At 41.2% G+C, this 128,773-nt stretch overlaps 7 protein-coding genes and 1 long non-coding RNA gene across 21 annotated transcripts; 3 read left to right on the plus strand and 5 right to left on the minus strand.

Annotated features, from left to right (window-relative positions):
• The first annotated feature begins 23,458 nt into the window (after window positions 1–23,458).
• klf2a (Kruppel like factor 2a) lies at window positions 23,459–26,028 on the plus strand. 2 transcript variants are annotated; one of them, XM_076278686.1, is made up of 3 exons: window positions 23,459–23,895; window positions 24,023–24,965; window positions 25,087–26,028. In XM_076278686.1, the coding sequence occupies exons 1-3, from the start codon at window positions 23,818–23,820 to the stop codon at window positions 25,260–25,262; spliced, it is 1,197 nt and encodes a 398-aa protein (XP_076134801.1). In that variant the 5' UTR covers window positions 23,459–23,817; the 3' UTR covers window positions 25,263–26,028. The 2 variants fall into 2 exon arrangements, with proteins under 2 accessions (XP_076134801.1, XP_076134802.1); XM_076278687.1 differs by having other exon boundaries at window positions 23,459–23,629.
• A 1,690-nt stretch (window positions 26,029–27,718) lies between these two features.
• LOC143117160 (uncharacterized) lies at window positions 27,719–29,218 on the plus strand. The gene is made up of 3 exons (XR_012985952.1): window positions 27,719–27,906; window positions 28,161–28,388; window positions 28,484–29,218. It is a non-coding gene; the product is annotated as an uncharacterized LOC143117160 (long non-coding RNA).
• Window positions 29,219–29,324: 106 nt separating this feature from the next.
• eps15l1a (epidermal growth factor receptor pathway substrate 15-like 1a) lies at window positions 29,325–82,187 on the minus strand. 12 transcript variants are annotated; one of them, XM_076278691.1, is made up of 26 exons: window positions 82,117–82,187; window positions 80,635–80,676; window positions 77,195–77,284; window positions 76,765–76,812; window positions 76,584–76,679; window positions 76,269–76,334; window positions 76,032–76,157; window positions 75,844–75,903; window positions 75,083–75,325; window positions 74,289–74,446; window positions 73,254–73,470; window positions 72,044–72,106; window positions 71,102–71,187; window positions 66,550–66,622; window positions 65,780–65,941; window positions 53,942–54,139; window positions 51,487–51,651; window positions 49,810–49,915; window positions 49,352–49,402; window positions 48,711–48,847; window positions 48,522–48,585; window positions 42,705–42,787; window positions 42,253–42,343; window positions 39,364–39,534; window positions 33,858–33,874; window positions 29,325–32,519 (listed from the first exon to the last, which is right to left on the minus strand). In XM_076278691.1, exons 1-26 carry the CDS (start codon window positions 82,141–82,143, stop codon window positions 32,373–32,375), a joined length of 2,787 nt encoding a protein of 928 aa, XP_076134806.1. In that variant the 5' UTR covers window positions 82,144–82,187; the 3' UTR covers window positions 29,325–32,372. The 12 variants fall into 12 exon arrangements, with proteins under 12 accessions (XP_076134806.1, XP_076134808.1, XP_076134814.1 ...); XM_076278693.1 differs by having other exon boundaries at window positions 39,317–39,534; XM_076278699.1 differs by lacking the exon at window positions 33,858–33,874 and having other exon boundaries at window positions 39,317–39,534; window positions 48,522–48,582; window positions 73,314–73,470.
• A 214-nt stretch (window positions 82,188–82,401) lies between these two features.
• On the minus strand, window positions 82,402–87,579 carry rad23ab (RAD23 homolog A, nucleotide excision repair protein b). The gene is made up of 10 exons (XM_076278704.1): window positions 87,387–87,579; window positions 86,244–86,325; window positions 86,034–86,113; window positions 85,376–85,749; window positions 85,177–85,223; window positions 84,956–85,083; window positions 84,633–84,867; window positions 84,226–84,389; window positions 83,910–84,041; window positions 82,402–83,792 (listed from the first exon to the last, which is right to left on the minus strand). The coding sequence occupies exons 1-10, from the start codon at window positions 87,453–87,455 to the stop codon at window positions 83,679–83,681; spliced, it is 1,425 nt and encodes a 474-aa protein (XP_076134819.1). The 5' UTR covers window positions 87,456–87,579; the 3' UTR covers window positions 82,402–83,678.
• A 742-nt stretch (window positions 87,580–88,321) lies between these two features.
• Window positions 88,322–93,002, minus strand: LOC143117164 (calreticulin-like). Its single transcript, XM_076278705.1, has 9 exons — window positions 92,816–93,002; window positions 92,227–92,328; window positions 91,877–92,080; window positions 91,675–91,769; window positions 90,998–91,207; window positions 90,633–90,746; window positions 89,880–90,023; window positions 89,615–89,707; window positions 88,322–89,477 (listed from the first exon to the last, which is right to left on the minus strand). The coding sequence occupies exons 1-9, from the start codon at window positions 92,904–92,906 to the stop codon at window positions 89,199–89,201; spliced, it is 1,332 nt and encodes a 443-aa protein (XP_076134820.1). The 5' UTR covers window positions 92,907–93,002; the 3' UTR covers window positions 88,322–89,198.
• Window positions 93,003–93,501: 499 nt separating this feature from the next.
• Window positions 93,502–97,610, plus strand: cunh19orf44 (chromosome unknown C19orf44 homolog). Its single transcript, XM_076278703.1, has 8 exons — window positions 93,502–93,947; window positions 94,125–94,781; window positions 94,879–95,188; window positions 95,412–95,485; window positions 95,578–96,070; window positions 96,153–96,230; window positions 97,134–97,300; window positions 97,488–97,610. Exons 1-8 carry the CDS (start codon window positions 93,849–93,851, stop codon window positions 97,575–97,577), a joined length of 1,968 nt encoding a protein of 655 aa, XP_076134818.1. The 5' UTR covers window positions 93,502–93,848; the 3' UTR covers window positions 97,578–97,610.
• Window positions 97,611–97,710: 100 nt separating this feature from the next.
• Window positions 97,711–108,334, minus strand: cherp (calcium homeostasis endoplasmic reticulum protein). 2 transcript variants are annotated; one of them, XM_076278702.1, is made up of 19 exons: window positions 108,154–108,334; window positions 107,468–107,641; window positions 107,262–107,300; window positions 106,295–106,458; window positions 105,989–106,126; window positions 105,655–105,806; window positions 104,758–104,869; window positions 104,425–104,514; window positions 103,711–103,927; window positions 102,737–102,903; window positions 100,621–101,038; window positions 100,287–100,528; window positions 100,024–100,157; window positions 99,732–99,818; window positions 99,450–99,596; window positions 99,132–99,236; window positions 98,929–99,020; window positions 98,295–98,480; window positions 97,711–98,012 (listed from the first exon to the last, which is right to left on the minus strand). In XM_076278702.1, exons 1-19 carry the CDS (start codon window positions 108,176–108,178, stop codon window positions 97,975–97,977), a joined length of 2,727 nt encoding a protein of 908 aa, XP_076134817.1. In that variant the 5' UTR covers window positions 108,179–108,334; the 3' UTR covers window positions 97,711–97,974. The 2 variants fall into 2 exon arrangements, with proteins under 2 accessions (XP_076134817.1, XP_076134816.1); XM_076278701.1 differs by having other exon boundaries at window positions 100,621–101,059.
• Window positions 108,335–117,791: 9,457 nt separating this feature from the next.
• Window positions 117,792–120,381, minus strand: rx1 (retinal homeobox gene 1). The gene is made up of 3 exons (XM_076277637.1): window positions 120,090–120,381; window positions 118,581–118,831; window positions 117,792–118,235 (listed from the first exon to the last, which is right to left on the minus strand). Exons 1-3 carry the CDS (start codon window positions 120,379–120,381, stop codon window positions 117,792–117,794), a joined length of 987 nt encoding a protein of 328 aa, XP_076133752.1.
• Window positions 120,382–128,773: the final 8,392 nt, after the last annotated feature.

The raw sequence follows: 128,773 nt of genomic DNA on the forward strand, positions 1-128,773 counted from the left end.
CAGTAAGTCTACAGTTAACCTTGAAAGCACACCAGCTAGATGTACATGGATGTGCATACATATACCGATACAGGATACATATACCGATACAGGATGTGCTTCACGTAGTTATGTCACAAGGGACAAATTCAAGCTCAGAAGCCAGGGACAAGCCCAGATGTCAGGTAATCCATGTCATCATTTAGAAACCTGCATGACTGACACCATGCCATTGAGCAAAACATAGCGAATAGTTCACCCTTTCTTACAAAGACCATTGCAGTGTTTTTCATATCTTGTACTCTATGTTTACAGAGAAAAAAATATGACTTAAATTGCTGCGAAAGAGACGGAAAAGAAAGGAAGAGGAGGGAAAAGGAAAACAGACTGCCATGAGAATTTTTGCAATTCCTTCGTTCCACTCCACACTGAGCAAACCCTTTCATGCCGGTTTAAAAGTAAACTTAAATATGCCACTGGGGAATACAAGCCTACAACTCAGCCCATAGTACATAAAGGTGTTGACCTTGCAAATGGAGGATACTGCAACGAGTGCTTTGGTGAATGTCGACGACAGATTAGAGTTGAACTTGACAACAGTAAAAACGTGACTGATTGAGGTAAGAAGGCAAATCAAACTCTTTGTCAAACAAAAGAGCCTCTGTACTTGGCGATAGTTGTCAAAATGTACTGAGGCTCTACAAAAACCACTTGCTCTGTGTATGAACTGCTCCAGTCAAACGAGAACCTACTGAGTTATTGCTCTCAAAGGAGTGATAAAATGGCAGACAAAAGGTTAAGACAGGTGAAATGGAAACCAACAAAGCATTTCCGATATTACCTTGCATGTTTTCTTATCTGTAAAAATGGAGAGACAAGCCCAAAGTGGATTGCTCACTTGAACTAAGCAGGGTGTGCCTTTTCTATGAGTTAACCACTGATATAAATCCAGCATATACAAAAATCTTTACACAGTCCATGGTCTAGAACTATGTCTGCTTGTTTTCCATGCTGAATTATCATTACAAAAAGTATGTCATATATTATGACTAACAAAACAATACCTGGATATACCACCAATAATCTAGCCATCATTGTAATGCTTCCATTTATGAACTTTGATGTCATCAATACATCATACCTCCAAAAATAACCACTGCTGACATGACTGACTTTTCTGTCATACCTTTCTTTGAAAATGCCCAGGTAAGTGACCAAACAGTAAAAAAAATGTTTATATAATTCTAGACAAAAGTCGTCTTAGCTTGTCTCAATTACTATCTATTGTGTTATGAGTTGTCTGAAGATGAGGACACCACACATCTATTGTGCGGGGGGGGCACATTGTCTCGGCACATGCCTCCACTGTATTTTGACTGGAAACACTGTTTAGAGATAATGATGGTTGCAGCTCCACAAGTGCACCCTTTGCAGCTCATTAGGATGAGCTTTGGTGCGTGGACCCTTCAGCTCCTGTGTCATTGTCTCTGTTCTTAATGACTTGGGACGTGCTACGCGCCGTCATCAGCCCGCAGGCGTCCCGATGATGACCTCTGTGTGTCCTTCACTCAGTCAGACGTGTTTAGAGACCCGCTAATGAAAGGCTTGGTTAAGGATGGGAAATCAGAGCCACACACTTGGGGACACACAAGGAAAGAGAGAGAGAGAGAGAGAGAGGCCATGTCTGAACTTCAGAGCTGAGCTGCAACATAAGGATCAGAGGACCAAAGCAAGTGAACAGCTGGGTCTCGTCAAACAAAAAACACTCTTTTGTGACACTAGACGCACATTCAAAATGAGCAGACAATATCACTCATGTTATGGTTGGACACGTATGAATGAAGTTTGTTGAGTACAAAATCCCTGGAGAATTCATTGTGTGCTCTTGGACGAAAGCTACTGTAAATGAGAAACTTACGCTTCAAGGTAGTCCCCACAGATTTAGCCCACCTTACATCTTGTGCCATTATCTACAGCTGTTTGTGGTTTCAGAATATGGTAAGAATTGATCTCATAATCGCATTTAACTATTTTCACACTTGTTTTTTTTTCTGAAAAATTAAAGTAGTAAACACTCTGAATCTCCCCCAGAAACAAATACAAAGCAGCTGTAAACTTCTTGCGAAAGCTTGCACGCAGACAGGTGGACAGGTTTTCTTTTCCTTCTCCACACCACCCAGCGAGACACTGAGATGAAAGGGCAGACTGGGTCCCCTCCTCGAGGGGCCTTGTTTCGGTGTGGTGAAACCCGCCTGTCAATGTTTGCACAGGGCACCCTGTCAGGCCCCCTGCGCACAAGTTCCTGCTCGGCTTCCTGCTCAGAAATGTCACCCACGTTGTTGTGATTATGAGCCCTCCGCAAATATGTACACACACACACAATCATACACACACACACACACACACACACACACACACACACACGCACACACACACACGATACAAGTGAGTCACTCTGTAAACACCAAGGAGGTTGGGTCTGTCTTATTTTTTATCGCTCGCCTTACACCGAGAAGCTCCCATCAAATCCCTATCAGGAATGTGCCAGAGCATGGTGAAATGTGCCCCTGTGGCAGCAGCTTGTGCTTGCCTTGGTTTCCTTACATTCAATATTGATTGCCCTTCAAATAAAAACCAAAACAAACCACTCGTAACCAAGCAATTGGTTACACATTAAGCACTGGAGTGGAGCAGCCAGGCTGCTTGTATAGGAATTGTTCTGCTATTAGACAGGGCTTCATGATTTTATGTTGCCATAAAACATGTGTTGGAACTCCTGAGTCCAACCACTTGGCGGAGAAAAACAAAGCCATTGCACAATGTTTCTACTTTTGATTTACATTTAAATGTCCATTAAAAAAATCTGTGGCATTAAAAATTGTTTGGTTTCACATTTGCAAAGTGCCACAGTAAAAAACTGTGTTGTTTTGTAATTAGACAAAGAGAGAATTGTTGCTGCATTCTTTCAGGACAAGCTGAACCAGTGCGCTCATTGCAGAGTACTTCAGTGAAACAGCACATTCCAGGCATCATCTGTACTCCGGCTGGATTATTTGTTTGTTTATTTTATTACCGACTTCTATGAACATTTTGCAAACAGCCCGAGAGACTGTTGTATAAAGTCTACAGTCATCCATTGGTGAGAACTCTGAACATTTCTGTACAGTATCCACATTAAACCCATATCGAGCCCTGTGCAAATATTATGGTTGAGACAAAATAATAAATCATTGTGGCTGAGTCTTAGCCTAGAAATCTAGACGTGCCCCTAGCTGCCAGGGCTAGTCTAGCAACTCTCCGTTGGCTTGTGAGCTCCAGAAATCGAAACTCAATCAGGCCAATGAAATCGTGTATAGAGTCATTAGGTGGGCTTAACATAATGATTGATGGCAGAGTTGCAACGGTTTGGCTTGAATTCCCTGCTACTTGAAAACAAATAAGATGGATGTTGCTGTTGGCGAACAGTGTGACACGAGTTAAGCTTTTATTAAGTTGGCAAACGTTTGAACTAGCCAACTAGCTCCGCTGGTGGGAAAGGCATGGGACTCATAGCGCTGCCGCTGTCCTATTGCGTGCAGAGGGAATTTGAAAGACAACTGATTATCCCGCCCCTCGGACTGAGCACTGCGAACGGTGAGTGCCCAGACCCTACATTTTAATGTGAGTCTGGCTCGTCAGGCTAGCTGAGTCTTGTATCAGTGCAATGATTTGATCCAGAAGGTAAAACTCTGTACTCTACCTTCATTTTCATAGCATACCCATACAGGAGTTTCATAAGATTAGTCTGACCGAGAGGAATCTGGCTAATCCACAGTTTTCTGTGCTTAAAGAGTACAGAGTCCTGTCCTAAGAAATCCAGTATCAGTCCAAAACACCATGCCCAGTCCAATGGCATGACATACATTTTAACACGACTGACAGCAATGACCTGCCATTTGTATGCTGAAGTACCTTAGTTATGATCTGTGATGTATGAGAAAAATGTCCTACACATTAGCCCTACCCATTCATTATACAGAGTGTGACAAATTACTTATTTTACCTCTCAAAGGGAATTTCTGCATAGCTTGTCATCAAAGTTTGCCATCTTGAAATTACATGAGTTGCCTCTGGCAAAACAGCATACTGTACACTGACTTCAATGACAGACAGAGCTGCCTATAGATTATGTACACATTCTGCTTTTATCATGAAGTTAGACATGTTCCTTCAAGCAGTATAATGTATTGCTATGAAGACACAACATTCTTTGAATAATGAATTATATTCATATGAGGACAAAGTACTCCATGCTCTGCCTTGTTTATCTCATCGCTATGGGCCGTTGTTTCCTTCGGTTGAGTGAATTACACGAAATGAAATAGTGACTCTATGCCGCCTCATAAGTGTCTTAGTGAAGCCACTTGATTCAATCATAGAACAATGGCAGCCATTATACAAGTGCTCTCAGTGAACAGAAACCACATCAAACTCCTGTGAGTTGTCATGGCAAGAACATTATCCTGCACTGTGCCTCAGTTCAAATAAAAGACCTTAACCCAGCCGTAAAGTCCAACCTTCAGTCTCACAAAGGAGTCATTTAGTTAGCACTGCCAAGACAAACATCCTAATCTAAAGAACCTTTTTTGAAACTGTTAAATAGTCAATATTTATGGTGTGTTTACCCAACTGTAATTCTTTCTTCTGAAAGGAACCATGTGGCATTGCACAACTTCAGTCACATTAAGTAGCCCTTTATGTCTTGACTGAGATCAACAGCGAGAAAGGAACTGGACAGTTACCCGCGTGTGTATTGTGGACACACAATAACGTTCTGTGCTGTTGACATTTCACACTGATCTTCAGTGTTTGTTTCAGGGAACTGTGTGTGTGAGATCTATCTCTCAAAAGAAGCAAGTTATTTTTGATGTTTCATTTGTGCAGAGCAACATCACATACAAAGATCTACTGCAAGGGTTATTACCAAGTGTAGACCAAGTGCTGTCAGAGTGTGCAAACATATCTGGGGTTTTTTTCAGAGCACAGGCGGATATTACTTCACTTTCTTTGTTCAAGAAATAGTAAAAAAGAAACCCTGAAGGTTTAAGGGGTCTCTGCCAAGACCTTGGCCAGGCAATCCACTGCTGCGTAGGAACAAAGGAAAGGTCCTTCTACATAATCCATAGACGGAAGTCCCATTGTGCTTACAGCCAACCTTTTTTTATTATTAATCTACTCTCCCAAATGGCAGGAATAATTTTGGCTTGAGATCACCTCTGTTCTGAGCACACAAAAGGGGAAGACGTCATCCTAGCAAACTTCTTGCGAGCCTGTGTGCATTGTAATCTGAAAGAAGTCACATTCATTCATGCTCTCTCCCCCTTTTAGGAATGCTGGCCAAAAAAAGGCCTTTCATTATTCTCCATGATTGACATTGTTCTGTGCAGTCATGATACACAATGTGAAATTGATCAGTATTTGTGCATTTTATTATCAGAACATTTGGAAAAGCGATTAGCTTAATTAATAAAAACTAGCAGCCCACATGAAGGCAGACCAATGTCAGCTCCCAAACCAGGTCTGTTCAGACACAGTCTAGTCAAAGTGGTAATAGAAAAAATAGAAATAAACTACAGATACAAAAAATGGTGTCATCAAACTCAATTACTTGGTAGTAGAATTGTTGTATAAAAGAAAAATATGACACGTTTGTGAGGGGTTGGTGAAAGAATGACCTCATGGCTGTGATTACATGTGGCACTGGGACTGTGGCTGAACCACAGGTGGCCTTTACCAACCTTACTCTCACTTGTGTATAACCACTTAAAGGAGAGTTCCGGTGATTTTGTACAAAGAATGAGCCCCCATGTTCATGCCCCCAGATTGTAGCACTTTAGCTTCCTTGCCGCTCTAGCTGTTGGCTGCAGCAATTCAAGCTAGGTAGAACCGAATTGAACCGAAAATAGAATTTTTGTCGTACCAACAGTACTATGTGACCCCGAGAAACAGATTTATTTGAAAAATCGCCGGAATTCTCCTTTAAATAAGAGTGGTCAATGAGCAATCTGCCAACGGCATTGGAACGTATCCGTCCTTATTATCCTTTGACTGGAAATTACTTGGATAGGCAGTATAATTGATAAGCAGACACATTGACTGGAAGGTAGTGCAGTGAGTCAGATACTAAACAAGCCATCAGCAGATGTGATGTTCTGAAGTTGCTTGACGCACCTGTTGTCAAACCAGATGAGGTCATGAGTGAATGAGGAGGAGTGACATGACATGTGAGAACATCCAAGGAAGAGTCTGTTCTGAAACAGACACAAGTGAATGTGTCACATCAGCCAGATAACCTGTAGGCCATTCTATGTCCTGAATCAGCAAATTACAGATTTAATTACTGTGAGTTTGCCTCATGACTGCCAGTTCAATCTCAACAAAACCTGCGTCAGGACACCAGCGCATACACGTGCCATTCGTCCACCCATAGGTCGAACACCCACCATCTTCCCCATGTTTGACATTTCCTTCCCCTATATATATGTATTTAAGTGAGATCAGCATTATGACAACATGTATAAGTCTACATTCAAAGCTGCGCAACAACAACTCGGCATTATAGTGATCAACTCAGTTGAAGGCCCAGAGAGGAGCAGCATCAGGCCTGTATGAGTCAGTGCACAGCAGTATTGAGTGTGACGCTCATGGCTGAAGGGGTAAGGGAGGGGTGCTGGACAGATCTCAACTGTTTCCTGTGAAATCTGGTTTTCAGAATGATTTGGCAGCCGTCTCTGTGTTGACTGAGTGCAGTAAAAATGTGCTTTCCTACAGCACAGCGGACCCAAGACATCCATGGTGCTGCTGCCTAACAACAAAGCATGTCTGGCTTTCAACATGACTAGTGCTAACTGACAAAACACCCATCCCAAAAGTTTCAGCAGCAGTTGTCACACCTTTGGTGAAATGGAAGACGGCAAATACATGAAACAATCACAGACCAATCAGAGGAACACATGAGTGTAATACACTCTGAGGAGAAAGCTTGCATGTCATCTAAATACTTGACGTCAATGTCACCGTAGGCCTACACCACCTGATCATGATGGCTGTACTTCTGCTGACCTACTTGAGAAGTACCTAAATGACTAGAAAAATGTTTCAGTCATATTCTCACTGCTTTACAACAATTCATTTGTTTATGAAAAGTTTATGTTAGTGTGCATGTAAGAGATGAACTAAGTGGCAATGTTTGGTTTTTATTTAATGCAAAGGATTGTCCTGGAATGCTGACATAATGTGCCCATCAAGTATCCTATGGTGCCCAGATGTCAGGTTTTAAATCTGGCCTGTTCACTTCTTCAGCTCCCTATTGTTCATCTGGCACAATATCTTGAAATCATTTACAGTCATTTCTTATTTGTCATATCCATTTCATTATGCGCTGTATCCATCCAATGAGTGTTATTGTTTAGTAAAATGCCCTCCTTGGAGTAAGGTGTTATAAAAATGGTCGGCCTAATCATTCCAGTGAGCTCGGCTCAGAGTGGAGTGGAATTCTCTTTGTTCATCCAGTGGAAAGAGATAGTCAGAGTACCAGCCCCATCCCTCCACAGAGACACCTGCTTGAGCCTGTAAAGCCGCTTGTAAAAAACGATGTCAAAATGTCAAGTCAAAAGAAGTTCATCTCGAGATACGTGCTAGGATGAGCGGTGGCTTCATGGTTAACACTAAGGAAGCAATAACTCTTATCAATCTCTATCGCCATCAAATTCCAAACCATCAAATAAATGCCCATGTTTGGTTGTTTGCATGAAATATGAGTCCCTCCAAGGCTGTACTGTTGACTCATTCAGGTGTGATCCCTGACTGAATCAGAGGACCTCGGCAGCTCGCCGCCTGTCCATCCTGTGAGGAGAGGAAAGGCTGAGTCTGTCCAGTCTGTGCCAAGGGGGCCCTCTCTGTCCACGTGTGCTCATGTGCAGCACATTCCTGCCAGTGTTTACTTTCTGACCAAAACACTGATTCTCACGCGGAGCGCATGGCCGCGTCTGCCGGAGCTACGCGCAGATCGCATGGCGCTATCGCCTTTGACGTTTCCGCGAAGGCCACAGAGGTCAGGAAAACACTGCCAACTCGGCAGTGCGTTGTCCCTCGGCATTCAACTATCAACAGGAAACATCTTTTACAGAACAGGAAGTGCTGTTCTCTAATTGGCCCGCCATGATTCAGTATAGACCAATGGCAGAGCGGTTATTTTTAGGAGCCAGTATAAAAGCTGGGCTGCTTCAGCTCTCCAGGCATTAGAAAGAAAGAACATCTGAGGGAAGCACATGACACTATACTTCTTATAGATCAAACAAGATCTTTCAATTAACAGCTTTAAATTGATTTTTATTTGCTTTTTTACTCCAAAATATCAAAAGATTATGTGAATTCCCTGCAAGTCCCCATATTTTCAGATAAATAACCTTCCAGTTGAAGGTCGAGTCACATCCATGGAATGCAAGCCCATTTTCACCCCTTTTACCATTTCTAATGGCAAATACAACGCCAATTCTTGCCAATTCTGTCATCTGACCCCACTTTTCTAAAACTTTAGAAGATATTATCATTTTTCAATATCATCATGATATGAAATAACCTAATGAGGTCTAAGTGAACATGACAAAGACATATTCATATATGCCCTAGGTTGTCCGTCCCTCCAAATATTCAAATGATATATAGACTTGATGATGATGAGGAATGGACATTTGATCTGTCAATGCTTTTAAAAACACCAGGCGCCAAAGTGAAGTGTGTGTACACAAACTTGTCAGCATAAGGGGGTGTTATGATTATAAATCTGCCAAAAAACTCAGAAATACCTTGAACTAGCAGCAGAACAGCAACACTTTATCAGCAGGGGGAAATCCCATGTTAGTTTCACTGTGACTCCAAGCTGCCATGCCATCCCATTCTCCCAGCCTGCAGGAGCCAGTCCTGTCAGAGACGAATAGCCAGCAGAGCATTGGGTGCAACAGTAGCAAAGATGAAGGACCCTAATTAGTAGATAAAAGAACTTTAATATGACAAAGTATAACATTCTCCAATCTGTACACATTCCAAGACAAGCACTTTCAAAAACAATCAGAGGAGGCTTCCGTTCTGGAGGCTGGGCTTACTTCCCCATGATAATGGCTAAGAGATTTGCAGTCTGCACTTATCTTGAGAAACACAGGCCACAACATTTACCCCGCTGCTACCGCACACTCAAAATTGCATCCATTTGATTCTGATTTCCTTTTCACTTTGTCTGTTTGTGTGTTTGTTTTTATTTATGTTTTGCTTGAATTGTTAGCGAGGTATAAAAACAAATTATACGATGAAAACTTTGTCTTGCACATTTTTCTGTCTTCCGTTACAAATTCATTTGACTTGAGACAAAAAAAATGTATACTATTATTTATATAAAAACAAATCATACAATGAAAACTTTTCAATTTACAACAAACATATTCCATGTACTGTCTTAACCTTTGTGAATTCATTTGACTTGAAACAAAAGCGACCAAAGAAAAAAATATTCTATCAAGTTTAGGGTAATTGACACATTCTACAGCTGTCCAAAGGGATAAATCCCTTAAAAGCTTACAGTATGCAATCCTCGCCACTCGTAAGCCCCTACCCAGAGAAGGGTTAAAATTTTGGCACTGAATGAAAAGTGCAAATATCTTGGCATGAAGATTTCACCACAAGCTGTGTCCAAATTTGGGGCCCTCGTGGCATCCACAAAAAGCGTGTGGGGTCAGAGTGCCGTGATGGTTGCCGTGGTTCAGTGGAAACCAGGGCCAGCTAACAAGCCTAACCCATGGATTTACTAGCATACACCTGGACCCAGGAATTTTTACTGCGTCAACTGATCTTTGCCATCCCCCTGATTCTGGATAAAGGCAGTATCTGTGTCCAGCATGGTGGTAAAACATGTAAAACGCTGACCCCAATCTCTGGTGTCCACTGCATGCCAGTGTAAGTACTCAGCAGGAGCTTATTTTCAAGCCAACCCATCCACATGTATACAACCAGACTACATAGGCATAGCACAATATGAACTGCCAGTTCATGTCTGCATGAATATGATTAGGGTGTGATTAAGAATTTAGTGTTGTAATTGATCTACAATCCACATTTCTTCATGGGTAAAAAAATCTATCTATCTATCTATCCATATATCTATCTATCCATCTATCTATCTATCTATCTATCTATCTATATATCTATTTATTTATCTATCAACATGTCTAGCTTTTAACTCTGTCTATCTTACTATTACATGTATAATGCATATAGTCATTACATTAGAAAAAATATTACTATTAAAGACATTAATTCCAGTTAATAGAACAAAAAGATACTAAAACCATCTTCATGACAACCAGAATGAACTCAGCATCCTGTGTCACACACAGTTCACCAAAATAGAGAAGTGTGACTAGTGACCAAGGAGAGTTTTCTTAACTTTTGATGGACCATCAGATGAAGGAATTAACTGCAAACTCCTTGTCATCAGGCTCTGGCTTTGCTAGAAACACTGCAAGGTTTATCTTTTCAGGTCGAAGTTCCTCTTTCTACAATAAATGCCTAATGCTATTGCTTGAAAGAAAAGGGGAGAATGAAGATAATACTCGGTTAACAACAGACCACATGCTCCACAATCCTTGCACCTTGGGTTTGATCTGTCACAGATGCACGTGTTGTTCACTTGTTTTTTTTTTTTTTCTCGTTTTCTTGCTGCAACCACAGTGGAAAAATCTGAGGGTGACCTGCTTTTGTGAGCTGTGGCAGGTGTGGGCTACCAGTGTGGTGTGTGCAGCTGCCCTGCACACCAGTAGGCACCCTTCCCATTTCTCAGAAGTGATAACGCCAGCCCTCACAACCAGAAAATAAAAAAACTGACAAGATAAGAAGAAATGTAAAAGAAACCGCCACCTCAAAAAGAATGAAGGCCCCTAATGCTGCTTCTCAAACTCATGTTCACCAAACAATGAGTTGTTTACGCCACAATGCAGGTACACAAGTTAACAAATGGCACGAAGGCAATTGTAAGCTGTGTTCGTGTAGAAGGGAGAAGGTCATTACGCATGAGAGTGCCAAGCACAATCTGGGGATTTTACTGATGAAATTACGAGATGGAATAAAATGGACCCCAGCTGCGTGATAAGGCCATCAAATGAGCTCACCGCAAACGTTTGCAAACGACTTTTGCAGAGATGTGACGTAACATCCACTAGGCCGAGGCAGCATGGGAAGAGAATACAGAAAGGGAGAGAAAAAAGAGAGAAAAAACGACTATAAGGGACAGCGTGCCAAACGGATAAAGCTTTTTTGTTTACGAAAGACATGCGTCGCCACGGCAACAGAGGGGGAAACCCACACAGCTGTTTCGGAGCGGCGTCCTCGCGGAGCTGCTTGGCTCCGGCGCGGCCCCAGCGCTAGCGGGCCAATCTGAGCGGCTCGCTGGGAGCCAGGCTGGGTTTCATCACCGAGGAGGCCCTAATGCGCTGCAGATGTGGAGCCAACGGGAGCTGCCAGCCCACTGACAGGAGAGGAGGAGCCGGGCGGAGGGAGGAGGTGAAGGAGGAGGAGGAGGAGGAGGGGGAGTAATCCCTCACCCCATCCTTTTGCCCCCCCCCCCACCCCTACCCGCCCACTCATTCCCATATTCCTACATTCTGCTCCACTCCCTTTTCGCCCAATTCCCCAGAGTTAGCCTCCTCTTCTTCGGAAAGTCCCTCTCCTGTCTCCGACATGACGGGCTGCCAGTGGTCTGTTCTGTTCAGGGGGATAGTGAGGCCATGGTTATTTGCTGTTTCAACTTTCACTGTGTGTGGTGGCTGTAGCCAACAGCACAATGACACTGTCATTTGGAGGCAGTCTTGATGTGAGTGACTCTGGTGTCACAAGCCATCGTAGGCTACTCCTTGATCCTTTTTACGAGCATGAACATGGATTGTGACTGCCACTGGAACACTGGAATCCTTATCGTCTTATTCCTCCCTCCATTCTGGGCCTAATCTTTCCTCAAACGGTATCAGCTGGCCATTCTTGAAAACTGTTACTCAGAAGCCGCATGTTCTGCTGAGAGCGAGAGACAAATATTTTGAAGCGCGCCGGCGCATATGGAATGCCTCAGACGGGGCTGAAACAACACAGGCCGAGCGGCATCCCTCGGTGCCAGTGCGTGGAGGCCTCCTCACCATGGCGAGATTGCACAACCTCCCCACCCTCCAGCTGCCTGAAGCTGCAGACTACTGGTGGATATCCAGGGGAGAAACCTACCATGTGTACATAACTGTGGACTGACTGACTACTGACTAAGGAAAGCAAATAAATGCCGTTTTGGTGGTCAGGAAAGACATTTTTAGGGAGGCTGAAGATAGATGTTCATGTTTAAAGTTTAGAGTTTAAAGTATATTTTTTGGGGCTTTTATGCCTTTAATGTGACAGGACAGTGGAGAATGACCGGAAGTCAGTGGGAGAGAGAGTCGAGGTGGGATCCAGAAAGGACCACAGGGCGGGAATCGCACCCGGGTCGCCAGCGCATGGTGCAGGTTCCCCAGCCAGTTGCACCGTGGCCAGGGCCGAATTTCATGAGTTTAGACATGTTCTCTGCTGAATGTCTTGCATATATAAATGGTGTACAGTCTCACAGAAACCACACAGGGTGACATGCACGAAAACCACCAGACTAATCTAAAAACAGGGTTGTGTTTCCGACACATGTAATGTCCACTCAAAATATTCGCAGACACATGGTCAAAAAATCAACAAATAAACGTCCAGAAATGGGGTAATCGCTTCTTGCCCGGCCCAAGCCAACAACACAGTGTAATGGCAGCTCCGAGGGGTTTTGGAGGTCTGGATTGCTTAAACATCCATTTGAGAGGAGCACCAATCATAACAGCAGGTGCTCCTGGCAAGTCTGAAACCACTAATCAGCACTTTGCAATAAAATATGTTCCACTTCTCCTAAACCAGCGACCACTTTGACTCATATAAAAGGCCCTGTTCCGTTGTGCAGTTTTGGTGTGGTTGTTCTGTCAACAGTGGCCACAGCAGGGCCTTCACAGTGACAGCTGTCTTTTCGCTCCTGACAGGAAGAAAAAAATGCACAACTTTTTTTTTTCAATTTGTCTGTTGATGGTTTTCTTCATTGTTTGTTTCCTTCTGCGATCTCTCCTTTTAAATCACCGGATAGAACGACACCTTAAGATTACAATGTGATGATGACCATGCTAATGACTCGGGATGCAGCAACACATTGTGTGGTATGACTGAGGACAGTGAGCAAGAGCATAACAATGAATTAGTGGTGAAAGGCCCTTGGGCCGATGCTAAAAAAGAACCACGGCGAAACATGCTTGTTTTGCTGCATTGCTGTGGACGGAGGCCTCACCACAGTTGTTTCTGAGTGTCACCACAGTGAAATAAGTTCTCGGTCTAACTAGACTTCACTTCCTTCCATAATAACATTGTTCCGAAGACAAGAGAGACCAGAAAGGTTGGAAAGGAATTGCTGGGAGCCTGCTCCTACCAGCTTCCTCTGCACTCATTTACAACAGGGGACTGGACTGTCATTCAAGACCACATGATTCTGTTAGGAAGAGGTACAACTGTGATTCTCAATTTGTTGTTAAACACATCTGTTGTGTGATGGTTGACAGGAAGAAAGAAAAAAACTAAAGAAAGAAAGAAAAAACGAATAAAAGAAAGAAAGAAAGAAAGAAAAGAAAAGAAAGAAAGGCCACCAGTCAGACAGAGGGGCCAGGTGTGCACAAAAGAGCCATCTTCACAGACGCACCATGAGAACAAAGTTACTGGTCACAAAGAAATGTGCACAGATGCACGTTCACCTTTAAAAAAAAAAAAACACTGACATAACTTTGCTTTGCTACCTCTCATACTTTTGCTATCCAGCGTATTTATAAAGAATGCACCTAATCATATGGACATTTCAAATGTAGTTCCTTGCCATTTGGGTGCAAGCAGTCACACTAATAGCATACAGTTTGAAGTGGGAGCCTTTTCTTTTGGCAGTGTCAAGTGGATGAGTCTAACCTCATCTTCCATAAACGTCACAATCATGCATTATTAGTCTAGAATGTAAAGTACTTGCAGATTGAAGGAAAGAGTTACAGCCTATCTGCCTGACAGGTATGGTTAGTTTGATGGTTCAAACTTTTCTGGAATTTCCTGAGGTAAACAATTGGATTTATACTGAGGACATGAGTGAAAACACAGTAAGCACAGCAGAGATGGTCAATCCAATGGTCCGTCAAATTTTCCATTTAAAATTTGTGGTTGTCTTTCTGAGAATAATCATGACCAACCTTAAAGTAAAATGATGGATTTTTATGGCTATAACTAGCTATTAGCCAATAGCCTAGCTTTCCTTAGTTCAAAAGAAGGAATACTTGAACTGATTACTGTAAACCAATTGCAAGCTTGCTAACTGTTGAATTATGACATATACAGTATTTGGATAGATCTTGCTATAAAGTCACACTATCATTAGGTTTCATGGTCAAACCAAAAATCCGAATTGTCAAGGCGGGGCATGAGGTGATTTTTGTCTCCTGACTGTGTGAACCATCAAAATGAACACCTACAGTTTGACTTATGGAGCTTTTCAACCACTCAAACCAAGCCTACAGAAAGCTCCAGTTTTTGAAAGACTAAATCCGGACTTAAGTGGCTAAAGGGTACTACTTGTGCAGTATGGAGCACTCATAATGACCATACACCAAGTGATACCAACTTTCTTGGACACATAAGACCACAGTATATTGAAAATGTGCATACATATTCATTCACTTAACAATATAATGGGATCCATATGTAATGTATTACTGAGTTGCAAATGCCAGAATGCAAGAGTAGAGATGCAAAAAAAGATATTTCTTGGACAAGTAAGACATATTTCTTCATATAATATTTACAATGTGGGCCCTCAAGGAACTTTTTAACAGAATATTACACTAAGCATAAAAAATTGGGTCAAAACATTAGCCTGACGAGCCAGACCCACATTAAAATGTAGGGTCTGGGGACTCACAATTCGCAGTGCTCAGTCCGAGGGGCGGGATAATCGGTTGTCTTTCAAATTCCCTCTGCACGCAATAGGATAGCGCTACAACTCATGAGCCCCATGCGTTTTCCCACCAGCCCGCATAACGACTCTATACACGATGTGATTGGCCATCGAAGTTTAATTTTTCCAGCTCGCAAGCCAACGGTGAGTTGCTAGACTAGCCCCGGCAGAAAATTAAATTTGCTGCCGCAAGGGTGCGTTTAGATTTCTAGGCTATCAAAACATAAGAATGCTATATAAATGTAATATCTGCCCAACGGTTATCTGTTGTTGCCAAGCATCCATCTTCCTCAGATCTTAAAAGAGATGCCTTTCTTTCTAGAACATTCCAGCCTTATGTAATCTCTGCGTTTCAGTGTTGACATCCGAAGACAAAGGAGAACAATCTTCGTCCTCAAATGATAGCCATGATGTCATAACTCCTCTGTGAAAGACACCTGATCCCATATAAACACTGGAGCCAAGTGCCAAACATTCATGAGAAAAGTTCATGAGATCAATAGTGGACAAAGCGAGACCAGCTGCGAAACATTGATCCGTGATAACTTTCCAGCACAGAGCAGCTTTGTCATGTACACAGAAATGTGGCTTGAGCTGTTTCACTGGAGAAACAGGAAAGAAGATTCTGTGCTTTCAAAGAGTTTCATAAAGGCAACTTACAGTTCTACATAAAGTTTCCACACAAAGCTGCCATATGTAAGAGTCTTAAGCATACACTAAAAAAAGGCAAATACAAATCATTTGCGGGTGATTTCAACATTAATGTCCTCCATGACTAAACCATAACTGTGCTTTGCAGACTGTGTGTGGAGCACTAACATATATTTCTACAGAAAATATAATTACAACCGGGTAACCACTCTCTAAACAACTGTCTAAAAGGCCAGAGGGCTCAAAGGACATCTCCATGATGACTTCTTTAGACCTGCATGTCTGGGTGTTGATACTCTTTGCCAGTCTGCCTGTACTTTAAAGTGACAGCCATACAGTTTCAGGCAAATACAGTTGCTTACAGTCATAACACAGGTGGAGGAAGCAGACATGCTTTCATCAGAATTGTTTTGGACTAAACTAAACCGTGCAGACAGCAGTGCCACTGCGAGAGAAAACTACCACTTCAGCATCATTTAGTGGCACTTAGCATATTAAGACAATATGATTTTCCTCGACTGTGGAGTGTCACCCAGACTCAACATTACACCCTAGTCAGTGATTTGGCACAGACAGCCCCATACAGGAAGGGGTTGACAACCTTAGGATAAAAGAGGAGAACTGCACTATCAAAGACAACAAAGGGGGGTAGAAAAAACTAAGGAAAGACCACATAGACCGTTTGAAGTCATTAAATTGAGACGTTGAGATTTGGGCTGTAATAAGTGGGCTGTGGAGAGCTGAGGTCCCTCTGTTGTTGCTGTCGCTGTCCGACCCCCCATCACGTTGTGGTGTAATTACACCGCTAATAAACCAGCCCCCAGTCGACCAAACCGGCTTGAAAGGAGTAAGCGGGGGCTGCTCCATGGCTGCAGGTCGGTACACCCGGCTCGATGGCACAGAGCGACAGCTACACTTAACTGCGAGTCGTGTGCCTAGGCAGACCTGCGAGGCAAGGCATGAGGCGCTCATCACCACCACTTCCCCTCTGCACACTACAGCCACGTTCTTCTTTTTTTTTTAAATGCATAGAGTCTGTCGACTGTTGACTTTGAAGTTTAAAGGCTTGCACCTTTTGCAGTTACGTGCACTCAGCTGCCTGTTGAGAAGGAATTTGGCAGCAGACTTACCTTTGGCTGCTTCAATTAAGTCAAAAGCCCCTCATTCATATCAAATTATCCTCCAAGCTCAGAATTAAAGATTGAAGACTGTGAAACTCTCATATTGAAGTTTGAACTTCTGATTTGAACACTCATGCTATTGTTCACTTTAGTGGTGTCATTTCATTATTGTTGAAACAATAATGCCCAAACAAAGCCCATAGTTACAAGAATATGTGTGTTTTCCAGGGCATTTATTTGACTGAAATGTGGAACCTATTTCAGAAGCAAAACATCTGTTGGAGGCTGATATAACACAAACATTTTGACAAATTAGGATTCCCAGATGAATCTTGCAAGCCTTCTCATTAATCTAATATTCTCTGTCTCACTTGCTGTCTCTGCTTTTCTTTCTGTTTGCAAAAATTTCAATCTTTGCACTACTGGCCTATGACTGAGATGCCTTTAGGAAAAAAAATTCTCATATATATGCTTGAATAATGTTGGGCATCTGCAAAGTAGACTGCACATTTCACACTAAAGACCATCATTTCACACAACATACATACGCAAACATGGAGGCCTACCGATGCACGTTAGTTTTAGGAGAGGGAAAAGAGTTTGGCAGGCTGTGGCATAATGAATGAGCATATTTGTCATCCATCAGGTAAACATGTGCCCAAGCGAGAGAGCTACGCAGGGCGTGTGTCACAGCGGCGGAAAAGCCAGGCCACTGAGAAAAAGCTGGCCCGCTGTGAAACTCTCCTGTGGTTTAACAGACCACACATCCTGTAGCTGCAAAACCTTAAGCACACGTTGCATCGAAACACCATTGTGGAGTGTCAGCACTGGAGGACGCTTAATCTGATCAAACAAAGATAAACCACAAAAAGCGTATCTCGGGCTCACACTGAAAATGAAAAACACAGCTTCATTAATGACAGCGTTTTCTGCTTGCTTGAGCTACGCACTCTCAGGAATGTAAAATATCCAACTGTCACACTTTCAGGTTCCGGGGCTGTTCCATCTGAAAGGCAATACTACTACTACTACAGTGGGTTAAAATGTTGTTTGCACAGTTGGCTTGAGCCTCAATAGAAGAATTAACAACTTGCTTTCAAAAGCTCAGATTCACAAACATGCATTTGGCCCACAAAAAAGCCACCACTGTATCAATAAATATTGAGATGAAAATGATTAAATATTAGGTCTGCATAGTTACAGAGTCCACTTAACTGTAACAGTGCATTTTGGGATGCCAGACAGTTTGCATAAAGAAACTGAGTAGGATGATGCATGAGAAGACTAATGCATGCGCAAATAACAATTAGAAACCATGAATCTGCTCTATTCTAAGACAATGTTATGGCCTTATATTTATTGGCTAGTGAATTAAAATGCCTGCAACAGTAGCATAAATAGCCTCCAGCTATTCAAACTGTGTGGAACTACAGACTGCTTTTAAACCATTGGAATGAAAACATGTGCATCATGCATGGTTAGTTCACCAAAAACAACACAGGGATCTGTATTTGATCTCAGTGCAGGCACTTGATTCATATTTGAAGCCTGGTGTAATCCAGCTATTCAGATTAAGCATGCTATTGGGAGGTGTGCAGACACTATAATTAGCTGCAGTATGATGAAGGTATCAGCAACTGACAAAGAAATCAGCACAAATAGAGTTCATTATTTAAATTTTTCCATGCAGGCCTATTATTTGTAATGTATTTTGTAATTTATTTATTTAAAGCAGTCACAGCACATATTGATGAACATCAAAATGTAAATATGTAAGATTGTAGCCAGTGGCTAATTTCCATCTTCTGTCCCTATAGGGCATCCCCCTGTGGTATTTCCAGTAATCAAAGAGTTTTTATAAATCTGCAAATACAGAGTAAATGGAGCCAATAAAAACCAAACAGGAGCACAGAAAATTTTCATCTTCATTTGTTAAGTGTGATTTTTGTGTAAATAGGAACCTGACATCATATCAGGAGGCCATTCTGCATAGTAAAATCCTGGACCCATCTTACTTGAGTTTCCATGCAAAGCACCAGACAATGTCAGGGCATCTTGATACAAAAAGCAAAGTTTGACTGCTGACTAATCCAGTGATAGGCACTACTTTCTTGGCAGGCTGCTAATACTAAGTACCAGCCAAACAAGTTTCATATGAACATTGTAGGCCTCTGTAGTTATAACCTGCATGAAAAGAGGCAAAGCTGCTGTAATCTGTAGTTTATAGCACCTATATAGTCACCTTGAATCCAGGTAAGAAGTTCTAGGGGAGTATTTTTCTATAATTCAGTTGAGTTTCCAATCAGTTTACATTAAAATACATTTATTTTGTGAATTCATGTGAAAAACATCACACCTTGGTATCAATAGAAGTATTGGTCTGAAATCCCAGTACCAGATTAGGTACTTAAAATGCAAGATGGACTGGATACTGGCAATGAAACCATGAAGAGTACCATCTAATTTTTTTCACTTGCTAATGTGAGATAAACAGGTTACACCATATGCATTTCTGCAATGCCCAGGTCTATTAGGTCTTGAGACAAACTAATTAAAGTGTTGATCTTGAATACCACTGACCTGGCCAATTCGGAAGTCAGGCTCCTGCCAAAATTCACATGTGTGTCCCATTGACAGAGGATTTGGAAAATGTGTGCATTGCAAAAATGCATTTGGTATCTGAAAAAAAGCAAAGAAGTGGGAAAAAAATCAAAACTTTCACAATACTATAATCCTAGTCGGAGTGCATTTTTCCTCTGTTTTCCTCTAAGTGATGCCAAATTTTCTGTATTTCTAGCGGAACACACGACAGACAGGATACATGATACCAGTAACTCTCAATGAATTATGGCTTTTCACTACAACTCCATATTGTGTAGCCTTCCAAAACATACTTGCTGTATCTGTCCACCGTATAGCACATACAAAAGCAGATACACCACAAAAACATTTGACTGCCTTCAAAAATGCAAAATACTTCAAAAATAATATTCATCTTGGGATACTACATTGAAGCCAAATGATTTGTGTTCAAATGCTTCTTTGCTGTACGGCCAAGGAATGTGTCATCAATTTGTGGTCAGGCACATCAATTTCTAGGTGTATACACATGGCATTACAAGCAGGGGTTGAATGATGGAGTTCAAAGTGAGAATAAAAAAGAACCTGTGTGTTCAGCTCTGGCTCTGATATTTATGCAGCTGGCACAGTTTAAGGCAACATGTTCAAGTGTGTGCGAGTTTGTGGTCGGAGCTGTGTATAAAAAATCCTGTGGCCTGCCTTGGCTTTAGAAACTCAACTCTGCATTGTAACGACTGGCTCTATAATTCCAACTCCTAAATAAAAAGGAACTGTTTTTGGCAGATCGCTCAGCAATCCTGTGGTTTTGAGACTTATAACGATGAAAATCTAGAATGCTGAAATTACACATATACTGCCAGGTTAAACTCAAAAACATTTCTATCCAAGCTTAAAATTTCCCACTCTAATGGTTGAATGATATTAACCTTGGATTTCCGAAATGCCTTTTTACAAGGTCAAATGGTATGTCTCCGCATGGTTGTCCAAATAAGCACCCACAATAGGTCACTATCAGTGCTAAATGCTCCTTGGAATATAGTGTCTGCTTGCGACTACCTTCCGCCTGGGTTTAGTGGTCTTTCACTATTCCTTTGACAGATTCCATACGCCACCACATGCATCACTCTTACAGGAATTTCAAAAAGCACATCTATGTAGAAGGCATTTTTCCCCAGTACTGTATGCCCCATTCTCCTACAGTGGATGTAGGTAGTGAAGGTAAAGGGAGAGTGACTCTATAGCATGCTTCAGGATTGTGGCATACTCCTAAACAGTGCCTGAAATGAGCCCGGTGTCTCTTAAAGGTCAGTAAAACATAAACACTGTTGATGGGAAATGCCGAGAAAACTCGGTCTGCTCTCACTAATTGAATAAATAGGTCCTTTCACTTGAGGAGAATGAAAACATTTGAACAGCCAGCGTCAGAGCCTTGTCCGTGGAGTAATACGACGTGAATGATATGAGGTGTTAACAGCTAATAACTCGCCTCATTTTCCCATATGAGTGACCCGACCAATTAAGTCCACATGTGAGGTATTCCCCTCATGCTGAGGGGCTGAGTTGACTGGAGCTGGCTGGCTTCATCTGATGTGTCCACTCAGAGTGTAAACACAGTCATTCTAACTACGCTTAGATTATCTGATAGGATATTTTACCATGAGGAGGATAAACAACCAAATGGACTTAGGAAACTGAGACCTTTCCCATCTAGATAATGCCTCATACTTCCAATATTTGCTGTGAGGCATTGGCTATAGGGTATTGCCATTTGCATGGAATTTGGAATGTGGAATTAATGTTTTTTCAAGGGATGAAAAAAATTACATCTGATGATGTTAGGCCTTGCAGTTATATCTCTTTGAAGACCCCATAGATCATTGTGTGTGTGTGTGTGTGTGTGTGTGTGTGTGTGTGTGTGTGTGTGTGTGTGTGTGTGTGTGTGAAGGAGAGAGTGTTTCACTTTGTGACTCAGCGCTTGACCATCTGTACTCCCTTCCAACATACACAAAACACACACACACACACTCACTCTTCCCCTCACATTGCAATGCTATCATTCCCTGATCCCCCTTTGAATCAGCCCCGTGTGCAGAGTCGGGAGGAAATGGAGCCAAACTTGCTTCCTGCACGGTCCTCAAAGGAAACGCCGTAATAAGCGAGGGGTGTGTGGTTAAAAATATCCCATATATAAGCTCCAGCCTCTGCTCCAGTCCGACTCACACTCTCACTCACACCAGCGGAGTCTCTGGCACATCTCTCTCCGGCACTCTCCGTTTCCCTCTCTCGAAAGGGCAGACATCCCTCCCGCTGGGACAAACGAGCAGGTGTTTCCAAGGCATTTCACAATGCAGAAAAAGAGAATGAACAATAAAAAAAGTATCTGAAGTAAATGCCTAAAAAGCAATATAAAACACTGAGATTCTTATCAGTTCTTAGGGAATGACCCTTCATGGCGAAACAACTTGATTGGTGTAATAACTTTGAAAGTTAGGCCTACTGTGTTCTAGATGTGAAGATTATGTGGGCAGTAAGAATATAAGAATATAATTTCACATCGACACAAGAACCAGTATTAACAATCATTCCTTAGGGAAGTGTCATTAAGGACATTTCACCAAGGAACAACACAATTATTTTTCTGAACACAATATTGGCCTTACACTGCAACTCCTCTGCACTGTTTTTCTTTTCAGTCAGAGATGCTTATAGTTTCTACACGCGCACTTCAGTAAGCAACACTGAATGGAAACCATAAGGAGAGCCTAACCTGCCTCCCATAAAATGCAGCATACCTTCCACACTGGAAAGATTGTTTATTGGGAGTTTCTCTGTATTCCATGTTGTAAAAGCCAAACTCACATAGCTGAAAAGAAGTCTTTGAGACAATATTCATCTTGCTTTGTGAAAATGCTTTAAAAATGAATAATTGATGCCTTGTTTTTGGACCTGAAATGTCAGTATTTCAGGGCATAAAGCACATTAGTGTTAATATTACAAAGAGAGTACTTGGTTGCTAATCATGGTTTTATGTAAAGATTAGTCTCTGTGTTTCTGTATTTGTTTTTAATCAGTATAGCCTACACATTCATCTATTTTTATCAAACATTGTATCTATGACAACTAAAATAACTCAACAGGTGTATAACATACCTTACAAGCAACTCCTCCTCTCATAATATAATGAATATGTTATTACATTAGCCTTAAGGGTAAACACTTCGAAGAATGCTTGTAATGGTACGCCCTTGTTTCACGTTTCAACAAACTCAAAATGTTATGTCTCACTACAAATTACATGCACATGGATATCAACATTGTAAGGCAGACTGTATTGAAGATGATAACCTTGCATTTATTTATTTTAGGAATATAACATACCACGAGTTGTTTTACGGTGTGAGAGATACGGGACACGAAACTGAGGTAATGTAGCTTAATTGCCCCGATACCAATATGAATGCAAACAGGCACAAAGCGATCTAAAGTAGCTCCTCGCTGGCTTTGCTATTTGCACCTGAATGGAGAATCAGATACGCTTTAACAGCTTTAATAGTACATATTTAGGAAAGTGTTTGAAGAGTTGGAGAGATTCAGATCTGGCGCCTAATGGCTGAGACGTTCCAGGACGCCTGCCACGTGGAGAGAATAGATCAATCTTAGAGTTTTTATTTAATCGCAAAATTAATATGAATATGCAAAATTAATGTTGTGCCATAGCCTACTAAAACTAGAAATTCAGATTGTTGGATGTCCTCTCCAAAGGTAGTCTGGTTGGTGTTTCGGCCTACACCGTTCATACAGCAAAACGCGCGCATTAGGCCTATATTCAAACGTAAGCGCAATTCCACATTTCAAAAGACAACTTTTTTTATTATACAGTTTTTGGTATGCGTCGCTCTTGCTCTTGCTCTGAAACACACACGCACACACTCACATACACATAGGGGCGTGGCCAAAACACATACGTCATTGGTGCGTTTCAATGCTCGGTAAAATGGTTTAAGTAGGAGCAGAGGAGAAGTAGCTTGCACAGGGGCATGTGAGCCAGCATTGACGACAGGCTCTCGCTGAGAAACAGCCTTATATACCAGAGCTAAAATTAGGGGCGAGTATTGCTCTACCTCCATCCTGAACGTGTTTCCTCCGCTTACTACAATTGGTCCAGCTTTTCAGCGACGATATTTATAAGGTAGGCTCTCCTACCAATCCAAACTTACTTATGCGTTTGAATTACTCTATGAGAGTGGAGAAACAAGTCGATCAGAGCAACTACTAGTATTTCTCCACGGAATTGTATTAGACGCACAGATTACACCTGGCAACTTAATCTTAACAAAGGAGAAATTTTTATTTCTCTTACAACTGCATTCTTTGGATATGGCACTAGCCGCAACTATTTTGCCGTCAATCTCTACTTTTGCTGGTCAGAGGGAAAAATATTGGGATAACGTTAATGTGAGTATGAATTACCATGGCTTTGTATAGGCTAGACTAAATTGTGAAGATTTATTAATCGCATTTCTGAAAACAGTCATCCATAATTATATTGATATTAATTGTTTGTTGTTTTAATGTCTTTCAGAGGTGGAAGGGTGACATTGACAGGACCATGCATTCTAGCTGCTCCATAGTCGACAACACACAGAAAATGGACAGCATTGGAAGACCGGAGGAAGAGGATCTTGACAAGTACTTGGACTTGGATTTTATTCTGGCGAATACCAACGGCGCAGCTACTCCTGTGAGTGCAGTTACGGGCGAGTACAGACTGCCAGAATCAAATAGTATGTACAACGAGGTGATCGCACCAAATTCTTACCCGATGCCCGAAATCAACACTCCTCCTCCACCGTACAGCACCAGCCTCATGGCGGAACTGCTCAGGTCTGAGGTGGATAACAGCTATTGCCAACCGCTCCCTGGCAACAACATTCAAGGGAGATTCCTTGTCAGACCCTCCTTCTCAAGTCAGGAATTTCTGGACAATATCAAAACAGAACCCAATATGGACGGTTACGGGCCAGTAATGGGGATGGTACCTAAAATCAAACAAGAGGCGAACGTGTCCTGCATGATGTCTTTTGAACAACCGAGAGTTGCACACTCTCCGCAAGCAACGGGGAACATGACTCCTCCACTGAGTCCAAATGATCTCTTGAACTCGGACTGCCAGTCTCAACTGTGCCACACGATGTCGTTTCCCCAGGGCTACCCCTCTGCTACGGGTTTCCCCCACTCAAACACGCACCCGCATCATCCTCCCCCGCCTCATCAAATCCAAATGCCATACCCAAGCGCGCATCATTACAGTATGTGCGAAGACGGTCTCGGCGCGGCGATGAACAGTCAAAGAGTTTTGCTAACACCCCCATCATCCCCGCTCGACATCATGGACGCGAAACCCAAGAGAGGACGACGCACTTGGCCAAGAAAGCGGACAGCGACCCACGTCTGCACGTTCGAAGGATGCGGCAAAACATACACCAAGAGTTCGCACTTGAAAGCGCACCACCGGACGCATACAGGTAAGAACGCTTGTGTAATTGTCAGCTACCACGAGTGCTAGTGAAATAGGATTTCATATCTGTGTTGTGAACGAATTGTCCAAGTGCGCATTCTAAATATTGTGATGTTGTATTCTATTAGGTGAGAAGCCATACCACTGTAGCTGGGAAGGATGCGGCTGGAAATTCGCCCGGTCTGATGAGTTGACCCGCCATTTCCGTAAACACACCGGACACCGTCCTTTCCAGTGTCATCTCTGCGAGCGCGCCTTCTCTAGGTCGGACCACCTTGCATTGCATATGAAAAGGCATATGTAAGAGATGGTCCTGGACCATCCAACGAACACTTTACACTGATGCAGGCATGCAAGAAAGTATGCTTTTGAAATTTGCATTCTTTTTAAACTCAGCATATTTAAGGATTTTCTAGGGATAAACAAACGTTTGTCAGTAGGCCCACAGACGAACATGGATAAACTTGACATAGTATTCTATAGATCTGAATTATGTAGCTGGTACTACGTTTTTAACAAATTATATTTTTAAGACTGTTAGATGGGCTCTTATCTGTCATTAACAGTAGGCTGGACCTAAGTACACAACTGACTGGAAACATACTGGAACCATACAGCAAACCTCTAAAGATTGTGAGCTGTTGCTTTTCACACCACATTGCCTTATTTTAAACAATGTATTTACATTCATCGGAGTGCCAATGCATTTTTTGGCAAACATATAGGCCTATATATATTTTTGAAAGCTCTCAATTTTAAAACAGCACAAGAAATAAGCTTTAAGACAATGTTTTTTTTAACTAAAACTGCCTTTTGGTCTCAGGCTTGAACTTGTGTTTCATGTGTGCCTTGTTTGAAAGATTGTAAATCAGGGTCTATAACTATGCTTTAACATGTTTTATCCAAACTGTTTCAATTAAAACATTCCAGACAGCCCCAAGTGTGTCACTGGGGACAAAGTGAATTGTGCAAAATTACAAGTTTTTTTATCTGATGCCTTTCGACTTGTACATAATTTATACGTTGTATATAGTGTATTTTATGTACATAATAAACTTGATTGAAATATTTATGACAGTTTCCTTTTCCTCCTTGGGATATGATGTATAAACACTGCCCTGCACAACACACTTCTACTCTTAGCTGTATAGTTTCACATCTTAAACTGTGAATCTCTAATATGACTAAACTCGGTCACAGTAAGATGGAGAAGGCAATGTTCCCCCAGCTGCACAAGTGCCACAGCCAAAATCCTGTGGCAAAGCCTTTAAATACAAACATTACATTTACATAATTGCAGAGACTGAATATAGTTTTGTCTGGGCAGAGGGGTACACCACTCTTTAAGAGAGAAACCCTGCCTCAATTTGGAGAAGAAAACAATGACAGAGTTGATGGAAAGGGACTAGAAGAAAAGCACTGTGACTTTGGAACACTAGATGAAATACGCAATATGTTTTGGTTACCCCTATTCTAACAAGTGAGAAGAATTCAGTGTGTCAACATTACATGGCAGCATTCCATTTCAATGAAGCCAGAGGCTTCAGACTAAGCTTTTTGTGCATTCAGCATAAGCATAAGAAAAGGGGACTCCTTTTTCCCTGAATGCGGTCAGAGATACAGTATATTCACATGCTCATTGCTGGGCCTTTGTGTACAGCCCAAGTTATATAATTCAGACATAGTTCACTCCAAACTGAATTGTGAAAACATTCAGATTGACGAGAGGAACTCAAAAGAACCCCAACTCCACCCGCACTTTCTTCACTTTACTCTCATGTTTTGCTCAGCAATAACAGTAACTGATCTGACTGTAGCGGCAGACAGTGTCACCATTTCATTTGCAACAGCAATTCAAGCTGTCATCCGTGAGCAGTGTTTTCCTGTGCGACATTCAGAAACAGGGATCTGGTGTCACATTCAATTTTCTATTAAAATTTTTGTACACAACTAATGTAAAGTTGAACAGTGTCCCCTGCTATAAAAACGGACCTGGGTGAATATACCAGGGGCCTGGCTGACCACTCAACTCTGTCACATCTTTATGTTATCTTAATTTGAAAACAATACGAAACCACTCACAGCACGAGGGGTGTATCTATCCCTTGGCCGCCTGCCAAGGTACACCTCAAACTGAAGAGAGAAATGTAGAGTAGTGTGCGTCAATGCCATTTGAGGGTTTCTTTTTTCCTGAGCAGGTTAGGCTCAGAAGCAGACTAGGGGCTTTTTCAAGACTTCTTTACCTATCGATCAGGGAGTGAACCATCCAATAAATATTACTACCATCATTAATGTTCATACCTTGAGGTGATATCTGACAGGCTTAACTTTAGAAACTATGAAGCGTGCATCAGATATTTTGGCAGTTTTGCGCTGTTACTAAGAAGCATTCAGTTTTTGCATTGATGGAAATGTCAGACATTGTTTTATTGCTGTAAATAAAGGTAAGCATATGAAAGTCTTTTATTGGCTACTACAGACCTTCAACAAAAACACACCTCATCATGTGTTACACACCTCAAACAACTGCATGCTGCAAACATTCTCAGTCGGCTCTCAGGTGACGTTGAGTTGAATTCAGCTGAACCAGTAGTAAACATTTTCTGCAGGTGCTGATTTCCATGGAAGTGGTGCTCTGGTGTTAAACGGCACATACTGTAGATTAAGCTGCTCTTGACTACAGAGAACTGCAAGTGAATAAAACAAATTTGTTGTTGAACATTGGAATTTTTTCTTCAACCATTTGTAATTCTGCAATGTTTATGCAAACAGGTCACATAATTAGAAGGCTTTGTAGACCATTAACTACTCAGATCCCAAGGGAAAACATCCTAGAGCGGGAGCAATGGAATGAGTGTGCCACCTGCAGGAATAAGAGGGAAGTCTATTCCTGATAGGAATACCAGAATTCAACTCAACTCAATAAATGCTGATGTTGAAATGTAAAGGTATGTACTTTGTAGCATGGCATTTAGATTTTCTTCAGATTATCACTGGTTGGTTTGAGACAGAAAAGATTTCAGGATGATTGCTGAACCTGTCTGAGTCGGGCAGACTTGAAAACATGATAAACATCTGAGGGACTTTTAGGGGACACAGACGAGGTCACCTCTCTCCAGCTGCCATTTCAGTGCACAACAAAATTAAACGGTTTCATGACTATCAGTCTGAGAAACTAATAGAAAATTACACCATGTGACAGAGTAATGGAGTAGGTGCATCTGGACTGCATTAGCCCGCATGCCTCTGCTGACAGTCCTGCTGGAAAACACGAGCATTTTTCGTCTGTACCACAACGTCCCCGGGGCAGCATTACAATGCTGAGAGCCCAACTCCCCTGCCCAGCTGATTAAATACTCCAAAACCCCTCACTCTCCACATTTGGTGCTCCTAAGGAGCAGATTGATTACATATCAAGCATGGCACACAGGTTAGTCCATTTTAAAAAAGTTATTTCTACTTTTTACCAGAATGTAAAAAAAAAAAGTCAGCTGTCAATAGCTTTTTTCTTCTTTTCAATCAAAGACTTGCTGGTATGGTCGCAGCAGGGGGAAGGCACGCACAGGGGATCCTGTTACCTTGGAGAGCCGTAGAGAAGACCCCACTTCCCCTACAGGGTCACTGTATGTACGCACGTGTGGTGTGCATACCCCTTCCCCCCCCCAACCTACAGAGGCCCATGCACACCTGCAGCCACCTCTCGGAGACAGGATATCCCCCCACCCCCCTCTCGTTTCCAGGAATCTCCGGTGTGACAGGGAGAGGTGCTGCGCTAAAGAGCAAACCCTGTACAGCACGGCTGCCTTTTCTGGCCGTCTCTCAAGCCGAGCTCTGTGAGGACCGACTGTTCAGTTATTCCTTTTCTGCTCAACTGAAAGGCATTAAAGTTTGGATATGAAAAAAGAGCGATGTGTGGAGAGGAAATGCATGTAAGTCGTGAGTAAACACTGGGCACTCAGTCAGACATAATTCCGCTCTGACCGCTTATGCTCATTAAGTCAGCCATGGCCAGTGAATCTACAAACCTCCATTTGGATTTAAGGTAAATAAAAAGTTACCTAGGAATTTCCTGTTATTTCATGTAGACATTTTTCACATTCCACATAGAGCAGAGACTGGAAATAAAGTGGCTTGAGAGACAGGAGACTTCTCAGAAAAAAGGTGCCCCCCAAAATAACTGCCCCAATCCTGATATTTCTAATTAAATTATCCACGACACACACACACGGTAGACTTTTTGGATACAGACCGTTGAAGGATGCATGGTCTCAGAGTGAGGTGCACTTTACTACCAATGACCTTATGAACTAGCAAAGGCCATCAGATCAACATTGTTTAAATGAAATAAAAATACTTGGAGACATGCTTGTAAATCTGAAATGTAGTTATTTTTATTCTATTGAACAATGACCACATACTGAGCGTTAACATCTTCGAAGAAATCCAACCCTTTTTTTCTAGTTGCTACCAATGTAGTCAGAAATTCTCCAAAAGTTACACATTGAGCAATTTTTCACTTTTTATAGGACAAATATAACAGACATAATATACAAGGTTTATGTATACTTTATGCATTTCAATACAACAGACTTGATTATTTCTTTTTTATCTACAGAGGAAAGATAGGTCAAAGGCAGGTGAGGAGGAACGCATTCAGCTTCAGATCAGTCAAAATGCTTTCAAAACATCATTAAAAATGCCAATTTGAAACAGCAATTTGATAAGCATGTTTAAATACTTCTAATAATAAAAAACAAACAAAAAACAAAAAACAAAACAAAAAGAATACAATGAATATGAAAAAAGTAAAACTGGATTTACACGTTTTTTAAATGGAAGTTAAAAATAAAAAACAAAGACTATTGCACTGTGGACACAAAATACAAATACAGTATGAATGATGTTACAGGGGAAGCAGCCGATGGCTGGACAAGCTAAGCCAAACGAGATTTGAGCAGACGAATTGGAGCTAGAACGTAAGTGGAATGATCAGTTCTACAGCACTACTCAATCAGAACCATCAGAACCATTCTGTCACTAAGGACCCCCCTCAAGCCCCTTGTGCCTTCACATTTTAGCCTTGCTTTAGTTGCATTTGGAATGGCCAGCGACTCCAATTTTTACATGAGATCCGATCCACCTGTGTTCAATTCAGTCATTTACTCAGTGATAGCTGAGAGAGAGCACAGTGGAGACTGTGGAGTGGTGCAGGGAGGTTCTCCCGTTCTCTGTTCCCGGGGAAGAGAACGTAGACCGACCACAACACAAAGAAGGAGTGCTGGACTTTGTTAGACGCCTGCAGTTGCAGGATAAAGTGTGATAAAGACTTGTGATTAAAACACCACAAGAGTGACCCATGTGGCCTTCAGCAGAAGGACACAGATGAAGCTCTCGCATGTGCAGGGAGAGACAGGAAATACTTAAAATAATAAAAGCAGAGCTGGCAAGTAATGCATGTAAGTGATAGGGCATGTCAGTAACCAGCATTAGTATCCAACAATGATGGATTTCAACAACATTTTGCAATCGAAAGTGCCATTCACTTGTCGTACTATGACACTATAATTTTTCAGTCAATACCACACAATGGACCATTAATACATATAATAATGCTTAATGATGCGACTACTAATAACAACAACACTAAATAAAGACACCAACACACATGGCTCAGAAAGAAAAAAAGATCCCTAATTTAGTAACATTTAAATACGGGGGCATGTTCATACACATTCTGGAGGGAACAAAAACCATGTACAGGTTGGGCCAACATTGACAAGCTGTAGTAGTGACATAGTCCTGAAGGACCCACCTTTAGTTAAAGTCAGTCTATATCCTTTTCAGTACAAAGAGAAAATAACCATTGGTAAACAAGGGTGCCAACTAGTACCATTGGTAGAGTTCAAGTAAAACTGAAATATAGCCAGTAAAACAAAGTAGGAGTTCAAGGTCCAGGCTTGAATGGTTTCAAAGCTCAGCACTGTCGGTATTATTTACTAACATTCACATGAATACGGTCAAAAGGCTGATCTTAATTCAAATTTTGCAGACATGTATGCTATGCTGCAATGCTGTAAATGACAGTTTAAAAACAAACAAAACAAAACAAAATACACAAAAACACCAAAATGTACCAACACTGCATGAGCTTTAGCAGTGGGATCACCCTTCCACCATGTTTGTCCTTTAGCTATCAAACCCCTCAGTTCTAGCAGCCAATTACTGTGAATCGTTTGAAACATGCACGGGACACCTGTACATTTTGACAACACTATAGGCGTATTCTCATGAGAGACGCAAAGGGGTTGTGCTTTTACGGTAATGTGAAACAAACATGTAGCCTTTCCTGAAATGGTAAACAGCGCTGGTGGTCAGACAAAAGAGCTTCCTCTGTTCCTGCCGCTGTAGAACACACAGTGACCACTAAAGAATGACTTCCCTCATCTGATGTTTCTCTTCCTGGACATCCCAATTCACAGGGGAAAGGTCCTAGATACACCGCAAAGCAGGACATGATTTAAAAAAAAAAAAAGAAAAAAAAAAGAAAAGCATTTCAGCCTCTCCTACTGCCCATGATAAGTAAGCATTCACATGGATCCATTCACACACACACTGTCTGAAACGAACAAAAAAAGAAAATAGAGTTTTCTGTACAATTTGTTTCCAGTCATGGCGAGAGCCACCCATTCACACATGCAGAAGACCATACCACTAGTCCTGTGCCCCTCCAAAAATAAAAAGTTAGCGAACAAATTATCAGTCCAATCCACAACAGCGATACTTTTGTCCTTTTTTTTCTCAGCTTAGTCAGAATGACATCCCTTCTTGACGACCTATATCGACTGCAACCAGTCCAGTGTGAAGTATTATGTCATGTGACATCACAGAACTTCACTAGCCTAACACGAGGCCCCTATTTCCCTTAAACAGCATGTTTGACTGGCGGCAGACCGTGCAGGTTACGCAGTGCATGTACAGTGTATTAGTTTGTTCGCAAAACACCACAGGTTAACCCTCTTGCTATGGTTGATCACATTAAAAGTAAGAGGATAGTATGATTGTTCGATTCGTCACTAAAACACCCCAAACCAACACTCTATGTGTCACCTAAACCCCCTGCCCTCCCAACCCCTTTACTATTACCGTTTTGATTTAGCTTGTTTTGCATTTGTACTTTAGTTTGACTTCTTGCATTGTGGTTAGTACATCATGAGGTGGGGTGAGATCATGACTAGGGTCAAGCATCAGACATCTTGGTCTTGTTGAGTGTATAGAGTGGGATGGGGAAGAAGGGGGGGGGGGGGGGTTAGAGGTCAGCTGTGGGAAGGAGGTAGGGGACGGGGAGCTCAGCCTAGCTGAGAGCGTGAGCGGTAGGCTGGGGTCGAGCGGGGATGGGGAGTGGGAGGTGCGGCGGTCACGCGTTGGACATCTCGGCCTTGCTGAGGGCGATGGCGAGCTCCAGGTCCTCCTGCTCCTGCTGCCGGAGGCGCTTCAGCCGCTCCCGCTCGGCGCGCTCGCTCTCCCGCTTGGCCCACTCCATCTGCTGCGCCTCATTCCCAAACTGCAAGGGGTGGGGGGTGGGGGGAGAGAGTACAGATAAGGGACTTTTATGGAACGGCGTAGCAATGTAACATGTAACACACAAACACACACACATACACACAAACACACACATACACACATCCTGCCATATATTGATTTCATTGGCTTTAAGAAGCTTCACACCTATAACACCAACAGCCATTTGTGTGCCCTGCACACAAAGTCTGCACCATTGCACACCTGCAACCGACACGCACACTCATGCACTTCACCTTCACCACATACTACACTGAGAAAATGATCATCACTTTGACTAGAGGAAGAAAATAATTCAACAGACAATATGACAATATTAAACAGCCTCTGTAATTTAAACTTAAAAGGTGCAGTGTAGTTTATAGTAAATTAAGAAATCCTACAGTTATGATATCCACTATATAGACAAAAGTATTGGGACGCCTGCCATGACATCCACAGGAACTTCAATGGCATTCCATTCTAAATCCATATCTATCAATATTTAGCTGGTTCCCCTTTTGTAGCTTTAACAGTTTCCCCTCTATTGCCACAAGATTCAAGATCCAGTGTCTGTGGAATTTTTGTCCATTCATTCAGAATGTACAAGAGTGCAATGACAAGCATCCCAATACTGGTGTCTATATAGTGTACTTCTGAAGACACAATGTTTGTTTAAATCATTTAATATATGGATTGAAATGTAATTGCATAGAACCAATAAACTGGGAAAAGAGTCTTAAACTCATATAAATGATGTTTAGAATAAATCATTATGCCATCAGATTTATCAAATCAGTTCTTCAACTATTCTTATTTATTGATAAATAAAATTGCCACTATAAACACCAGAATATAGCAAGGATATTCCAGTGTATATGAATGCAACAGAAAGATAGAACATAAAATAAGTTAAAAAATATTGGAATGACCACAGAGTGTTTATTATAATACCAATTCAATATGACAGAGGAGTACAACAGTGCTCAGGGGGTAGGAGCGTGTGCATCTCAACTCCCAAATGTTCGGCCCAAATTTTGTGCCAGGGCTCAGTGCGAGTGATTGTGTGAGTGAAGCGTGTTACTGCACTAGGGGATTTTAATGCATGTGATCAACGTGAAGCATTTGAACAAAAAAAACAAGACTAGCCGGGTTTAGGTGGCTAATTAACAGTATAGCTTTTGCAGCAGCATCGCTCTCATGGTGATGTATATATATTTTTTGTAAATTAAATTTCACAGTGCACAAGAGGCTACTTGATCAAGAGACAGCGCAAACATTGTAGACAGTGTACATTTACGCAAAATGCTGTCAAAACAAACCACAACTTCAGGTGTCTTACCTTGGTTCTTTCGTTTCCTGTGAGATGAAAATCGTGTTACAAAGCACAAAAAAAATACAGATTCAAACTCCAAACAGCCACCTGTTACATCCCCCCCACCCCCTTTTAGTTTAAAGGACCACCATAGAGGAGTGACAGACAGCACACCCACACACACAGACATACAGGAAGGACCACTTTAATGGGTCAATGGTGTCAAAAATGAAGGCGAACACATGATCAAACACAGCATGCAATGATAACAGGCAGAGAGAAGCTGAAAGAGAAAAACAGGAAACAAGAGATATGCCCATGTTGGTGAAGTGGCGAATTAAGGCAACAATCACAGCGGCTACGCATGTCTAGAAATTACTTCTTATACTCACACACACACACACAACACACACACACAACACACACACACCACACACACACACACACACACTTTTGAGAATTGTGAAATGGCCACATGCATGGTACATGTGCTGGTGTGGATAAGAGTTCTTGCTTAACCACTCGATATGCTTATGTCAGCAATGATTAAGCACATTGTTTTTTTTTGTATTTATACAGTTGAGTGAACCCATTCCATGTATAACATTATAATGTAATAAATATATGAGCAATGAACAGGGTCCAAGCTGTTATAGATCTTGAAGCAAGTCGCTCCACAGTCTTCTGATGTAGTAACGCAAGTGCCTATGACCGGAATTAAACTTACCACCATTCGGCTGTGCAGGAGCCGAGAATAATTTAGCTAAATGGCCCTTAACTGTTTTTCTTTCATTCTCTATGGTAGTGCTAAACCACATACCATTTGGTACTGTTGCACCATATTTTAGAGGCACTCCACCTGAACAACTTTCACTATTATTTAAACGGAGAGGACAGGTGTACGACGGAGTATTAGGGCCACACATGAAGAAAAAAATATTTTTGCCATGACGAGATTAAACCCGAAAAGTTGACTTTAAAGTCGCCATGTCAACATTAAACTCGACATTTCGAGAATAAAGTTGAAATGTCATGTCGACTTTAATCTCGACGTGTCGAATTTAAAGTCACCTTGTCGACATTAAACTCGACATTTCTAGAATAGAGTTGAAATATCATGTCGACTTTAATCTCAACGTTTTCTCAACATTTTGAGAATAAAGTTAGTTTGGAGAGAGAACGACCGATCCAAAGTAGGTAGCCTAACCGGGACGATTGAAAAGGAGGACGAATGAAACATTCCAGTTTTCTTCGAGTGCAACATCGATAGACATAGGCCTACATCATGTGGACAAAACATATCAACATATTAACCTCCATTGCTCAGCCAAATTCCTTATACGTCCTTTTATCACAAAGTTACAGGGATAAATGCAATGGTCAAAAGTAAACTTCATTAGCGGTTTATTTATTTATTGTAGGCCTATTATTAAAGAGTGTTTTTCATCTAAAGGTTCGACTTCATGCTAATGCACTAGACTAGGCATACTAAGTGCTCTCCCCAATCCCAGACTTTCACATTGCATGTTTGTTTGTAATGGATGCAAAATAGCCAGCTATTGCTGAATGTCTATGGAGGGACGAATGAAGCTGTCTTCCCGACCAGGCAACCCGCTGTCCTCCCGAACAGGCAACCCCATGTATTCTAAGTAAATGCACACATATCCATGTTTATAGCCTACTATATTTATGTAGGTGAGACATGGAAATGCAGTTTTAGAAAAATGAGTTTTGCCATGTTAACCTATGGAGAGTGACGGCCTGGGTCATGAAGGGCAGTTTTTTGGATGTGCGGTGGCCTTACCCACGTAAAAACAGAGTGAAATTTAGTTTTATAGAAACATTATATAATTGGAAACATGTATTATTCTAGCTATATAAATGACATAGCGCATTGGTATTTCCATAACCGCGAGATACATGCTTCACGATGACGGCAATGAGTTAACAGACAAGATGCAATCTATCTGAATCTATCTGCAATCTAGAAATCTATCTGAAATAACACCTATTTGAAGTAGGCCTATTATTCGTCACATATTGTGTGTTAGTGTAGGCTACATAGCTTAAACTGTAGGCTATGTTTAAACTGTATTTCGAGTTTATGTCGCCATGTTGACTTTAAAGTCGACACGTCGAGAATAAAGTAGATATGATATTTCAACTTTATTCTCGAAATGTCGAGTTTAATGTCAACATGGCTATTTTAAAGTCGACACGTCGAGATTAAAATTGACATGACATTTCAACTTGATTCTCGAAATGTCGAGTTTAATGTTGACTTTAAAGTCAACATGTCGAGTTTAATCTCGCCATGGCAAAAAAAAAAAATGTCTTCATGTGTGGCCCTAATACTCTGTCTTACAGGTGACAGGTAACTGTGACAACTATTCACAGTTAATTTTCATGGACCTGAGTTAAGATACGTTGTTTTAGTTCAAGTTAAAAATTGAGTATATGCTACTAGTTAGATTGCCAGATGTTTAGTTTGTTTGTATGAATTATTTCCGCCTTCTATTTTCGCCTTGGAAGCCAAATTGCTGTTACATGCACAAACAGGAGAAACTTACTGAAGCAATTGATTCAGTATTCCTGCACCATGACAATACTTTTGTTATAGCCGTAGTTCAAGTATACTGGAGTGATGTACAATTGTGCCCTGAATTATCTGTTTGACACCTTATTACTATTTCCTGACGTTTTCTCTTGTTGAATTGAACTGAACTGCACTGGCTTAACATTTTATAGATTTTAACAATGTACGCATGTAATGTAATGACACATATAAAATGGGGTTTTTACACTTTGTAGTAGTGTATTTTGTTAAAATTCTATAAAATGTGCTAAATTACGTTTTTTACATTTCAACTGCATTTCACATTTCTATTCATTTAATGATTTTATCCATTTAATTGCATATCATTTTCAAGCTTTTATTTAATTACATTTGAATGCAATTAATTATAACAAACTGTGCTGCTTGGACCTCTAATTATTACAAACACTCTACTATAGGCATTTAACTGTCTTAGATGACATCATCAATACAGTTTAGGTAGCTTGAATAGTATGTTTATTAGATTTTGGGTTGGACTATCTCAGACTCAATTTGATTTGAGCAAGTAACAGACAGATCAACAGTGTCTTTGTGTGGATTGTGTCCATATTTGCAAATCAGAAAGGTATAGCAAGCTCCATGCCCCCAAAGTCATGCAAACAAAACAAGACTACACCAGTAGGGGCACAGAGAGGAGGGGTTGTGATGTGGTATGGGCATGACAAACCAGACACCTGCAAGGGGTCTGCCTCGCAGGGTCCTTGAATACACACATTTACAACAGAACAAAAACAAACAAACAAACAAACCAAAAAAAAAAGAACAAAAAACAAAATCACATGCTCGGTTGAAAACTCCGGCCTGACAGCTGAGTAGTGATACTGCTGCTTCCCGTGTGAGCAAACCGCACAGCCGTTGGCTTGGAACTTTCCCCCCAAAACAACCACCTACCCTCAAACCGGCAACCTCCCGGCTTCTGAGGATCAGGAGCGCTGGTCACTGTGCTTTAAAGCTCAGGGCAGCACTCCCCTTCCTCATCCCACATCACTCAAGGAGTCTGGATAAGGAGCAGGGCACAATGAGCTCCTGCATAACAGCGTTATCTTAATGAGTAAGTACGCATGGAAATGTAGAGAGAATGGAGACAGCAGAGACCTGCGTGTTGTGCAGGCAGAGAAGGCTGTTACTGTCAGCGGACACAAGGCCCTTTGTAGGGTTACTACAATATGGCCCAAAAGAGCCAAGTACCAAATAAGACATAAGAGGACTGACTTGAGGGCTTACACATGCCTGTGTCTCAGGTGTGATGGTAAAGAGAGAATGAATCAGAAAGAGAAAGAAAGGAGACCCCCAAGAAGGTAGGGAACAGAATAAGACAGACAGACAGAATAGTTATGAGTTCCATATCTCTCACTCTAGAGTCTGTCCAACTCCCACACAAGAGAAGAGTGCTGGGGGAGACTTCATGCTCTTGAGTGCAGGACAGACCAGGGATCCTCACACATCAGAGGGACCCTTGTGCTGCATGGCACAGGTGAACAACATGATGTGTCAGGTGTACCACGGCACACCTGAAGGTTGCTTAGGGATAGATAGTCCATAGGAACAGCTGAATCGTTTGACAGTGTCCATTATGCACCCATTTACCCTAGTGGGGTCTCGCTGGAACAGTGTTAGAATTCTCACCAGTTCTTTTATGGAGCCAATGGATGTAGCTTTTCTCCATCTAACCACATGGCATAAATGCTATCATACCAATACCATCATACCAATTCACACTGTGTGTGTTTGAGCAACAGACTCTTAAAAACATATGTTCTAGGATTCACTATTAACTTTTTGCATCTATAAGGACTGTGTCTTAATTTAAGCCGGATAAATAAAAATACTCATATGTGTATGCATATTTATACGTATTAATACGCATATAAGAGAAAACTATCTCCGTCCAGATTATCGTTTTCTCATCATTTTTCAAAAGTTTTGCATCCACAGTAGAACACTATAGAAGTGTTTTTTTTATCAGTGTCATTGAAACCACACGTCATCATATCTGAAGCTCTCCGTTACCTCTGTCCACACCACAACGCAAACCCGGGGGGTTCAACCACCTCAGAGATCGTTTTCAAAAAGCATCGCTTTCAGTGTCAGAATACAACATTTTAATGTTGACTGAAGAGCTAAATGGAGAAACAATGAGTATTTATATTTACCCAGGTTAATGTGGACAGGGCCTAGAAGAAGCCTTTTTCTAGAATGTTCCTTAAGTACAACTAGGACTCGCCCTGTCAAAAACCTGAGTGGGTCTAACATGACTGACAATGTCTATTCCAAACAGAAACCTACCGGTATTCACACTTTCTTTATCTTGTGCTCTATATTTTGAAGTGAAGACCTACAAAGACTCACTTCAGCAACTTTACATAAAATTCCCCAGAACCTGAATTTGGAAACTGTGGGTGTGGGAGGCATTTTTAACACTTTGAACTTCAAAGTAAAATATAAAAAAAATCCATCTACCCTTGCAGGTCTCTCTGAACTGTGTGTACATGATTTGTTGTCTTGTGTGGATTCTGGAGAGATGGGACCACCTTTGACAGGAAATACTCAAGACCCTAGACTATGTTATGAGAGAAAACATGCTCTTATGAGGTATCGGCTGCATTCGCCAAGGGTCACTGTGGAGTTCAAAACCAACTCCTATTAGCCTCCATCCAGACAAACTACCAAGCGTGATGAGTTTTATACGAATAGAGAATGAAGAGTGGCCAGAATGAGGCGTAGCAGAGAGGTGGAAGAAAAGCTGTTGTGCTATGCTCTAAGATTTTTTTCTTTTTCTCGCAGAAAGTCATGATTAACTGTGAAGCGCAAGAGAGCGAAATAAAGGGGTGTACTGGACAGAAGAAGAGTATCACTGAGCTCAACTTACAGAGCTGAAGTCTGCAAAACCCAATGAGGAGTCTCTAGAGGCTTTACTTGAGGCAGATGGAGCAAATGGATCTTTGCCACTAAAGGGATCCCCTGGGACCCCCGCCACCCCCTTTTTACTCTGAAAGGGGTCGCTGGCGTCAGAGCCGAAGGGCTGGAACGGGTCGCTCGGCTTGGAGGCATCCCCCGATCCAGGCAAGTTTACAGGAGTGCTTTTACCTGAAAAGAGTTCAGAGATAAACCTAGTTCATTCTCCAGCCATTCCCTGCAGTCATGACAAAGACAGTGACATTAAGGGAGTGGTGTCACGTGACACTCTTAATGAACGAGAGCTATGCGAGGATGTCTGATCACTTAGTTTCTGTGTCACATTTTTATTCCGACTGAAGTTGCAGCTACATGAGCAGCGGTGGGAAAAAGAAAGAAAGTCTCCTTTTGAGGTTGTTTACAGAAATAATCTGTTACACAAATACAAATGGAGATATTCCTTTTTCCCTTTTCAGAGTTATCCCTACATTTTACAAAAGGCACTTGGTTGACTTCACCTGAACTGAGCAACAACAACCAGCGAACCTCAACCCTGCCACCCAGTACAGCCTGTAACCCGAACACCACTTGTGGTGCACCCCAAGCCACACATGGGTTAGAGCTTGTATGACAGGGGGAATCTACCAATCACACACATGTACATACTCTATGCTATGATTCTACATACAAAACTCTACCTTCCCTGTGAAAAAAAATTCACATAGTTTTACCCTTTTGTGCTCTCATTTTACAATTTCACACATAAACCACAAGTTTGTATTACTGTGCCCCAATTGTCTGATCTTGTTCTATATTGAGGGTTGAAGTAAAACCCACTTAAACCAACAGCAACGTCAAAACTTCACAACCCCTATCTGTAGTAAAGTTTCCTGAACACCTAAATGTTGATCATAAAACAGATAATGTTGCTTTTTATTTAAAAAAAAAAAAAAAGTTTGCAAGTTCACAAGAGAAATGCGTGGGAACGTTTCACTAGTTGTTGGTCCCCATGTGAAGGTGTTAACCACATGGTTAATTTGGCTGGTATTCACATGTACCAGTCCACATTAGCACCTCTCAAACACTAGCTCTCAAGCAATCAGTTCTGTTCTTTCCGTAAATGGCACATGCGACCGCAAAAAGGAGCTCCACCCTTTGTTTTTTAACATCAGCGCAATTTAAACATCCTCTCTGCATCCTCCAGGCTCGTGCATGCATGCATGCATGACTGCATATGAATCCATTGTCAGTATCAATACTAGGCCTACATACCACATGAAATCTAAAAAAATTAGGAGATATATAATTTTACTCACTAAGGTACTTTTGAAATTTCACAACCTCTTATGCTTTTCCTGCACTCTATAATATGTTCAAACATGCCAGTGAACATTCTACTTGGCACCTTTGGAGTGAGTGAGAACATTTTCTAAAGGGAGGGGTAGTGGTTTTGGTGTTCTTTTCTGTTCTACTCTCTGGCACCAGTCATGAGATAAACGTTGTGGAAAATTACAAGGAAGGGAGAGAAAGACATTTACAGGACAGTGAAAAGAACACTTACTCAGGACACTAGTGTAAACGTTATTCTCAGTACTACTTGCACCCCCCCTCCCCCACCACCACCACCACCACCACCACACACACACACACACACACACACACACACACACACACAGTATAAAGAGGAAGTGGGAAAGGGTGGGGAAAGCATCATAACATCTGATGTTACCAGTGCAAGCTACGACACATCATCTATACTCCATCAACACCTACGCAGTGTATTATAAGACACTAAGAGCTGAGAGCTGACCTGACATCACAGGCCAACAGCATTAGCAGACCCCCATATGCAACTCCCATACATGCACGCACACACACACACAAATACACTCTTCTGAATGCATTTCTTTATATTCAATGAAATATTTAATTCAGTTTCTTATTGTTATTCTGTTGTTGTATTCAGTTGTCTTATATGTAATTCTCCTTACATACTGTACATCTTTTTAATTCAATATTTGGTGTACTGTTTCAGTGTGTCTGCTGCGTGAACTGTGTGAACTGCTAAAAAGATATCATACAAAGAAAGTCTTAAATTAAAAAATGTAAGCATAAACTCTATCTGTTAATTAGTTAATGATGCAGGAGGTGGTCTAGAGATCAGATCATGTCAGGAAAAAATCCAGTAACCAAAAAAAACAACAAAAAAAACGTTCCAACACAATTCCATAATTTACGGGAATGTAATTGGAAAATGACATGGCAAATACTTTCAGCTGCACTGGTGAGACCCTGTCCTAAATTTCAGAGACCACCCATATATTCTATCAATAACGCAAAAAGTAAGCAGTTTGTTAGTGCAAACTTTGGAAACTGGACTTTGTTTCTGCATGCATCTGCTGCAAGGTTCCAGCGATCAAAGGAACAGAGTCTGCTTTAGCTTATCTGTGCCCACATTTCCTGTTTACTGTGTCAAAGAGCTGAAAAAAAAAGCTGCACTTATGATAGAAAATATTCTGGCCACAAATAACATCCATCAGTTTAATCTCCACAGCCTCCCTTAGTGGTGCGGAGAACACATGAGTGACAGCATTAGGGGTGATTAGGGACAGTTCATACGCACCAGAGTCAGAAAAAAATGTCATAATTCAATCTCTCATCACTCACAACTGGCAACTCTCGCTGAATTTCCAAAACAGGATATAGCTGTGAGTAGATGGGTGTGGTGGAAAGTCTGTGTGCAACTCAAACGGACATTAGTGTGCTTGATGCTCGAAAAACACTACTTGCAGCAAAAACACTGCCAAGTGTATATAATAAAATGGAGGCACAAACAGATTCATTGCTTCCTGTGTATTGAATTGAGCAACACGGTTTGAGGATTCACTACTCAATTTTATAAGGACATACCACTGGGAGGTTTAGGTCGAGGTGGTACACCTTTCTTGGGTGGCAGAGCTGGGGTATCTTGCTTTCTGCTGAAGGGGTCATCTGCAAACCCCTAAACAACAAGAGGCAACACAAAATGTTTCGTGTGAACAAACCAAATATAAAGGTATAAGGTATTAATAGTATAAGGTCAAACATAAGTAAAGGCGAAGACCCATCAGAGGAATCATCAGTTATCTCCATGGCCAGAGAGAGTTGCATGCACACAGCATTTGTTAAGGTTGGGAGTTTTATTCTGGTGCCCCCACTGAATGGCATAGGGCTAGCGTAGGATCTGTCAGGTGGGAGGAACTACTCAGACAAATCTGCATGCAAAACCATCATTGAGGTAAGCCTCACGCGCTGAACAGATGTGATGAGCACCGAGATAGGCGTCATCTGCTGAGGCCATGACTCTGAGGGCCCATTTGTACCTTTGACATTTGGCTGAAGTCTGCAAATCCGCTGTTGCTGCCAAATGAGCTGCTTCCAAAGGGGTCAAGTGTTCCAAAGAGATCTGGAAGGGTCAAAACAAGAGAGATCATTTGAGTTTACAAGGTACAGGGATATCTACAGGGATGTTTCCCCACAATTATTCTAGGGGAAATTGTGCTTTTGAGCAAAGTTTGATGAAATAATTCATAAATAAGCAAAAACCAAGATACAAATTTAGCGTTTGATAGTTTATATACACAATTACTATTTCTAGCAGCAATGTATGGTAGAGCTGCAATTGCATCTCAACCTATTACTACACATGCTCAGATGAAAACTGGATAAGGGTGGAATAATCACCTAATAATAATACCACCTCATCCCAAGTACACTACCATTTTAATATACCATCCTATTGGATCCTATTTTTTAAGTCTACTTTTTCTCGATCATGTAAAATATTTTAATCTGAGACTAAATGAGTGGCATATCTATTTAATGGCTTTTATCATCCGTTTGGATGCATGAATAATGTACTTTTAAAGTAGAATCTGTAAGAGGTCTTCCTCAGATTTCAAAGCCCCAATGCTTTCTTATTGTCAGTGTCCTAGCTGAGAGGGTGGGGGAGAAGACTGGTTTTCATCACTGCAAGATGGGTCCCTAGATAGCTGAGGTGCGTTCAAATTCGTAAACATAGGCGAAAGTTTGCGAACGTTTCCAAACAGTTTCCCGTTTGCCTTGAGTTTTCGGCGACCGTTTGCGAACAATCGCAGACAGTCTGAGGAGGAAGTTCTCCGCGAACATACAGTGGAACTAGACATGAGTTTGACAAAGGCAACAATGCAAATACCGTTAACACCAAATTGTTCATATTTAACTGTTCAAAGAAAACATGTTTAACACGAACGTGCGCCACTGTTTGCCAAATTTGAACGCACCTCTGGTGATCCTAATATAACGCAACTTTTGAAAGGTTTTACAAACAAGGACACCATTGTGTAAATCTTAGATTTGCCTTTGCATCTTTCACCTAGACTCTGTGCCACCAACGTTTCTTGGTTCATGGTTTATCAATGTTATAAAGTGCTTTCCCCAATAATTGAGCCGATAAGTGGACCTCAACAGGCGAGATATACCACTTTACCAATATTGCCCTGAAGGAAACCTTGACTTACAAAGCATTTTTTTTAAGTCCGCTATGTTAACTAATGACAAACACAAGATATGACACTCCTTTAATACAGTGAGAAGTTATATTACTGTCTGAATGGACTGAGTTCTTCATTCTTCTTTATGATTAAAGCACACATCAGATCTGTTTTGATTCATTTGGGCTATTAGGCATTGCGGTTAATACACAGGTGCGGTTAATACATGTTTTTTTTTTTTAGCATCAACACTGCCCTGCACTTTACACACAATGCGGCTAATACACCGGAAATTACTGTACTGTCTGAAAGGGCTGAGATTTTTGGAAAGAAGTTCTCATTTTAGCCACTTATCGGCTTATAGACTGCCACTGGAATGTGACATGGGTAACTTTCAGCAGTGAGAGTAATTTCATGAAAAAAATAGATTGGTGTCTAGGTCTTGCCATTTAATTTCCATTTTAAGAACACCAACACAGGCGAACCCACGTGTATTTATCTTCCCACTCTTATCTTTGTACTGATCTGAGATGTTGACCATGAAGCTGACCATGGATTGCACATCTGCAAGTAAATACTTCAACACTGGACAGGATATGCTGTAGTTACAGGGGTGTCAAACTCATATTAGGCGGTGGGCCGGATTTGTTGGAATGAGACCTCGTGGGGCCATCATTCTCATGGTCATTATCATTTTTCTGCATGTTGTTTGATGATATACTTCTTTATTAAGTATAAGTATATATACTCTTTCGATCCCGTGAATTTGGTCTTTGCATTTATCCCAATCCGTGAATTAGTGAAACACACACAGCACACAGTGTACACACAGTGAGGTGAAGCACACACTAATCCCGGCACAGTGAGCTGCCTGCATCAACAGCGGCGCTCGGGGAGCAGTGAGGGGTTAGGTGCCTTGCTCAAGGGCACTTCAGCCGTGCCTACTGGTCGGGGTTCGAACCGGCAACCCTCCGGTTACAGGTCCGAAGTGCTAACCAGTAGGCCACGGCTGCCCCCAATACCTTCTTATGAGCAAACAAGTACACATCATGTACAGCCGCCATATACTGCTCTTTCTCTCTTGAAATACCCTACTTCCATGTCAGGTTTTTCGGCCTCTTCCTCCCTGAGGATGGTTTGTTGTGCTAGGTTTAAGCAAATTTTTGCATTGCAATGCAAATCAAACCAGCTAATAGGCTTACTGAAATAAAACCAGGTATGGTATCATCACATCACACCATACCTAGGTATGGTGAAGGGTATGTGATGATGTGAGGCTTTTTTAATTCCAAATACCAAGGGAACTTTATCAGGATGCATAGTATCCTGGATCCATGAAATAACTGGCCTTTAAAAATAAAAATCTGCCTGCCTCTATGGGAATTTAACATAGGGGTTGATATATGTATGCCTCCTGTATGGGAAATGACCCCGGGGACTCGAACCCCGGGTCCCTATGGGCATGTGAAACGAGTATGGTACGGGTGCTGTAACCTGTTGTGCCAGAGTGTAGAGTGAATTTTAAATTAATTTCAGTAGCATTTCTTTCTACGATATTCATAATCACAGTCAAGAACTATCTGACAGTGATCACTGCAACCACCCCTTCCTTCACCATACAAAAGTACTTCAACTGTGGCAAATAGGACTGTAAACACATATTTGTACCGAATTGTTAACAGGACGTTTAATACAGATGTGTACTGAATGTACAGAATGCAGTCTTTAACAGTAATCAACAGTAGGCTTTTTTGTGTGTGGACCATGTTTCAAATTCGAGTTCGACACAAACATATTACATATACTGTAAGTGGCGCACCATTACAGTTTAGTCAATTAACGACAAAAAATATTTGACACCTTTTCAAAATACTATTCCCATTGCGCATCAGCAATATCGTAAGTGAATTTCAGGCTTGCAGTATAGCCTGGGAAAACACAGACGAACTTCCGGCAAATTTGGGATTTGCTCTGCAGGTCAATTCAAGCCCATTTCCAATGTTCCAAAATCCAGGCACCAATCACAACCGTTGAGGCGGGATTTAGACGATGATGATAGATTGAAGCAGTTTTTGTAAATATAAAAGATGGCTGGTGCTGAGGAACAGCGCTCATTTGAAGCTGCTTTCCCATACTGCTTCCTTATGTTGGAATGTGCGAAAATGTAAAAAAATGTAAGGGATAGCTATGTGATATCTGCAACAGTGGTAAGCTACTGAAAACTGTTTGATATTCTGTTAATTTATCCAGTAGGCCTAGCTTAGGGTGGACCGATGACACATACAGTATAGCCTACAGAAAAGACTTAATTCTGAATTGATGTGCTATAATAATGCTGACTTGTTAAATGTATACCAAGAATGGTTTATTAAAACAACATGACAGTAATTTATTTCATCAGTCATAATGTTCATTCATAGCCTGGGTGTTCCCATGCTGCCTTGCGCACGATTTGATTCACGCTGCTAAGGCAGCCTGGAGACCATGGAGCAAATGTTCGCCTGAGATAGACCAATCACAGAACAAGGGGGAAAGCAAGACAATGATGAGCTATGCACAGACGCATTTGACAGACATCCGTGGCACCCAATAAAAGGATCTGGGCATTTTTTTCAAATACGAGAAAATGAACGCTTGGTTCCCAGACCACGTCTTATTGAGAAGTGGTGGCGCTAGCCAGGCTAGTTCATTCATCCAGGCCATCACAGATTACTAAACTACTAACTCCCCTGTCGACACCTCCTTGCCTGATGAGCTGAACCACTTCTATGGCCGCTTTGATAGGGACAACAATGAGGTGGCCATCAAGGCTGTGGTCTCTGCAGATCACCAGCCACTCACACTCTCCTTAATGACTTCCGTCCAGTTGCACTCACCCCCATCATCATGAAGTGCTTCGAGAGGCTGGTCCTGGTCCATCTCAAGACCTGCTTACCACTCTCACTGGACCCCTTCCAATTTGCCTACCGTCAGAACAGGAGCACGGAGGATGCCATCTTTACAGCACTTCACTCTGCCCTCTCCCACCTTGACAATAGCAACACCTATGTGAGAATGCTGTTCATTGACTTTAGTTCAGCATTCAATACCATCATCCCCTCCAAACTGGTTACCAAACTCAGTGAACTGGGCATCAATGCCTCTCTCTGTAACTGGATTCTTGACTTCCTAACCAACAGACCTCAGTCTGTTAGGTTATATAATTACACCTCCTCAACCATCACCCTGAACACCGGTGTACCACAGGGATGTGTGCTAAGCCCTCTCCTTTACTCCCTCTTCACCCACGACTGCACACCTGTACATGGCTCTAACACCATTGTCAAGTTTGCAGATGACACTACGGTGATTGGTCTCATCAGCAACAACGATGAGACGGCCTACAGGGAGGAGGTCCAGCACCTAATATTGTGGTGCATTGACAACAACCTGGCTCTCAACACTAAGAAGACCAAAAAGCTCATTGTGGACTTCAGGAAGTCTAAAGCTAGTACACTCACACCCATTCTCATCAACGGGACTGAAGTGGAGCGTGTCACCAGCTTCAAGTTTCTAGGTGTCCACATGTCTGAGGACCTCTCTTGGACCATCAACACCTCTACTTTGATCAAGAAGGCTCACCAGCATCTCTTCTTTCTAAAGAGACTAAGGAAAGTCCACCTGTCTCCTCAGATCCTGGTGAACTTCTACCGCTGCACCACCTGCCTATACGTTGTATATCACATTGCACTTTTCAGATTTTTTTGCACTTCTGGTTAGACGCAAAACAGCATTTTGTTGTCTTTGTATTGTATTCTGCACAATGACAATAAAGTTGAATCTAATCTAATCTAATTTCTGCGATATCTGGTCATCTTCTTTATCATTAACTACACCATTTCAACCAGAAACTCTCAGAATGCTCAAAAAAATGAAGCAAACACATTACAGAGAGTTTTTGAAGAAAATGATTTACAGACCATAGCCGCTGCATTAAGGCCTCACTGTCTGAGCCTTGTTGATGGAACTAGTCGTTTTGCCTGCACTGAACAGGAACATAAATGATAACTGTTTTACAATTACAGCACCAATTACACTGAATACAGAACAATCACATTACTACTGGTTCATCAATCATACTGAAGATGAAAGACAACTGACAAGTGTGGGTGGCAGTTGTTAGCAGCAGCTTAACTGAAAGTAGCAGCACCACATGCAGAATCCAGAAGAACACGTCATCTGTGATCTGAAAGTGGTGCGTAATGCAGCCTTTTGGGTCTAATCTCTAATACAATAGAAAACTAATGCCTCTGGCAATAATAGCTTGGTTTGAAAGTTTGAAAGGTGAGAACAGGAAATGATCAACTGTCAAAATTGCATGCCTACTGATTTCCTTCAAAGGAGAGGCACTCCTGATGCATGAGGCATGCAGACAACTCACAGAGAATTTCCTCTTATACACTAACATTTTTTAACATAACCTTTTATTTTAGATAATCTACACTGTAATTAGTGGTATCTATCACAGGAGTGGTCCACAGAGCAAGTGAAACAGGCACTACCATTAATTTGACAAGCTTGACTGAGACTGAATGAGAACCATGAAAACTTCCTTGAGGCAGACCAGGATACAATTATATGGTGAGCAACCACTGAACATGCCCAGTGTGAAAGCAAACAAAACTGTACCTGGGCCTTTTAATTTGGGACTGGTAGAGGTGAAGGGGTCATTGCTTGTGAAGTGGCATGCCTGCTGACAAAGGCAAACACAGTCAAACGGTCATAACACAGAAATATACAGTTCAGCAATCACAAACATGTCAACAACTGCAATACTGCACCACAACAAGGGGCACAGAGTACAAAGTTCATTAGTACCTTTGTTGGAAGCGTGGCACTTTTGCTGAAAGGATCGGAGGTACCAAAAGGATCCACCTTAGCTGGCTTCTTAAAGAAGTCCTCCGATGTAGTCTTGAAGGGATCACTCTCTTTGAAAGGGTCTCCTCCAAAAGGATCTAGGTGGAAAGAGATGATATTTTAGTTTTTAGTTGTTGTTTTTTTAGATTTTAGTGTTTTATTTGATTTCTCTTTCATAGAGAATGATATCACAATTCTAAACAAGAGATCTAACAAACAGATGCAAATGACTCATGTGACCATTTATCAACAAACCTCACATAAAGGCCCATGGTATTTCTACTTCAAAAGGGATAGCATGTTCAACATATCAATGACATCACCTCGACATGGAATTATCCACTTTGCTAATGTGTTTTTTTTTTTTTTTTCTAATGTTGATTATCAGTTATTCATACAGAGTCCTCATATTATACAGTTTGGGGAACCGAAATCTCCAATATTACAAAGAGGGAAGTTGATGGACAATGTTACTGAACCTTGCAGCATCAGGTCATCTGCAGTGCATGTCAGAGGAAAGCGCACTCATGCTGAAGAAGCGGAAAACTGCATTCCACCTCGGGCTGAGCAAGAGATATTTCTGAATAATTGTGCATAAATACCTGTGGTGGTGGGTGGCTGCTTTGCAAAGGGATCATTCTGGAAAGGGTCTCCTATGAGAAGGCGGCCAGAAAAAGCACGGGAGAGTAGGTATCAGTAGCCATGCCAGAGGACAAAGGGAAAGCCGAATTCCAAGAGAACCAAAACCATTTGGGGGAAATAGATATTCATATCTCTACATTTTGTATTGAAGGGGCCTGTTGCCAAGTGGTTATAGAATCCAAGTCAACTCATGCAAGTATGGGAAGGGGGGGGGGGGCTCAAACAAACACACACAGGACAGCAGTCAGTAAGGCTGAGGTCTACAAACACACAGACAGTCACGTCCCTGGATGCCTCTTATGATTTTTGCAGATACAAGGAGAAAGATGAAGAGGCACAAGGGAAATTTAGTGGAGGGAGAGACAGAATGGGAAGAGGAAGAGAGAGGGAAGAATATAGAGATCGGAGAGCGCAGCACCTTTGAAAGGATCTGTTTTGAAGGGGTCCTCTGAGTGGAAGGGGTCTGTGTGCATCTCCTGGTGGTTGCTATTGAACACAGATGTCTTCACCTTGAAAGGGTCCTCCTACAAAAAGAGGCAAGGCCATTTGTTAAGTCTGGGCTGAAAACCCAGTTTATTTACATTCATCTGATACAATTTGCCTTCCAGGAATGCATTACCAGAAACAGTTTCAGCTTCATTCCGAACTGTTCATTCAGTCTGCCAAAAATACCTCCAGCTGACAAACAACGTCTACGTTCAAAAACAAAATATTTTGGTGGGAAATTATTCCAATAATGGGCCACTTCAGTTGATGTAGAGCGGCGCAAGTCTGAGGAAAGTGTGGCAGGAATGTCCGTCTGAATCAGAACACCAACCAGCGAGCCCTTCGGGTTAGATTTCAGTTTAATAACGTGCAGGCAATTTTCATTCTCCTGCAATTTGCAGTTCTCAGTCTGAGTGGGCCCATTAGACTCAGCTGGTCCAAATGAAAAGGCCGCTCAATAAGAAACAGTCTCCGTCGATCTCTAGGGGTGTCGGGTGTCTAACCCCCCCCCCCCGCCCCCAAACACACACACACACACACACACCATCCTAGTCCAAGCCCTGAACGTGGCTTCAACATGCCAGGCAGCCCTCGCTACTCGCCATGAAAACGTGGCGTGTTGCGTTTCATTAAAGCGGCGCTCTCATTTCAATAAGAACCCTGACCCTAATCCCAGCTCCCTGCCATGACACAACTCTGCCGTGAAATGAACCAAGTGCACGAACGACTGGAGCGTGGAATCCTCTGGAAACGCACCGGTAATAAAGACTGAAATAATAAAAGCACAAGCAGATTAAGTAACCCTGCCTCAGTCCCAATGAGCCTAATGAACCGCACGTTATGTGTTAGTTGTACAAGATAGGCAGGAAGAGAACGGAAAGATCAAAATCCCCATAGTAATTGCCTGCAAGGGTGACCAAGAGCCCCTTAAAAATGGAGCAAATTAAATGAAGGAAATAATACCTGCACTGGAAAATGTTTTACATAAATATCCTGATAATCTTCTCACTTTATGCAGCAATCTCAGCAGCTGGGACCAATTTACCTCACAGGTGAATTTCATGGTATTTTCACAAGAGGCTCAAGACATGACATGCAATGTGTTCACAACTTCTGGAGTTCATTAGTATACACATATACCCACAACTTTTGGTTTTGACATTTTCATTCTAACCAAGTGAATCTTGTCCAAAACAGTCAGCAAACATATGCAACCAAATCCAATCTCTCCACATGAACTCTAGCCGCGTTCCTAATCTTTGCTGTGTCTAGATAAACTCAAAAGATAATGCACAAGACTTGCACAAAGATACAGAACAGAGCCAACATTGAGCTTTAGAAATTAGAATCAATGGTAGCATACGTCATGTAATAATGGTTAAGTTGTGAGTTCACAGCATATAAACATGAAAACAAGTCAGGCGTGATGACAGGCGTGATGCTTATTCTTGGCATCACACTGCTATGCTTCGCTTTCGGTGCCCTCTTGTCCTTCCTCCGCCCGCTACTCTGCGGATGCAATGCGCAGCAAGCACAGAGGTCACCCCAGGGCCAAGTAGCATCCTGCACTGAACTACCCTGTTCAAGGTCACAAGGAGATTCAACTTACCATGGCACCGAAGCCACCGTTCTCCTTCTCGGGGAAGCCTTCGCTCATGTCTGCCAGGTTGGTCATGCTACCTCCGTGGGTGCCGTTCAGGGTGCTGTTGTACTGCTCGATGCTCTTGGTCATCTCCTGTTGATTGTCTTGTATCTGGGAGAGCTTGCTGCGAGCCTAAACAACAAAAGTTGCATATAACACAGTCTTAGCAATGACCTTCCTTAGCAGACAGGAGTCTTAAGTCTGCCTGAAACCCGCAAGTCATGACTGCAACAGTTTTTTGCAATGCCGCAAAGTTGTTGTTGAATACATATGAAACATGATGCATATACATGTCTTTTGCTAATGAGCATGTTCATTACTATACACTGTCCCTTTAAATAAATAAACAAACAAACAAACATCAAACTCCTATTATCTACACTGAACTGAAGGACACATCTTTCGAAAATACTTAAAGAAAATTAAAGAAAAGACTGGAAAGAAAATGCATAATATGTGTTTACTACAGTCATATCTATGTATTCATAATTTACTATTACAACTAGCAAAACCTCTAAAAGATCATCAAGAGTTCAGCTTCTCTCCTTAAATGTAACAAATAGAATGGCTTCTCAGGTGATACAAGAGGCTTTTTCAGCACTACCCCCAAGTGAGTGAAGGCTGATGAAATTACTTCACAGCAAAGCCATCTGCCCGTTTGACCTTAATGATCAAGTGTGCCATATCATAACAGAGTTCTACAGGCCTCAATGCTTCACAAACATCAACCTCAAACCATTGCTGGATCTCTTTACTTTCAAAACTAAAGAGAGCTTTTTTTTGTATGACAGGGTCAAATGACTTGAAACTAGGACTGACTGTGTGACAGGTAACAGGCTGTCAAACCCCTTCACACTTCACGGGTCTTCCTGTGTTACAATCATATGAGACGGCTGTCATAGAAAACAGGTGAAAGTAAGTTCCAAGGTGTGGGTCTGCTGAGGATCTCTACAATTAAAAGTTGTCAGTGCTACTGCCTTCACAAGGGAGAGAACCCGTTTCATGATGAAGCCACAGCCAGCCGAAAAAAGAAAATCTCTAGTCAGCGGCCTTCCTTTAGGTATTCCATCTCACTTAAGAGAGTGCATAGTCATTTTGCAAAGGGCGTGTGTGCATGTGTGAGTTGGGTTCTGCTTGGTTCAAAAAAAGTCTCTCACTTGTGCAAAAAAGCGTGCCTGCAGTGCAGAAGCACATTTTCTGATGGTCTAATTCAGAAACTGACAGTGGGTACCCCACCCAAGGAACAGGAAGGGTGTGGAACACTCGAACGTGAGAAAGTTTGATAGGCGAACGCAGTCTCATAATAACACACTATCTGCCTTCAGCATGCTGATAATGATGAGTAAAAGACAGATAAGAAAAACACAATGTTTCAAAACTGTAATAGTGGGTGTCCAGTTCCAATAAATAGCAATAGCATCCTCTTCAACATCTGTGAAGGTCAATATGACAGAGAAAATTACCAAATTGCTCATGCATGAAGGTGCAGGTTGTAATAGAGGCCATGTCCCATTTTCTGGTCCTGACTGACACCTTATCAGCTGGATTTACAGCTTTTCAATGTGAATTCTGACCATCCAAATGCTTAATATTTGCATAAAATTGCACACTAATTTTATTCACTTCACTTTTTTCTGCTGTAAGTGCATGTTGTGTGTGATTTCAGTATGCTACTGAGACCTTGAATTTCCCCTTGGGGATCATCAATAAAGTATCTATCTATCTATAAAGGTGATATTTTCACTCCGGTACACCTTCAGTTGCACAGTGCAGCTCATGTACAGTTTTTGTACACAAAGACTGCATAAGAGAGGAATTTGGCTAAATGTGTAATACACATTAAATGGGCAACCACATTAAAAATCACTGACAAGGATAAGTTCTGTCTAATTCACCATTGACTAATTTAGCATTATGAATTTTCCACAGCCAGGTCAGGGCATAATAAACATACTAAACAAGAGAGCATTGTGCTCTTATTGTGCTCTCGAATACAAACAAACAGAATTTAATTTTGCTTTCAGCTGCATGAGCATTTCCACAAAAAAATGAAAAGCCTTTCACCACATATGTTGTGTTTACCGTAATGGTTTGAGGGAGCAGGTATGTCAACTTATGCGGTCAATGTGTGAACACACACTTCCAGGAAACTGATAACCAAGTAAAGCATGCATCAGTGTACTTAACCAAACTTGATCAGAAGGGATAATACTGCATGCTGTAATGGCGCCCCCTATTGGGACCATTCAATTAATTCTAGTGATCTCTCCTCAACCATTCATAACGGAAAGGTCGATGAGAGATTCATAATGCAAAGCAAATCTCAATTGTTACACTTAATCGGCACGAATGCCAGTCTTCCGCCAGAGCTCGGTCGTTGAGGGTCAAGCACGGCAGGGTTCTGCTCCTGGGCGCAGCTCACCTGGTTGATCTCGTCCTGCGTGGCCTTGAGGGACTTGATTATGGTCTCCAGCTGCAGCTTGCCGGCCTGGAGGCTCTGCTCCAGCTGGCTCTCCTCCTGCTGCAGACGGCCCAGCTCCGCTTTGGCCCGGTCCAGCTCCTCCTCCTGACTCTGCAGGTCCGACTCCTGGGAGTGGATCTGAGTCTGCAGAGAGGAGATCTACCGCCCCCATAGGGGGAGATGATAGAGACACAGCAGAGCAGAGGCACAGATGTCAGAGAAATAAGAGAGAGGAAGAGAATAGAGTTGTAAAAAGAGAATGGAAAGAAGGGCACAGAGGAGAAGCGAAGGAGCGGGAGATTAACAATAAAGTAGGACCTGGGTCAGAATTAGCCTCTTGACGTTTAAGGTCTTTATTGAGAACACAGTTGGGATATTACGTTAGCATCCTGGATATTAGATGCGCTCATAAATACACAGATGCACATGCTACATAATCATTCAGGGATTAAAGTGAAAAAAAATCGTTTGACTGAACTTTTTTCAGGCCATAAGTCATACGTTCTTCATATCTACCTATAGAGATAGCACCCCTTTTGCGGTCGCGACCTATTGGTTTTTAATGTACAAAAAGATGCAAACAGCAAAGTAAAGGTGAGTATTCGCCTTATTCACACGGCGGCGGCCATTGTTTAAACCAAAACGAGGCTACAGGGTACACTTACTATATAATTAATGCCACCTACAGGCAGTGTTGGGCAAGTTACTTCAAAATCGTCAAAGTAATTTGTTACATTATAATATTACTGTCTCTGAATTGTAAGGCATTACACTACTATTGTATTACTTTTAAGTTACTTTTACCAAAATATCTAGAAATATGGATTTGGAATTCTAAATGCAGTTTATTATGCTCAATGCAGCTCATTGCACTTCTAATGGAGGGCAATGTGGTATAACATAATGACTGAGCTAGGCTTAAGGCTAACAACAGTAGAATGCAATAGGCGCAGTGATGGCTCATGATGCAATACAAGAAACAATCATAGTCAGAATTTTGTTAAAAGCAGACAAAAGGTCGAAGTCTGGTCAATTGTGCAGGGGCGTAGCCAGGATTATTTTATAGGGGGGGCCAGCTGGGTCCAGACTTTTTATTGGGGTGGCACTTGGGAATCAAAACTACTATTTGAAAACTACTCAAAAAGTTTTGAAGATTAGGATAGCCTATTTTAATAATGGCAATAAATTGTGCAAAGCCAACACTGATACACAGGTCAGTTTGTTGGCCACTCCAACATATTTTCCATAAATAGGTCAATGCCAATAAAAAATATTATGATAATGCACCTTACTTAATCAGTTTTATTCAAATGATGTTAACTCAAAGAACAATAATAAACACTACAAATATTGTATGTATATATTTGATCTCATACTGATGGCCAAACTATATTTCTTTCTGATATCCACTCCAAGTACTTGGCTGTAAGTAACATGGCTCTGAATTAAGAAATTAACCCTTAGAACCCTAGACTGTTTTAAGGGCTTTTTCACTACCTTAGAAACATTTATCCTGGTCAATGTAAGTGCCATACACACATGCTATATATTGTTTTTTATAGTCTAGGCTACCCAGATCTGCCACTATTTCATGTATTAATACTTGCATTGATTTCATTTAGATTTTTAAATAATAAAAATACAAATAGTGTATTATATAAATTCTTATATTTTGATATGTATCTCACCACTGCAAGCTGGCACATGTGTGCATAGGGCAGACTGTTCTGAATCTGGCAATATCATTGCCATGGTGGAGGGATTCTCTGGGGCTGAGCAAATGTGAAAAATATGTGGTGTGTGCCTTATGGAAATAAATGCCATTTTTTTTTTATTTAGCCCTATGGCTACTCTATTTTTGGCCATTCTCACTACCTTTAGTTATAAGCAGTTATCCTGGTCATTGTAAGTGCCATTGACACAGTAATGAAAAATGCCCTTTCTGCGCTCCATATCTGTGACACGAACTGATCTGACCTGACTGAACCCGAGTTTGCATGTTCTTTGTGAACACTCATGATGATTCTAAAACAACTTTTTACTGCATTGTCATGAACAAAGTGAAGGCAAAAAGGTGTTTCTTTGTCGAATAAATTGGGATGCAATGTGAGTCTCGAATTGGATGCCATGCAGGAATTTGCTAGGATCTCAAAACCGGATTATGAACATGCTTTGCCATAGAGAAACACATGATAGCGTTGGATTATGAACATGCTTTGCCACCACAACACACAAAAACGTGGGGTAAGTCGAGCTGTATGAAGTTATTATTTTGATGTCATTTCGTCTGTTTTATAACCCAGACGGATGCACTTGGTATCAAATGATAGCTCTGTGTCTCCTCTTTCACCTAACATGCGTGCCATATCTATGCGACCACGGGTTCGCGAGTAATTCAAACGAGAGTATAATGGGTGCGCAGGTGAACTGTAAATATGAATCAATTTTATTTAATTACATGATATTTATTTTCCGGAGTTCCGGAGCAATGTAACAAAGAATTCAGGCAAAGCAGCCTGCCTGTGCCTGACCAGCTATGGCAAGAACCACACGCAGTCAGCAAATTATGTATTTATAAAGTAGCCTAGGCTAGGCCCTATTAGCCTACCTGGAGCCATCTGGAGATATGTTCCTAATATGCTTGCATTTAACCCGAATTTTATCGAAATATTCTTGTAACAGCGTTCCCGCAGGCATCCGATTATTTTTGATCAGCCCCACACATCAATGTCAGAGCCTAGGCTACCTAACAAGGACAGCCCAACGCAGCTCACTTGGCTATGATTCGTGACACATTCTAACATCTTATTAGCATTAATGTTCCAACTCATCAACTCACCTGTTACTGAGGTTAAGTAGTAGGTTAGCCTAGTCTACTGTCAAGTGTTTTTAACAGATGACTTGAATTGTCCCGCTGCTGCTGCTGCTGCACTAGGCCTAGCCTACTCACGATGTGATCAGAACCGTAGGCTACACTTCCTGACTGGGCCAATGGTCGTAGATAGAGTGCAGTAATTGGTTCAGTTCCTGCTTTGCAAAGTGTTGTCGAAAACGGCAGCAATTCTTTTTTTTTCACTTTTCACTGAACGGAGCTGGGGGAGCCAGCAGGGTGGCCAAGCTTTGACCAGTGGTGGCCGTGGCCCCCCCTGGCCACTACGTAGCTCCGCCCCTGCAATTGTGATAGAAATGCTGTAACTTTAGGCTTAGGCCTACTCATTAAAATCAACAGAGAGCCCACTACCTGTATGTTGTAACCCAAAACTTGTCAAGATAGGCTACACAGTGCCGCTGCTGGCCATTTTGGTGCCCTAACTGGTGAAATACAGTATTAACCTAAGTATGTCATCATATGGTCAACTATAAAGATGTAGGCTAATCTGCCTGTTCCCAGGGATGGGTAGTATTTCTGAAACATGTAATATGTATTTGTATTTCAAATACAAACTAGAATTGCGGTTCCGAGGAACTGCAAGAGTGGGTTTGATCAGGAGCATGGAACTCGGCCTCATCCAAGGATTCCAACGGTACCTCATTTATGAAAATCGGACATACGGGTCAAAAGTTACATGAACACACCTTCATATACACAGACAGCCCAGCCCAGCCCATTAGAGCTCTGCCAGGTGGCTTAGAACTCTTCCAGGTGCAAGCTTAAGCAATTAGAGCTGTGATGTCACAATCGAAATTTGAATTCTGAACATTCCGCCATTCATTTCAATGGGCCCAAAAAACGCAGAAAAACGGGAATACCGCGAAAACGACAAGGGCCAGCGACACGAAATTAACAAGCAAGTTACACCGGTTCGGGCCTGAATTTTTGGAGTTCGAACCGCGTTGATAGCTCAAACGGTCTAGGAGCAGTAGTTCGGCCAAAAAGTGGGTGAAAAGGAATAATAAATAAACTAGAATTGCGGTTCCGAGGAACTGCAAGAGTGGGTTTGATCAGTGGCACGGAACTCGGCCTCATCCAAGGATTCCAACGGTACCTCATTTATGAAAATCGGGCACACGGATCAAAAGTTGTCTGCATTAACGCAACATCCAATAAGCTAAAACGCATAAATAACATGGTTGCTATGCTGGTTGCTATGGTGGTCGCTAGGTTGACATTACAGGGGTGGTTTCTAGGTTGTTGCTAGGGTAATTAGTTAGTTGCTAGTAAGCCATCTTAAGCTGACTGCATAAAGTGATTATTTTAAGAGATACATTTTCAAACCAGAACTGTGTATAGGTCATGGTTAAAAACGTATCAGAATCTCAGAAATAATCACGTAATGCAGCCAGTTTAAGATTTTTTAAGAAGTCAGATTTTTTAAAGGCAATCAAATTTCTGCTGACTCTCTTCTGGCTGCGGTTAAAGGCCAGCGCCTGCTGAGAGGCCTGAAGGGTCAGTTCTGAGGTTGTTGGCTGCTGGAACCGAAAAAAGGACTGCATTTTCTTAAAAGACAATGTGACTGAAGTGCGGGCAAAGTTTGCACAGAAATGTACGATTTTTCCCACCCTCATCGACCTTGTCATAAAACTTGTTTAAATGATCACACGACGCCTCCTTGCTGCTTTGTTGTCTACATCAGCATTTCTCAAACTTCTTTGACCTGAGGCCCAGTCAAGGCATACTTTGGGGTCATAGGGCCCACCTACATGAACCCACCCCCTCCTCCCAACCCCTATCAAATTGTAATGATATCACAATTATTATTTTTATACTATATTGCCTACATGCACTTCAAAACAGTCAATGTTTAAAGTGCTAAGATTGTTTACAAAAGTTTGTGAAAGCATGCACATCAGAGTACTGCTTTACTAATGTAAAATATAATTAGGCCTACACTAGTTTCATTGTTTTTGCATTGTTGCATGATTGATATGCTATTTAATTACATTTCATTTGAATGCCTGAATGTAAGAATTCAGGAAACACAATACCAGCTTTTAACATTTCTGTTGTTAGTTTATGTAAATCACATAACACATGAACTGTTTACATACTACTGATAGCCCATTACTGTACACAATAATACTGTGCCCATTCATTAACATATTAAACATCAGGCGTCTTGTTTACACATTTAAACCATATTTGCACTTCGAATTTCGCTTCCAAACTGTAATAACTACATCTACAAAGTCTAAAGAAGATAACCATGTAGTCTGTTCATAGATAAGATCAATTTTGACAGAACTACAGACTTCGTGAAAGTAGCCTAGTAGTCCTACATAAAAGGCTCCATATTCACTTCATTGCAAAATCGCGGTTGGTCTGTTTACACACTAAAACCATATTTACACTTCGAAATTCGCTTCCAAATTGTAGTAACTACATCTACGAAGTCTAAGGAAGATAACCTTGTAGTCTGTTCAACGATAAGATACATTTTGACAGAACTACAGACCTCGTAAAAGTAGTACCTAAAATTAGTGTGATAAATGGCCATCACGTAGCCTAAAGCATATAGCACTAGCATATGACAACAGCAAATAGCTAACGTTTACGTTAGCCTAACTTACTTATCGTTGACGTTGACCCGACACGTTTATAAGTTAGACTATAGACTGATAAGGACGTCCATCAAAATTCCGTGTGTATCCTGTGTATCTTTCGTGCTGCTATCCTGTTGCCTTTTCCCTGTTGTTCCGGCAACAAGGTTTTTACGCGATATTTGCCACATCCCAGAGAGTTGTTGTTTGGTGGGTCAGGTGACGAGCCGTCGAATCACAGCACAGCACCCAGAATGCATTGCAACACACCGTCTAGAAGGGACTCAGCGTTAGGTGGGCTTTAAATAGCATACAGAACTTATAGTCATATAACGTTGTCTGTAAGCTCCACAGATCGTGGCAAGACAATTGAATTGATTGTGGACTTCTTGCTGGGCGACGATGAGTAACTTGATTAGTAATGCTGCGTGGATATGCATAATATCTGTATGTAAGTGTGTTTCTCAATGTAATAATCTATACAACTGTACACATGACTAAGTTCAAATGGAGCTAGCTGGGTATAGGACTGGGCTGAATGGATTGGTGAAATACTTTATTTATTTATTTTTTTAATGACCTATATGAACATGGTTTGGCTTTAAAAAAAAGAGGAGACAGCGCGAACCTTTACACTTAGTGCTGGCAAGGCATTGAACTGGGCTGAATGGATTTGGAAAATATATATATATATTTTTTAATGACCTGTATCAACATGGTTTGGCTTTAAAAAAAAGATGAGACAGCGCTCTGTCTCATCTTTTTTTACATTACCTTTACACTTAGTGCTGGCAAGGCATTGAACTGGGCTTCATTCAAGGATTCCAACGGTACCTCATTCATGAAAATCGGACATACGCGTCAAAAGTTACATGCACACACCTTCATATACACAGACAGCCCAGCCCAGCAGAGCTCTGCCAGGTGGCTTAGAACTCTTCCAGGTGCAAGCTTAAGCAATTAGAGCTGTGATGTCACAATCGAATTAGAATCCTTGAACATTCCGCCATTCATTTCAATGGGGCCGAAAAACGCAGAAAAACGGGAATACCGCGAAAACGACAAGGGCCAGCGACACGAAATTAACAAGCAAGTTACACCGGTTCGGGCCTGAATTTTTGGAGTTCGAACCGCGTCGATAGCTCAAACGGTCTAGGAGCAGTAGTTCGGCCAAAAAGTGGGTGAAAAGGAATAATAAATAAAGTAAACTTAAGAAGAACAATAGTGGGCTTGCTCCGCAAGCCCACAGCATGGCTTCAGCCATGCTGTGGTCTTGCTGGATCAAACCCACTAACTAGAATTGCGGTTCCGAGGAACTGCAAGAGTGGGTTTGATCAGGGGCATGGAACTCGGCCTTATCCAAGGATTCCAACGGTACCTCATTTATGAAAATCGGACATACGGGTCAAAAGTTACATGCACACACCTTCATATACACAGACAGCCCAGCCCAGCCCATTATAGCTCTGCCAGGTGGCTTAGAACTCTTCCAGGTGCAAGCTTAAGCAATTAGAGCTGTGATGTCACAATCGAAATTTGAATTCTGAACATTCCGCCATTCATTTCAATGGGCCCAAAAAACGCAGAAAAACGGGAATACCGCGAAAACGACAAGGGCCAGCGACACGAAAGCAACAAGCAAGTTACACCGGTTCGGGCCTGAATTTTTGGAGTTCGAACTGCGTCGATAGCTCAAACGGTCTAGGAGCAGTAGTTCGGCCAAAAAGTGGGTGAATAGGAAGATATAATAACTAGAATTGCGGTTCCGAGGAACTGCAAGAGTGGGTTTGATCTGGGGCACGGAACTCGGCCTCATCCAAGGATTCCAACGGTACCTCATTTATGAAAATCGGACATACGGGTCAAAAGTTACATGCATACACCTTCATATACACAGACAGCCCAGCCCAGCCCATTAGAGCTCTGCCAGGTGGCTTAGAACTCTTCCAGGTGCAAGCTTAAGCAATTAGAGCTGTGATGTCACAATCGAAATTTGAATTCTGAACATTCCGCCATTCATTTCAATGGGCCCAAAAAACGCAGAAAAACGGGAATACTGCGAAAACGACAAGGGCCAGCGACACGAAATCAACAAGCAAGTTACACCGGTTCGGGCCTGAATTTTTGGAGTTCGAACCGCGTCGATAGCTCAAACGGTCTAGGAGCAGTAGTTCGGCCAAAAAGTGGGTGAAAAGGAATAATAAATAAATAAATAAAGTAAACTTAAGAAGAACAATAGTGGGCTTGCTGGATCAAACCCACTAATAAGAAAACTTAAGAAGAACAATAGTGGGCTTGCTGGATCAAACCCACTAAATAGTATTTTGTCATTTGTATTTTATTGGGTTGAAGGAAATGGCTCTGTATTTTGTATCAAAATACTTTATTGGTGTGTATTTTTGTATTTTAGAAATACTGCAAAATAATATATGTGAAACACACTAAAAAAGTAGATACTACACACAGGTGTAATGAATAATTGGTAATTAGGCAACAATGGTTTATTTTTATCGCAATCAGCTAATGTGAGAACAGCTGTGTTCAAAGACACTAACAGCTTTTCAGTGACGGCTATTCATGGGTTTCATCAGGTCCCTTTACACAGGTGTATTAATCAAGCACCATGCAGTCTGCATTCATAATCAAGGTGCATGATTGTATACACCTGTGGAAAGGGACCTGATGAAACCCATGAATTGTTGAAGCATCAACTCTGGTCTGAAGCACTGGTGTGAAGTCGTACGCAAGTAAAGATGAGCAAGTTTACCTGTGCAAGTTCACATAAGGACACCGACAAAGGCAACCATGTCCTATTCACTAGTTCACATTCCTGAATTTGCATAAAAACATAAAAGCATAATACATAAAAGCATGATAGAAAAGCATGTTTGGCGAGGTCTCTGGCCATGGTCCTGAAGGGCTTCGCGGAATCGTGCCAGAGTCGACTGCGCAGGCAGGAGTCGGGTAGGATTCCGCCATACACCCCCTTATCCTTTAAACATGGAAGACGGGAGGCGTAAGGGGAGGTGGTGGGTTGCGAGCGGAGTAACACCGATGCTGTAACTTCGGCAGGTAGAATGCAAATAAATAACCTGACTGATTGAAGGAGGCATGGCAAATTCCGTCACGCTCCTCCCGAACTTCCGTTTGTAAAACGCCATTTGTCTCCATGCCAATCATTAACAGAAAAGATATCTCAATTAACCACAATGACATCAATAGATGGTAAGGTGTTGAGTGTGTTTGAATCCCCTTCCTTGTAGCATCCATTTCTGCATTCTACAGTGGGGACAAGTTCATCTTGTTTAATAAAATAACAATTCTATTTCCTTATTAGCTGCATACTTGAGGTTGGAGATATTAAGGCATATCAAGTTTCTCACATACTGGAACTTCAAGATACATAGCCTTATGATTTTCTTATTCAGTTCTGCACTGGACTTGAATTACGAAATTCGGCACAGATACACAATTATGATTTTGGCCTATTGATTATAATGTGGTTAATTGAAAGCTCTGTCAGTCGTTTTGGATAAGCATCAGCTAGATGACTAAATGTAAATGTAAATTCTTGAATTATTCTTCTGATCACACTACATGAACTTGCATACGGTATACTATTTGGTATGACGGGCCAAATTGTATTGTTTTTTACTATATAGTTTTAATAGGCTAAATGTTTGGGATATTAAAAAGCTTTTTTTGCAGTGCTTTCATACTTCCTTGAAAAAAGTATTTTGAGTATTTTCTAAATACAAAAATACAGTATTTTATTTTGATACATAATATGGTTACTGTATTTTGTAGTTTATTTTGATACATTAAAAATGAGGGTATTAGGTATTTTATTTTGAAATACATTCTGATGTATTTTTGCCAATTCCTGCCTGTTCCCAGCATCAGAACACTTTGCGATGGTTAGCGTGTCGTAATTCAAGTCCAGTGCAGAACTGAATAAGAAAATCATAAGGCTATGTATCTTGAAGTTCCAGTATGTGAAAAACTTGATATGCCTTAATATCTCCAACCTCAAGTATGCAGCTAATAAGGAAATAGAATTGTTATTTAATTAAACAAGGTGAACTTGTCCCCACTGTAGAATGCAGAAATGGATGCTACAAGAAAGGGAATTCAAACACACTCAACACCTTACCATCTATTGATGTCATTGTGGTTCATTGAGATATCTGACATTTTTTCTGTTAAAGATTGGCATGGAGACAATAGGACATGGTTGCCTTTGTCGGTGTCCTTATGTGAACTTGCACAGGTAAACTTGCTCATCTTTACTTGCGTACGACTTCACACCAGTGCTTCAGACCAGAGCTGATGCTTCAAACCAGAGCTGATGCTTCAACAATAGCCGTCACTGAAAAGCTGTTAGTGTCTTTGAACACAGCTGTTCTCACATTAGCTGATTGCGATAAAAATAAACCATTGTTGCCTAATTACCAATTATTCATTACACCTGTGTGTAGTGTCTACTTTTTTTAGTGTGTTTCACATATATTATTTTGCAGTATTTCTAAAATACAAAAATACACACCAATAAAGTATTTTGATACAAAATACAGAGCCATTTCCTTCAACCCAATAAAATACAAATGACAAAATACTATTTTGTATTTGAAATACATATTACATGTTTCAGAAATACTACCCATCCCTGGGAACAGGCAGATTAGCCTACATCTTTTGCATCATGAGCCATCACTGCGCCTATTGCATTCTACTGTTGTTAGCCTTAAGCCTAGCTCAGTCATTATGTTATACCCCATTGCCCTCCATTAGAAGGAATGAGCTGCATTGAGCATAATAAACTGCATTTAGAATTCCAAATCCATATTTCTAGATATTTTGGTAAAAGTAACTTAAAAGTAATACAATAGTAGTGTAATGCCTTACAATTCAGAGACAGTAATATTATAATGTAACCAATTACTTTGAAATGACAGTAATAAGTAATACATTACGATTTTGAAGTAACTTGCCAAACACTGCCCCTGGCACTTTCATTTCTTTACACCATGGCTTGTTAGTTCTCCCCCATTTCCAACAGCTGCCCATCTCCATTTATTTTTTAACTTTTGACACCTGCCTTCCTTTAGCAACAACGCATCCATGACAGCTAGTGGCCTTGCCAAATAGACGCACACAAATGACGCTAATATGCGAGGTTCTGGTAGGCATACTGGTTATGGTTTTGTGCTATAAATTAATAATATTTGATAGCAAAGTTTTAAGTTGACTATTTTGATTGCATGGTTATTTTTTGTCAACATACACTCACAACCTATTGTCGTTAAAAGTGAGGCCTAAAGCAAAATAGGCTACAAGGCTGTCTGTGCGTCACAAACACGACTGACCCCCTTACTAAACAGTTCGCGATGATGACAATATTATTATTATTTTATGTTAACACGCTCAGTCAAAACCTTCCGTCGCAAATTGTGAAAAACATTGTTGTACATGTCATAACAGACGGGATAATACATTGCATACGGTTTATATTGCGTCGCTTTACACATAATGTTAGTTGCATTGATTAAAAACTGTAACAATAATAGTAGCCTACATGGGGTGGCCTAGCAGGCTATCTGTTCAAGTCATAGGTGACACCCAAAATGAATGACCTCCCCTGACAAGAGTTCGCGGTAGTAAGAAATTGTCTACATTGATGCACGGAAAATACACAGCCTACACTTCTTCTCCGAATTCGCACATAGAGCTCACAATATCATATCCAAAAAAGTTAAACTGATTTGCCAACCTCATCAGCTGTCTCGATTGTGTCACTATAATCCAACTTTTAGACCGTTATTAGTCCTCCATATGTGTTCTTTTTTTTAAGCAAACGCCCCAGGCCAATGAGACAAGCGTGTAGCTACAACATAAACAAAGCGGAACTCATGGCTGAGGTAGGCTAGGCTATCTTCTTGAGCCGTCACTGATTGAGACACAGAAAGTTCTCAAGAACACTATTAGGTCTTTAAACATTTACCATCACACACATTAATTCATCAGACCTAATATTTGTAGTTGCCTTAAAAAAAGGAAAAGAAAAGGTGATAGCCCCCCCCCCTCCTATTTTTTTTCTCATCGGATCTGCATCGATCTCAAATATGACATTTCTAAAATCAAATTGACGGAAATCCGTCGTACGACGGAGAACTTTAATCCTTGAATCATTTCATTACTAAGTGAATCAAATCAATCCTAAAGTTTTTTTGTTAGTCATCCAAAGATTGAAAACCAACTAGAAACATCAGTGTTGGACACGCTAAGGTAACGGCAGCCATTACGCCAAACTGCCAGCCTCACCATCTGAGACTCCTCCTGGCACTTCTGTCGCACGTCATTGAGCATGTCCTCCAGCTTGGCCTTCTGCTGGTCCATCTCCTCCAGACGGTCCTGAGCGTCCTGCTTCTGGGCCTCCAGCTCCTGCAGGCTGCACGTCTCGCGGTCCAGGTCGTTCTGCATCTCCTGGGACACATACACACACACACACACACACACACACACATATGTAATGCAAACACACTCATGGGCAACTTCAATCAATACAAACAAAAGTACTTAAAAGTATTCTTCAACACTCTAGTTCCAACACTCTCCAAAATTCTGGTCTCTGATCACTAAATCATACTTCCGGGGAGTTAGGCAACAGAATACTTCATTAAAGGCAACACTGGTAATAATGAATGAATATCATAAATCAATCAAATTATAAACAATCGCTGTAATCATCAAACACAATTACTATAAGGCGGGGATCATATTGGCCAGCGGGGCAGGTTTCCTATTGTTCTCTATGGTTCGGCAGCGGAACGGTGGCAACGCTGGCGTAACGCTAGCATTGAACAAGCTGAGCGTTGAACTAGGTTCAACTTTCAAAGCGTAACGCGAGCGTATTCAATTGACAAACCGTTTGTGTTGCTTAGGAACGAGATAAAACTTATTATGGTCTGAGCGTTGCGTTACGCTTGCCGCTGCCACTTGCCGCTGGCTGATGTGATCCCCGCCTAAGAACTACATAACTCAGGTAACAGTCTAGGCCTGTTTTGTGTGTAGAAGGAATGCAGTGTTCTCACCTGAACCTCAGTGGTCTTATGCCTGATGGCCTCCTCTGTCTCCCTGATCTCCTGCTCCAGAGTGTACTTCTCTCTGAGAAAAATAAAAGGCAGCAAGAGCAATTCATTCTGCTTCCTGCTTGCAACACTTGCACAATCATAGTCTCCCATTCTTGCCTCCTCCACACACAAAACCAAACCAAACCAAAAAGAAGAGACAGAAACAGAATGAAAACAGAAGCCAAACAGAAAAGTGTGACGTCCATAGTAAAGGGATTACCTGAGCGTCTCCCAGTGTGTAAAAGCAAGTGTGCTGATGCAGCATGAGGAGTAAGTGGTGAAGACAAAATATTGATAAAATACACACGATCAAGGAGCGCCACAGAGGACCGCAGAGGTCAGATGGGGGAAACGGAGAGAGAGAGGGGGGCTTGAGGAAAGAAACCAACAAAAGGAGACCACCAACTAAAACCTCATCCACCACCAAAATCTCTTCTGTTACCTGTCTCTTCCTAGCTGGGAAGGAATATGTGAAAAATCATGAAGATTGGGCACTTCTGGATAAGTTTTTGATTTTTGGCAGGGTGTTAGGTATAGGCCTAAGGTTTTAAAAAATCCATGGATACAAGTTGGGGTGGCCCCCCTAGTGGCAGTTATCCATAAAATCCAAAATGGCCCCCGCCGAAAAGAGAAAAGGTTATATCTCAGTTTCCTTTAGTCTTAAATTGTTGTATAATGTATTTTCTCTACTTTGTTTGATACAAGGAATCCAATTTTGGATATGTTCTTCTTATTTTAAGTCCATTTAAATCTAGTATCATAGTCATATTTAGCTCATAAACTGTCAATATCTCTGAAAAACTCACATTGAAATAATACTCAGGTCCCTAGAACACAAATTCAGAACTATGCTACAGTGAAAAGTTACAGTATATTAGGCTTTTCACCATGTTAAGGATCAATATTATATTTTAGTCAAATAACACAAAAAAAACAATTCATACTTAAACCATAGACTTTCTAATGAGGAGACACGTAACATGTAATTTGCTGCCGCTAGGGTGCGTCTAAATTTCTAGGCTACATGAGCTTAGTTTGTAACAGCAATATGGCAGTTGTCTACGCAAATCACACCCCTTCCGCGGCAAAATGTTGACATGTGAATACATTGAGCCAATCATGTGCTGTGTTGTGAATACATTGAGCCAATAATGTGGTGTGTTGTGAAGACATCGTGCCAATCATGTGTTGTGATCTCACCGCTGGAGCAAGATTGGTGTGGTGAAGCCTTGCGTGCGCGCATTTCTGCCGAAATGGATGCCCGATGAGTGCCCAAAAAGCGTTGCAATATGGCCGCAGAGTGGAGGGACTTGCCTAAAAGGACTTTGCTTAAACATCATGTATTTATTCAAAGATTTTTGGTTTCACTCTTCATCATTATTAGTACAGCCTCCCTCACACTTGCACAATGTGGTACAGCAAAGTCCAGCTCAGTGGCCTTACAGGCAACCACACAGCCACAGTTGAGGAGGAGTGAGCATCCCTTGCTGGCATCTTCCAGATCTGTCCAATATGGCACCCAGACTTTGGTTCTGTCATTCCATTCTCAACCCCACTCACTGGGGTCTGGAATCTCTGGAGTTTTGGAGAGGGATTGCTTCCAGACAAAAGCTGCAGTGTGCAGGGCACGCTTTCCACGCTGGAATAAGGCATGATGGGTCGGGGGGATTGAATCCAGGGACTTGAGGCCTCTCAGAGCTGTGGATTGGATTTGGATCAGGGAAGGCATATAAAGATATTCCAATCCACCAGATCTCAGAAATGCTGGGACATCAAAAATTTCAAGCACTGCCCCTCTTCCACGCGTTCACATGATGTGACATTGTATCAGCAATGTATGGAATTGGCAAAAAAAAGCATGGAATGCGTGGGCAGCTTAACCAGAAGTCACCGGCACCCTCATTCTGATCACCCAAGACCCAACCAGCCTCACACTGGAATCAGTGCACATGCAAGTTCTCAAACGCTGGACTGTACTCATGTATAGTAAGAACTGAGGTGTCGAGTCAGTCAATGAAACCCGGAAGCTTCTTTTCACTCATGGCCTCAAATCCCTGGATTCAATCCCCCCAGACCCATCATGCCTTATTCCAGCATGGAAAGTGTGCCCTGCACGCTGCAGCTTTTGTCTGGAAGCAGTCCAACTCTAGCCTCGTGAGACCATCCTGATCTCACGAGTTTCAGATTTTCACTCGCAGATCAGTCTGGCATCTCTCCGATAAAGAAAATTTGGAGCAGTTCGCCAAACGAACGTCCAATCAGCTTTGGTTTTGAGGCGGGTTTAGGTGTGCCGCAACGAGAAGCTAGCGTTCAATCTAAACAACATGGCGACTTCCACGGATGAGATGAGCTGAAGTTTTATCCGAATATATTTTAGTATTCCTGGGGAAGCTAGGAGTCTCTGCAATGTAGCTGGGAGGAATGAAGGACACAGACATCCTCCACGGCCAATTCAAGTTAGTGTTTGGTAGCACTGAATCTTAGTTACTTAACGAGAAGGAATATGCTTTCTTCAGACGTGTAGCCTACCATGAAAACTTGGTGGGCGATTGTCGTTGATGAGGTTCATGTCACATACAAATAGTAAGTTTAAAAACGTTAACGTTAGCTACTTATCTAACTTGTACGTTAAAAGATGGCATTAGAAGAACACTTCGTTTATCTGATTGGTTGATTTGGACCGACCAACATAGGTGGTGATAGACAGATGCTTTATCCAATCAGCTAACCAGTATTTTCGCCCCTTTTCCAAACGTTCTCCAACGGAAAGTTCCCAGATGGATATGCGGAGCAAATACGAAGCAATCCATCTGGCGGAGTCAGGTTAGTCCCTCTCCAAAACTCCAGAGATTCCAGACCCCAGTGAGTGGGGTTGGGAATGGAATGACAGAACCAAAGTCTGGGTGCCATATTGGACAGATCTGGAAGATGCCAGCAAGGGATGCTCACTCCTCCTCAACTGTGGCTGTGTGGTTGCCTGTATGGGCAACTGTAAGTGCCACTGAGCTGGACTTTGCTGTACCACATTGTGGTACACCACCAGCAAGTGTGAGGGAGGCTGTAATGATGAATAGGGAAACCAAAATTCTTTGAATAATACATGATGTTTAAGTATTTAAAGAGTGCAGTGTATTTTTTTTGTGTTATTTGACTAAAATGTAATATTGATCCTTAACATGGTGAAAAACCTAAAATAACTTTTCACTGTGGCATAGTTCTGAAATTGTGCTTATTTAAGGCCTCAACAATGGTCCTTTTGGTCACATGTGATTTTTTTTTTAAGTATATTTTTTGGGCTTTTTGCCTGTATTTGTATAGGACAGTGAAGTGGAGGAGAGAGATTGGGTGGGACCGGGACATGACCGCAGGTCGGATTCGAACCTGGGACCCTGTGGGCACTTGGACCCGTATATAGTATGAGCGCTGTAGCCTGTTGTGCCACAGCGCCCCCCCCCCCCCAGGTAAAAATATGGGTCTAGGGACCTGAGTATTTCAATGTGACTTTTTCAGATATTGACAGTTTATGAGCTAAATATGGCTATAATACTACATGGAAATGGACTTAAAATAAGCAGAACATATCAAAATTGGATTCCTTGTATCAAACAAAGTAGAGAAAATACATTATACAACAATTTAAGACTAAAGGAAGCTGAGATATAACCTTTTCTCTTTTCGGCGGGGGCCATTTTGGATTTTATGGATAACTGCCACTAGGGGGGCCACCCAACTTGTATCCATGGATTTTTGAAAACCTTAAGCCTATACCTAACACCCTGCCAAAAATCAAAAACTTATCCAGAAGTGCCCAATTTTCATGAATTGCATCCTAGCTATCCTTGGAGGTGTGCATTTTATCACCAGCACTCTACAAGGCAACTGTTTTCAAAGGAGCACACTCACTTTGGGCCAAAATAAGCAAACTCAAAACAAAAACACACAGAGACAGCAACAGGAGGAGGCATCTGAACACATAAGAATGGATACGCTTCTGTTTTCTGAAAATGGGTAACCTCATATGCTCATATCAAAATAACAATATAAGTGAATATACATATACTAGTCTTTACATCTGATACTGCATGTGACATGGGCGGAAAAGTATTTTCTGGTCAATCTCTGCACATCAGGAAAACAGAGGGAACTATATACAATTGAAACTTGAGTGCCCTCTAGTGTGTGAAAATAAGAGTAGTGTGTATGAAGCAGAGACAAAAAAGAAATGTGTTTATGTCATCAATAACTGGAAAATAAACAAAAAACCTTGAAAACAAAATTGTGCTATGCATTTACCAATTTCATGTAAGTGAGTGCAATGTATTTATGTTCTGAAAATATATATAAAGTAAGTCTGTTACAACCATATCCTTACATGGTAAAATAGCCAAGTGTCCAAGGTAGAAATTTTACAAAAGGACATGGCATCACCACAAAATAGTGGTGTATATTAAATAATACTCTGAAACCAAACCTGCTGTGTTTACAAATGAAAGTGTGAAAGTGAAAGACGTACCTTTGTAGTTGGGCAATCTCCTGACTGATATCGTCCAGCTCTTTGATGCCCGTGAATTCACCTGACCCTACCGAGCTGGAGCTGTCCTGTGAATGGGAAGAGAAAGAGAAAGAGGATGAGGATGAGGAGGAGGAGGAAGAGGAGGAGGAAGAGGAGGAGGAGGAAGACACTGAGACCAGAGACAGGAGCAGCACCGCCCAACACCAGGACCCAGGACATACACCACCCAAAAAAGGAGAGAGAAATAAAAGACAAAAAATAGAGAAGGGGTGGGTGTGGGTGGGTGTGTGTGGGGGGGGGGGGGGTAACACACACGGGTGCCAGCAGCACACAGGAGGAGGGAGATGCACACAGTGCACACAGGGCTACAGTCTTCATCCCCCACCACACCATACACCGGGAGGGCAGGAGAGCACACAGCCAAGGGTCACAGAGCGCCCACTCTGGCTTTTGGCACAAATGCTTTTCAGAAAAAAAAACAACAAGGGGGCCTCAGCTAATGAGCCACAAAAAGCATTTGTTGGTTGGTTGGTTTGTTTTCAGTTGTCATTTACATACCCATAACTTGAACATTATTGCCTGATAACAGTGACACAACCCAGCGCATCAGCAGCAGTAAAATTAAAATAGAGAAGAGAGAGGGTTTCTCTTAAGATTGCGTTCCACTCACGCTGTTTAGATCTCACTGGCCTAACACTCAGATGAAAGATGAGTGGAATTTCAAAACAGTGAACACATTCCATATTCCATGGCTGAAATTCAGCTTACTTCAAAATATTTATCAGCAGACTACAAAAGAGGCAAATGCATTTCAAAATGATAACCTTAAAATAAATCTTATCACATTAGGCAATATGGTAAAAAATTAAAGAAAAAAAAGGTGGGTCTAGCTGATGACATCAACAAAGTGACAACCCACACAAACAAGATTAATTGACTTACACGCCGCATCTCTGACAGGGCAGCCATTTCAGATCCCACCGGTGTCATGTATCCAGAAAGACTCTGCAGGGAAATGGAGAGATGGCATTTTGCAGAAAAGAGAACATAAAATCAGCACAGAAGGTCTTTCTGGGAAGTGAAATGGCTGGTAGGACAGAGGGGTATTTCACAAAACCTAGATAAGGGATTAAGATGGGATTTTTAGGTTATCCTGGATGAATTTAGCCTTGACTTGGTTTCACAAAAGAGATGGCACATAAGTTACCATGGGGATTTATTCTCTGCACCTAGCCTGGTCCCGACCAGGCTAACAGCCAAGCTAGGTTAATTCTAATGGTAATTAGTTGTCTTATTGGTTCAGCTAGCTGTCATTCACATCAGACCTCCGTGCTAATTTTTAAGGAGCTTTATTCCATTTATAAACTATTTGCTAAATGTATTTGCTCGCAAAACAAAACAGATTGTCTGCCTACTACCATATGGTTATTATTTTAATTGTGATAGCCTTATAATTATTAACATAAGCCTAGGTACTCATTGTTTGCTTATTTTATTGATAGACGTTTGATGAATAGCCTAGTTGATTGGAAGTGGAGGGGCAAGTTTTCGAAGGTATTTTGAACTATAATATTAAGTATATCATACTATGTGCATCTTTGTAGTGGCAAGCGCTTTCTTAATGACGTTGCGTGCCGAGAATAGACAGTAAAAGATAGGCCGAGACAAGGAAGCACTCACACGTGGGTGCATACGTAAATTTGCATTCAGTTGGTCTACCACGCCTACTCTTGCTGTTTGACAGAAATAGCCATGATTCCCCATTCCAAAAAGGACAGCTTTACTTAATTGTTAGTCTATATCAAAAGCGGTTGTTCACTTTGTGTGAATGACGCTATTTTCCGGGTCTTTTTTATTCCAACCGTGGGCACTTTGGAGCAGAAACGAGAACGCGCACACATCCTGAATTACTTACACCTGGCTTGACATAGTTGCTTCTACTCATCCTGGATTGGCATTAGTGAAACAAGTTGAGCTAGGATGACCAGACAACGCTATGTCAAACCTCACTTTATCACTTATCTTGGATGTCTTAATTCTGCCTTTGTGAAATACCCCTCAGGTGAGCCCAGTCTGCTATTTACAACAAGAAACCAAAACAAACAAAACATTTACTTCCTTTTCAAAAGCTACACAATGCCCAGCTGTTCACCTGATTCAGATTTGAACCGTCAAAAAGCTTAACAGAGCTGCCTGGTTCTATGGCACACACCGGTACAGGAGTGCCTCGCTCCGACGGCGGAATCATCTCAGCGCTGAGAGCTTGAGGAGGGTCAACGCCCTTACTGACTTTCTGCTGGATGAAGTGCATGGCCAAGGCAAACTGCTCGCGGGTCAACTTCCCCATCTGCCGAGTGTCTGCTAAAGCCCTGTGGACAGAAACACAGACTTCAAGTAACCTGCTGTTCTCATGTTTCCAAGTTCGCTAATTGAGCCATGGTGGTGGCCACAGAAATGTGTTTGTTCTTCTCAAAAGAGCAATCCTGAATGTGTTTGTTCTTCTCAAAAGAGCAATCCTGAATGTGTTTGTTCTTCTCAAAAGAGCAATCCTGAATGCTGGACTAAGTCAAGTGAACAAGCACCCAGAAGAGGGAACTACACTGAAATCAGTTTCTGCAAAGTGCAGTTTTTTTTCTTGTTTTCTGTCACTATAGCACTTTGAAAAAAAGATTGATTACAGCCTGCTCCCATTCTAGTGTATACTCAGAACAAGTATACAAAAGGGTCGTGAAACAGAAAGGGATTTAACAAGGAGCCCTCCCACATCAAGCCTGTGGTATTCAGTGAGTGTTCATGGGTGAACATCTCTCAACATCACTCACTTCTCTAACTACCTGGTGTGGGTTAGTTATTGGGCTTACTGAACATGTTGAAGGAGTCATTTGTGAGAGGACACTGACTGGCTGTAATTCTTCCACATGCACAAACCATAAACATGAATTAATCCAAGCCTATCACAGATGGCTAGCTGTGTTACTAAATGTACAGAGGCCATTTTAATTGCAGATGAATTAAGAAACATTAGTTTTCCACGCACATTTTCCAGTTTATTGTGATACTACACTTGACCTTAACAATAACCTACAAACATTTACTCTATAACCTGATAGTAAACTTGAAATAGAAGTGAAAATTACATGACCACCTATATAGCAGCCCATCATCTCTTATGAAAATGCAGTCTCACCATATATGTGCCAGAATGTTCTGAGGGAGTCCTGACTGCATGAAGATGTCTTTGACCTCCAGGCCACTCACAAACCCGTCAAGGTCACCGTCAGTTTTCAGGAAGATGTCGTCGTAGCGGCCTCTGTCTGTGGTCGGGACCACCCAGTTCAATGAGTGCTGTTTGCAACAACAATATTGCACAATCAGAAAACGTGCCCTACTCTTTTAAAGGGACACCAGGCAACGTTTTCGTGTTAATTAATCATCTTCGTAAGTTGGTATATGGTTAAATGACTCATTACAATGAAGAATGAAGACTCTCTCGCCCGCCCCTACTGCCTGTAAGAAGAATATCCCACTTGCAAGTTCGGTGTATCCTACCCGCCGACCGAAGCAGGATCAGTTTACATCCTGCATACAGCACAGAGGCAGGCTAACGAAACGCTAGCGATTGTTGCAAACGTGTGTATAATGGCAGAGCTAGTGAAGAAGCAGCGAAAACCCTTGACGGAAGATGCAAAGAAAAGGAAAAGAGCTTCAGACCGAGCGAGGGGGAGTTTCGTAGAGAAAAAGCATCAAGCTTGCCTGGTGTCCCTTTAAGGAAGATAGATGGACACCTTACAACCACAACAGAGGATGAGATAGGAGTTTGGTGGAATAATCCAGAGATACAGAGAAAAACAATACCACATTCCAGCATTGAGTATTTATTACATGATCTCATCTGAGCTTCAAATTTGACAAAATTTCACAAATTACATAAAAAACAGGGCAAACCAATGAGTTGCCTGTTGCAAACATGCTCTAGAGTACCTGTGAGGACTTGAGAGAGTGCTTGGGGGAGAGGCTGCCTGCACTGTTGAGTGAGTTCATGCTTCCGTGGGAGGGTGTGGATCGCAGGCTGTCTTTGGGCGGTGGGGGGCTGGCGGGTAGCCCGGGTACGGTTCCGGGCAGTGAGCTGACCGACTTCTTCCTCTTAGAGGGGGGGATGAGGGTGGAGGGCAGGACAGAGGGCACAGGCTCCTTCTCAAGGGCTCGGTACACTAGGTGCATGGCCTACCAAACAGAGAACACAAGACACTTAACACAAGTACGTCTTATTCATGAAAACATTTGATTATTTACACCAGGGGTGTTAAACATAAGGCTCAGGGGCCACATACGACCCCCCCATATGTTTTGGGTTGGAAACGAATAAAGTAGATATACACAGCCAGTTGTCATGGACTATGTGTAATAAGCTATATCTGTATGATATGATCAATTAAATAAACCTAGCATGATGCAGAAAAGGAAAAATATTACATGAAGTTGGCATAGCCATATACTATATATCTATAAAAAACAGAAAAACTGACATGGAAGGTAGGGTATTTCAAGAAAGAAAGAGCAGTATATGTCTCATTTCAACAAATCCGGCCCGCTGCCTAATATGAGTTTGACACCCCTGATCAGTCATTCAGGAATGGCTTCTAGAGATCATAGCAATGTCATTATGGCTTGAAGGTGGACATGTCAAGAAGTTGATCACTGCAAGTCAAATGTTGAATATGGTGTATATTTGTAAATCTTACCACTGCAAATTCCTCTCTGTCCAGGTGTCCATCTTTATCAATGTCACTTAGGTCCCAAACCTTGATTAATAATAAGATGACATATGTTTTTTAGTAACATATATTTTTCATTGTCTGGAATGATAACAATATATCACAAAACATATCAAATATATCAGCATACAATGCTCTAAAGTATAATTCTGTACCTTTCCCAGCACGTCCAGAGGTAGTTTTGAGTTCATAAGAACAGGCTTTACTTTCTCTCCAGAAAGGAGTCCATTTACTGGCGCGAGGCTTTCAAATATGCCATCAAACTTACTCTTTTCTTCGGGCTATAGATGAAAAACAAAAAGAATCAGTGAGGGGGTTCTGCAGGGAGGCCAGAACACTAACACTAGCCAACTGTTATGCACACATCATTTAGTACAAATAAAGTTACTCACCCTCACTATCCAATGGCTCTCACTTGAACTTGGTACTGTAGTGAGTGATGGACTGCTTGTGTCCTTCTGCCAAAGAATAAATGCATAATACAGAAATACAACATAAGTGTCCATACTAGTTTATTCATTATTTGTTATATACATTAATATGTAGCAAATAAAATTGCTTTAAAAAGCTTAAACTGTTTACCATGTTGTAATGTAATATATATCAGCTATATCAATTGACCACAGTGCTAGCAGGTGATGACACAAATAGTATTGTTATTTTCTAGCCTTCAATAGTCTTGAGAAATTACGCATAGAATTACTCACAAATTTAGGAGGAGGGACTGTGAGGTTGAAACTTGTCAGACTGACTTCTTGGCCGCTCTGTGCACATGCTACCAACCGCAAAGCAACATAAAATCCCTGCACAAGAAATAAATGTTTAGCCACACAGCAACAACAGAAATGAAAAAATATATATATTAATAATAGATTTCTTTTTTCCTACCTGTTTGTCTAAGAATCCTTTCCCATCTGGATCAGCTAAATCCCAGATCTGGGAACAGATTTAGTAAGTCAACCTTTTGTACTTTTGGCAGATAAAAATATATGCAAAGTATACACACACATACACACACACACACACACACACACACACATTATGCATCCATTATGCACCTAATTTGACACATACTTATGGACTTTAATGGTTGGATTTTTATGTGTGTGGGTAACCTGAGTTAATACTAATGTCTGGTGAAAATTTCATGCAAATAACCTCCCTGGAAGTATACTTACTGAAAAAAAATGTTGGCGCGTTCAATACTTATTTCCCCTGCTGTGTATATGTATATATATACACACACACACACACACACACACACAGTTACATTAACTACAGAGTGATGTATAATCCCCACGATCCGTTCAGTACCCACCTTTCCCAGCGTCATGTCCGGAAGCCCAGACTTCTTCAGGAACAGGGCTGCTTCTGTAGGCCCTACCCTCCCTGTATTACCTGGGTCAACCTGGAAGAGAGAGACATTTCTTTAGCCGTGTTGACATTTCCATGTCTAATTTCAAGTCTTTATCCACCATCGTGAGCACCTAACAAGGTGTGCATTTACCATCATCAAACAAAGACATCTCCATGTTTACCAAAAAAATCTTTAGACTAGATAAGATAAAAATCAGCACAATCGTGTTTTTTACATTGACAAGATAGTTAGCATAAAGGTTCTATGTACATTGCATTGTTTTACTTGTGTACATGTACAACCCCAAAACAGAAAAAGTTGGGACGTTGTGTAAAATGCAAATAAAAACAGAATGTCATAATATGCAAGTCTTGTAAACCCATATTTAGCAGCAAAAAGGACATAGACAACATATCAAATGTTGAAAATGAAAATGTGGACTATTTCATGGATAGTATATGTTAATTTTGAATTTGATGCCAGCAACATGTTTCAAAACAAGTTGGGACGGGAGCATGTTTACCACTGTACTGCTTCACCTCTTAATTTAACACAATTCTGTAAATGTTTAGGAACTGAGGAGACCATTCGCTACAGTTTTGATAATGAAATATTGTCCCATTACTTCCCGATATAGGATTTCAGTTGCTCAACAGTATGGGGTATTCTTAGTCATGCTTTCCATTCCATTATGCACCTAATTTGACAAATCTGGACTGCAGACAGGCCATCTTAGCACCTGGACTCTTCCTCTATGGAGAAATACTATTTAAATAGGTGCAGAATTTATTTTGGCATTGTTTTCCTGAAGTATTCAAGGTCGTCCCTGGAAAAGACATTGCCTGGATGGCAGTATATGTTGCTCATAACCTGAATACATCATTCAGAATTGATTGTGCTTTGCCAAATGTGCAAGATGCCCATGCTGTAGGCATTAATGCTCCTTCACACCGTCATAGATGTTGGGTTTCAAACTGATCCCTAAGATCCCTAAGTTGGATAGGTTGGATACTTAGATAGGCCCTCTCCTCTTTAGCCCAGATGAGACCATGATTTCCAAAAAGAATGGCAAACTTTGATTGGTCTAACCACAGGACCTTTTTCCACGTTACCTCAGTCAATTTTAAACAAGCTCAGGCCCAGATAAGAGGGTGGTATTTTCTGTATCATGTCTCAATACAATTTTAGCTGTTACAGTGTTGCCTGCAGTTTTTGAATTGAGTATCAAACTGGGCACATAGACAATGGTTATCAGAGGTTTTCCTGAGTCCATACAATGACAGGTCTGGAAACAGGTCTGGTGTTGATGCAGTGCCATCTGAGGTCCAAAAGACCACGGCCATCCAATTTGTTTTTCAGCTATTTCCCTTATTTGCAAAGATTTCTCTGGATTCTCTGAATGTTTTAATATATTATGTCCTGTAGATGATGAACTCCCTAAATACATCATAATTTCATGTTAAGAAGCATTAAAATGACATTGTTTCATCATTTGTGCACACAGGTTTACTCAGAGTGATGAATACCCCTACATCTTCACTTCTAAGAGACCCTGCCTCTCTGGGATGCTCTTCTTCATTCCCAATCGTGTTCCCAGTTCCCTAATTAGTTGTGAAACATTCTTCCTTTTGTTTTCCTTATCATTACACTTTTTTCGAGCATTTTGTAACCCCCGTCACAACTGTTTTGAAACATGTTGCTGGTATCAAATTCAAAATGAACATATATTTTCATGAAATAGTCAAATTTGGAATTTTCAACCTTTCATATGTTGTCTGTGTACTTTTTGGAACTAAATATGAGTTTAAGAGATTTGCAGAACTTTTGAGAACTTTTTCTGTTTTGGGGTTGCACATGGTCAGTATTGACAGAGTGACAGATGTTGATGCTAGAGTTGTGGATGTTGCTGATCATAAACTTTTACTTATTGGTATTTGTTGGTGCCCTCATCAAGGGTTTGCATTTTGTTGTGATACGTTGCTGATCGGATCATAAATGGCCACAGCAACAAAGAGGAGTGACCCAAGAATTTGTTGGTATTTGTTGGTAGAAAACCCCATCATTTGAAACATGTTGCTGGTATCAAATTCAAAATGAACATATATTTTCATGAAATAGTCAAATTTGGAATTTTCAACATTTCATATGTTGTCTGTGTACTTTTTGGAACTAAATATGAGTTTAAGAGATTTGCAGAACTTTTGAGAACTTTTTCTGTTTTGGGGTTGCACATGGTCAGTATTGACAGAGTGACAGATGTTGATGCTAGAGTTGTGGATGTTGCTGATCATAAACTTTTACTTATTGGTATTTGTTGGTGCCCTCATCAAGGGTTTGCATTTTGTTGTGATACGTTGCTGATCGGATCATAAATGGCCACAGCAACAAAGAGGAGTGACCCAAGAATTTGTTGGTATTTGTTGGTAGAAAACCCCATCATTTGAAACATGTTGCTGGTATCAAATTCAAAATGAACATATATTTTCATGAAATAGTCAAATTTGGAATTTTCAACATTTCATATGTTGTCTGTGTACTTTTTGGAACTAAATATGAGTTTAAGAGATTTGCAGAACTTTTGAGAACTTTTTCTGTTTTGGGGTTGCACATGGTCAGTATTGACAAAGTGACAGATGTTGATGCTAGAGTTGTGGATGTTGCTGATCATAAACTTTTACTTATTGGTATTTGTTGGTGCCCTCATCAAGGGTTTGCATTTTGTTGTGATACATTGCTGATCGGATCATAAATGGCCACAGCAACAAAGAGAAGTGACCCAAGAATTTGTTGGTATTTGTTGGTAGAAAACCCCATCATGAGTGTGGAGGGAAGTGGGTCTAGGACACCAGACACCACTGTTAAAGGAAATCTCTGGCGATTTTTTACATAGATCTCCGTTTCTCGAGGTCATCGAATACTGTCGATACGAAATAAAACAAAACAAATTGGTGCTACATAGCTCGAGTTGCTGCAGCCAACAGCTATAGCAGCCAGGCAGCTACAGAGCTACACTCTGGGGCTACACTCTGTTTTACACATGTCTTGTGTAAATCTGAAATTCTAAATCTGAATATACACCTCATGAATATGCACTTGAGGGTTTTTGTTCCAGTTGCTCAGATGCATACATCATTAACATTTCAAAAAATCCATTGGCACATATAATATATCTCAGGGAAGTATCTGCTAAAGGATTTGACAGGAGTATTAATTCCCTTTTATCATCTCAGCATTTCAAAACAGCATGTCGTTTCTGTCATTAGACAGATCACAGTCACAATGAAAAATATTTTTTTGACATTTATGCGTTCCTAATCCACATGCCACATGTCAACATTATATTCCCAGAAAACAAAAAGACAACAATAGTGTTTACATGTAGAAAGTTAATATCACTTTACCTGTCTATAAAGGTTTTCATATACTGGGTTCCCACTCGACAACTGTGGAGGGAAAACGCTGGTTAGAATGTCACTGGCCCATCTACATGCATATCATGTTTTAACAACTCTGTCATTCATGCTTTGCCTAGCTTAATGTCCAGTGTAAACAAAATATGTTCAACAGATGGTTATACACCTGTAAGTACTAACTTAACCGAGCGATGTTCAACTGCAAAATATATTACTACCAGACTGTATACACAATCTATGATTACTATAGCTATAGCTAACTTAACGTTATCCAGCTGAAGGTGGTAAAAAAATGCCATCCTGGCAAAGGCACGGCTAGGCAGCTAGCTAACATTACTCCCATCTTATCGCAATGTTAACCTGTTAATGTTGAATTATATTTTACTACAACAGGCAGTGACAGTGTTAATTTTGATAAGAAAGAATAATGTTACAGTATTGACAATTTGTCTAGCGACCTGGTTATCTTTGACGTCTCATACCGTGTGAAAATAAGAACATTAAAGCTGACCAACTGCGTTATTTAATTTCACACGGGATGTGATTTAACGCTAACTGGTTAGCTGCTAGAGGGCTAACGTCAACAGCAACTGTGATGTTGAACTAGTTTTAACAGTATATGATGTACAATAAGATAAAAATTAAAAGAATAGTATAACTATAATTAACCGAGATAGATACAAAGGTAATGTTAAACGTACATTTATTAAACGGATGTTAATACCATGTAACATCCATAGCTAACTAGGTAGGTTATGGGATTTGATATTGCTAGCTAGCTAGGACTGTAAATGTTCGCATGCTAGAAGCTAGTTGGTTGGTGACTAAACTCTATGCTTGCATAAATACAAATCATATGCAACTAGCAATGTTTAATCGGCCCCACAATGCTTGTCTTAACAAAGACTAATTGAATAACAGCAACCTTAATGTTTATCAACAATCTCCTATAATTGCATTCCAGCGATAGCTTGTATGGTCCGATAGAAGTAACATTAAGCAATAGCTTGCTTGCTCTGGGAAGTATAACGTTACAGTGATGGTTTTAGGGTTAGCGGTAGCTAGCTTGGACGCCGCAAATCAACTGCCTCGAGATGCAATCAGATGTTAGTAGCATGTATGAAATATAATATATTTGTACAGCATCTACGTGTTCAATGACACCAGGTTGTCATCAATTTAACGTGATGTCCCATATAAACAAGGTTAGCTAACGTTACCTCCTCTGGGTAGGTAAAATAGCGTTAGCTAGCTAGCTAATGCGGCCATCCAGAGCTCGAACTAACGGTATTCCATAGCTGGCTTGATTTAATTAGGCCTCGACCCATGTCGTCAAACAAGGCAGATAAACAGGTCTTGTACTTCGTTTTGCGATTATTAACATTGACCACGTCTGCCTATGCACAAAGACCATTCTCATTCATTGCGCATGATTCTAATATTGACAATGAATGCATTCTTTGGTGTTACCTGGGTGAGAGATGTGAGGGCTGCCATCTTCCCTGTTGCTGCGGGAACACGCACACCCTCTTGCAAAACCCACCCCCAAGTGGACGAATGGCTTCAAGTCACTTTACACTTGCTTTACTGTAGTATCCTCTTTGTACATGACCAGCAACTTCAACATTGATCATTTGAATCATGCACATAGGGCAAATAGGATGACCACATTTAGCCTCCATAAATCAATGGTTAAATATAAATCCTCTGATTTTTTTCTTTTGCTTCAAACGTACAAACAGAGATCAGACTCAGTCATTTTTAAAGCTTTGTAAAAGCTATTTATTTAACATTATGCTGAAATAATAACCCATGTACCATACATCCAGCCCTCAACCTTTGAGTGTTAAGGCATATCATTTTATACAGGCTATAACCGTCTTCTCGCCATAATAACAAGGACAGTAATAATAAAGCTACAGGTAAAACACTGTAACCAGACCGTGACAAAATGTTTGACCCCTGGGCTATGTTAAAGTCATGCAGCTGTATAGATTCTTCTAGCAACATTCTTTGCCATAAAGTGCCAACATTTATAAAAAATGTTCTCTCTCTCATTTTTTTGGCCTAGGCCTTCAATGCAACAAAAATCAACAAAGAGTCATGTTTCTGTAAGCTAAGCAACACTGTGAGGAAAAAGGAGGATTATAAATATTGGCCTATCTTAACAACAATGCAACAATAATTTAGTTTGAACGGACATTCCACTGAGTTGACTTTTTTTTCTTCATTAAAACAAAGTAAGGCAGAATGGAGGCGATGGAGGCCTGTTACAGGGCTCAAAAAGGATGGGGAGAAGTACAAGACCATTATTTTCCAAATGAGACATAATTCCTTACTTTACCTTTTTAAAGGTTTTGCTATGGTGACAACTGTATCATCTTCAATATAACATTAAAAATATAGCACTTTTGAGAACTTTTTTAGACCATGTTTTCTCAAATTTGTTGACTTGGCTATGTCTTGTATTCTGACTGTTACCGTCATTGGGCCGAATTCTTATAAGCAACGGTAGGCTACATTACAGATCCGTGAATTCCAGGACACGTCAGCTAAAGGACACCCTTAATTATTTTCGTTTGATATAGACTTAATATGGTTCATGATAGAGAAGCAAAATGAACTGAAATAAATTAGGTTGTGTGTGCACGTTGGCAGAAATAAAATAATTGTCACCTCAATTACAAACACACAAAATACAAACAGCAGCAATAGCAGCAGTGAAAAATTCACAGTTGAGGTGATATGGTTCAATAAAAAGGGAGTGGCTCTTGCTATTAATATTTTCACACCATGGCTTTTTCCAAACAGAAACTCTCTAGAAGACCAAATACCACTGGCCTTGCCCCTTACAAACATTGCCACACATATTAACCCTTGCACTCTCTTTCATACACACCCACAAACACACACACACACACACACAAAATACAGTAAATCTATTTCTTGTGGCCGTCTCCCAAACTATCACCATTGTAAACTGCAAAAAAAAAATCACTCCATCATAAACTGCAAAAAAAAAAACCACTTCATCACTCATCATCAAAGTTTTGCTGAAGAAGGAAATTGGCAGCAAGATTCTCATTTTTCTCACACGCAAAGTAAGCTTGAATGACCAGTCCTTCTGGAAATCCCAAAGCTTTTAACTGAAAAACAAAGAAATGTTCGACTTAATATTTCTTGTTTCTTGCAAAGTGATTGTTATTAATATGTCAAAGCTTATTATGTTTTATGCTATATGTTATATGTTTGATGTCCATTACCCTCTCAATTGCCTCTTTCTCCTGTGGGGTGACTTGTATGTAGTTTGTTTGTGGCGCCCCATGTGCTTCTGCAGCTTCACCGTGAGGCTCGTTTAACATCTGTACAAACTGCTCCTGGTGCTGGGTGATTTGCTACAAACATAAAACCATTTACTTTAAAAAACTTCTCTTTCTCTTCATTAAGAGGGAGGGTGCACACACAGACAGGGAATAATTTGCAGCACAACTACATTTGTCATACCATAAACATTATGGCCTACATCTTATCAGCTCTCAGTCCTGTCAGTTGGCATACACTGTACTGTATTCCACTAACCTGGAGCAACTGTGGGTTGTCTCTGCCCAACTGCTGGAGTAAAGCAGGTAGAAGGGCTGGGTTCTGCTGAATGATCTGTCTCATCTGCTGGAACTGTGGTTGATTCCTTAGAAACTCCAGAGGATTACCAGAGGATGGCGACTGAGATGGAGTCGCTGCTCCTACTAAAAGCATACAGTTTCACAATGTTTGGTACCATCATGTATGCACTGTAGATAATTAATGCAATGCACATATTTGTTACACTGGAAAGAACAATGGCAAAAAGTTCATCTTAACAAGTTAATGAATTCATTAAAACAATTAACACAATTGTCAAAAATGTTTTGTTTCAGTATGTCAGAAAATACAGCGATACGCTTTATTTCAGCTTTATAAAAAGCAATGATGCTCATATAAAAAACAACCTGAAGTAGGAGGAGGTTGGGGTCTCTCTACAGGTGGGGCAGTGGGATTGGTTGCAATGGGGTTAGCTGCAGTGGGGTTGGCTGCAGTGGGATTGGTTGCAGCGGGGTTGGCTGCTGTGGGGTTGGCTGCAACGGGGTTGGCTGCAGCTGGGTTGGCTGCTGTGGGGTTGGCTGCAGCAGCAACAGATCGTGTAATTTCCTGGCTTAGGGGCTGCTCAGGCTCTGCCGGAATACCCTTATAATCACAAACATGATTGAAATGATTGTTTCGAATTTAGAAACATGGATTTCATGTTTGACCTCAGCATCAGAAAGAATTTTACCATGAGCAGGTATTCGACTGCCCGGTCTGGATTGTTATAACTTGCTCGAAGAGCAGCAATCACTTGCTCTCTTGGATATCCCATGGACATGATTTCAGTTACCAGGTTCTCGTAAGCTTGCCCTGTAACTAACCAAACAAACATAACAAAACTGTAGTCAATATTATGTATCAATCTAGATTGCTATGTCTTGTAACTGAGCTTTGGTCTTCTTTTTATACCTAAAATTGATGCTGCCTCTTCTAAAAGGCCCAATTCATCAACAAGGCTAGGACAAAAAACACAACAGAATTACAAACCATATCACCCAAATTTACAGTTATACTTGACATTTTGAGATGTGGTAATGAAGAGATTAATGGAGGTAATGGAGATTAAACAGAACTGGTAAGAGGAAGGCCATGTAGTAGGGTTCCTCACCTGGAGGCTGAGAGAACAGGTGGGTTTGTGACTGCTGGTGGATCATGGTGAACTTCCTGGGGTCTGTCTTCAATAGGCGGAGCAGAAACTGCGGTGGCGCTTGCTGGTGTTGCTGAGCCTGTGCTGGCAGCCCTGGGTCCAGAGACAGCCTGATCAGCTGTACTTTGAGTCTCTTGTGATGGGACTGGATGTGGAACAGGGGAGGGCAAGGGCACAGGAGCTTGATCTACGACTGGAGCAGGGACAGGAGTAGGAGTAGCCACAGGTGCAGAGACGGGGGTAGGAGGGACAACGTCCGTGAGGGGAGCTGCTCCCGGAGCAGGAGTCGGAATTGAGCCTGGACTAGCTTGGACAGGTGGCAGTGTTGATTTCGGCTGCAGAGAAAGAATCAATGTGATTACCTAGAGTTTGGTCAAAATAGCTTCTAAATTCTACCAAGAACAATCACGCTGAATAACACTGATTGATTTCAATCTGATCTCAGGGGCCTGCACTGGAGGTCCTCTATCTGTCTTTGCACATCTGATTGACATCAGTGTAATTACAATGCTATAGATTGGTTAACTCAGGTGTGTTTAGACAATCAAGAGTACCACTGATGTGTTCAGTCCGAGGAAAAACTGATTTTGACCATAGAATAGAAATCTTATTGTGTTACCTTTGCCACCATGACCACAACAAAATTCTTCTCATCCATCTTGTAATCCTTTAAAGGGATGTCATCATTCAGGATTTTGCCTAAAAAACAATTGCAACAATAACAATACACAAGAACAATGCCTGTGATCACTGGGACAGCTTAGGCATTGAAAATACATAATTGTAAATTTGTATTGTTAATGTATGTTTTATTAGTATAATTTCTCACCTGCATATATGAGTTTTTGGCCTGTGGCTGGATAGGCATCTTTACCCCTCTCTTCCTCTATCTTTGCCTTTAATGCTCTCACCTGAAACAATCAGCAGTAGGCCTACAACTTAATAACTTGATAAACAACACACCATTAACATGTATTACTAGTGCATGGTACATATTATAAGTGTAACACTGTAGGCCTAGTTTCAATGCAATTATGTAATTTACAGTAAAAGCAATATGTTATTATCATGTGCCGTTAACTTAGTAAATATCCTATGATTTGTTGTTTAACTATTCTGATGAAGTTAATGTTGGCTATGTAAACAAGTGAGGGCAGTTAAGCATTCCCAGAGATATATGAATTATTCGGAAGACATGATGGATGGAGGGACATGATCCTCATTCAGATAGAGGTGCTGGCTATATTACTATTATAGGCCTATTATTAAATTTGATAGGTCTTTTTACACATTACTTTCAGTCTATGGATCATTGACCATATATGTAACAATGTTTCTAAACAAAACTACAAGTAGCTACAAATATTAAAATCACTTCATGTTCAGAAGGAGTCAACAGCAGCTGCCCAACATAACATGTCTATTCCTTAGTAATCCTAACTGTAAACCTTATTTGAAATTTTTAAATTGTTTTTTGTTTAGGCTACTCGACTGCTATGGGATATACCTAAGGTGATAATAGCCTATAATAGTTGCCTATGAATAGGAAACACCATGCTTATGTTTAGCATAGCAATGTTAAGAAGAAACATTTTTATTGATAGTAGCAAAGTCAGAGAATGTTCGGGACGCCCCCTCCTCCCATTGCTCATTTATTTGTCAGATTTGTTGCGATAGCTTCAGAGTGCAGGGGTTAGAGGGAACTCCACCGTGGTATCAAACCAGACCTGAGGAAATATTGCGCTGTCATTTCACGGCAGAAAGCTGGGGTGGCAAGTAAACATCGACAAAATCATAACCCCACCACGACCATGGATTGTCATTCCCGAATACCATGAATTGCGACATCGTTTAAAATAGTATCGCCCTAAGATTTAAGTTGCTTACGACGAGGCCCCGGTATTTCCCAGTATCTCGAGCCCGACCAGTAGTCTATTTACTTGGGGATAGGAACTCCGGCGTGGTTACTTACCGTTAGTTCTGGATCTATTTCTATCTTAAATGTTTGCTGCTGTAAAGTCTTCAGAGTTATTGTCAACATTTTCGATGAGATCCCAGCTCGCAGAAGCTCGACCAGACGCGCGTGTACGATGAATTTCCTATTACCGTTACCACAACACTTAGATGTGACTCAGCTATCTCACTGGAAGATAATATTATGGTCAGACGCCATCTACTTGCTGCCGAGGACAAGACACGGTTTTAAACAGCCCATGTGGTCACCGCTTGTGGGATGTCCCTGGTTTACGCAAAACCAAAGGCGTAAACACGCCCATACGCACAATAATTTCTTCATTTTAGATTTGTTCAGGCCAGGGGGTGGTAAATAACCATGCTAAAATGTAATGTACAATACGGCGTATTTCTGTCACCAAGATAAATTGATAGAATAATTTAGCCTAGGCTACTAATAGTCCAGCTAAAAACTATTTAAAAATAGCCTAGGCTATATATTTTTCTTCAGTTATGTCGGCCTATTAGGTGTACACTTAAGAAAAAGTAGATTTCATAGTTAGCCTACTTATGTCAAATGGCCCTTAAACTAAACACAATTCACTGAATTAACTGAAACTATGACAAAAACAAAACATGACTGTAGCCTACTGAATAATAATTTAAAAAAAAAAACATACACAACATCAGCAAGTTAACAATCTTTTTCCATATAGCTTCATGTGATTGTGCGTAACACAATGACTAAAATGATATAAAAAGAGTGTCCAACCTTTAAGAATTGTGCTTCAACACTGGTGGATAAAATTATGAAGGAATCATTGTGGAATTATCTCTGAATCATCAGAGATAAGTGAGCAATGGTGACAGGTAAAGAGGTGACATGGTTTATCCCATTATCAGTACCTCATTCAACATAGCACTGAATTATTCTGAACTTTATCCATCCAACAACCTTGTCCAGCTATTATGTCAACAAATACCAGTTGCTGTGGCCTTATCCAGGTTGTTGGGTATTGCAATATTGACTTTATATGCAATGAAGGCAATTAGGCAACAAGGCGAAGCTGGTAAAATTGCTATATTTGGCTGGTAACTTCCATTGAAATCAAAATCTTATTAATTGGCTTTCAATGGATCACTCATATCCAAATAATCTTGAAGGGGTCACTTTACAATTTACAACTGTGTCTCTTTACTCTCTCAGAATAAAAACACGTGTGATGCAATTTTCACAATGCAATGTTCTGCAAATAAACTCAGAAAAGTGGGAAATGTGTGACAAATTAAAGTGTCCACAATGTTCACATCAGCCTGATTGAAATAAAACACAAACATGAACAGTCATGCAAGTACCGATTTGTATTCTGGATCCAAGTTCTTCTTGCTATAAACTATGTGACTCGTCCTCATACCAAATACTGACTGACACCACAACATAGAGCAGCTTCTGTACTGGGGGGCAGTAGGTAGAGACAGGGAGATCATTAGTACATGAAATCTATAGATAAAATTAAGTAAATACTAAATAAATCTTAAATAAATCATGTGAAAGTGCAAATCAAAACTACAAAGAAAACTATTTACCCAAACACTTTTTCAACTCAAAGGGTATAGGAGCAGCACCAAACATCACAAACACAGGGCAAATAGCATTTCAAGTAAAAGGACAGAAGAAATGAAACCAAAAATCCATACAAAACCATTAGTAAGGCAAATATTGCCTGCTCTACCCTCTTTTTCCCAATGGCTGAAAAACAGAAAAGGGTGTTGTGGCTTTTTCCCCAGAGGCTAGACACCACAGGGAGAACAGAGTGTGGGTGGACCTTCTTCAGAGTTCATCTTTGACATCTTTTATGGGAGCCTCCTCGTCTTCCTCTTCCTCCTCGACTGGACTGGTCTCATCTCCGATCTCCTCGTCAGTCTCATTCTCTTCTTCCTCCTCCTCCTCTTCACCCTCCTCATCAAGGATGTCCTCGTCTTCATCGCCGCCATTGTAATCTCCACCAACGTCCTTATCCTCATCCTTCATATCATCCTTGTTGCTATTTTCCTCTCTCTGCTTCCTCTCCTCCTCTAGCTGCTGCTCTCTCATCGTCTTCTCAGGTCCCTGTATACGAAGGGAAGCAATTTAAAGCATAATACAAACTGTGTCCATGTCCAACACATGATAAGGTTATAAGGGTTTTTGTGCCTTGATGAAGATAACATGTAATGGCATATATTTGAATGATAAAAACAAATTACCTTTGTTACTCCCCAGGTCTCCTTAGCAAAATCATCTGCTGTCTTTACATCATCAGTAATGATGAAATTATCAAAAATGGTCCCAGATTTAACCTAAAAAACATCCCACATTTACTGTATTATTTATGAGTTTCTTTGAGGATTGTTACATTACGTTATCTATTTGAAAACTAACAATGTAATAGGTACAGTATATGTATGTATGGTAAAGTTCACAGAAAATTAACAATGTTCTACAAAAAGTTGACAACAGTGTGTGAAATACCTGCCACAACTCAAGGCCAATTACTCCTATATTGTCAAACTTGTAAATTGTGCTATCAGGTGTGTAGTCAGGGTTGTCAATATCAGGATGCACCCAGCTGCCTTTGTAGTTGGGATTATCAATCTGCTTTGGTTTCCATTCTCCCTGAAACAGATACAATACATTAGAACAACTGTTCCCAACAGACAGTAACCTATCGTTACTGCCGCTATCAAGAAACTGTTGATGCTCAGTCAAGTCAAGTCATGTTTATTAATAAAACACTTTAAACACAACACCAGTTGACCAAAGTGCTGTACAATAAGAAAAAAATTGAGAAACCTGATAGACAGATAATGAATGATCAACACACAAAAGCAGGGGGAGTAGTACAAACAAACATATCAGTAAGTTATGTAAAAGACAAACAGTACAAAATAGAAAATAAAATAGATTGAATAAGCACTTATACTTAGTTAAAAGCCAGGGAGTAAGTTTTCAGATGTGATTTAAAAACAGGCAAAGAAGGAGCCAGTCATATGTAGTGGGAGCTCAGGGTTAGCTGTAATAAGTTTGACATGGTTCATATATCAGGGGCAGTTTTTCATATGGGCAGCAGGCTATGGGCAGTTTATCCTGTTTAACTAGTTTACCTTTATTTAGTATACCAAAGGACTAATTTGTAGATCAAAAGTCTTAATAATTACTTTGAATTTTTGTTTTAGGAATGTTTACACGTATACTGCATAAAGGGATGTGGTAGGTGATGTGTACCTTGTAGTCTGGGTTAGGGATCATGGGTGGCTCCCACTCCCCATCCATTTCCTCATCCCAGTCATCTGGCTTCTTGGCATCAGGATCAGGGATATTCTCAGGCTTGTCCCAGTCCTGAGGACAATGTCTCATTGATTACAAATTAAATACATATTACATGAAGTATGAAACTAAAGGCGAATGGCATCATTTAGAAAAATCCTGAAGACACATGCAAAATAGAAACTCAGAAGAGGTGCATCAGAATCGAAACTTGTAATGCAAATGCAATAATAATTTGCGGTTTGCTAGTACACAGTCATGCAGTTATACATTAAAATGAGAGAATACAAGAAAAAATGTGTTAATAGTGCAACCTCACTAACCTCTGGCTTTGTATCCTCAGGGTCATCGATTGTGACACGATCATCCCAATCCTCAGGCTTCTTGGCATCTGGGTCCTTGATCTTTTTTGAAGGCAAAAGATCCCAGTCGTCCTCAAGGCTGCCCCACTCCAGCTTCTCATTGTTAACTTTCACCTCATAGGTCTGGTCAGGTCTCACGATCAGAGTATAAAGGTGGGTGTGTTCATCATCCTAAGGTTAAAGCATTATGGTAACATGTTAGTTACTAGGATTAGTGTGTGCTTTACCTCACTGTGTGTTCACTGTGTGCTGAGTGTGTTTCACTAATTCACGGATTGGGTTAAATGCAGAGACCAAATTTCCCTCACGGGATCAAAAGAGTATATATACTTATACTTATACTACTTATACTACTTATACTTATACTGTTCAATTTATTTCTTGATGAAACAGGTGATATCTTCCCGCTACATTACAACATACATTAAGAGGAATGTGTTTCCCTAATGTGAGACACATAACTCTAAACAAAAGTTTTTTTAATGACTGGGATATGATGTAAATTAAAAGCAAATGTGCACTTTGTGTGTATGCTATCCAGCAGCAGCTAGTTGCATTTCCACTCTCCATTCCCGCTGGCATAATATACTACTGTGTAGTCATTGATTGTTAATAGTATAACTATAACTAATATTTACCCTGGCTTTGACTTCTTTCTTTATGAGGTGGTTCTGTCCCTTGTAGTTGATAATGACATGAACCTTTTTGGTGCCATAGCCACAAATGTCAGGGCCTTGAAAAAATAATGAAAAATAATTGAAATTTGAATCATAGACTATATTGTAAGTAAAAGTATTGTTAGATTTTAGTTGATTTAAAGGCCTGACCTGCTAAACTTACCAAACATAATGTAGTATTTGGAGTCTCCGTGCATATCAGCTTGGTTCAAGTCAGCAGGGAAGAGCTTCACATATCCACCACCACAATCTATTTGTTGTTCATGTTTAACCGTAAACTGCACAATGAGAGTTTTACCCTCATTGCTAAAAGGTTTGAAACGGCTTGAGATGGCATAAAAATGAGCATCCTGACTGGTTTGAAGGCCTATGGAGAAACAAAGAACCAAAACAATATTCAAAGAAAAAAGAATGGTTTGCATGATGCTGCTGAAATTGATAATATAATTAACATAGACATTATTGTTGTTGTTATTGTTGTTGCATAAGTGTTATTATAATGAATTAAGTTACCTTTGTCCTTTTCAGGATCTCCATGAAATTTCCCTGCAGTCAGCTTCCACTGGCCATAGTCAGATTTGTGTTTAGATTCCACCCAACGACTCTTCCATCCATCTGTAAAGAAACAGTAAGAGGAAACAAATACATAGAATTAGAGAGAATGAAAGTTTGCACGTCAGTCAGTGCATCATACTCAGATAGACTGGCTGGGCCTACATTGTCACCATCAATTAGGAAACTGGATTATTATTTCAGGGCATTAAATTGTGCCTATGTAAAATAAAACATAAAATAAATATAAATATTTATATAAAATAAATCAATGAATCATATGATGCCATATTTTCACTTCACTATTTGTCTGGACAATATCTTCTTTACTATGGCTAATTATATGATACAGTAGGCCAAATTGAGATGCAAATCATTCATGCATGTGCTAATTAATGATGGCGTGTATGTACGGTACGTGCGTTACCAAACCTGTCTGCTGTTCTAATTGTGTCTTCTACATAATCTTTGTTAAATTGATTACAAATTAAGATTGTGCCAGCCCTTCTTGTTAAACATTGACTACTTCAGTCTGTCATGCAGCATGTACCTCCATCCAGAAATTGCTCTTTGAAGAATACAGTAGCATCTGTGATGGCTAATAATCCAAGTAATGCACATATTGCCAAAGTAGGTCGCATATTTGCACCTCTCCGAAGTCCAAGTGATCTTGCTTTCACTCAGTTTTACTGATAGAAATTATAAATAAACACTGGAATGGTGAGGATATTATGATAATGTTGCTAGTCCGGTTCCTGTGCACAGATGGCTGAGACCGATTGGACTGATCCTTAAGTGCTTAGCCAATGACATGAGACCACGGGTTGTCAGAGGACATGTCAGCGCGTCTTTTTCAAAACCATCCCATTCATTGCAATTTCCCTGTCAACAAAACTTAAACTAGTGCTTTGTCATTTCGTGTTTTTGTACCAACTAAAATATAAACGTTGCAGTAAAATATGCCATGCTGACACAAACTTGAAATAAAATGGTTGAATCTAGTTCTAGTAATCTAGTAAAATGGTTTAATCTAATTCTAACAGCAGCCAATCATTTATATTTTCAATTTAGGCTCACGGGATAGTCTACACCAAGTGGCAATGAAATGTGTGCGCATTTTGTGCATCTATCCAAGTACCCCTTTAGGCACTGAAATAAAACGAGAAAGGAACCTTATGACTTCCGTAGTCATTGGCGCTTGACGATGAGGTCATCAAAAAAGTGCCTCAGCCATGGTTACGGAGGACGCCATATAGAGCATAATTTGTTAACTCTGTAGGATATGATTTAATCTCTGGCCAGATATAACCAGCGACATGTTCAGTAACGTTATGTTTTACGAATAGTACTTTAGATGTATATCGCTGTGTAACGAACCTCAAGATGTGGCTATTATTTTACGAGGGACTCCATGATCTGTGCAAGACAAAACATGACCGTCCGTCCGACCGACCTAGAAGCTTACTACCGTAAACCTTCAATTGCATCTGAACCGGGGTATTATCGGAACGCTTCTTGTATAGTATGTGAAAATATGGCTTCTAGTTGAAACAGTGCTGAGAAATCAAGCAAACTGTGGCACAATGTGGAAGCAGGGAGGTGGCAGAAACTCGGCGCTTGATAGAGCAATGGCTCAACTCGCGGCTAAAAGAGTTGCAAGTGCTGGAAGTTCACAAATAAATGTGAGTAGGCCTAGTCGTCGTTTTCTGTGTGTGATGCGTGTGTTCTTTTAAATTAATGAAATCTGAACATATAGACTATGTTGTTCATATAAATTGTTAAATGTTATTTAGGCTACTTTGATATGTTGTATTCAAAACAATGTTAGCCTAATAAGTAATCCCGACTTTCCTATACAGGAAAATGAGTCCCCTCAAACAGACATGAATCTGAAAAGCATACTGCCACATAAGCAAATGGAGTTCCAAGATTTGAGCGACATATCTTCAGAAGACGTTTACAGTGAAGATCACGACGATGGTGTGGCTCCAATCAAAACCATTGTGGACAATGACCTATCAGAGAGATCTGCAGTCGGTGGTGGTTCTAGGTTCTTAAAAAAGACTACGAACACGGTATCCGACAGACAGTCTTCAGCACCGAGTTCACATCGCCTGTCGACGGAGGAGCCTGTACGGATACCCCAGCGACGGGCCCAAAGTGCAGCATTAAACCGACTTGCTCAACTTGAGCAGCGTTTCAAACACCGCAAAGAGGGTAGTAATGCACAGGCTTCAAGTCCTGGTCCACCAAACCTTCAGGAAGACCCCCTCTCAGCCCATTCCAGTAGTGACCTCACTATGAAAGGAGAACGTTTTCTTAAGAAAGTGACTTCATCTGTCCCAGAACAAAGCAAACAAAGCCAACAAAGTCATGTTCCACAATTAACTGTCAAAGCTCCTCTATCAAAGTTTCCCAGTAAAGGTGTTAGTTTAGACAGTGATGAGGAGGATATGGAGAGACTCTTAGGTGGATCACTCAGTTCCTCTGCTGAAAGTCCTGGACTCAAAGGAAAGGTAATCCAGGTTTGAAAGATATCTTGTAATAATACATATCAGGTAATCATTCTTAAAACATGGTTACATTTCTAACATTTTTGTTATTATCTTACAGTCTTACAAGAAAAATACCAAGAAGACCCCTACCTTACAAGTCTCCAACACTTTCAGACAAAGAACCCCACGACCGCCTTCTAGTGAGCAAGCAAGCCCAGTACACTCACTAAGAAGTGTGTCAATTGTGTATTCTCTATCTCCATCGCCCCCAAACATTCTGACGCCTAGTAGGAGGTCCCCAAAAGTCAGGTTCCTTCGGCCCTCTCGGCCACAGTCATCTGCTTCAATAAACAATGAGATCAAGTCCCTGGAGGAGCTGTTCACAGACACTGATGAAACCATCAGTGAGAGAAGTGCAGCGTCTGATGGTAAAGGAAAATTGGCTGAATAAAAAATGATGTTAGTCCGCACACTGAAAACTCCTTCTTTATAAAAAAGATTTTAATCACCACATGTGATGTTTCGGGCTGAATGCCCTTCTTCAGTCCTTTTGTATTTTTTTTGTATTTAAAGGAAAATTGGCTATCATACCTGTTGCAGGTGTCCATTGAACTGTTCTCACAATGTGCCCCATTTCATTGTGCTTCTCAGGTTTCAAGTTAAATGTCATGACCTTGGATGATTTGATTCCTGCTGAACCCTTAGGATTACCTGCATCTTCAAAGGTTTGTAATTAGTAAATCAGTGTTCTTTGAATAACTTGAACATTTCACAAACATTTACAGGTACATTTTGTGTGTGACATCTTTGGATGTAGATGCAGGTTGGTGTTGCCCAGGATATAAGCAGAGGAGAAGACGCAGTTGATGAAGAGAGTGAGTGCACGTTGGATGACATTTTCCCAGAAGACAAAGACCCGAAAGAGGAGGCTGCAGTGGAATATGAGAGTGACTTTGAGAGTGACATGAAGTCTGAGGTAACATACCAGAGCGTGAGCGAGATCCCAGAGCACCTGACGGATGACGACAAATCAGAGGCTGCTGATTATCAATCTAAGAAACACAGACACTACAGTCTCTCACAGATGGATGCAGACGCACACTCAGAGCAATCACTGGCAGATAGATCAGAAATGGACAGTAGACAATCTTTTGAGTCATATGGAAGCCAGGGTAAAGACTCTTCCTCCAGGTCATATACCTCTTATTCTCGGTCTGAAACGCTCACCCCCACCAGTGAGCCTCGTAGAAATCATGTGAAAGAGGCTGCAGTTCAGACTGAGAAGGGACTGGCCTTCACCCTGCCATCACGTAAGTCTTAAGTCCTCCTTTTTAGTGTTGATACAGACCCACCAGCTGGGTTTGAAGTGATCTATTGTGATTCCTGTTTTAGGACTGGACGCTCTGGCATCCACTTACATGGATCCTACGCCTGTGTCTCGCTACACAGTCAGTGCAGAGGCACTTGAAGGTATGTTTAAAGGAAAATTCCGGTATTTAGCACTTCGAGTCCCTTTTCTGGTTTGTTTTGGATGAACTAGAGTGGTGTACACCGACTTTTCTGAATAGTTTTGAATCGCCTTTGACTAGTCAGAGTGGCTGCCTACAGGCATGCTCAAACATGTCCTAAAACAACCCGTAACGATCGTTTTCAAAACTGTGCACACAACTCACCAAGTGGTTAGTGGTGTTCGTTGATTATTAAAATCAAATATATCGGCGCAATGTATGATTTCCAGCAGTCTTATTTGCTATTGTGGAACTATTTTTTCAGACACCTCACAGCCGCGTATAAACTTACGCTCAATATTTGAGCCTGAAGCATAGACGGTGGCGCAGTAATATCAACGTGAAATGAGTCTACCAACAGAAATCAATGGGATTTTACAAAATGGCAAATAAAACACGACAGAAACTGTATTTCGCTACGCTACTTGTTTTGGAACATCAATGAACACCACTAACCACTCGGTGAGTTGCACAGTTTTGAAAACGAAAGTTAAGGGTTGTTTTAGGACATGTTTGAGCATGCCTGTAGGCAGCCACTCTGACTAGTCAAAGGCGATTCAAAACGAGTCAGAAAAGTTGAGACAGGATCAATCGTCAAAATTTCGGTGTCCACCACTCTAGTTCATCCAAAACAAACCAGAAAAGGGACTCGAAAGTGCTAAATACCGGAATTTTCCTTTAAGTTTCGTCTGTCCCTTTTAAATATGGTATGTGTCATAAAATGGTAAATGTAGCCAATCAGACCTACTGATGCACTCCTCCAGTGTCCAACTGTCGGCTTGGCTAAGTACATGTACAAGGTACATGGGTGATGGCACGTTATTGCTGGTAGTATTCCACTAATCTGTGATCTTGCTATTCTCAGCACTGACCTCACAGAAACCTGTAGAGGCTGCCCTCAATGATATGCTGAAACAGCAACTGGCTCTGACCAGGCACTTTGTAGAGTCCAGCCGCCACCTCTACAGCTCCTTACTACAGTCCCTGGAGACTACAGACTACAAGTACACAACCTTAGAAGACACAAAAGAGGTAGTGGCACTAGAAAGACAGTTAGCAACATGTATATGCATTTTTAACAAAGACAGTTAGCAACATGTATACGGTATGCATTTTTAACAATATGCCAATGTAATCACTGACTAGACTGAACTCTAGTCAGGAATCTAAGTCTCAAGCTAAATTGAATGCTTTCTAATAATTGTACTTTCTTTTTTAGTACATACGTAAACACAGACCTCCCAAACTCACCATGGAAGAGGCATTAGAGGAAGTACAACGGGAGATGAGAGAATATCACTACCTGTAGAAATCATTGGATGCCAAAGAGATTAATACCATTTGTGCCATTAAAAGGTTTTATTATAAAATTGTGTATTTTCAATTTCAATGTTTAACTCCTGTGAACTCTCCAGCACAACAACGGCAAACACAATATGATGCATGATTTTAAAAATATTTTTTTTATTTTTCGTTTTGTGGAATTACTGGAGTGAAGTCCTGATGTGAATACATGGGTTTAAAACGTCTTCTTTCCACTACAGCTTTTAACTAGAAAACAGAACACTACAACACAAAAGTCTGATTCTTTTTACACAAGTTCCTTGTCATTCGGTACAAGAGCAAGAAAGGGGGGACATTCAAGAATGGCAACCATAACCAGTGTTCAGGTTTCTTAAAAAAAATTGTTTTAAATTGATGATTTATCATTCTGTTGTTGCAGGCTCTGGCGGTTCCCGATTCACTGTGAAGTAAAATAAAACAAACAAAAAGATGCATTTAAGTTTACAGGGATCAAAAATGGCCGACTCTGATCGAGTAGAGGGGCAAACAACACTGGTATATATCCATTCATGAGGAAATATAATGAATGGTTACTTCCTCATTCCAAACGTAATCTAAAGTAGCAAACTGATAACGCTTACATTATATTTCAATCTATATTATCCAAATCACAGCCACAGACTCTCTGACTCATGCAGTTTCATAATTTTGAGAAAGCTCAGTGAACTAGAAATACTCTTACCCTCTTCTCTGGCTTTCATACGGGCCACAAAATTGTAGCTTTTGTTCCTGCGGTAGTTCTCATAAGGGTCGTCCAGCGATACCCCGACACCCTTGTACTGGTCCCACCTGTCTCGCACATCTCCACCTTTGATGGGGTCCTGGATGCCCTGCTCCTTGGCTCCAAGTCCTCCAGAGCCACTCCAGCCTGTTCAGAAAGTTACAAGTAAATCACACAACAGCACATATACTCACAAAAACTATTCAACTGTAAAAGTATTCAACAAAGGTGCACAGTCGAAGCATACATTCACAAAGACAATAATAAAAAGTAACATTTGTAGGAAACTAAGTGTGAGCCAGTAATGTGTACACACTGACACACTTTACAACCAAAGACACGCAAAACAGAAGGCACTCGTGTGAATAATTCATGAGGCAGCCCACTAGACAGGTGAATCCTTTGTTTACAAGTCCCATGTTTTGCATTACCAAGAACCTTGAGACTGCAGTAAGAATGCAGCAGACAAATGTTAAAAAGATGCGGCTGCATTCTCATATGCCCCTGTAGGTGTTGTGATGGTGAATAGTCGTTAAAAAATCCTGATGGGAGCGAGTGTGCGGACATTCCAAGCTTTCTCCTCTCCCAGTCTTACCCATCTTCATGAGCATCTGGTGTCCCTTGTTCTCCTCTCCAAGCCGCAGATCAATGGGCACCGATGACCCCGTACCGAGGCCAGACGTTGAGCTGTAAATAAAGACCAAATAAATGGGTCTTGACATTTATTCAGGGATACACAACCATATAAAATCATTGCCGGGTCACTCTCAGGTAGAGGGGGTGTGATGGCAGACTTACGGGGGAGTAGGGCTGCGAGACTTCTCCTGGCGTTTCTTGTCTGGTGACTTGGAGCGAGAGCGGGACCGGGAGCGACTGCGTGACGACCGTGACCGGCTCCTGCTTCTACAGACACAAACATTTTTCACCTCAGTTCTATCATATTCCACAATATTCGATTTACCTTCGACAATCTCTCAGAGTTACTCCTTTGAGGACTATCCTCAACAACAAGAATAAAAAAAACATTTTTTAAAGAATCACAAAAACGTAAGAAGGTGCCTCCATGACGGTAAATGACAGTAAAAAGCCTGCAGATCCGGCTTGAGGTGTGTGTACCTGGATCTGGATCGAGAGTAGGATCTGGAACGGGACCGGGACCGGGACCTGGAATAGGACCGCGAAGACTTGGAAGACCTAGAACTAGAACGTGACGAAGAGCGCCCCCTGCTGCGAGAGCGACTGCGGGAACGGCTGGCTCGCATGCTGTGGGGAAGGAGACCAAACGGGAAGAAAAAAAAGAGAGCAAACGTGAGTGAAACACAAGAGAAAGAGCGTGGAAATGCGCAGCACAAAATCAGCTTCAATACAATATCAGCATCAAATTCAGCTTCTCCCCACCTGTTGCGTTTCTCCTGTTCCTTTTTCCGCCGCGCCCTCATCTTCGCTCTGAAGAACTCATAAAGGCCATTTTGTTCCCAGCCCTCGCTATAAAAAAAACAAATGACAAGACAGACTGTTAGCTAGTCTGAATGGGAAAGAATTCCTACTTTCAGGTGGCAACTTATGTTGTAACTACATAGGAGAGCTCTGATGAGTTACTAAAAAGTACATTAGATCTACAGTGAGCAACTAACATGCAGTAAATATCAAAGATATATCAAATGTGTTCTTCACAATAAAGATGCAATACCTGTTTCTGGGTCTGTCGTGTGATGGGGGGCTGTAGAAGGCCTCCACTGCAGCCAGTAGCCGCTCACTAGGAGGCATGGGTGGTGGAAGGCGGATGTCTTTGGGATCCAAAGCCTTGTAGTCATGGTCTTCTAGCTACAAGAGGCACATAAAAATGTTTATATATACAAAAAACGAAATCAGACCTTAAAATTTAAATGCAATATCAGTCTAAACCATTTCAGAATACCACAAAGCATACAGATGTATGAGATGATGACGCACCTTTACTAACGGAGCCATCAGGCCTGCTGGCAGGTCGAAGTAGGGGACGTTGGGTACCAGACTGGGGTCGTCCTGGCTGACGTGTGCGGGAGCCGGGCGTCTCATGTGGGGCGACTGGCCGTTGAAGCCATGGGGCGGGGGACCGAAGTCCGGGTGCTGGTTGCCACCCCACGGTGGATGCTCAGCCATTCCTGGGGGCGGAATCCTCTGACTTGGGTGGTGATGAGGTGGCGGCCCGATGTCTGGATGGAACGGGAAAGGAAGTCAGATCGCTGAAGCGCATGTAAAAGTACCACTAAAAACGTTTAGGTGGTAATCTAGGTGTTTTGTTTACCTCCTGGGAAGTCTCCTTGAGGGTAATCAAAGCGGTGTGGGGGGTATGGGGGTCTATCAAAGTGGTGACGTGGCGGGAAGTCATCCTGCATGAACCGCGGCGGGAAACGGCCGAAGTTGTGCGGGGGAGGGGGCTGGTTGAAGGGCGGCGGCTGCTGGTGGGGCGGGAAGGGGCCTCGGAAGTGCGGGGGCCGCTGCATCCTGAACGGGGGCTCCCTCTGGCCCCAGGGGGGCTGATCCGGCTGGTTGCTCCAGGGCGGCTGGTCGTACTGGCCGCTCCAGGAGGGAGGGGGCTCCGACTGACCACTCCACGGGCCTCCGCCGCCACCGCCACCATCGCGAGGGCCACTCCAGCTGGGGTCCCTCTGCTCGTTCCACATGCCCTCGTGGCTGTTCCACGGAGGACATGGCGGGGGGGCCTGAGTGGGGTCGAAGGGAGGCTGAACGATGAAACAACATACATCAGTGCTGACTGATGCAAAACTATCTAGTCCTTATTAGAATGAGATGAATGAGTAATACATGGAGAATAGAATACACTTGTGACAGTATTATCAGGTTCTCTCTTCATTGAAAGTTGCCATTATTAGACCATCTTTGAAGAAACTTGGCCTTGACTGTAACGATTTCAATGATTATCGTCCTATATTTAACCTGCCATTAATTTCCAAAATACTGGAGAAGGTAGTTGCATCTCAACTTCAGACCTATCTCCAAAACGATAATCTCTTTGAGCAATTTCAATCTGGTTTGCGCCCCCTACACTGTACTGAAACAGCCCTGATGATCTCCTCTGTGCAGCTGACACTGGTCTACTATATCCATCCTCATCCTTCTAGACCTCAGTGCTGCTTTCGACATCGACATGACATACAGACATGGATGACGAGCAATTACCTGAATTTCAACAGTAGGAAAAAACTGAGCTGTTGCTCTCCTCAATCTCCTTTGGTGAGACCACCATACCTGTCTCCAAACAGGTGAAGAGCCTTGGTGTTATCCTGGACAGTAGCCTTTCATTTTCCAACCACATCAATAATGTCTGTCGGACTGTGTTCTCTCACCTCAGGAACGTCTCCAGACTGCACCCTGCACTCACACAATGCTCCGCTGAAGTGCTTGTCAACACCCTTGTAACATCTCGCATTGACTACTGCAATGCAATCCTGACAGGCATCCCAAACAAACTCATCCATCGCCTCCAACTCATTCAAAACTCTGCAGCACGGATTATCACCCGCACAAAGTCCTCCCAACATGTTACACCTCTCCTTATAGACCCTTTCAACAAGGTAAACAAAAACAATGCTTGAACATTCTATTTGGGCCCCAATCTACTTCCTCTGCATTAAGATAACATCTGGAATGTTAAAAAGGAAGTCTTGTGGGGCCAACTATGATGCTGATAATGAAAATTCCATGAAAGGGTCCATAGAGCTACACTGGCTCCCTGTCTCTTAGCAGATCAACTTTAAAATCCTGTTGATGACATGCAAAGCCCTTCATAACCAGGTCACAGAACTCCTACAGACTTATACACCGTCCCGTTCACGATGTTCATCTGCAGATGGATTATTGTCAGTAACAAACATCAGGCTCACCACAATGGGAGCAAAGGCCTTTTTACTATGCTGCACCCAAACTGTGGAACTCACTCCCCTCACACATTCATGCTCTCGACTCCATCTCACAATACAAAACGGCTTTTAAAACCCACCTTTACAAGATAGCTTATGGACTTTAATGTGCTTTTTACTATTACTATGTTTTCTTGTTTTTAATTTGTGTTTGTGTTTGTGTTGTGTTCTTGTTATAAATTTTTTTCACTGTGTTTGCTTTGTAAAGTGACCTTGGGTGCTTTGAAAGGCGCTATGTAACAAATAAAATGTATCATTATTAATATTATATTATCACAGTTTATTGTCTAACCTACATTAAAACTTACTGCATTATTTCACATAAACACTTCATCCAACTCATGAAGTCTATGACATAACTATGAATGTCTATATATCCATCATATCTAGTATCTACTCACTGTAACGGTAAATATACATCAAGATACACACTACACTACCGAGACAGAGGAATACACGGCCATGTAGGAGATGACTCACAGGCTGCTGGGGGTTCCAGGCTGGCATGTTGTGCTGGGGTTCGAACCAGCCGGACTTGGAGGATGGGATGTCCGAGGGGCCGCTCGGATTGGAGGAGTCTGGGGGTCGGGTGGGAGTACCGTCATAATCTCCTGGAGGTGGGCCCGCCATAGGGGGCTTACCCTCACCTGGTGGGATTAAAAGGAACGGGTTACAGCGGGTTCTGGGCGGTGGTAGCAGGAGCTGGGCTAGCGTGTAGTAGCCTGAAATGTTGTGGGTTCAATTCCCGGCTTCCACCATTGTGCCCTTGAGCAAGGCACTTAACCCCAAGTTGCTGTGGGAACAATGGCCCTCGTAATATAACCGACATATGTAAGTCGCTTTGGATAGAAGTGTCTGCTAAATGAGCAAATGATGAAATGATGAGGTTACAGAGAAACGGGTTTAGATGACTAAAGAGAACTAGAATAGTCTGTTCAGTCAGGAAAAAGTGTGCGCATGACGGTTTGTCTATGTTATCTGCCTGCATGTTTAATTGGGAGGTTAACAGTACCTGAAACCGACTGTGAATGTGTCTCTGGGTTTGTGTTCCTACAGCTGCTTGGAAGAATTCACTTTACTCTCAAATGTCCTTCTTGAATGAAAGACATTCTACCTTGAATCATTATGAAAGGCACAACAAAATGGAACATGGACATGCTAGTGAGATAACTTAAATGTGAAATACCATAATTTCCAACAGAGAACATGAGTTTCTTGACTTCCAGATGCTTTTTAGCTGAGGGTAAGACCTGCTAATCAATACAGCACCTGTCTCCTTCTGAATAGTTTTAGAAGACTGGATTAATTTGAACGTACGTGCCACTATCGCGTCTATATCGCACTATTGCATTGATTACAGTGGAAGCTATTTGTTGCAGCAGATGCTCCAGGAACGGAGCACTTCAGACAGCTAGGTGCCCGGTGTAGCCTCCCTGTTAGTCTGTGTGGGTCACCTGGCTGGGAGGTCAGCGGCGCTCCTTGTGACTTCACTTCCCCGTCCGCTGGCGCCAGCTGGCCGACGGCCGCCGCAGCCGCTGCCACAGCGACCGTCTGCTGCTGCTTGAGGTTGGTGATGAACTCATCGTGCTGTGTTTTGAGCGTCTGGATCTGCTGCTGGAAGGCCAGCTGGACGGGCTGCACCACAGCGGCGTACTCTGTGATCAGCGACGCCTGGAGGAGACACAGCAGCAGCTCAGTCAGCAGGAGGGTTGCCAAAGCATCATTTAATCATGTTTAATCAGAAGACATCACACCAGTGACCAGAGGCCACATTATGCATTATAATGACCCTGGAGCCATGAGTGCTGGCTTTGTACGTAACTTGTTAAAAACCTGTGGTCATGGTAAAATAGGAGTCCTGAGTTGAACGGGAATTCATTTCTGAATTTGGTATGTCCTTGCATATCGACATTTGCACTTGCTGTGCAAGTCTTTGCACTCTAAAACTGGCAACAAAGTGGCCAAAAACCTGGTTTGAGACATTAACTTGCTCTCCATTTACTAATTTCCTGGTTTAAAAATGCTAATAGTTGACAGGAAAGAAAATGCAGAGATAAATGTGTGCATTTCAACCCTGCATTCCACAACGGATCAGGTCAAGCGTGTTGATCAGTAATTCCTCTGGCAGGTGCTTCACCTGTGGATGAACAGACTGCAGAGTGGCTCACCTGGTACTGGCCCAACCCCACAGCTGGGTTTTTGAGCTGCTGGATGGTGATGTCATCAAAATAGCCATTTTTCTCCCACAGCTGCAGTAACTGGAATACAGTTTTCAGAGGCTGTCAGTTTTCCATGCAAAGCATATATCTAACACTACAATATCACCCTTATGATCCTGAAATGTGTTTGTTACATTTGGATATGACATCTTTATACATAAGAGCAACATTAACCACTTAAAATATGGTTGCAAATGCAAGATTTGTGGGATCAGAAGAAGGAAAGCATGTGTCCCCTTTTAAAAAAAAGCAACCATAGGGAGGAGAGTGATCCAAATGTACCCGGGTTATTTTCTGCTGTTTGTCCTCCTCCACAGCCAGGAAGCTTGTGCAGTAGATGGGCACCACCACCTTCTGAATAGCAGCCAGGAGATCTCGCTGCTGCTTCCTCTGACTGCAACAGCACATACATAAGGTCAACATTTTTTAGACATCTACTTTTTTGTTTTTGCTTTTTGTGCCAATAGTGTACAAGCAGTCATGAGGGTAAATAGATGATATTTTGAATAATATAACAAATTAAAAAAATATATATTTTTTCTTTTTTTAAAAGAAGAAAACGAAATATGTTCCATGAATCAGATTGTTTTAATTAGTCTCCCTTTACCTTTATGAATGCTTTGCACAATTTTGCCATGATAACCGGCTTTATGACATGGTCATCTAGATTACTTCTCAATTAACATGAGACAAAAAAGCAGCCAATAAATGCTCAACGTGTATGGGAACTCCTTCAGAACTGTTGGAAAGCCATAACCAATGTCTGACATAAAGCGGCAGTTGGCAAGTCTGACAGACTGAGGGGATGTTTGGCCATGTTTGCAACTCTCATGCCCCTGCCCCACTACCACCGACCACCCTCTCATCAAGGTCGTGCTCGTCAGTGAGCACCAGACTATGATTGACAGTCAGATTGACAGCCCTTTTTGCTAAATAAATAACAGGCTCTAGGTGGAGGTAGAAGTGCGTTTTTTTTTTCTAAAATCGGCTGATTTATGTTGTTCTGTCTGAGCATAGTGTTGGTTTCAGTGAATATGATCAAAAAAATCTTGCCAACTGCAGCTTTAAAGTGTTTGAGAGGGCCCAAAAGCAGATCATGTCTAAGCAGATCTATGTCCTCATGCTGTCAGTCAGTGTGGCAGTGTGCCATTTGAGTAAGCTTTGGAGTAAGAGACCTACCAGTGATGGAGGACATCGTTGGTCAGGTAGATGAGGTGGAGGCGCAGCTCGAAGTGGGCCGTCTCTGCCGTGATGCGATTGCGGAGGTGGGAGCACATTAACTCGCAGTGTGGAGGGCCCTTGGCGTTATTGAACATCCAGTTTTTACCAGCCTGGAGAGAGATAGCCAGAGAGCAAAATAAAGATAAATCTGAATCTAAAACACCTCCACGGGAGACTATTTAATGCAAACTGTTGAAATGCTAGGAAAGAACATATGTGTCAAAAACATGAAGCACAGCCAACAAATATTATACATATAGCACAAATTTCAGTCATGTAAGATTTCACTTACTGAAATGGCATCTTTTGTGCAGGTGTCAATAATTGGCTGTAGAAGGCTGTCAAACTCCCCAACATCCAGCTGAGTGTCAGCAAGCAGCTTCTGTGTCTGCTGCTCCATTGCTAAAGCAATGGCCGCCGTCACTTGCTCCTGAAAAATAAACAACAATAACTCATGTCAAAGATCCATGAAATGCTATCTGACTAAGCTGGCTGAGCAGAACTCCTACCCGCTCACAACAAACTTGTACGAAACAGATTACAATCTTATTTGAGGTATGCCAGTTCTATGTGATCATGGTTCTGGTGGTGAGCATGCCTGTCTGAGTGTGTTGAGGTGCTGCTCCTGTTGCTGCAGGTTCCACGTGCTCTGCTGGATCAGGTCATCCACTGCAGGGGTGGCCGGAGGGATAGGCGGCGGAGGCAGCAAGGTAATGGGCGGGGGCACGTCTGGGATCTCCTTCCCAGGTGGTTTGCACATCACTACAACAGAGCAGAGTGGCATTATTACAGAGGTTTGTCAGCTGTGCAGGAGATGCTGATGTTTTGATTTTATTCTTTATCATTTTGGAGTAGAGTCATGAAAATGATTTTGGGGATAAAGATATGTCTACAACAACATGGAAAGCAGGAAAGACCACTGAACTGAAATTAAATGGCAAAGCCAATCAACAGGGGGAGAATCAGCACTGCGTTGCATGCACTTCTTTTCATGGAAGCCAATGTGCAATTCCATGTTTACACTTTGTGGGAACAGTTATGGCCAAGAACAGATACTACCATAACTTTACCGGGCATCTTTAGAGATACCTTTACGGCAGGGGGGGTGCGAGAATTAAAAATATATTCAAACAAAATTTACAATAGCGGAGAATATTTTGGAACAGTGCAATAAATGGCATGCATAGGTCTTATTGACACTCCAATGCAAATGCAATATTTATACTTTGGTTCATGGATTGGCTACCTCAGGCTAATGAACTTTGATGAAGTGTTGTTGCAGATATGTACACCAGTATAACTGTAACTGAAAACACTGATTTGGCTAATTTGACCAAATGATGTATGCCTTTACAAAATGCTATATCAGTGACCCATTTCAAATCAGATTCCCAAAACGTCAAATACAACAAAACGTACAACCCAGGTAAAGCCCAAAAAAAACAAGGTAGAACACACACACATCTCCAAGCATGTCTGATGAAACATTATTTCATGAGAAACAGAAAGTAAATGTTGGGTGTTCACTTTCATATTGCTAATCATATTTCAGATTTAGTAAATACCTTCCAATTTATACTCTTCACACTCGTGTGTGGAAGAATCTATGAAGAAAGAGGGATTACTTTATTACAATACATGTACATACACCTTACAACAAGGTGGAGTAACTCACACCATAAAACCCACTCTACTTTCCCATCTGTGTCTAGGGTCACCCATACCCTGGCAGCAAAACAGATTCTGATTTAGATATGTGTGGGTTACTTACGCTGTTGCTGTTCAATGGCGAGTTTGTACTTGTAGTATCCAAAGAACTCTCCTCCGAATAGGAAAGAAAATTTATGATTATCCTTTTGTTTCTCCATCGTCATCTTTTCAAATTCGGGACCATTGCGTGCAACAAACTGAGCCAGTTTGTCGATGACATTTCTCAGCTCTTGGTCTGTAAGACGACAATAAAGTTAATACTGCAGTGAGTGGAAACTCCAGGTACAAGATCATCTTCGTAAGCAGTATTGACGAGTGGATCAAAGTTTTTAACTGTGCCAACAATGAATGAAATTGGCTCATGTCAATGAATTACACGGATAAAATCATAGATATTGCTCAACACGATTCATCAACAGGTAACTACTAACCAGACGAATGTTACATGAGTGAAAGCACTGTGATGCTAGCTAGCGTTGAATAGCTAGCATTATTTTGCCCGGCATAAGTAACGTTAGCGAGCTAGCCAGTTGGCTAGATAGCAAACATTAGACTCATATTCTGAATGAAAACTTAAAGTAATAGAGTTCAAGCAATCGTACAGTTGATTTTACAGCACACATATGTGTCGCACATTGCTTTGTTAATATTATTTTGAGTGTTTTTTTTCTTGTTAGGAGCAGGTAACATCAATCAGCACGCTAGTTAAGTTAGCCTGTTCGGCTCATGCAAGCCTGCACTACGAACCTTCTGGAGGTGTCGAAATATCCATGATGATGTATCAAGCAGACTAAAGCAATGGTAATTGCAGACAGTGGAAAAAATGACAAAATATCACGTGTACCAAAAAGGTACACCTGTAAGTTAAAACATAGGCAAGATTCGTGTTATATTTGGACACGGGCGCTGTATTTCTTCAACTTCCACACACCGGAAATACATCACATTCTTTCCGACGGCGTCACTTCATGGAGAAGAACACGGAATTGATAGTGCCATCTGCCTGTGGAGGTGTGTAATTAACCTTTTTTAAAAATCGTCATGATATGCTTGTAGAATTATTTGTAGGGTGTGTGAACTCTGAGTTAATTGATTCCGACCAAGCAATTTGCCTCTTTTGATAACAATGAGATGCCCAGTGCTCTCCGTTCCTGTGATAGGTTTGGGTCGTTTAAGAGAGGTCTAAAGACATTTCTGTTCAACATGCACTTAGTTCTTTATGCACTTCTTATGCGTTATGGTTTGTATAATATTGTTTTATTTCCATTAGGCTGTTTATTAATTTGACATTATTGTTTATTATTGATATTCTCCTTAATGCAGTCTTACATATTGTTTTTATATTATTGATTGAATGGACATTATTGTGTTATTGTATTATGGCCCTGATTGTCACTAGACATTAAGAAATCATGTTAATTTCAAATACTTATATCACTGACAACAGTAGTCCGGCCAGGATTTTGTCATTTAAAAAGTAAAGTTGCAGCCCTCAACTGATGTTGATGTTGTGTTTTGTCATGTCATGTTGTGTTTTGGCCTGCGCCACCCTCCGCCTATCTACTAATCACAAAGTCAGTAGTGTTTCGTCATCCGAGTTGGCAACGTCGAGTCAGGGGGGAGGGGGAGGGCATACACCGCTCTACAGTAATTTGAAAGTGATTGCAGTACCAGTTATGGCCACAATCTTACATATGGTTCCTTTATATTTTAAATATTATAATGTTTTTGTATTTGTGTGTCGCTTTGGACAAAAGCGTCTGCCAAATCCCATAAACATAACCATAACCCTTAACCATAACATTGTTTCATGTTCGAATGTTGCGTCACGTGCACATGCACTCCAGTCTTTCACCATAACACGTAGAAGAATAAACCAGGCCCGGGGTGGGTAATCGGGAGAATCAGGAGTATTCCCGGTGGGCCGCTTCACTTTTGGGCCGGTCGAGGAAAAAAAATGTTGACATTTGTCACGTTAGTTAGTAGGCCAGTGGCGGAGCTAGGGGGTGGCTTAGGGGGCTTAAGCCCCGAATCTTTTTTCAAAAGCCCCAAATCTTTTTTTAGTGGTTTAAATTCCCGGCAACTCTTATTTCCAATATAACTTCCCCTCGGTTTCTCTATAAATGTCACAAAATGCTCTATTACTGAGGAAATATATCCCTTATTTTCAAAGCCCAATATTGAAAAATAATTTGACTTGCTACACGATCTATGCCAGGTCTCTGGGCTAACCGCTATGGTGATTTCAATGGTTAGATTGATTTGTTTAGATCCAGTGAAAATGCTGCCTTGACAACGCTACGTCATGGCTTCGGTGTTCACTTTTACAGTCTGTGATAAAACACTTTGTGTATATGTTGTTGAAACGTTATGGATATTAGAAAGTTTTTCAAAAGACCACCCAGCTCCGTTCAAGCAACAGCATCGCCCGGATGACGGATGGATGGTGTTGTTTCAGGTTGGTGATTTCACGTTAAGAGCTTTCAGTCAGTTAGGCAGGCTAACGTTAGGCTACTCGGCTAGCTCCCTAAATGCTTAACGTTAACGTTAATGTCCTCGTTCGTCGGTGGAAAAGGCAAATTCAGTACTCTCATAGGCTAGCTAAGCCTACTGCAGAATAAGAAATTCCAGCTCCCAAAACAAAGTGATCCTCGTCTTGTAATAAATTAGGCTACACTGTTTTGAAATGTCAGAAAAACCCATTAACAGTTATCTGCCCATGTCAACTTTTCAGTGTCATATGTTGCACAAAAGAATGTTAACTGTCTACCTTAAAACCTTGTTGATATGCTATCCACCACCACAGATCTTATAATCCAAGAGTCCACATAAATATAAAAGTAATGTTATGTTGTTTTGGCTGCCTAACTAATTATTAACTAAAAAAAAAAAAAAAAAAACATTACAATGATATATTGAGAGGAAAGGGCCCTTTCCATAAGTGTGTTAATCAAGCACCATGCAGTCTGCATTCATAATCTAGGTGCTTGATTGTATGCACCTGTGTAAAGGGACCTGATGAAACCTATAAATAATCTTGCTAAATTACAAAATTAATATAATTTAGAAACGCCTATGTCAAGATGATAATGCAATCCTTCTAAAATACCCTTGTATCATGATGACTGGCCATACTGTAATTATATCATAATATTATGTATATTATAGTACAAGATATTCTATATATTTGTCACACAGATGAGATCAGGGAAGAGGAAGAAGGAGAATAGCAATAATAAACAATAATGTCATATCAAACAATAGCCTAATGAAAATAAACAAATACTATAATATACAAACCATAAGAAACACTTAATTAACTAAGTACATGCTAAACAGATATGAACAGATATTGCCTCTTGAAAGACCCAAAACTATAATTTTACACAGTGTGCCAGTCAGATACCTTGAATCTGTTGAATGTTAGTTTCACATTTTTTAAGTCTCAATGTGTCCATTAGTTTACACAAAATTCACTAAAAGTCATTATTTAAGGGGTTAATTAAAAAAAAAAAGTTAAATGGGCTAAGCCCCGAATGTTTACAATGTCTGGCTCCGCCCCTGTAGTAGGCTATACACGTTCCGCATTCTGTGCATGACACCGTTGCCTCTGCATGGGTTGTAGCCTACCATGTGAGGGAGTTCTCCCCTCCCAAAAAGAGTTGGTTGGGTTCATATAGCCCGTCTTTTCCAAAAAGTTTTCTCAGCCGGGCCGGCCCTACAGTAGCCATAAGCTTCAGGAAGGATGGATGGTAGAAAGAGGCCAGGAGGGACTGAAACGGCCAGGTAGAATGTTGCTAAATGTGCATAGCTTCCAGATTACAGACAAAAGTGGCAACTGGTAAAGAGAGATAACCTATAGGCAATGATTATTAGCAATGTAATTATTGGGCTAATATTGGACGTTGTTGTCAAGCTATTCGTAAGCAACATATTAAATTACTTAATATATAGCCTTTTGTATCCGATTCATAGACTTTGCAGTATGCAAATAACAAAACTGAAGCTTGATCTGTGTAGGTCTGTGTAGGTAAAAATTGTAGCCTATGAACAGCAGATCAACCAGTCGACCATTGAAAATGATGAGCCCTAAATTAGTGATGAGGAGGCCATGACTACAGGTACAAGTAGAGAGGATAAATTAAAGATATTTAATGCAGTGTTTTTCAACCACTGTGCCGGGGCACACTAGTTTGCCGTGAGAGATCATCAGGTGTGATTACCCAAATGTCACTCACTGGTCCAGAAAAGCAACTGTTGCATCAAAGAATTTATAAATAAAGAATTTATGAGTGTATGATTGCACTACATGATAAACCTATATGCCTTGCTTGCTCAGAAGGGTGTAGTAAAGGAGTAGCCTAGGCTAAATCACCAAACAATAGCCTACCCATGCAAAAAAGCATGTAGCCTAAACATTAGTTCAATATGCCTCTTTGTGGAAGCGTGGGATAGGCTACATTTCAAAGGCTTTCTTTCTTTCTTTCTTTCTTTCTTTCTGATTTTGTTAACTTGTGGAATTGTGTTAACTTGTCAGTTGAAGTGAATTATTATATAACCTTTACACATTTGTTGAACTATACTAATAAAAAACTACATTCATTTATCTAATTTCCACCACTATGGAAAAATTGGGCCGGTCTTGGGCCTGAAACTCCTGGGCTGAAAAGTGGCCCCACTCCGGCCCTGGACTAAACCATGCGTACAGGTTTTGTTTTGTTTTACTTGTAGGCTTTTGGAGTTTGTAAAAAAAAAAGAAAAAAAAGCACTGACGCATACAAACTGTGAGGGTCATCTTTCAAGAAAAGCATAGATGGCAGTAGAGCTCTTTTTGGCCATTCTTCTCACTTGCTGTGTATAAGGGGAACAATACATGAAGGCCCAGGGAGATCCCTGGATTGCAAATGAATGCTTAGTAATCTAGTTATGTTTGGCATAATAGTGAATATTTGAGTTCTATTTTTGGAGGTTTTTGTTCAGTGTTCACAGAATACACTCCCCCATAACCCATGTATAGATTATAGTGGAACCAGATTATCTTAATTCATTCTGCCACCTGATTATTAAAGCAATTTGTGTGCAATCACAGTTTTATATGATATTATATAAAACTATGTTAAAAAACACAGTATTTTTTGAATTCCAGGGACAGCCATCAAACAGTGCTTTCTAAGAGGCTGTTTACTATAACCTGCCAATCACCATGTTCTCAACCAGTGCACAGCAAAAGAGGACAGCAGAAACTGGCGCCAGGCACCCAATCCACCACCTCCACCCCCCTTTCTCACTGACCTCCAATTATGTCATGCGAAAAAGCTGTCTCCCATTCAAAAGCTTCCTTAATCAAACCCAATTAATTCCGCTCCTTTCCCTTATTGTCCCCACTGAGGAGTGCGTCTTTCCAATCAGCCTGTTAACTCCAGCCCGGGCCCCATTTGAGGCCATGGAGAGGGGAACAAAATAATAGATTATGCAATTAATTAGTCGTTAGAGACTTAATTGTTCTTAATGAATAAATACCAGTCTTTGGATCCTTGTGAGTGATTCACAGAGTAAGCCATTTTTACTTTTGCGCTCTACTAATCCCGTTGGTCAGTCACTTTTGGGTATTCCCAGGTTTTTTTTATGTTTTGTTTTGGTGTGTATGTGGGTGTGTGTGTTTGTGTGTGCGTAGCAGTGTGACAAACAGCTGAATCACAGTAGCTTATTCTTCCACCAGGATTTCTAACAAGAAATCCCCTCATTCATGTTTTTATTCATAAGATTAAAGAGAAGGAAGATCAGTCTGTTTTTTTTTTACTTTGATACTCTTGTCATTTCTTGCTCTGTTAATTTCTATAGTTTCAACCCCCTTTACACTGGCCTGTCACTGATATCAATTATAGCTTTTTTTAATTAAAAGTATATATTTAATATTTAATGAAAGTTATCCTGGTCACTACTTCAATTGTAATCACTGTAGTTCTAATAGCATGAAAACAGTGAGTTTTTCTGCATCAATCTTCTTACTCTCTGAGGTCAGGGATTAGTCCAAGGTTTATGTTTCTTACCACCAGATGTGTGTCTTCAAGTAGCCTACATGTGCTTTAAAAAAGAAGTAATGTTTCACAACAAACATGTTGCATTGTCAAATGCATCCTGTTTGACTGTGTTATTGTGCTATTTTGTTGGCATTTTTAGATGGGTGGTATTGCATTTTTTGTGAAGTACTTGAAATAATGACATATTTCCCTATTATCACTATTAGACAATGCATCGGTATTTTTGCAATGAGTAGGGGTGACGGGTGGTTGCAAACCCACAGTTGTCTACCGAGAGAAAGTAAAACTTTTGGTTCTGGCATCAATTGTCTAATCCTCAACAGTTGTCTGCCCAGAACAAAAAGGGTCAGCTCTGACTCATCACATTATTGTCATTGTCAATCCAGAGCAATCCTACGTGCGGTAAATAAATAAAACAAACTGACTCAGGTCAAAAAACATCAGACCTAGTTGGCCAAATTATGCACAAGCCAGCCTCACAAAAGCCTTTATGGTGACCGGCTGCTCTTTTCCCATGCTTCTTTTTGTGCCACTCAACCTGCTCAACGCATGCCTACCCCGAGCCCCGGCCACACCGTGCCAAGATGTCCAGCAGTCAGTGTCTACTCCGTCTCAGGCTGGGCACTAATCCCCGAGCTGTCAGGGAACCCCGCGCTGAACTCATCCTGGCCCGCAGGAAAAGGCTCTAATTGGGGGATTTTCTACATCATTAACCCTGATGAGCAGCCATCCCACCCGTGCTCCCACCCCTCACAATTATTAATACTTCCTCCCAAGCCAAAAAGAAAAACTTTACAGGCACAAGAATGTTGTTTTAATCAGGCAGAGCCTTGTGTGGTTAGTTATACATACTTAATGTTTGCATAGAAGGGGGAGCTATTCAAGATCTGAACCAAGACACCATAACTCAGTTTCTTAGTAAATGTTTTTTAAACTTGAAGCAAACTAATAAAACGGATATCATAATATCTGAATTACAGATGTCAGTTCGACAAGAATTCTCATCAATGATTTATATCTCTGCTGTTTAACTGAAAAAAATTAGCCTTCACTTGTGAAAAGAGAACAAGAACAAATGTAAACATCACACAACAATAAACAACACCTTAAATGTCACTCATATTTTTTTTCAATTTTCTATCTATATTTGCATGTACAAGTCAGACCCAGATGGCCCTGCGATAAAGGGCCCCCCGATAAGACGTGCTCCCTGCTTCCCATCTGTCTGAGGGTGCAGTTCACACACTGGAGATGTGAGCCCGGCGGGACTGGCTCACTCTGAACATGTGCTACAGCAGCAGCACCTGGGGGCAATTAGAGAGCACTGGCCCCTATGGCCTGCTGCCCCCCCTGGGGATCCTGATTGATTGGAGCCTCATCTTCCTAACGGGCTGGCAGTGTGCCACCAGTCAGGAACGAGAGGTGGGAGAAGGGCAGAAGGAGGAAGGGTTGGGGGGCGGGGGGGGTGCCAGCCCATCTCCTCTGGGCGTCTCACTGTGTCCCTGTCTATCCTGAACATGCTGAGAACTGGACCATGTTTATAGAAGTGTATGACACAGTTTACAGTACATTCAGCGCTCACATCTCTTGACTGTGCTTAATTTAAATTCTGTTCCACAGAGAAATGGCAGACAGTGAAATCTATCAAACTAGAGTTTATTTTTAATCATAGTTGTGCAGAACATGGACATGAGGATGTCAACAATGTATCAAATGACATTACAGAATATTACATAATCTATACTATGGTATGTTTAAAGATGACCACAGGTTGATCACCTGTGCATTTACCTCCAGGGGGTAAGACAGCTTTCAACTTTGGCTTACATTCAGTCCAAAAAAGAATTATGTCATCAAAGGCAGGAATAAAAGTTTTGCATGGCTTAGCGAATTATTATTTTTTCAGGATTTGTGTTGGTTTGTTTTTTCTTTGCATGGAAGACAGAGACAAGGTGATGAAACTAAAAGGGAAAGTAGGGAATTCAGGATAGCTCATTGGTATTCAAACAACTATATCTCTCTCTCCATAAAATAGAGATACTCCTTAGAAAACACAACAACCCTTTTAATAGGACATCCTTTATGAAAACAATTAAAAAAAATTCACTACCTTTTGAACAGGCTGATACCCTGTGTTCCACCAAAATTATTTTTAAAAAAAAGGACCAGCAGGAGAAGAAGAAAAAAATGGAATTGACTGTGAACATTGTGTTTGCTATTGCCTGTCAGCACAGACTATTCAAGTTTCCTTTCAAAAATAGTCCAATTGCACTTCTGTGTGGAAGGGCTTTTACCCTCCCTTTTCCCCTCTATGAAAATACAGTACACTCATCTTCAGGGCACCTTTCAGAATGTGATGCTACTTAACAAAGCTGAGGAGAACAATGGGGAATTCAATTAAAACAGATCACTTTTATCAGGGTCAGTGTGCATAATTACTTTCACATGACTAATGTGGTGAACAGTAGCGGAATTACACGTCAGTGGAGTTCAGCAAAAGAGCCCATACACCCCAGACCTTATTTTAAAATGTCTTTTAGAGACAATGTCGTTTTTTTCTTCTTTTTTTTTCATTATTCCATATCTGAGTGCTGGTGTAAAGGCCTGGTAGTGTGGCCCATGACCGTTTTTCCTTAGGAACTTTAAACAAAGGAGATGGGCTTGGATCAATTGAGCCGAACAATGGCGAAGCCTAGTGGGGTGACACATCAGTCAGGTCCCCTTCTGCTCCTCTGCACGTACAGGCCGAGATGGAAGGGTTGAGCTGCCAACAGGCTTTCTCCTCTAATGACCACTGAAGCAAAGAGGCTTCTATGGTTGACCTCTGCTGCTTCAGTGCCCTACTATTTAAAACTGCTTGTGACTCGGATGCACCAGCTAGTTGGTCAGGATTGGAACCACTCCAGGATATACAATCAACAGTATAAAATGAGAAGCTTTGTGTCGAAACCTATTTTCCACCTACATCTCCAAACCCCTTGACAGATTCACATTATAGCAATTCTTGAGTGTCAAAGTAACTTTTGGGGCGACTGCCAACAGTTCCGCCATAGCCGTTCGTAAAAGTTTATTGGACTTGTAATATTAACTCATCAAATCCAACCAAAATACCAGGGTCAATACTATGCCATTCCCTGAAGGGGATTGACCATTATTCATATTGTATGCAACTCATCCCTTCATTATTGAGAAGCATACCAACATCCAGGAGGTTGATATACATGTTAGGCATTGTTATAACAAAAGTGACATAAACCTGCAATTATAGACCCTAATTCTGTTTCTCTATGACAGCACAAATCTGCGACATTTAACCTTGCATTTTAAAAGGTATGCTCAGATCTGCAAAAGAGACTGCTCTCCACTAAATCCCAAATCTAAAAACTCTATCAAGAAGTATTATACATGACAATGTATATGACAATCCAACATGTAAATGATACATGGGTAGCTATGTCATACCTTAAGGAAAAAGAGTTCATTCATTTCCTTAGCTGTAGCCTATGTGTGCTTTGCATAATGTACTCTAACTTTAAAGTTGCATACATTTTTGTGCAGTTACAGGTCTCAGGAATTTCAGTATCAGGACCTCAAAGCTTTTGCCAAGAATTATTTAGCGTTTCAATTTGGAAGATAAATGTGTGATAAAAAATGTGTACATCTGTAGAATAGATTTATATATTTTTTCTTATAAAGCCTGGTATAAAAATATTTATGTTATCAAATTCCTGTGGTAGAGCGGATCACACCTTGAGCAATGGAACCATGATGCATATAAACTTTAGACCAGATGAATGCATATAATGTAGCATGCTGTTCTTTGACAGGGAAGACAACAGTGACCTCATACAATCCTCTTTCAAAGAGTGAGGTCTTTGGGATAAACCATGAGATGAGAAACACAACCAAACCAATAAGGTTGGTCAAAAAGTACAAACTACTGCTGATTTAAAAACAAATCAGCACACAAATAAAAAAAAATCAAGTCTTGAAAATGTTTGTTTCACAAGATTTGTCATAAACACTCCAGTTTTTACAATCCCATTGCTCCATTTCAGCCGTAGTCCTTCTTTTGCTCAGGTTCATTTGTTTGACAAATATGCAGGTGTTCAATGGCACTCAAGAAACTTGACACATTTCAGTATCATGCTCCATACTCCAGCCTGCACGCCAGCCATAACCATGAGGGACCGTATTATCAACCCACTGTCACTGTTTCAATGCCAAGAAAGGAAGCAGGACAAAAATATAAAATGTTCCTGATGCCCGCATCATGTGCTCAATATCAAATAGCCCTCTGGAGAGTGAAAGGACACAGTTAGGTGACAACCATTTATCAACTGATCACATGGGTTGCCATGTTTTGTCCATGGACTGAATGTGTTCCTTGGCTTTCATCCTCAAAGAAGCAATACTGGAGCTTCGCTGATCCACATCCTCCAGCGGGTATTTATCAGTGAAAGGTGCAGGGCACTGGTATGGTGGCGGGGCCATTGTCTGCATTGCTTGGCCCATTGGCTGAGGGGTGTTTAGAAAGCCATGGCTCGTATATCCTGGTTGAAGGCCCTGCGACGGGCCCATGAACCCTGGGATGCTGTGCACCGGCGTGGCACTGGTCAGTGGGGATGTCAGCCATGGGTCCAGGGGCAGAGAGTTGGTCACCTGTCCCATGTTTGTGTGCATGGGTGGCCGATTGAAGGACAGCACTGGAGAGTCGTGGAGCTTCATGCTGCTCGCATCCATCTTCTCCTGACGTCTCCACTTGGCTCTGCGATTCTGGAACCACACCTATACACCGTAAAATGGTGACAGCTTTTAGTATCTCTGTCCAGTTCACAACATTTGCAAGGGTTGATTTACACATGAAATGCGAAACATGCAAAAGTTTAATTAAGAAACAGAGCTAATGAGCTAATTTAGCAAAGATAGTTAAGAACTAAGAGAAGAAAGTTAAGACTAAGAGAGACTACATACATTTCTGAATGAAATGCATCAATGGGATTAGTGTAAACGCTAACCACCCAGTGCTAATTGTCCTACAGGAGTGTAAAAAGGTACTACACATGTCTTATGGGATTCAAGCATGTATAGCCAAATGAGACTTGAGAGGTGAAGACAGCATAACAAACACACCTGCACTCTGACTTCAGGGAGGTTAACTTTCATGGCCAGCTCCTCGCGGCTGTAAACGTCGGGGTAGTGTGACTTCTCGAAGGCACGCTCCAGCTCGTGCAGCTGGTAGGTGGTGAAGGTGGTGCGGTTGCGCCGGTGCTTCTTCTTGGGCTGCTCCTCGTCAGCGGGCTCCGGGGATTTGGCCTCGCTATCGAGACCCTTGTGGAGTTCATTCATGCCCCCCTCACACTTGTTCGAGTACATCTCTGGATCTGGACGAGCAAACGAGGCAGAGGATTAACATGCAGAAGGAAACTGTACAGGAATACAGGAGTCCATTGCCATAGGCAACACACTCAAGCTTAGATGCCGCAGTTTGAAAGAACAATGCGGTCAAAAAGAACTCCATAAAAAAACTGCAAAATCAAATTTTGTGAAGCAAATTTTACCATAGCAAAATAGAGAATTGTGCATGAACACATATACCAAAATGGTGATGTTAGTTCAAATATGGCTGTTAAAGGCATCATATCACAAACATGACTAAATCAAAGTGCCCTTGCCATGCCACATACTAGTATGACAAAGTCCCAGTGGCTTTCGCTTCATTTTCTCTCCCTGTAATCTTATGGGTGGGAAACACCTGCAGGCTAGTAAAGCTTCTAATAGTTTCCATGTAGACTCAGCTTCAATCTACCTACAAGTGTTTTAATGCAAAGACAGCTTTGTCAGTAAACACCTTAAACATTTCCTGGAAAAGCAAATGCCGGGCCATCTGCCTATGGAGGGAAATGATTCAATTAGCAAAAGAGGACCATTAGATCAACCAGATCGGGCTGTCAAATCCCCCAAAACAGAGTGCAGGTGACCTTATGTTGCCTAGGTGTAATTTACCACTTAAACAAGTCTTGACATTTCACATCAGTCTAGTATCAAGTCTACTAACAATCAATTGACTTCAATATATTATCACAATACATTCCAGTAGTACCTTTCAAAGAAATTACTATAGAGTACTTTTACTCTCACGACTATATTCTTTTGAGTGGGTATTTTTAGGCTAATATGGAGCAATACTAAAGCTTAAAAATTGCACTGGATACCATTTCATAAATATGCAGAGACATAAGCAAATAGTTGGTGCTGATAGCAGAAACAGCTGATTTATCTTTCCCCTCTGTTGTTAAAGGATCGATAAATACAAGGCCAAATGGCCATTAGTTATGGATGAAACTGCTTCAAAGCATCTGTTTTTATCTGGTGTGATGCTCTGCTCTGCTATCTATACTATGAGTTACTCCTTGATGCGGTAATGATGGCAGACACTTTCCATAAACCCTCTTCCAAGTCACATTTAATGGGCCCATGGTCCTCTGAGCTGTGGATAAGTGAAGAACACGTCTTTTCAAATATCTCAGCGCTTGTGTCGTGTGTTCTCTCTTCTTCAGCTGACATTCACTGTAGTCACCTTCAGTAGGACACAACACTGGTTTAACTTTACCATGAGTGTATCGACTTTGTGAGCCTTACCATGAAAAGAGGGCTGCTCAGGATTGTCCCTCAGACTGGAAAGGTGTCCATACGAGTGGGTTTGGTCCTGCTTTCTGGGGTCCCCTAGGCCCTCCACTCCAACTTTATGGGGCCCAACATGTCCAGAGGAGTTAAGCAAGGGGTCCTGCTCCTTACTGAAGCCTAGGATGACATCAATGCTGTGGACTCGGGTTCCCACAGCCGCCCCACCTCCTTTAACCATCTCATGGAAGTTATTGGGCGAGAGGCAACCTTCGTCCACCATGTTCATGCTATCCAGTGATAAATGCATTCGAACGTTAGGGATTGTCCCAAGTGCTATTGGAGAAAAGCTATAGCTCCAGCGGAGATCCAAATTTAGGAAGGATTCAGAGGGGTCCACTGATATCAGAACCTGTTAACAACGAAAAGGTGATCATGGGTCCATGTAGAAAACTAGGATTTATATTGGGCCATCTGATACTAAGTGATTGAAGGGATTCCATATGATAAATTGTGAAAACCATAGCTATGTATCATGTCCAGATATAGGCTCCTATTTGCCATAACATTTGCCCATGAATGATGGTGCAGGCTTAAAACCCAACGTTAATTGCCAGTTCACGAAAAAGTAAAGTATAAACTCACACAATAAAGTCTACTGCTATGTGCCAACAGCAGTGTCTTGCAACTAATATTTTCGGAGTGACGCATGATATCCATCCCACGCAGAGAACTATAGTTTTCTGCCAAATTAACTAAAACTGTATTTTGAACTTCATCTGGTTAATCCCAATTCAAATGCTTCTCATCATAATGACAGCTAGACTGAAATAAAAACCTCGATGCATGAACCTGCATTACAGTTACGATTATTTTGCGAAAGTAGGCTAGTCAACCTTAATTCAATGTCAAAGTTCATAATTTCTTTATCCCAAATGTAGACATCCACTTTTGTCATGTATTTATTAAAACGATAGAGGTAAAAGTCGGGACTTACCTCCTAGCGGATGTGATTCCAATCTGAAGTAGCCTACGAGGATATTCCACCTGTTCCTCTCTGGCAGAAGAGCAGAGCACGCCTTCGCTTTCCTAAAGCCGCTCAATCTCCCCTCGGGAAGACAATTTACTTTTGACGCTCACCCAGATTAATTTACATCAACAGTTGGTAATGTTGTTTTAAAACACAACACTCTCCTATTTTGTCGAGCGCCTTTCCTGAATCTTTAACCCCACAGCACTAGGCTACACTGTGGAATGGCAATATCACAGGGAGTGAAGAGGTTTATTAATTGGAATCCTTCCCCTTTAAGAATGATTGACAGTTGTTTTCTAGTCAAGTAATTGCTCTAAATGTAGCTCGCATTCACCCCACAGGAGGAGGCCGAGGCTAATGAAGCCGAGACAAGACTGTCTTTCAAAAATCTATTGTTTTAAAGACAATGGACTGACCAAAAGTTTTCGTTAATCCCCTCATTATCCCAGTGAAAGACTATATCTCTCATATATAAACTTTCTACCCATGCATGTCATGTGTATTCGAATGGAAGAGGGAATGTTACGATTTCATTCATGTTGAAACTTTATTAAAAGTCTCCATGTTCATAATAGCAATTGTATAATTGTGTCTAGCCTACAACTCTAATATTTTTTATGATTATTTCCTATCTGTTTAACTTAACCTATCTGCTAACAATAAAATAACACATTTTGGGTATCAACATATTTAACAAGAATGACCACATTTGATGGACATCATAGTTCAGTTTTATGATCTAAGGGTTTCACTGCCACAATGCATTTAAGCGAATGGCACAATACAATCTGTCATTTAATATCTGATGTCAATATATTACCTATACATGTAATTCATACTTACAATGATGACTGGTTTGATGCAAATATATCCCATATAATCTTTTGCATTCACAGCTTTAAGATTGGATGTGTCATGTATCTCCATGACAGGAACTGGCACTTCTGGAAATGTAGATGTCTTGATAACTTAAAAGATGTAGGCTATCAGAGAGATCTACACTGCACCTATTGAGACCTAGTGAGACCAAAGACCCATACCAGCTTCCTTCATTCCCTCAGATGAAACTCTTGAACTCTACCGAAATCAAAATAAAGGTTTAAAAATACATTTGTTTTAATTTAAATTTAAGAGAGAGAAAGTAAGAATTCCGGTTAGTAATAATGTCTTGATCGTAATATTTGGTATTTATGTATACCAGTAAAATAATCAAAAACCTAAATAAGCAGTGTGAGTAAACTGAAAATAGAAACAGTATTGCTGGTAAAATGCACATAAAGACCAGAAAGAGTTTTGTGTTTCTTTGATAAGGACTCATTGAGTCTTGGGTTGGGGAGGTAAGAGGTGCGTTTCCAATAAGGCCTATGAGACTCATGTTGCTCGTGCCAAATCCCAGAGTATGCATGTGCATCTCTCATGAGCATCTCAGTGCACATGTCCCTCAGTACTCAAAGTCAGGATGAAAGAAGACAAAGATCAGGTTCTGTATAAGAGGTCAAAGACCAGTATCTGTAAAACTACACAGTGCCAAACCGGCAACACTGGGCTATACACAGACCATGCCATGTGCAACTCAGCAACTCATTTAGAAAGGATGTTGAAAGCCTCAACACAAAGGGGAACTTTCAGGATACTTAGGACCTTTTTCAGATCACAGCATGAGTAGATGGCTCCTTCTCCCAGGATAACTAAGTAACGAGCTGGGATAATGTGTGTGTGGAAACACTAAATTACTAGGTATCAACAGGCAATGACTCGATAGCCACCTGGCACTGTGACCTAAGAACTTTCCTTGCTCTAAATTACAGTAATTAATTTGTTCACTTTTCTTGACACAATGCTTTGCAATCATCACACACCCTCACAATGTATCAATATTATATTAAAACCTTCAAGATATAATTCTTGTGGATCTCCTTTCTGAGTCTGATTGGTAAATGTACTCTGCAGGGCACAGTGGTTCATAAGAAATGGTCAAGTGGCGGGAGAATACAAAAGTCATCTGTGAGAGCACGATCAATCAAGCTCATGTATTTTCCAATTATCGGCCATTATTCCATCAAGCCCATGCATTTTCTGAACTTCAGCTGTTGTTTCCCCATTAGCCTAATTGAGTACAAATTGGTTAAGAAGGTGCAGCACAGCTATCAAGCTGCTTAGGTTTATCAGATGACAATATAAGCCCCTCTGATCCTATTAGGGACAAAGTAGCTAACGCTTAAAGGCGCTGTGTCAGCTTACTGGGGACAGGGCTTTGAGGAGAGGAAAACAACATGAGAGAGGAGAGAGAGAGAGAGAGAGAGAGAGAGAGAGAGAGAGAGAGAGAGAGAGAGAGAGGGAGAGAGAAAGAGGGAGGGAGAGAGAGAGAGAGGGAGAGAGGGAGAGGGGGGGCAGGGGAAAGGGAGATGGCTGGAGCGAGGATGTACAAGCACGATTTGCACTGTCCAACACTCTATTCCCCAATAAGAAATCGTGACAAGGTGATCTCTTACAGGCAGAGATAACTTCATCGGGTCTTAAGACACCTGCAGACACTCACTTAATAAAGGCCTCTATGATATGGCTCTTCTCCTGTATGGCAATTTTAATTTGGTACAAGTGGGAGGTAAGAATTAGCATAGAACTTTCCATTGTTAAGACCACATGTCTAAAGCTCTTCAAGTGACTAGCATGTTTAACAAAATCAGAACTCATTTAAAAGACATTGATTGAAGAACACATGCACCAAAAACCAACAAGATATGTACGAAACATGATAATATACACTGTGTTTTGATCATACTTAAGGTCTTACTTTAATAATCCAAATGGTGAAACTTGATTAATGAATTCCACAAGTGAATATAAACATTGCATTGTAAATTATAAATGATATAAAAAATATATCTAATTTCAGTACAACCTACTTTTACACAACCCTATTGCACATTGTTATGTCCATAATACAAGTAACTGCCTTTAGTGTCCAAATAAAAGCAGTCTACTTGATAAGGGATTGTAAGACTCATAATGTGGTTTTTGGCAAGACAATTAATTGATCAGGGCTTTTTTTCTGTCCAATTTACCTCACCTTTCAATGGGTTTAGTTAGGCTAACCAAAATATCAGACGTGAGTTGGATAAACAACTTTAATGAAGTTAAAACTCTTCAATAGTGAGTGCCCTGGAAGATGCACCTTGTTCTTTCTGCATTAAAGAATGAGGATTGAACACTTAAAATCATCTGATGGACCCTTGTCTCTTCCTTTATCACTTAATCTGACACTCTTAACGTCATTAAAGGCGAAACCTCCAGACACAGTGACGCAGAATAGCCTTTAATCTGCCATTTAAATGCTTTACCTGTCATTAATTCACTTCCGAACCTTTTGACCGAGTTTCAAACTCACCCACTCAATGACGACAAGAACATGATAATTGATGATGTAATATGTTGTGCACAAGTTGCATGATGAAGTGATTATTTTTCAGGAGCCAGCAGAGGGAGTCAGTCAGACCAGCCACCAAACACCATAGCTGATTCTGCTTACAGCCTTAATAGGATTAAACTAAATCAAATTATTAATGTTTGCTTTTAAATCAGGCCCTTCAGGGCAACTCATGGGCCAATCATGTTTTACCTCCTCCTTTTATCTATCCTGTTAAACTCACTTTAGGTCCACCTCAGTGAAGTGTAATGCACTTATCTGAATAATATCAGATGTTAGAACATTATTCACTTGTGTAATTCACAGAGACGTGAGAGTCATCTAAATAATACACACAGAAGAGATTAAGGTATAATTTTCATGAAACTCCAAAGGTCCAAAAATGTTTAGGTGTTCCAAAACTTTGGCTTGCATTGGATGTTTAATTCAAAGTGCAACTTCAGTTGATTCCAGCCACGCATTATGTTCAAACATTGCTTTTTGACATTTGGCAGGTCTTTGTCCTCAGTTGTCCTGAATCCATATGAAATGGGGAACAGAGTTGAAGGACATTTTTTTCCCCACTCCCACCAAAACGCACAAATTGGTTAAGCTACGGTCTGCAGGTCCTGCAATTACATATTTTAATATCATCTTCCCTGTCGGATCACTTCCTTCTGGCTGGCATGGTTTTATGGCCCTGGATTACTGCATTCCCATAGGGGATTAGGAAGGGCACAAATCATAAGAAACACACAAAGATAGAAAATCACAAAGGGAGACTCTGGGCTAATCCCCCTCCATATGAGACATTTCATTCATTTGTTTCATTATTTATTGAGGCTATATAAATGTCATAACTCCATATCTTTGGGGTTTAAATTCATAGTTTGAATTCATTTTTTATGATATGATATATGATCATTTTAAGGTAAGAAAACTGTCGTTCTATATTGTTGGTAAGCGACCCTATCATGTCATAAAAGCTTTCACAGCACAATGGTGCCGAAAGAAAAATTACTGAAGACAAATGATTTCTTATCTTATCTTATCGAGTTCATCACTGATGACGTGCCCAAGTAGCACCAGACAGTGTATGTTAGAAAGAATGAGGCTCTATGAGTCTTTCATGAACAGGTGACCTCCCTGAAGAGACTTTCTTCATTTTGGTCTCAATGTTGTAATGAAAGTTTCTTGTGGATTTTAACAGAGGTTCTTAGGAGCAGTGTTTTATGACAAAAAGATACACTGAAGATTTTTAACAGCATGCAGTGCTTAAAAATGTGGATATGTATATCTTGTTCCATACTTCCAGGTCCATCTGAACATACTCTGTAATTATGTTTTTTGCCACCAAATACATCAAATAGACCTAGCCCATGTCAGAGAATGTCCATTTTCAACAGGTTCATAAGAATGATTCATGCAACAATGAGTTCTTTCACCTTGATTGGCAAAAGGCAATCCCCCAATGATGCATGTAGTGTAATCTGTTCAGTTTTACACATGCATAGATTTGTTCCTTTCCTACCATGGAGGTATTACAGATTCCTGAGGATGGTGCTAGATTAACATTCACAAGCATCTCCATGGTATTCAATCAACAGCGTATACAGCACAGAGGCAGACAATTTGGACACCACCACCACCTTTGCGTCACAGATCGTGACCCAAATATTTCTGTTATGATAAGTCAATGAGAGAACATTACATTTTCTGCAATATTTTTGAAGTGTGGAAATAACAGTTGTGCAGAATAATCAGGTTAGCTTGCTTTATAGGTGATAAGAGGTAGGTCCTCCGCACTTCTGTGAACTACCTGCTGCATCTCAGGAAATGGACTGGCAATGCAGTTACTGCAGCGCACGGATCCATAATACTGTAGGATTTCTAGGTTGTGATATTTCATAAAGGCTCTGTGTGCATGTTCTCTACTATGATGTTTATGTACAGGCGGGGGCTACTGGGTGCAAAAAACATAATTCTAAGCATCATAAATCAAAAAATGGCCATATCATTCACTTCATATCAACCACTGACATGTATTCTGACTGTTCAAATGTTTAGGACACAATGTCTCCCTGTCCAAGTCTAAGAGGGTGAGCCAAGGTGACAGATGTAATCCCTGATTGACTTTACCAGTTAAATCCACTTTAAACATCAATGATACGTGGAAACGTAAAAGAGGGCTTGATCCTACACGCCATTGGGCACTCGCTATACAGGCAATTCAGATAAGAAACATACACTTTGACTGACACCTCATACAAAGGCTCATGTCTTTAAGTTACCACAATTCCACAAAGCATTCCATAGGAATATTGAAGTAGGAATATGGCTAGGCCCTTGATGGAGTGAACACTGGAATCCCAAAGGGTGTCAGACATGTGAAGACCACTGCCAGACGCTAGCTATGCATCTACTTTGAGATCTAACCTCCCCCCTGGCCTACAACTTCCATAAAGTGACTCCTGGAAAAGAGGGAGCAGTCTGTTGCCAGACTCCGGAATTCAATCCAAGGGGATCCTTGGCACCCACAGGAGCTTTCTCTGACAGCAGTGTGATCCTAGGTTCAAGAACCTGGCACGGTGTTTAGGAGCACAGGGTTCAGCTGAGGACAGCAACTCTCAGGAGCTCACCTTTACTGTGTCAGTCAGGTGCTGGGGCTCTGAGACCATAAAAGGCTCAGGGCCAAGAGCTTCTACAATAGTCAGAGTATGTTAACTTTAGCTCTACTACTATTGTAGTTACATTTTAACTTTTATCTCTGATCAAATAGGTGTGTTAATTTTAGGAGATGAATGCAATTCTGTTGATTTTAATTTGATCTCCAAATAAATTTTACAAAGCATTTCCTAACTAGAAGAATGCTGAAAGTGAAACCAGAGAATTTCAAGGAAATTCCAACTTGTGTCCAAGCCTACATGTCACAGAAATGTCTCTGGCATAAAACATACATGTTAACTGATTCCTGAACAATCAGAAAATGTATTTATCCCGAAGCAATAACATCTACCTCTGAAGTCGGCAAATGCACTTTTAAATCCTCTAATATGTTTGAAATTTTCCACTTGATTTTCCTTACTTCTATATTAGATCTCATCCTTTTACCAGCTTTAGCAACACAAAGCAAATCCAGCCCAGGCCCTATGGTAATGAAAAGAAAGAGGATAAAGACTCAATCTGTGGTATATCCCGTGGGTAAAAGACAAATACCAGGCTTACAAAGCATTAAATCTAATGACATATTTAATTTTGGATGTAACGTGACAACGAAACAAAACAAAAGGGGAGGGGGAGTGACGACTCTCCCTGCCTAAATCTTTTTAAATGTCATCAGTTCTATAGGACGACGGCGAGAGCAGCTTTCATTATGCAACGTTTCAATGCTCCATGCAAAGTGTGAGGAGGGGTGCATGACTCTATCAAAATATCGGCAAATGTCCCCCAAGAGCTCTTACAAAACTGTGATGAGTCAGAGGAACTGTTGTCCGGAGATCTTAGCCCGGATGAACTGGGAAGAAAAGAGGATATCTCTCCCCAATCCCCTGTAACTCCAGAAAGCCTCTCCATGCAGGCAGGCTGCTGTGCGCTTTGTAATTCCTTACTTATATCAGCAATAACATTCAAGATTTCGCATATTAAGCCCTGAGGCGCTGGGCATATTGCTGGACAATTACACTACAACACAAGCAGATACTGGTGATCTGAGTTTTAATCCCGGATAAAGCACCCCCCCCCCCCCCCCCCCCCTTCCAGATCTCACTCTGCTAGGAGAATGACAGCCAGAGAAGTGAATTACAGTGGGTTGGTGCGATACCTGCACTAGACATCAGTGGAAAGTTCATGTCTGTTGTGTCAGGGGCGCCTGCAGGAATTAATGCTATGGTACGCACACTCATCACCCCCCCCCCCCCCCCCGGCAAAAAAAAAATCACTCGTGAACAATATTTGTCCGTTTTAGGTCCGTGCATCGGTCAGCAAAATAACAAGCATAGCATAACAACATCCACATGCAATAATACAACGACAATGTCTACAATGACCTACTCATTTGGACAACTTGATACAGCCCTATACAGGCTAAAGTTACCTTTAGTTTTGTTCTATTTTGTTCCAGCGTAACGTGACGTCTGGCTTTAGTGCAGTCTAACGTTCTGACAAGCACACCAATTGCCTACCTTGTTCTTGCCCATCTGGAATAACTCCTAGCTTTGCTGCCTCTATCCTTTGTTTTCGTTGTTTAAACTTGTGATATCCATT

This window comes from Alosa pseudoharengus, unplaced genomic scaffold (genome assembly GCF_046254945.1).
Source record: "Alosa pseudoharengus isolate Yale_2024_CS ecotype anadromous, Long Island Sound unplaced genomic scaffold, YU_APseudo_1.1 YU_APseudo_1.1_scf_11, whole genome shotgun sequence".
Lineage (NCBI taxonomy): Eukaryota > Metazoa > Chordata > Actinopteri > Clupeiformes > Clupeidae > Alosa > Alosa pseudoharengus.

What these genes read in the sequence shown, in the direction of transcription:
- klf2a (XM_076278686.1), top strand. Translation starts at nt 23,818, where the DNA reads ATGGCACTAGCCGCAACTATTTTGCCGTCAATCTCTACTTTTGCTGGT. An exon ending in AATATTGGGATAACGTTAAT is followed by an intron (nt 23,896 to 24,022) that starts GTGAGTATGAAT and finishes AATGTCTTTCAG; the next exon opens with AGGTGGAAGGGTGACATTGA. An exon ending in GCACCACCGGACGCATACAG is followed by an intron (nt 24,966 to 25,086) that starts GTAAGAACGCTT and finishes GTATTCTATTAG; the next exon opens with GTGAGAAGCCATACCACTGT.
- eps15l1a (XM_076278688.1), bottom strand. Translation starts at nt 82,143, where the DNA reads ATGGCAGCCCTCACATCTCTCACCCAG. An exon ending in CCCTCACATCTCTCACCCAG is followed by an intron (nt 80,677 to 82,116) that starts GTAACACCAAAG and finishes TTCCCTCCACAG; the next exon opens with TTGTCGAGTGGGAACCCAGT. An exon ending in GAGATTGCCCAACTACAAAG is followed by an intron (nt 66,623 to 71,101) that starts GTACGTCTTTCA and finishes TATTTTTCTCAG; the next exon opens with AGAGAAGTACACTCTGGAGC.
- rad23ab (XM_076278704.1), bottom strand. Translation starts at nt 87,455, where the DNA reads ATGTTGACAATAACTCTGAAGACTTTACAGCAGCAAACATTTAAGATA. An exon ending in CCAAAAACTCATATATGCAG is followed by an intron (nt 86,114 to 86,243) that starts GTGAGAAATTAT and finishes ATTGTTTTTTAG; the next exon opens with GCAAAATCCTGAATGATGAC. An exon ending in CCAACCTCCTCCTACTTCAG is followed by an intron (nt 84,390 to 84,632) that starts GTTGTTTTTTAT and finishes GTATGCTTTTAG; the next exon opens with TAGGAGCAGCGACTCCATCT.
- LOC143117164 (XM_076278705.1), bottom strand. Translation starts at nt 92,906, where the DNA reads ATGCGACCTACTTTGGCAATATGTGCATTACTTGGATTATTAGCCATC. An exon ending in AGATCCTGAAAAGGACAAAG is followed by an intron (nt 92,081 to 92,226) that starts GTAACTTAATTC and finishes GTTTCTCCATAG; the next exon opens with GCCTTCAAACCAGTCAGGAT. An exon ending in AGACCTGGGGAGTAACAAAG is followed by an intron (nt 89,478 to 89,614) that starts GTAATTTGTTTT and finishes CTTCGTATACAG; the next exon opens with GGACCTGAGAAGACGATGAG.
- cunh19orf44 (XM_076278703.1), top strand. Translation starts at nt 93,849, where the DNA reads ATGTGGAAGCAGGGAGGTGGCAGAAACTCGGCGCTTGATAGAGCAATG. An exon ending in CTGGAAGTTCACAAATAAAT is followed by an intron (nt 93,948 to 94,124) that starts GTGAGTAGGCCT and finishes TTTCCTATACAG; the next exon opens with GAAAATGAGTCCCCTCAAAC. An exon ending in CCTTAGAAGACACAAAAGAG is followed by an intron (nt 97,301 to 97,487) that starts GTAGTGGCACTA and finishes TTTCTTTTTTAG; the next exon opens with TACATACGTAAACACAGACC.
- cherp (XM_076278701.1), bottom strand. Translation starts at nt 108,178, where the DNA reads ATGGATATTTCGACACCTCCAGAAG. An exon ending in AACGATGTCCTCCATCACTG is followed by an intron (nt 104,870 to 105,654) that starts GTAGGTCTCTTA and finishes GTGCTGTTGCAG; the next exon opens with TCAGAGGAAGCAGCAGCGAG. An exon ending in CACGACAGACCCAGAAACAG is followed by an intron (nt 99,819 to 100,023) that starts GTATTGCATCTT and finishes TTTTTTTTATAG; the next exon opens with CGAGGGCTGGGAACAAAATG.
- rx1 (XM_076277637.1), bottom strand. Translation starts at nt 120,381, where the DNA reads ATGCATTTATCACTGGATAGCATGAACATGGTGGACGAAGGTTGCCTC. An exon ending in TGAGCAGCCCTCTTTTCATG is followed by an intron (nt 118,832 to 120,089) that starts GTAAGGCTCACA and finishes TTGCTCGTCCAG; the next exon opens with ATCCAGAGATGTACTCGAAC. An exon ending in TCCCTGAAGTCAGAGTGCAG is followed by an intron (nt 118,236 to 118,580) that starts GTGTGTTTGTTA and finishes TACGGTGTATAG; the next exon opens with GTGTGGTTCCAGAATCGCAG.